Source organism: Salvelinus alpinus, chromosome 19 (genome assembly GCF_045679555.1).
Source record: "Salvelinus alpinus chromosome 19, SLU_Salpinus.1, whole genome shotgun sequence".
NCBI lineage: Eukaryota > Metazoa > Chordata > Actinopteri > Salmoniformes > Salmonidae > Salvelinus > Salvelinus alpinus.
The window spans coordinates 44,411,959-44,533,854 of record NC_092104.1 but is presented as its reverse complement, the minus strand read 5'-3'; the positions used below and the strand labels follow the sequence as shown (position 1 = coordinate 44,533,854).

The 121,896-nt window shown below is 43.2% G+C and overlaps 2 protein-coding genes and 3 pseudogenes across 6 annotated transcripts in view; 2 read left to right on the top strand and 3 right to left on the bottom strand.

Moving 5' to 3' along the window:
* Positions 1-520: 520 nt before the first annotated feature.
* On the top strand, positions 521-84,452 carry LOC139545729 (small G protein signaling modulator 1-like). The gene is made up of 25 exons (XM_071353807.1): positions 521-635; positions 749-792; positions 34,475-34,550; positions 45,529-45,691; positions 45,947-46,099; positions 46,218-46,285; positions 46,435-46,580; positions 48,429-48,566; positions 48,935-49,059; positions 51,039-51,106; positions 51,369-51,532; positions 56,017-56,146; positions 60,161-60,272; positions 60,473-60,537; positions 60,751-60,896; positions 61,977-62,105; positions 62,189-62,380; positions 62,686-62,757; positions 73,571-75,211; positions 75,332-75,456; positions 75,621-75,703; positions 76,411-76,520; positions 78,123-78,219; positions 78,808-78,975; positions 81,678-84,452. The coding sequence occupies exons 1-25, from the start codon at positions 605-607 to the stop codon at positions 81,764-81,766; spliced, it is 4,335 nt and encodes a 1,444-aa protein (XP_071209908.1). The 5' UTR covers positions 521-604; the 3' UTR covers positions 81,767-84,452.
* LOC139545984 (toll-like receptor 13) lies at positions 30,028-30,784 on the top strand (annotated as a pseudogene).
* Positions 84,453-84,920: 468 nt separating the features above from the next.
* Positions 84,921-95,070, bottom strand: LOC139545882 (kinesin-like protein KIF27; annotated as a pseudogene).
* An 8,384-nt stretch (positions 95,071-103,454) lies between these two features.
* On the bottom strand, positions 103,455-104,228 carry LOC139545880 (queuosine 5'-phosphate N-glycosylase/hydrolase-like; annotated as a pseudogene).
* Positions 104,229-118,861: 14,633 nt separating this feature from the next.
* LOC139545698 (heterogeneous nuclear ribonucleoprotein K-like) overlaps positions 118,862-121,896 on the bottom strand; it is a 16,917-nt gene continuing 13,882 nt past the window's right edge. For all 5 annotated transcript variants that reach the window (XM_071353732.1, XM_071353734.1, XM_071353735.1 and 2 more), the window contains 4 exons: positions 120,699-120,731; positions 120,490-120,557; positions 120,113-120,282; positions 118,862-119,485 (listed from right to left, as the gene is read on the bottom strand). In XM_071353732.1, the coding sequence (XP_071209833.1) occupies positions 119,455-119,485; positions 120,113-120,282; positions 120,490-120,557; positions 120,699-120,731 (302 nt within the window). In that variant the 3' untranslated portion in view covers positions 118,862-119,454. The remainder of the gene's footprint in view (positions 119,486-120,112; positions 120,283-120,489; positions 120,558-120,698; positions 120,732-121,896) is intronic.

Below are 121,896 nucleotides of genomic sequence, written 5' to 3'. Positions count from 1 at the left end.
CAACAGTATATGATGCCATTTACCTCCAGAGATGGAGGCTGTAAAGACCAGGACACCAGATCTACTGATGAGCTCAAATAGCTCTGCTAATATGTTTCAGGTGGTTGCTTAGCAAAATATCTTATTGGTGAGGGAAAGCTTTTGTGTGTTTGTAACCAAATTTGCTGCAGGACAGGGCTCAGTTATTAGAATGCTTAATTATTATGGAAATTAATGGTTCATGATACGCTCCTGACTTTACAGAAGAAGGCCATGTGAAGAATATGGTACCTGTTTGGACAAATTCAGGCTATTCAGTATTTAATAGGTTACATTATGCCTAAATGGCACTGTCTCTTTGATGAGTTAGATAATCCAAAAATAAAATGTAAAAGATCTCGGCAAAGGTATAAAACAGTCACTTTATTCTTCACATGTATCAGTTTTATTTTGCGTTTCTGGGAAGAGTCTGTAGACCCGAGGAGGAAGAATCGAATTTAGTGATTGCTGTAGCTTTAAGAGGTGTGAGTAAAGCCTCAAGCGTTGACTTGCTCTCCGGTTCGATATAGCCACATAGAGCTGATGGTCTCAGTGTGAAGGAGCTACGCAAAGGGGACCGGATTCCATGCCAACAACAACAACAGCAGCAATGGCAGGTAAGAGAAAACACGACCGTTTAAAACATAACCAAATGAAGTATATATCATGTGCTGAAGATGTAGACGTATTGTAAAATAAATGACATGACACCTTTTCTGATATGTTTTAGAAGCAGAGATGCGTCAGAGGCTACTGTGCACTGTCAAGAAGGAGGTGGGTGTTACCTGACAGCCTGCAACAATTATCGACTCAGAAAAACTAACTATTTGGTTATGAGTTAACTTTCGACATTGCTAAAATAGGCCCGCCCTGAGTAGATTGGCTATGTTTTTTTTTTTCTTCAGTTATTTACTTTTACAGTAACTATTCACATTTTCGTTTTGTGAGTACAGATTAGCCTACATACTTTAATAGCTTGTAAAATAGCACTACATCCACTCATGTGTATTTGCTATCCATCATTGCAAATAAGATGAACATTGGGACAAGGTGTAATATCTATTTTAAAGTCGACCATATTCTTAGAAGTAATGAAGTGTTTAATTAGGGGTTTAGGGTAGGCTATAGAGTACAGGCCTATAAATAATATGTTTATAGGGTCCAGTCATGGAACTCTAGCCTATAGGGTCCAGTTATTATTTGAGCCTTCATCAACAGATTGGCCCAAACTCATATGGGTTTTTGTGAAACATAAGAGTCTCTTGTTAAACCCATGTATTGTTAATATTTAACATCAAGTAAAATGTGTTTATAATGCAGTCATTCAAGACTCTTAAGCCACATTCTAATGTCGTAGTGACATCTAATTATGATACTAACTAAATAAGCTATAGGTATGTTCAATCAATCCATTGAAGAGTTGTTGCATAGAAATCCATGTAATCGTAAAGGTATAGTGCATTTATTTGTGTGAAAGTTAGTTTATTTTTTGACATCCCAAACACCCATGGTTTTGAATGCAATGCTAACTGACACAATCTGTGTTTACTAGTATTACTACCTTCTTCAAAAAATGTCTAGACAAGATATTCTGGAAATTAAAAAAATTGAGGAAACAGCAACACCATAGAGAAGTCTAAAATAAGCTAAAACTGCACAAAAAAAAGTGATTATCACTTCAATAATAAGGGTTTCTCCCACAGTATTTATATTCTCATCATCAGCATCTTCTTCGTCAAATCATTTCAATCTTTCCGCGATGTCTTTAGGTCAGATTGTTAAGCACCACATGCTTGGTGTAGTAGGCTGATAATGGATCAGAGAAACCTCTCCTGTCTTCAGGGGTTCTTTGAGATGTGATTAGTCGGTTTTGTCTTTTGTCAGAGGACTCACTCTATCTTTATTGGTGTCATAAATGCGCGACACCCGTGTGTCACGCAAACAAAGACATCAAATCAAGTCTGTGTCTGAATGAAGGAGAGATTTCACCTCCTGTCGCGTACTCCTGATCTTCATAAAGGCCTGTCACCATCCTTATCAGTAGAGCACATACCACCCTGTGATAAAAAGCTGCCTGTGTTGAGAGGCCCTACTGAGATTCGCTTCCCCCAAGATCCCACTCAGTTTCAGCTCCCCAGTGCTCAGCGCTTAAACTGCAGTGGAGCAGAGTGGGACCATAAGACCAACGCAGTCTGTCTTTCCCCAATGATACAATATGATTGCTACACACTCCATCCAGCAGACCCCCGAGGCACACAGCCCGAGCCAGTGATTTGATTGCCCAGAAGCAACTATTGGAGTGAGGAATGAAAGTAAAATGATGCAGACAGTGGAAAAAGCACATATGCCTCTGACCATGACCTTTGACCTTGAGCACCCTGCAGAAGAGGTTGCTGAAAGCAAATGGAACTTGAATCACTAAAAGTGAGTTGTTAAAAGCTTTTTTTGTTTCCATTTCAATCCAAATAGTAGCTATAGAAGACAGGCAGTGGCCAGCTGTTGAGCTTTGAGCATCATGAACGTTCAACTACTAGGCTACATGCATCTGTCGAAAAAAATGGAATAGAAAGTAGTCTGTATGTAGACTTTGTTCTACAAGTCAAGTGTAGTGCGATGTCTGTAATCTGCCTTGAGTCACAGCCTTAACTAGCTAGCTACATTGGTAACACTATATATTAAGGTCCCTTAATAAATTATTTATAAACAGTAATGTAAAGAGTTTGCTTACCATTTATTAATCATTATTCCTACATTTGTAAATATAATAAAGTAATCTCTAAATAGTCTCTAGGCTAGCTGATACTAAAGCAGCCCATTGGATTCCATGAAAATGTGACACCTGGCGTCGGGGTGAGTTGCTGCCGGACACTTTAGCATTAGCTAGCCTAGCATGCTGGCGAAAAAGGCAGTTGAATTAAAATAGCTTTATAACTTCTAAGAATATGCTCGACTTTAAAATGTATATTACACCTTGCCCCAATGTTCATCTTATTTGCAATGATGGATAGCAAATACACATGAGTGGATGTAGTGCTATTTTACAAGCTATTAAAGTATGTAGGCTAATCTGTACTCACAAAATGAAAATGTGAATACTGCTGAAAAAGGCAGTTTAATGAAAATAGTGTTTATAAATGCGTAAATGACTATTTAGAGATCGCTTAATGACATTTTACAAATGTAGGAACAATTATCAACAAATGGGAAGTAACCTCTTTATCAATGGTTTATTAAGAGACCTTAATAAAAAGTGTTACCACTACATCGGCTAACCTTTTTCACAAGTAGCAAGCTGCCAAACTAGGATATGACCCACAAATGGGATCTATGTGCAGCACGCGTCTGTATCCGATCGTGAACGTTCGCCTGGACATGATGTGTTGTACTCGACGCTCTGTTTGTATTCATTCGTTCTTTCTCTCCTGTGTTTGCTTGGATACGGCTTGTCTGTTGACGTGGCAGTGAATGCTTGAATGTTCTCCCTCTCCAACTGGCTACGTGCCACTTTGTACAATGTCTACCTGGGTCTAGGCCAGAACATTATGCTTGTGGGGTTCAGTGAAGGAAGCATGCGAATAGTCTATACTGGACGTATCTGGGGCTCTCTCTCTCTTTCCCTCTCTCTCTCCCTCCCCCTCCCCCTCTCCTACACACACACACACACACACACACACACACACACACACACACACACACACACACACACACACACACACACACACACACACACACATCATCACACACACCTGTGTTTACATAAGGTGAGAGGAGGAGTAGGGCACAGTGGGCAACAGCTCACCTTTCATTTGCTTTTCTGTATCAAACACCTTTTTTTGCCTGGCTTCTTACTTAGGATAAGGTTTCAGCAAGGTCACAACCAATATATCGCATAATTATGACGCCCAGTCTCAGGGAAACCTCTCTCTGTGTCTCCAGGCTAATAGATATTTTTCATGGTCTCAAATCACACATGAATAGAAGACATTGTAGAATCATATTTTTACCTGGGTGAACAGAGACGCATGACAAATAACAGGAAAGGAACGCCTCTGTTGTCATTGATGAGGTGGTAATGAACCGGGTTCTCATGGCTTCATGGTTTTGCATATTTAACCTATCTTACTCAGGGGAATGTGTTATCAAGCTTTGTGTATAAATGGTGGTTATTACTATTCTTGGCAGCTGAATTATATACTACAAATTATAAATGAGTAACATTTGGAAACGTACCCAACAATGCATCCATTTGTGATTATGAAAGGCTGTGTTCAAACTGTCCATATTTAGCAAAGGAGACTGACAATAGGAAGGGAAATCGTTGAGGCCTTACAAGGTTCTTTGTTTGCTTCCAGTAGTAGGGAATTGACTTCAAGACATTTTGGAATAGGGCGTTTTGAATATTGAACTACCTTTTTAACCAAGGCATTTCAATGTGAATTCATCTTGTCTCAAGTCTGTCACTTCTCAGTACTTGATTTTGGTGTACGAGTCATTCACTCTAATAATGCACAGTAGGAACTGTCAACAGATGATTTTAGCCAACAGCTTGGCTTACATAATTGTGCTAGTTGTTTTTCACTGTAACAGCCCATGGGGATGGGAAAAGGTGTATGGGCCTTGGTCTGTCTTCCCTCTTTTTCTGATTGTGGCTGTGTAGCAGGAGTTAATGGGAAGACTGTGTAAATCTACTCTATCCAAGCCCCCTTATGCAGTAGTGGAGGGTTGCCAGGTTTGATGAGATTTTATCCCCACTGTGACAGCAGAGATGAAGAGTGATACTTGAAAGAGAATGATACCAGCACTTGCCGTTGCAGAACACGACAGTAAAGATTCATATTGTGCATGGAAGTGATCTTGTTCTTTGGGCAATAAACAAGTTACCTATTAGCTGTCAAAAGTATTACTGCTCACATAGGGCACCAAATAGAATTAGCCTAAATGTCATACAAGAGAAATGGAAGAGAAGTGTACTGTAGCGTCAAAAGTGCACATAAGGTTAAACGTTTTTGGGAACTAGATTAATATACACAGTTTCAAAGGGTCTACATATTTATTGTTATAGAATTATGAAATTAAACACAGTCAGTATCCCTCCACCTAACTGTTTCCTATGCTGATGAAGGGAAATGTGAACCAATGATCATGCATAATACCAGTCATCTGTTTTTCTCATTGATTAATGGGCTTGTTGACGTTCTCTGCCACTGTTGCCTCAGTCCCCAACAGCTACAGTATCTCTCAGATAGCTGGCGGGGACTGAGGCAACAGAGTGACACGTGCCGTCGCCATAGAAACCCGCAGGTCGTCTACTAATACAGCTCACCAGTTAGATTCTGTGATGACTGAATGGGATCCAGATTCTGACTGGTGATGGGATAGAACCAGTAAGGCCTGAGAGAAGTGACGTGCCCCCCAGTTTGCACATTTACTTTAGCTGCTAACCAACCAATCAATGCACATTTGCTGTGCCCCATTGTATTTCAGCGGTCTGATTTTGTTTTGCGGTAAAGATTCACATGAACACATCCATGTGTTACACATCTAGAAGCACATCATCAATGAACAAGACATTATAGCTACATAGCTTAATAGAGGAAGCAGACTCCGCTTGATAACGTGATGTTATAAAGAAATATATTTTATACTGAACGAAAATATACACGTAACATGTACAGTGGTGGGTGTTGTTCACATGTTTCATGAGCTGAAGTAAAAGATCCCATCAAATTTTCCATATGCATAAAAAGCTTATTTCTCTCAAATGCCAAGATAATCCATCCACCTGACAGGTGTGGCATATCAAAATGCAGATTAAACAGCATGATCATTACACAGGTGCACCTTGTACTGGGGACAATAAAAGCCCACTCTAAAAGGTGCTGGCTGTTTTGTCACACAACACAATGTCACAGATGCCTCAAGTTTTGAGGGAGCGTGCAATTGGCGTGCTGACTGCAGGAATATCCACCAGAGCTTTTGCCAGATAACTGAATATTAATTTCTCTACCATAAACCACTTCCAACCCCTGCCTCCCAACCGCAGACCACGTGTATTGCGTCATGTTTGTGAGTGGATGTCAATGTTGTGAACAGAGTGCCCCATGGTGGCGGTGGGCTTATGGTATGGGTAGGCATAATATTCGGACAACGAACACAATTGCATTTTATCGATGGCAATTTTAATAAACAGAGATACCTTGACAAGATCCTGAGGCCCATTGTGAGGCCCAACAGATGCATATCGTTATTCCCAGTCATGTGAAAACCATAGATTAGGGCCTAATGAATATATTTCAATTGACTGATTTCCTTATATGAACTGTAACTCAGTAAAATCTTTGAAATTGTTGCATGTTGCGTTTATGTTTTTGCTCAGTATACTGTACATTACAATTTAGGTCTATATTTTACATTTAATGTCCAGTTAGATCTGACATTTGTGAGTGCCTCCCCGCTGGGAGGAAGAGTTTCCGATGACGGGTCTTCATCTGGTGGTGGAGGGTCGGCTGTGAACCTTTTGTAGTAAGACGCAAGTGAGAGAAACAAGAGTAAGCCTTCATTTAAATACATCACAACATGTATTCCCACTGGTGAGAAGAGAGCAAGGTAATTATTGCCCAGGTATGCCCATAGGTTGTTTAGCATGCGTGATAAAGTTGCATTTTTCAGCTGCTGTTCATTGGCCATAGAGTAATACGTGACTGACATTCTACACGAGGCTAAGGAGGAGGAGTGACATGACTTGAGCATGTCAACATCGGATATTACTATATACTGGTATTGACGCACGGACTGGTTTTGGGTTTTTGCTTTACCTTCTATAATGGTATTTTAATGTTTGGTTTGTTAAATGTGGTATGCCGTTTGTAACATCCATTTTTATAGTTTACTTCGCCGCTTGAGTCATATTTATCCATGCCGCTTTCCACACAGAACTTGCCCCGCCCACTGTTACTCAAGGAGCACATTTTATGATGCTCGACCATGAGACACTTGAGTTCAGTCTGCATGGTCAGTGCAGCACATGCAACAATGTTGATGACAATGATGCTGTTTCAACTTTGCTTTTTAATATAAATCCACAAGCGTTCTATAATTACACTATTAGTTTCTTTCTGCAAACAGCTAGTTTGTCTTTTCTTAGAAAGTTGTGGCTAAGCCGTGTTAGCCGCTAATGCTGATCGCTAGCTAGCTAGCTAGGCAAACGTAGCTATACAGCCTAATACCAGTGATGGTGTAGACCTAAATCAGCATGTTGTTTGTGCAACAGTATCTTCTAAATCAAAGAGGAATAGGCGAAGCATGAATATGTGCCCTACATGAAGGGGCTAAGAGAATGCATTTAATGTAGCTAAAGATTATAGGGCTCCATAGGAAACACTGACCAAGACTTTGGTTCCTATTACCCTGTCACAATAACTCCTCCCTGGCATTTTAATTAATTGTCATGTCAAACACTTTATTCAAAGTACCCAATATTATCATCTAACTAGTTAAATAAAGGTTACATTTAAAAAAATAAATGAATTAGAATATTCATTCATTTCCCATGATTCTAACATTTCACCTCACTGTTTTGATCTAAGTTGTAATTGCAACATTTTGTTAAAAATAAGGCCAGGATTTTTTTGCCCATGCAGCTCTGTGTGTCAGTGTGGAAATTATCTCAAATGAGTGCAGAAATTAATGCAAATGCTAAGTTATTTTTGGTAGAGGTTTAATTGAACAGTATAAAACAATCAGAATGTAGAAAGACCCATTGAAATCACATAGAATGTGTCGCCACCCTAGGGTCACGCACTACTCATAGAAAATGAAAAAACATAAATACTGTCTTATATCGTCAAAACAATTTCAAATGTGATATTACATTTTGGCCAAATTGCACAGCCCTAGCTGTGCACATGGAGAGGAAACATGAATATGTTATGATTTTTTAACTAGGCAGTTAAGAACAAATTGTTATTTACAAAGACGGCCTAGGAACAGTGGGTGCCTTGTTCAGAGGCAGAACGACAGATTTTTACCTTGTCAGCTCGGGGATTCGTTCTAGCAACCTTTTGCTTACTGGCCCAACGCTCTAACCACTAGGCTACCTGCCGCCCCATAACTGACCGTCATGCTTACGGGAGCAAGCCATTTAGACCGCCTTACCGATTAAACCAACATTATCTACATTTCAATCGAGGACAGGCGAACTGAATGAACAACAAAGGCAAAATTAAAGTATAAACATTTTGTTACAATTGTTTGGGGAGGGGCCTCATCTCCGAGGGATGATCCTCGGAGTCAGATGTTGTGATGCTGGTAGCCCTGTGCGTGGCAGCTGGCATCGAAACACCCCCAGAAAGAATGTGAGTTACTCACCAGGGAGAAGGGACAAACCATGCAACATTTTAACCAGGGAGATTGGACACGCCCCAAGCAACGATTGGATCTAGAAATTGGAAACAAATGTATGAATTATATGGAAAAGAGATCCATGCAAAGAATGAAACAAAAGTGAAATTATGCTGTAATTGAACGTTTCAAATTAAACAATGAATGCATAAGTTGCTGAGTGCCAGAATTGAACATCTGCTGATGTGTTTAGATGAAATGCAGGTCTGCTTGTACATAGAACCTAACCAAATGCTATGGAGATGCAAGTAGAACCTAACCATGTATGTGGTAATGTGATTTGAATAGATGAATTAATTATGATGACGCCTGGCCTGCTGAGCACCAGAATCTTAGTTTCCAATGCTGCATCTACTTCTACGTAGAAACCGACCGAATGCCACGTCTGCTCGTACCTAGAATCCAACCACACATGCTGTAATGCGAGGAGGTAGGGACACATGTCAATGCATGCCTGTAGAGTGCCTAACATTGTTCAATTTGAGAATGTGTAATAATGAATAACCACCTTTCATTTACTATTACAATAATTACATTTGTAATTGGATACTCAACAACTGTGGCTATGGAATGAGAATTATATGAACGAAGCAATAATGAATGACCAACAACTCTATATGCGTGACTAATTATTATTCACATGAAATGACAAACTATCAATAACTATAATTTGAGGTATCGTGGAGCCATTATGAAGTTGATTAATTGAGCCTAACAAATGAAATGTAGGCAGAGGACAACCAATTAACCTACAGTAGTTGTTGGAGAGTGAGGGTACATAGTCTAAGCCAGGTATCATTTTTATTGAGTGTATGGTCAGAGGGCCAGAACAGAATTACAAATAATTTATAGACTGCCAAAACATATAAACTCAGCAGAAAAAGAAAGGTCCCTTTTTCAGGACCCTGTCTTTCAAAGATCATTCGTAAAAATGCAATAAAGTGGTGCAATAAAGTGGTGACTGTGGGACCAGCCGTTGTTAGCTGGGTAGGATGTGATTAGGGTTCTTAGTGCGTATGTAATAAAAACACATAGGAGAGTGATGAAATAAGCCCCACGTGGAGCCAATTTATCCAGTTATACTAAATCTGATGTAAATGTAACTTTAAGATGCTGAAAAAGTTAATAATAATGCAATGTTGAAGAGAATAGCTATGAATTAGCATAATCATGATGTTAGCTCACCCTTTTGAAAATGAAAGTACTAGAGCCCGTGATACTTCCAAATACGATTTCACAAAATCGTCAACTGAATAGAGTCTTGGAAATCCAAATTAGTTGAATGAGTACTCAAGTAATCTTGAAGCTTGGAGCACTGGCCCCAGATATGGAAGGAAGTACGCCTTGTGCTGCAACTACTTTGCCGATTAACTACGAGACTGTGCTTCAAAGACGAGAGACATGATGTTCAGCAGTAACCTGTTTAGTGACGAGAGCTTGTGATAGAAGTTGGCCGCCAGGCCCAATTTGTGTACATAAATTATCAGTGGCATGAACGTGCGACAACCAATAAGCTATGATCACGCTAGTTACTTTGACATTGTATGGGGTAGACTGATAGCCGACCTGTCTATGCATGGTGTTTGGAAGATTCCCAAAGATTCCCAAAGATTGGGAATATACACAAACAGTGTAGCTATTCCCTCCGCAATGCAATCAAACAAGCTAAGTGCCAGTATAGAGACAAAGTAGAGTCGCAATTCAACAGCTCAGACACAAGAGGTATGTGGCAGGGTCTACAGTCAATCACGGATTACAAAAAGAAAACCAGCCCCGTCGCGGACCAGGATGTCTTGCTCCCAGACAGACTAAATAACTTTTTTGCTCGCTTTGAGGACAATACAGTGCCACTGACACGGCCCGCTACCAAAATCTGCGGGCTCTCCTTCACTGCAGCCGAGGTGAGTAAAACATTTAAACGTGTTAACCCTCGCAAGGCTGCAGGCCCAGACGGCATTCCCAGCCGCGTCCTCAGAGCATGCGCAGACCAGCTGGCTGGTGTGTTTAAGGACATATTCAATCAATCCTTATCCCAGTCTGCTGTTCCCACATGCTTCAAGAGGGCCACCATTGTTCCTGTTCCCAAGAAAGCTAAGGTAACTGAGCTAAACGACTACCGCCCCGTAGCACTCACTTCCGTCATCATGAAGTGCTTTGAGAGACTAGTCAAGGACCATATCACCTCCACCCTACCTGACACCCTAGACCCACTCCAATTTGCTTATCGACCCAATAGGTCCACAGACGACGCAATCGCAACCACACTGCACACTGCCCTAACCCATCTGGACAAGAGGAATACCTATGTGAGAATGCTGTTCATCGACTACAGCTCAGCATTTAACACCATAGTACCCTCCAAACCCTGGGTCTCGACCCCGTCCTGTGCAACTGGGTCCTGGACTTCCTGACAGGCCGCCCCCAGGTGGTGAGGGTAGGTAACAACATCTCCACCCCGCTGATCCTCAACACTGGGGCCCCACAAGGGTGCGTTCTGAGCCCTCTCCTGTACTCCCTGTTCACCCACGACTGTGTGGCCATGCACGCCTCCAACTCAATCATCAAGTTTGCGGACGACACTACAGTGGTAGGCTTGATTACCAACAACGACGAGACGGCCTACAGGGAGGAGGTGAGGGCCCTCGGAGTACGGTGTCAGGAAAATAACCTCACACTCAACGTCAACAAAACAAAGGCGATGATTGTGGACTTCAGGAAACAGCAGAGGGAGCACCCCCCTATCCACATCGACGGGACAGTAGTGGAGAAGGTGGAAAGTTTTAAGTTCCTCGGTGTACACATCACGGACAAACTGAATTGGTCCACCCACACAGACAGCGTTGTGAAGAAGGCGCAGCAGCGCCTCTTCAACCTCAGGAGGCTGAAGACCACTAACATTTAGTGGCCGCTGCCAACATACTGACTCAACTCCAGCCACTTTAATAATGGGAATTGATGGAAATTATGTAAAAATGTATCACTAGCCACTTTAAACAATGCCACTTAATATAATGTTTACATACCCTACATTACTCATCTCATATGTATATACTGTACTCTATCATCTACTGCATCTTGCCATCTTTATGTAATACATGTATCACTAGCCACTTTAAACTATGCCACTTTATGTTTACATACTCTACATTACTCATCTCATATGTATAGACTGTACTCTATACCATCTACTGCATTTTGCCTATGCCGTTCTGTACCATCACTCATTCATATATCTTTATGTACATATTCTTTATCCCTTTACACTTGTGTGTATAAGGTAGTAGTTGTGGAATTGTTAGGTTAGATTACTTGTTGGTTATTACTGCATTGTCGGAACTAGAAGCACAAGCATTTCGCTACACTCGCATTAACATCTGCTAACCATATGTAGGTGACAAATAAAATTTGATTTGATTTGACATAACAAATCAAAGTTAAGTTGTTTGCTGATATTGCTGAACGATTACTGCTTCTTGAGGTCGGTTCATTTTTGGTTCAATTATAAAGAAATTGTGAAGTTTATTTTATTTTGGCTTTGATAATTTTTTAAAACATTAAATGAGCTATGCATTATTCTGGTCGAATGCTTTAAAACCACAGAATAAAACAATGAATTAAAGTCCCATGATGGTATTGACCTTCCATTACTGCTTATCACTTCTTCTTTTTTATTTTTTTTTATAAATGTTATCCCCTTTTCTCCCCAATTTTCGTGGTATCCAGTCGCTAGTAATTACTATCTTGTCTCATCGCTACAACTCCCGTACGGGCTCGGGAGAGACGAAGGTTGAAAGCCACGCGTCCTCCGAAGCACAACCCAACCAAGCCGCACTGCTTCTTAACACAGCGCACCTCCAACCCGGAAGCCAGCCGCACCAATGTGTCGGAGGAAACACCGTGCACCTGGCCCCCTTGGTTAGCGCGTACTGCGCCCGGCCCGCCACAGGAGTCGCTGGAGCGCAATGAGACAAGGATATCCCTACTGGCCAAACCCTCCCTAACCCGGACGACGCTAGGCCAATTGTGCGTCGCCCCACGGACCTCCTGGTCGCGGCCGGCCGCGACAGAGCCTGGGCGCGAACCCAGAGACTCTGGTGGCGCAGCTAGCACTGCGATGCAGTGCCCTAGACCACTGCGCCACCCGGGAGGCCCGCTTATCACTTCTTAACCATAATTATTCACATTACTTTAATAAAGTATTTCAGTTGTTGTGTCTATCACATTTGTTTTATTTGATGACGATTATTTAATTCCAAGTCATCATCTCTGTAGAACTACTGCCTATGCTGTGACAAAATCACGATTTTAGTAGTTCTTCAAAGTAATTAAGGTATACTTTTATGACTGCTGAACTATCAATCACTTAGAGCATGTATTTTCAGGTAGAGATTCCTTGTGAAGCAACTACTCTCTCCCTCTTGATCGCGCATCTTCTGTCTCTTCTCTCCCAGATCGGACAAGTAGGCGTGCAATGGATTATGGTCATTGTAGTTAATGAACACGATTTCTGCACTAAACTATGTCATATATTGGCCTGTTGGAAACTACAACTAAACTACTTTGCACAGTTCATGCTTGATCTGATTTATCTCTTGAGAAACTGTGCATTGAGCTCACAGAAATAAACCGGTAAATTATAGTTGTTTAAAAATGACCAAAATGTCGGTTAATTGGTTAATTGCTCGGATAAACACTTTGTTGACAACAATGAATAGTGATGAGAAAATAGGCAGTAGGAGGCATACTGAGCTCATGAAGCATTAATGAAATATTCCCCCACTGAAATGTTTTGGGTTAAAATAACAGCGATATGGCAAAACACCACTGGGAAGTAGGCTACAATTAGACCTATGCATTTAGGCCAACATTACAATGTAGAATCTGGACGATTATGCCTACAGTCCTTTAGGATAGGCTAGATGTTGCCACAGATAGCTGTACAATACCGATCCATGTTTGCAGGCAATAGTGTCAGCGCTATAGGTTACAGTCAAAGACTGCATAACGATTTTTTTGACAGGGGGTGCAGGATTTTGTTTTGCTTGATTTAGATAGGTTTCTGCCAATAGTTTCTGACATTTTGGTAGGCTATTTGTTAGTCAACTTGTCTATAATTAGATGCATGCAGCTTCTCTTTTATATGTTGCCCTATAAGACTAAATATACCCTTGCTCAACAGAAAAATGTAATAGATCGATAGAATGAATGCTTCAATCTAGTTGACAACGGTAATGTTTCTGTCATCTGTTGCAAAGCAGAGACGTTTAGGGACTGGGGAGAAAATACAATAAAGCAACAAAAAAAAGAAAAAATATTTTCTGTGCAAAATGTCCAAATGACATCAGTTTGACGGGTTGTAAGGAAAAAGAGAGCTGTGAAAACGACCAACACGTTTCTGATAAGATTTCAGTTTGGCTTCGATGCGTATTTTATGTGGTTGAAATACTATGAGCTTTTATGATGAATGACAGCACCTCTACAGATCTTCTGTTCCCAAAAGTAAAACATTTGCCTGCATTTGATGTATCATTTTGCTGCAAGAAATGCAGGAGTTATTATTAAGGCTATAGCCCTATTCGCACGGGACTAGGATTATTAGAGAACGTTGCTTATGTATGTATTTCTCCAGAATGTCTGTTACTCTAGAGGACGATACAGACGGAATAAAACATTTTCCAAACTACCCCCTGTAATTCTATAAATAAATTAATAAAAATGATTGACAGTTATGACGGAAGCCTGGAGGTTTTTTTTCTAGGTGTGAAGATATTTCTAGAAGTCCAGGTTATAACAGGCTACACTGATAACTCGAGCTTGGTTCCCACGTTTCTAAATCATACCAAACCATCTCTGGTATAGTGTCGCCATAATATTTTTGGCTGAATTGAGGAAGTGTGATCATAATCATTAGGATATTTTAGTGATCCACAGTAGAAGACGTCCTAAATGCCCCCCTGCTTTCAGATGTGAGCTAAACAGCTAACTTGCACTTGATATGCATTTTTAGGCTATGGATGAGAAAGTGAGTTTGTTGTGTGCTGCTTTGTGATCTATAAACATCAAGGGTTGGATTAAATAGCCGCAATATTTTTTATGATGCATTTGGCGATGTTCAATTCATTCGCATTAAACATAAACAAAAACATTCACTGTGAAGGTTAATATATGTAGGCTCTTCCATATACAGTTGAAGTCGGAAGTTTACATTTACACCTTAGCCAAATACATTTCAACTCAGTTTTTCACAATTCTTGACATTTAATCCTAGTAAAAATTCCCTGTTTTAGGACAGTTAGGATCACTACTTTTTTTTAAGAATGTGAAATGTCAGATAAATAGTAGAGAGAAAGGGCCTCCCGGGTGGCGCAGTGGTCTAGGGCACTGCATCGCAGCGCTAGCTGAGTCTCTGGGTTCGTGCCCAGGCTCTGTCGCAGCCGGCCGCGACCGGGAGGTACGTGGGGAGATGCACAATTGGCCTAGCGTCATCCGGGTTAGGGAGGGTTTGGCCGGTAGGGATATCCTTGTCTCATCATGCTCCAGAGACTCCTGTGGCAGGCCAGGCGCAGTGCGCGCTAACCAAGGGGGACAGGTGCACGGTGTTTCCTCTGACACATTGGTGCGGCTGGCTTCTGGGTTGGAGGTGCACTGTGTTAAGAAGCAGTGCGGCTTGGTTGGGTTGTGCTTCGGAGGACGCATGGCTTTCGACCTTCGTCTCTCCTGAGCCCGTACGGGAGTTGTAGCGATGAGACAAGATAGTAATTACTAGTGATTGGATACCACGAAAATTGGGGAGAAATTGGGGAGAAAAGGGGGTAAAAAAAATAAAAATAAAAGAATAGTAGAGAGAATGATTTATTTCAGCTTTTATTTCTTTCAGTGGGTCAGAAGTTTACATACACTCAACTTGGTAGCATTGCCTTTAAATTTTTTAACTTGGGTCAAACATTTTGAGTAGCCTTCCACAAGCCTCCCACAATAAGTTTGGTGGATTTTGGCCTGTTCCTCATGACAGAGCTGGTGTAACTGAGTCGGGTTTGTAGGCCTCCTTGCTCACACACACTTTTTCAGTTCTGCCCACACATTTTCTATAGGATTAAGGTCAGGGCTTTGTGATGGCCACTCCAATACCTTGACTTTGTTGTCCTTGAGACATTTTGGAAGTATGCTTGGGGTCATTGTCCATTTGGAAGGCCTATTTGCGACCAACTTCCTGACTGATGTCTTGAGATGTTGCTTCAATATATGCGTGCTATTGTTTGTACAGATGAACGTGGTACCTTCAGGCATTTGGAGATTGCTCCCAAGGATGAACCAGACTTGTGGAGGTCTACACATTTTTTCCTGAGGACTTGGCAGATTTTCTCATGATGCCAAGCAAAGAGGCACTGAGTTTGAAGGTAGTCCTTGAAATGCATCCACAGGTACACCTCCAATTGACTCAAATGATGTCAATTAGCCTATCAGAAGCTACTAAAGCCATGACATAATTTTCGGGAATTTTCCAAGCTGTTTAAAGGCACAATCAACTTGGTGTATGTAAACTTCTGACCCACTGGAATTGTGATACAGTGAATTATAAGTGAAATAATCTGTCTGTAAACAATTGTTGGAAAATTTACTTGTGTCTAGCACAAAGTAGATGTCCTAACCGACTTGCAAAAACTATAGTTTGTTAACAAGACATTTGTGGAGTGGTTGAAAAACGAGTTTTTATGACTCCAACCTAAGTGTATGTAAACCTCCGACTTCAACTGTATATGCTATGCAAAGCACTTAAATTTATCGAATTATTTATTGTATTCTTGCTCAAACAGCTGTTAAACTCAGACATTTCTCTCAAAACAGGGATGACGATTCGCACGGGACTAGTATTATCAGAGGATTTTGGAGTTTGTCAATTTCCAGATTCCAGTTTCCATTTAACCCATCTAAACAGTAGGCTACAGTTCCCTTGACATGCCAAAGGCTTATTTGAAATCCCGTTTTGTGACTGTCGAATTTGTATAGCACCTCACAATCATCACACATAACATAGCTGCAGTAGCGGATTTAGGTATAGGCGACATGGGCAGCCGTCCAGGGCGGCATGGGGCGCCCGCACCCAAAAAAATCAGGAATGGTGACATTTGCGCGATCGGTTTTCTATCGCTCATTTGCACGTCACGTCAATGATATCATGTCACATGTGTGAGATTGTGGGTCACGTAAACTTGTCGTAGTGGGCGCCCTGATTCTAGTTTGTGAGCTAGGCAGGCTACTGCCTGGGAAGGTCTCCCAATCAGAAGTATGAGATGGGGAGGGGGGCGGGGGTAGGGGGACCTCAGGTCTCCCCACTGGAAGCCCGAGGTAGGGAGAGCAAGGGAATCTATCAAATAGCGCACCTCTAACTTTGTACAATACTGATGCAATTAGTAAAATCAGTCACACTACGAAAAGCTACCAAATAAACCACAATTCATTCATAATACTGTGAATATATAGTTTCACAGACATATTGTTGCATTTTTTCTGGTTTGTGCAAAATCGTTAACAATAATATAACACCAGTCTGCACACCACCAAGGTGAATTGGTTTAGTCTTGACTCTGGGTGACAGTGTTGGGGGATGGGTAATGTATTGATGCTCGAGTGCCAAATCAACACAAATTTGTTTCTATTTCTCATTGTTACTTATTTTTGTACAAATATTTGTTATTTATATAGTTTTAGCTGTTATGATTATTCATTTGTTCCAAATGTCATAATTTTTTTTTTTATATATAATATATATATAATAATTACAGTTAGTGCAGAATAGTACTTTTTTTTGTTGGCGGGGGGCACTGAAGGGGGGTTTGCCCAGGGAGCCATACTGGGTGACTTTTACTTTAGTCATTTTCTATTAAGTTATCTTTACTTTTACTCAAGTATTACAGTTGGGTACTTTTTCCACTACTGGTGAGAAGAGAGCAAGGTAACTATTACCCAGGTATGCCCATATGTTGTTTAGCAAGCGTGGTAAAGTTGCATTAGTCAGCTTTGCTCATTGGCCATAGGGTAACAGGTGACTGACATTCTGCACATGGCTAATTGATAGTAAAGGACGAGGAGGGGCATGACGTTGATGAGCACATCAACATCAAATGTAAATTCCCATAGAGAGGAAACGATGTGAATATGGGATGAAGTCAAAGCAGCACACCATTCAGACCGCCCTACTGATTGAACCTACATTATCACCTACATATCTCTGATCCACAGGAACATACAATCAGGTCATTCAGCTTAAGTAGGTAAAACAACCATAAACAGTGCATTCGGAATGTATTCAGACCCCTTGATTTTCCCCACATTTTGTTACGTTAATGTCCTCGTTCATCTAAACACAATAATACCCCATAATGACAAAGCGAAAACAGGTTTGTATTTTTGTGTGCAAATTGACCACATTTTGTTTTGAAATACCTTATGCACATAAGTATTCAGATCCTTTGCTATGAGACTCGAAATTGAGCTCTGGTGCATCCTGTTTCCATTGATCATCCTTGATGTTTCTACAACTTGGAGTCCACCTGTGGTATATTCAATTGATTGGACTCGGCGTTGCCTTAGGGCATGAGGGTATACCGCACCAGCTGTTTGAGCAGCTGCCCCTGGGCCCTGATGACACACAGCTCCACCACCTCATCCTCTCTTATAAGGAAAAGGTCACGGGGCAAACCAAAGGGGACAAACTAGGGGTCAGAAGTGTTGCTGTTATTGATGTAGGTAAGCCATTGAGAACACATGGTCATTTGCAAAATTCAATATTCAACATGCATCACAGTAGATGAAACAGATGAGCATCAAAATGCATGATGCCTGTCTGTGTGCCAGACGTACGTTGATATACCAGGGTCCTCTGGAGAAGGGGGAGAACTCAAAGACTCCACCTGGGTTGTCGTTCTCTACAATGACTATCTCTCGACTGGTGAAGCCAGGCTTCAGGATCTGGTTCTCAACGTTAACCCTGCAACACAGAGGGGAACTCAGCGGCTAGTCCAAAAAGGAACTCACAGGCCTTCATCTCAGTGGGAATGTGGGTTGTGGGGGAATTTTAAAACAGCCAGCGTGTACTGTTGTAAAACAACAAGGAGATGCAATTCAAAGCTTTCCGCAGAAATCAAGTATTTTCATCAACTTACCCTTCATTTAAAAACAGTGAATGAGTAAATTCCTTGTATTGTCTCGTGTTCAGTATTGACCAGAGGCCTGTTGTTTGAGCTGCTCTGATTAACCGTGTCACTCTGGCCCCCTGAGCCTCTCTCTCTCACAGCAGGGTGGGCCTGTGTGTTCTCTCAGCCTGGCCCCTAATGAGCAGGGGGTGTGTGTGTGTGTGTGTGTGTGTGTGTGTGTGTGTGTGTGTGTGTGTGTGTGTGTGTGTGTGTGTGTGTGTGTGTGTGTGTGTGTGTGTGTGTGTGTGTGTGTGTGTGTGTGTGTGTGTGTGTGTGTGTGTGTGTGTGTGTGTGTGTGTGTGTGTGTGTGTGTGAGATCAGACTTTGGGATTGCTATTGTTATCGTGATGGCAGCATGAGTCATGTTTGTGGCTGATTTTTAACATTGCTGCCGACGCTGACAAGGTTGTGAACTCAGACGGCCAAAGGCAGGGCTTTTGGTTTGAAATTGGTATATAGCATTTCTATTTTAATGCTTTCAGGGGACCAACATTGAATATGCGCTGTGTTTACACATTAGTATCATCAGTTGTACATCATACTTTAATTACCATGGTTCAAGTCAAATATCATATGAGTCACCAGTGTTTTTCCCTTCTCAGTAAACTATGTAAATGGGCTTTGGGCCCTAGAAAAAAAAAACTATATAAATCTATCTAAATCTAATCTATAATGTATTTTTATTATCATTTTTATAATGAATAAGGATGAGTATTTCTGAGTGCATATTGACAAGGTTGAGCAGGGTGTGTGTGTGTGTGTGTGTGTGTGTGTGTGTGTGTGTGTGTGTGTGTGTGTGTGTGTGTGTGTGTGTGTGTGTGTGTGTGTGTGTGTGTGTGTGTGTGTGTGTGTGTGTGTGTGTGTGTTAAAAAATCAGCCACAAACATGACTCATGCTGCCATCACGATAACAATAGCAATCCCAAAGTCTGATCACACACACACACACACACACACACACACACACACACACACACACACACACACACACACTTATATGGTCAATGGTCAAATCTTTCTATATTGCAATTAGGCATGCTGTCCGTTTGATTTCCAACCATTTAGAAAAGTTTTCCAAGGTTGATGACTTCATCATAAATCTGCCATAAATGGAAGCTTGTTGTGTGCAACAGGGAGGGGCAATTGAATGCAAGCTACACAAAGAAATGTAATTGTAAAAACAATTCTAGCCTGTCTATCTATTGGTAACAGAGTTGATGTTTTATGCTCAACCTGCTCTGTTTTCCGCCACAAAACACCAGAAAATGGGCAAGAAGAGTAGAACCAGCTCACCTGCTTTTACACCGATTTGACAATTAGATGTTCAATGTCTTTATTTTATTTTTGGGGGAAATAGTTTCGCCATATTAAAACGAGAGTTCCGTTCACGTAACAGGGTTGACCTTAAAATGAGGGATTGGTTTTTATTTTTAGGTATCACTAATCACATGAAAATAAATAATCATCTTCAGAAATGACTTTGTAAAAGCAACAAAACAACTAGGGCTTTACAATGATGGTGAAAACTTGGGAGATACGTGGGCGGGATGGAGAGGACTCAGGGAGCAATCAAAGGAATTTAGGTATTCAGAGCAGCTTCACTTTTGTATAAAATATATGCTTTTAATATTATATATATTTTTAAGACACGTACAGTGTCAGGAGTACAGGACAAAAATTGCAAAGCTTTGCTTCAAAATCCTAATTCTGGATGGACAATCCTGTAATCCATTCCTACGGGTAATATCTCCAGCCAGTCAACTGGTCCAGCATCATACCAGTCAGACAAATTAGAAAGATTTTCTCCCAAGGCCTCGGGTTGTCTCATTGAGTCAGGGTCTGGACAGGGAGACAATGAGAAAGGTAGTGGCAGAAATGTCAGGATAGGGCAGTCTGAACCTTACGCTTGTGTGTGTGTGCGTGTGCGTGTGTGTGTGTGTGTGTGTAAGAAAGGCCCTGGAGGAGAACGCAATTGAGAATGTTATTGCAGTGTTGGGGCAAATAACACATTTATTTTATATTTTTTTAATGCAGAGTGGAGTTATAAACGTAATTTTGTTGATGATACTGTCATACAACATGGTTAAGATACAGTCTGGGCAACTCTGAACCTTATTATTGTGAGAACACAGATCGATGGAGAAACATCATACTGGGTTAATTTATGCAAGCTTGTAGTAATGTACTCCGTTCTCCACAAAGTCACAAAGATGTAACGGGTATGATGTTTTTCATGGCTATGTTTTGTCTAAAAATGGCAACAGAAAATATTGATTAGCCCAGTCCTCTTTTAAAAACAAGGCTGGATTAGTAAGCTTCCCCAAGTATTGATTTATGTCACTTGATGTTGTTTCCCGGTCATCATGGCATTGACACTTGATCATTTTGACCCCTGTATGGGCCATGTGGATCAACAACAGTGATATTCTGGTGGATCACTTAGTTATTTTTGCCTGCTTCACAGCGGCCTTTGAAACGCGCATCATTTCCGTGGCTTTCTTTTGTAAAATAACTATACATTAACTGACTTCTTTTCTAATAATTGTCAACATATAACATCACGTTGTGTAGGATGTTCAATGTATTACAAGGAAAGATAGCAGGTCTATTTTGCTCCAGAGAAAGAAGCTCATTGTTCCCTCGATGGCACAGACAAAATCCTAGCTTCCAACTAACTAGTCAGGTTTCCTCCGCAGCTTGTACACAGCCCTTGTGGCTAGTATGACGGATTGTCCCGGCAGTGTGACTGTTTGAATCCCTGCTGTTTGCTGCTATTTCCATCTGCCCTCTCTGGAACTGCGAAGAGTAGCAGCGTTGCCTACGTTGCTACCAGGACAAAGAACAAATCTGGTGGGAGTACCGTTGAGGACAGTGGTGTCGCTCTATCACAGGTTAAGGATATTTTAAACAAACAAAAAGAGAAGAGCAAGGTGACAGCAATATGTAAGGCATTTGAGAGGACATCAGTTCTGTATGTGAATCCATGATAACAATGACAGAGAAATCAGATTATCTCGAGGGACAATCAAGTCAGAACAACATTTATGGATGGAATTGCAGAATCTCCACATGAGACCTGGATGGAGTCTGAGGACAAAGTGAGGGAAATCATCACTGAGAAACTGAAGATGGACCACAGGAAGATTGAGGTGGAGCGTGCCCGCAGGATTGGAAAACCCACAACCGGCCCAGGTGAGAGGCCCAGGCCAATAGTGGTCAAGTTCCTGAGGTTCAAGGACAAGGTACTGTAGCTGTTCTGGCAAGAGCCAAGAACTTGAGAGGAACAGACATTTTCCTCAACGAGGACTATCCTGAAGCTGTGCACCAGGAGAGGAAAGAACTTATCCTAGCCATGAAAGCTGCCAGAGTGTGTGGGGACATTGCTTACACCCAATATTTCTGCTTTGTTTGTTCTTTTCCATATTATGTCTAGATAAGCTACCCTAAAATAGCCTATATTATATGTAGCCTTAGAAATATAGTGTATTCGGAAAGTATTCAGACCCCTTGACTTTTTCCACATTTTGTTACGTTACAGCCTTATTCTAAAATGTATTAAATTACACACAATACCCCATAAAGACAAAGCGAAAACAGGTTTTTAGAATTTTTTTCAAATGTAAAAGAAACAGACCCTTTGTTATTAGACTTGAAATTGAGCCTCCCGAGTAGCGCAGTGGTCTAAGGCACTGCAGTGCTTGAGGCGTCCCTACAGATCCGTGTTCGACTCCGGGCTGTGTCACAGCCGCCCGCGACCAGGAGACCCATGAGGCGACTCACAACTGGCCCAGCGTCGTCTGGGTTAGCAGAGGGTTTGGCCTGCTGGGATGTCCTTATCCCATCGCGCTCTAGCGACTCATGTGGCGGGCCGGGTGCATGCACGCTGACACTGGCTTCTGGGTTAAGCGCCCAGTGTGTCAAGAAGCAGTGCGGCTTGGCAGGGTCGTGTTTCGAAGGACGCATGGCTCTCGACCTTCGCCACTTCCGAGTCCATACGGGAGTTGCAGCGATGGGACAAGACTGTTACTACCAATTGGATATATCATGAAATTGGGGAGAAAAAAGGGAATAAATATAATTGAGATGGTTTGGGATGAGTTGGACCGCCGAGTGAAGGAAAAGCAGCGAACAAGCTTAGCATGTATGAGAACTCCTTCAAGACTGTTGGAAAAGCTTCCAGGTTGTCATTGTAAATAAGAATTTGTTCTTAACTGACTTGCCTAGTTAAATAAAGGTTAAATCAAATAAAAATTCCAGGGGAAGCTGGTTGAGAGAATGCCAAGAGTCTGCAAAGCTGTCGTCAAGGCAAAGGGTGGCTACTTTGACAAATCTCAAATATATTTTGATTTGCTTAAGACTTTTTGATTACTACATGATTCCATATGTGTTCTTTCATAGTGTTGATGTCTTCACTATTATTCTACAATGTAGAAAATAGTAAAAATAAAGAAAAACCCTTGAATGAGTAGGTGTGTCCAAACTTTTGACTGGTACTGTATATATAAAAAAAAATATATAGAATTTATATATTTACAAAAAAATTATGGGGGATTGGAAATGATGCAGACAATTGCATTGATGGAAGCCACAGTCTATCTGCAATATTAAAGCTGATCTACCCCTTGTTCACCCATGGCTGTGTGGCCACATATGCCTCCAAGTCAATCATCAAGTTTGCAGACGAAACAACAGTAGTAGGCCTGATTACCAACAATGACAAGACAGCCTACAGGAAGGATGTGAAGGTCCTGGTGGAGTGGTGCCAAGAAAATAACTTCTCCCTTAATGTCAACAAAAACTAAGGAACTGATCATGGACTTCAGGAGACATCAGAGGGAGCACGCCCCCATCCACATTGACGATAGAGAAGGTGAAAAGCTTCATGTTCCTCGGCGTACACAGCGCCTCTTCAACCTCAGGAGGCTGAAGAAATTTGGCCTGGTTCCTAAGACCCTCACAGATGCACCATTGAGAACATCCTGTCGGGCTTTCCAGAGGGTGGTCACCAGGGGCACACTGCCTGCCCTCCAAGACACCTATAGCACCTATGTCACAAGAAGGCCAAAAAGATAATCAAGGAAATCAACCCCCTGAGCCATGGCCTTGATTGGAGTCCACCTGTGGTAAATTCAATTGATTTGGACATGAATTGGAGCAAAAACCAAGCCATGAGGTCGAAGGAAATGTCAGTAGAGCTCCGAGACAGGATTGTGTCGAGGCAGAGATCTGGGGAAGGGTACCAAAACATTTCTGCAGCATTGAAGGTCCCCAAGAACATAGTGTCCTTCATCATTCTTAAATGGAAGAAGTTTGGAACGACCAAGGCTCTTCCTGGAGCTGATCGCCCGGCCAAACTGAGCAATCGGGGGAGAAGGGCCTTGGTCAGGGAGGTGACCAAGAACCCGATGCTCACTCTGACAAAGTTCCAGAGTTCCTCTGTGGAGATGGGAGAACCTTACAGAGGGACAACCATCTCTGCAGCACTACACCAGTCGGGCTTTTATGGTAGAGTGGCCAGACGGAAGCCACTCCTCAGTAAAAGGCACATGACAGCCCGCTTGGAGTTTGCCAAAATGTGCCTAAAGGACTCTCAGACATTGAGAAATGAGATTCTCTGGTCTGATGAAAGAAAGATTGAACTCTTTGGCCTGAATGTTAAGTGTCACGTCTGTAGGAAACCAGGCACCGCTCATCACCTGGCCAGTACCATCCCTACGGTGAAGCATGGTGGTGGCAGCATCATGCTGTGGGGATATTTTTCAGTGGCAGGGAGTTGTCCAACCTGACAGAGCTTGAGAGGATCTTTAGAGAATAATGGGAGAAACTCTCCAAATGAAGGGCTGCCAATCTCATAGTGCCATACCCAAGAAGACTCGAGTCTGTAATCGCTGCCAAAGGTGATTCAAGAAAGTACTGAGTAAAGGGTCTGAATACTTATGTAAATGTTATTTCTATTGTAATAAATTTGCACATATCTAAAAACTTGTTTTTGCTTTGTCATTATGGGGTATTGTGTGTAGATACGTTTAAAAGTGAAGGGGTCTGAATTTGTTGATGATTCAACCCTATGCGCGTCAGCAACCACAGCTAGTGAAATCTCTGCAACCCTAAACAATGAGTTGTAGACAGTTTTAGAATGGGTGGCCATTAATAAACTGGTCCTGAAGATCAGTTTACTAAGACCATTGTATTTGGTACAAATCATTACCTTAGTTCTAGACCTCAGTTGAATCTGGTAATGAATGGTGTGGCTGTTGAGCAAGTTAAGGAGACTAAATTACTTGGTGTTACCTTAGATTGTAAATGTCATTGTAAAAATATATTGATTCAATGGTTGCAAAGATGGTGAGAGGTCTGTCTGTCATAAAGAAATGCTCTGCTTTTTTGACACCACACTCCACAAAGCAAGTCCTGCAGGCTCAAGTTTGATTTTATCTTGATTATTGTCCAGTCATATGGTCAAGTGTTTGCTCTTCATTGTAATCAGAGGGCTAATATCAATACTATGCATGCCAGTCTGTCTTTGCTAAGAGTTGAAGAGAGACTGAGTGCATCACTTCTTTTTATAAGAAACATTAATGTGTTGGAAATTCCAAATGGTTTGCGTAGTCAATGTACACACAGCACTGACACACACGCTTGGGGTATTTTCACAGTCCCCAAGTCCAGAACAAGCATTTTGCGACACTCGCAATAACATCTGCTAAATATGTGTATGCGACCAATAAAATTTGATTTGAACATATTCAAAGAAAACATACAGTATTATCCAGAGCCATGACTGCATGGAACTCCCTTCCATCTCATATAGCGCAAGTGAACAGCAAACCTGGGTTCACAAAACAAAGAAGGCAACACCTCACGGTACAACGCCTCTCTCCCATGTAAACCTACTTTTTGTGTGTATGTACCATTGGAAAATAATTTTGGTTCCAACCAATCATTTCATTCTGCACAGAACCATATTGTTTTTTGTTCTGTTTCATTTTTAAACTTTGAATTCAAGTTTGTTACAGTAATCTCATTAAATTACTTCACCAATTAGTGCGGATAGAGCAGGCAAACTAGTTGTTTACATGCATGATGGACAGACAAGTGTAGCCTATGGCGCAAGATGTGACTGAAATGTTGCAGGTGGGGAGAGAGCGAGAGAGGGTTGAGGAGGAGGCTTGAAGAGCTGGGCATCTTGTTATGACATGCATTATCTGAATTAGGTCCACATAATTATACCTAGAGGATTGGCTTCTATGAAGGCACTTTGAATGTCCTTTTGAGCTAGCTAGCTAACAAGCTTGAGCTAGGTAGCTAACAAGCTTGTGTGTGCAGAGCGGTACCAGAATTAAAAACACGTTTTACCTTTTAGTAGTTAATAAATCTAACGTGAAACATGATAAGTAGGCCTATAGTATCCTTAACTGTGCCTGACCACCTTGATTCGGTGTTATGTAGCAAAATTTGAAATTGTGTTTTTGACATTGGATAAAAGCAGACACAGAGATACAAAATGGTATATCATACACTGCATTTGAAGAACAATGGGAAAGTAATTCTGCTTTGAAAGTTGATAAACTTGTAATCCCTCTTTTGAGAAAATGGCCCTTGAATGTTTTGGTACACCTACTGGAGAGAGCTTTGTCTACACCTATTCAGCATTGTTCACACCCTCCTAAGCCTTAGCCCCACCCATCTCTTTAAGGATTCACATGTGAGGTCATGTGCTAAACAGTGAGTAGTGTAGTAAAGCTTAAGACTAAAAGTTGGAGACTACAATAAGAAAAAATTCCAGGTGAACAGAAAGTTTCCAGATAACAAATATTTTATAAATATTAGATGACGCTTACCCAGACACACTTGTCTAAATTGATGGGTCATGTGAAAGAAATGCTATAACCCCAGCCACATCTTGCTAAGTGGATAGGTCTCTACAGAAGGTGTAAACGGTACAGGCAAATGGTTACTTGCATAGTAGCTATATCAAAAATAGATGGTGTCAATATGAAGAAAATAAGAAAAAGTGTCAATGCCAGTAGAGAAAGAACAAAATAATATACAGTATGTACAAGAACAATAACGATATCATTGATACTGGTGATAGATGCGTACAATCGTGTAAAGTGGCTGAGCAGCAGGATAACAAATAAATAGTAGCCCCAATGTATGGCGTGTGTGTTAGGAGAGTGAATAGAGGCACTGCAGATAGTGCTGATGACTGGGAACTCGCCCCCCAGTGATGACCTGGTCCGTTGAAACCACGCATGAACAAGGGAATCTATATTCGGAGAGCCTGTTTCTGTCCTGCCCTTGACTTTGGTGCAGGGCATGTGATGTCCATAGCCTCTTCATCGCAAAACTCCCTGATCTTCTCAAAAAGATACGTTTGTCTAGCTGTGTCCAGTCCAAGTGGTGATTGTACAGGCAGACCATCTATGGGAGGAATGATGTCAGTGTTGCGCAGGAGCTGAAACCTGGTCCCGACTGAGTCCGAACGCTCCTCGGCAACAACAACACCAGGCTCCAGAGCATCGAAGCTGTAAAACAGGAAATAAGAAAACAAATTGAGAAGAAATTACAACCTTGCAAAACATCATTTCACCTCTCAAGTTTAGATAAGAAGAATAACCTTATACAATGCAATGAAAATGACATTCTCCTGAAGTGTTGGTACTGCTTGATCTGTGGCAGCGGCCTGAAGTACGGAGTCAGGTGTTGTTGCCAGCCATAGCTTTTCACTAGCACCGTACCATCCTCTAGTCCAAACAGCTATGGGATGTTGACCCCTGTCGCAGTGCTGTCCTTCACAACACCAGCAATCTCGAGACTGTTATTTTTTTGACCAATGCAGTTATCACAATTCAGGTCCACACGTGTTTCCCCAATTCCGTAGTTGGTGAATATATGGTGCAAATACAGAAATAATGTGAGATCAATAAAATTAGTGCCAATCATGTTGGAGGTAAATTAAATAATCAAAACGTGTTGTTTATGCTTTACATACCAAGTGTTCTACTGATGCTGAAAGACAAATTCTAGATACAAATATTTTAACATAGCATTTTAGCATAGTGGCAGGTTGCCTAGTTGTTAGAGCATTGGGTCAGTAACCAAAATGTTGCTGGATCGAATCCCCGAGCTGACAAGGTAAAAATCTGTCGTTAGCTGGTTAGTTAGCTAACATTAGTCTATAACTAGCAATGCAAATGGCTTTCTGAGATATTACTTCACAGATCATACATGTAATGTTAGCTTAAGTGCCAGCCACCTAATGTTAGCTAGCTAGAAGCTTGAACTTGCATTGAAAACAACATTCTGACAAAATTAGAAATGTATAATTTTTGAATCTGTAGATATACTCTTACCCGTTACATGAATGAACGCTTCGCGGCAGACTATAATCCCTTTCATTATATAAGACGTCCTGTGTAGTTTCTGTTTGTTTTGTACAGCTTGCTTGGCCCATTTTGTCAAGTCACTCTGGTTCACACTGACCATGTGCAATGCCACAAAAATCGTCATCCTGAAAGTAGTCCATCACAACTTTTTCCCACTGACCTTTGTCGATAGCGCCTGATAAATTCATAGCAGCAATATTATTGAGAGCAGTAGCAACACATTTGCAGGTTTCAATGGCTAACGTTATATCTTTTGCAAAAATGTAAAAAAAATACTGTTTTTGCTTTGTCAGTATGGAGTATTGTGTGTAGATGGATAAGGGGGAACGCAATTTAATCTCTTTTGGAATAAAGCTGTAACGTAACAAAATGTGGAAAAAGGCAAGGGTTCTGAATACTTTCCGAATGCACTGTCTGCAAATAGGTCCCGTGTTTGTGTTTTACACCTCCAGCAGAATAGTTACATTTGTGTGCATGATATTCAGTTTCACTGGCATATAGTATGTTCCATGGATGGTCTTAAACTGCAGTCATTTATGTCTGGGATTATATAAACATGACTGGGCATTTTATCATATCTGTATCCATTCATCATCATCAATAGCGTCTCCCTGGTCTTCCTCACATTTTTGTTTTACTTGTGTGTCATCAGGAAAAGCCTCTATCAACCCTTGATACAGTTTGGAAATCAACTTTAGAGGTTTGTCAGACTGCCTTAAAATAGTTTCAATCTTTGAAGCTTCTTGCTTGTCCAGTGTTTGTCGCAGAGAAAATAGTGTTGTATTTGCTAAAATTCCCCTCAGCTCCATCACAGACTGGTCTTCCCTGGCTGCCTGACCCTGATGACACCCCTGTCACCATCTGATCCTGCTCAGATGAGGCATGTCAAAGAATTACATTGGTGTACACGTTATATTATCCATGAATATAATCAATTACCATCATGAAATTACCATCATTCCCAGATCCCAGACTGTAGTCTATCCATCAACTCAAGATGGAACTTTGTATCCATTCACTGATTATAATATACTGCAAAATGTACCTGAGCTCTGTAGAGTGGTCTTTCCTGGCTGTCTGACCCTGCAGGGACACCTGTCACCATCTCATCCTGCTAAGACGTGATGAGCATAGTGTTGCGTACTGACTGTGCACCATGACAGTGACACCTGTAGAGCTGTTTATACCGTGTCAGTGTGAAAAGTAGGGAATTAGCTAGGGAATCTGACAGATTGATAACGTTACATTGCTATACTGACTAATAAAAACGCAGAAAAAACGTCAGAATGTCGGTCTTCAATCATTTGGCTGCTGGTTTCATCGTTTGATTCAGGTCTAGTGTGATTGAGTCAAAAATAATAGCTAAAGTCAGTGAGCTAGCTAGCTAGCTAACTTTAGCTAACTTTTGACTAGCTCTGCTAACTAATGGTACAATGATATATCATCAAATTTACTTCCGTTGAAATGGGACAAAACAACGGCTACAAAACATTTCCATACACACGACAGCTGTTAGATACTGCTACCTGACATATTGCTAGAGGCTAGCTAGAGCTGAACTCGCTGTGGTAGCTAATAGCTAGCTAACTAGCTGCTAGTCTTTCATTCACTTCAGTTGAGGGGGGATGAAACATTAACTAACGTAACATGTCAGTTACTTTAGTAGCTCAGCACTGGGAGTAAATATTTATTTTTCTGTCAAACAGCAGTTACCTTGCTAGCTACATCAGTCAACTAAAGAGTAGCCAGTTTCAGCCTGCTTGCTTTTACAACTCTGAGAAAAAGTGCAACACAGACAGCAGCTGCTTCTGTTCATCTCTCCTATGCTGGTCCTATACGCCAGCCTTTCAGAAGCATTGACTTCATACAGCATGTCCGTATGCTCTGCGGTGTCTGTGCGGTCCTATATTCAGCAGGCTGAAACCGGAAAAAAGCCAACCTGACCTCCCTGAGGCGTCCGCATGGTCCTATAGCATACGTTTTGTAGCCACGTTTTGTATCACAGCGCAATTAGAAAACTATTTCAGAATGTGGGGAGGTCATGTCACCCCCGTGCCCAGTGAAAGTTGTGCCCCGGTGAAAACAGACAACCAATGGCAAGTTGTTGATGCCTATGATTATGCCTGTATCATCCCAGTTGACCGAAGAGGTACCAAACTGTTGGACCTTGACACCCACTACTGTTCAATAGACATAGGCTTCTACTACTTAATCTCCACCACTTATCTGCGTTTCCTCATCCTGATGGGGTCCTTTACCTACTATCTCCTGAGATGGAAGGTGGTCTATGCCTACTACCTCTTCCTGGCTTATCTCCACGATACAAAGAGGAGGAAGACACATGAGCCTCATTGAGGTCAGTACGATGCCATTGTCTCCTACAATGCCCACGATGAGCCTTGGGTCCTGAGGGAGCTTCTGCCAAAGCTGGAGAGAGAGCAGCGCTGGAGGTTGTCTGCACCACCGGTACTTCGAGCCAGGCAAACCCATCATAGACAACATCACAGAAGCCATCTCCGGGAGCCGCAAGACCATCGGCGTGATCAGTCGTCCCTACCTGGAGAGTGAGCTCCATGAGCAGAAGCATGTGCTGATCCTGGTGTTTCTAGATTAGTTCCCGTCCTACCATCGCATGATGAGGCTGGTGAAAAGACTCACCTACTTGAGCTGGCCCAGAGCTGGGGAGCACACTGGGGTCTTCTGGGAGAAAGTCCGGGTGGCTTTGGAGACCAGGGACTGCCCTGCTGAGGGGAAACCCATCCTCTCCGGGGTGGAGAGGGCATGATAGTGACATTCTAAATGTAAAGCAACTTGACCTGAAGCTGGACCAAAAAATATATATAATAAGTTAAATGAAAGTCTAAATGTATAAACTGCAATATTATTGCCAACAGAGGGATATTAACTAATGTGTATATGTACTATAATCAGAAACTGAGTTGGGCAAATATTATGCAATTTCGTGATGAGGTGTACAGATAATTAATTTGACCTATATTGTCAGAGCAAAATAATCCTGCAGCAACAGGATTTTAACGTTTAGTCCATAATGTTGCTTTATCGGTGGTTAAACTATTAGCTTGCCAATGTAACTGTTATGAAAGTTGTATTGTCAATTTGTTTTTGGTATTTAAACACCACTTTAAAACGTGTACATGACACTGCAACAAAATTCCCCCATGCGGACAATAAAGTCAGTAAAGTCAAAGTAGGCTACATGAAAAGTGCAATACTGTTTATATAACCGTGTTGGTAATGATTGGGGGGGGAAATTATACAGTTACATATCAGGATATTATTTTTGACGCTATATATTGTTTCGTTTTGACAATATCGCAATATTATTTCTGCTATAGTTGGCTGTACCTGCAACAAAACTCCAGTATTTTTCCTTCATAGTTTGTTCTCCATATTCTTTGTTTTCAGCACTTATTTCCATGACTGATCAAAGCTCATTTTCACATGGCTCCCTTGTCCCTCTGCAGCAGACATGGTAAACAATATATTTGGACCATGGAACCGCAATAAAATCTCAATATTGTATCGCAATACATATACAATTGTGAGAATCGCACGTGTTAATGCGTGAGTGTGGGTTTTCAGGGAATTTATGTAAATCGCTAAGCTCATCTGCATTTCCTGCGGTGCAGGAAAATTCTCACCAACGAAAGAGTGATTGTATTCAGATCCTACATCTGTAGAATATGATGTTTTCACTTCCCTAATTTTCTCTTCACCTCCCTACCCTAATTTTTCTGTTTTGTCTCATTTTGTTAATTATGAGAACTCTAGAGATCGGCAGCCTAGTGGTTAGAGTGTTGGGCCTGTAACCAAAATGTTGCTGGATCGAATCCCCGAGCTGATAAGGTAAAAATCTGTCTTTAGCTGGTGTTAGCTTTTTAGTTAGCTAACATTAGGCTATAACTAGCAATGCAAATGGCTTTCTGAGATAATATTACTTCACAGATCATACATGTAACGTTAGCTAATGTGCCAGCCACCTAATGTTAGCTAGCTAGCTAACAGTAAGCTTTAACTTGTATTCTGCCCCTGAGCAAGGCAGTTAACCCACTGTTCAACGGGCGCCGAAGACGTGGATGTCAATTAAGGCAACCCCCCGCACCTCTCTGATCAAAACAAATCAAAGTTGATTTGTCACGTGCTCCGAATACAACAGATGTAGACCTTACAGTGAAATGCTTACTTACAGGCTCTAGCCAACAGTGCAAAAAAAGGTATTAGGTGAACAATAGGTAAGTAAAGAAAATAAAAACAACAGTAAAAAAGACAGTGAAAAATAACAGTAGCGAGGCTATATACAGTAGCGAGGCTATATACAGTAGCGAGGCTATAACAGTAGCGAGGCTATATGCAGGCACCGGTTAGTCGGGCTGATTTGAGGTAGTATGTACATGTATGGTTAAAGTGACTATGCATATATGATAAACAGAGAGTAGCAGTAGCGTAAAAGAGGGGTTGAAGGGTGGCGGGTGGCGGGACACAATGCAGATAGTCCAGTTAGCCAATGTGCGGGGGCACTGGTTGGTCGGGCCAATTGAGGTAGTATGTACATGAATGTATAGTTAAAGTGACTATGCATATATGATAAACAAAGAGTAGCAGCAGCGTAAAATGAGGGGTTGGGGGGGCACACCATGCAAATAGTCCAGGTAGCCATTTGATTACCTTTTCAGGAGTCTTATGGCTTGGGGGTAGAAAATGTTGAGAAGCCTTTTTGTCCTAGACTTGGCACCTCGGTACCGCTTGCCATGCGGTAGTAGAGAGAACAGTCTATGACTGGGGTGACTGGGGTCTTTGACAATTTTTAGGGCATTCATCTGACACCGCCTGGTGTAGAGGTCCTGGATGGCAGGCAGCTTAGCCCCAGTGATGTAATTGGCCGTACGCACTACCCTCTGTAGTGCCTTGTGGTCGGAGGCCGAGCAATTGCCGTACCAGGCGGTGATGCAACCAGTCAGGATGCTCTCGATGTTGCAGCTGTAGAACGTTTTGAGGATCTGAGGACCCATGCCAAATCTTTTTAGTTTCCCGAGGGGAATAGGCTTTGTCGTGCCCTCTTCACGACTGTCTTGGTGTCAAATGCGGAAGACACATTTCAGTTGAATGCATTCAGTTGTACAACTGACTAGGTATCCCCTTTCCCTGACTAGTTATCTATATGACACAGTGCATTTGCACTGAGCAGGGCTCGAACTCTCAACCTTCTGCACCACATCACACACCATTCACAGCCAACCGTCTTAGCCAACAGATCAAGGAAGTGGAACTCCGGGAATGTGGTGCCACCAATGTACTCCAGCCATCATGTTATGGGAACGTTTTACTTCCACAAACTGAAATGGCTGTGTGTTTGTTTGTGACCCGACTTAACGCCAAAAGACTCCCCACTGATCTAAGCCTAGGAATTAGCAAGTTACCGTGCAGGTCTCAGGCAAGGCTACTCTGTTACACTCATGACAGACAATAATACTTCCACATCTGTTTAACCATACTATATTAACAATCAGAGATACACAATCAAGTCATTTCTGCTTCTGCTTCAATGGAACATTGAACTTTTAATCCGCCCTCCGTAGTGATATTCAATGCTCCTCTGTCTGCACAGCTGTGCGTGTGTGTCTGTGTCTTTGTGTTCTCTAGGCAGGCACCACCTCTCGTTGTGCAGGGTAATATCTCCTCAGAGGAAAGACTCATTACAACAGGAAATGAGTGCTATCTGGGCTTCTCTATATGCAGGCTGATTTCCCAGATGTAGAGCAGTGGCAGTGCTAGGAGATGTCCCCGTATTCACCAGGGTCAGAGTAATCAGTCATCTTGGGTGTAGGTCTGATGTTGTCCCTGTGAGCACAGCCTGTGTCCAGGTCAGCAAGGGGGAAACCACGGTTTCGATAAAACCAAACCCTTCAAATGAGTCGTACTCTGACCCCCTCCTCCCGCTTTTTTCCCCCCGAAGCTGTGTCTGCACGAGTGAGGTTTCTGCTATATCTGACGTCACTGACTCAATTGCAGGTGTCGTATGGTGCCAGCCTCAATGATACATGAAATGCCGGCGACACTGTGCTCTCACGCTCTCTTTCTCCATTCACATCTAAAGAGATTTGATTATAAAGCCAGGCTGTGAGGTGGGCCCCAGAGGTGTGGGTATAGTAGCTAGTATAGTAGCCACCAAGTAGCCCACTCACCTAACCACCCAACCTCAACCCTCTTCAGCCCTATCCATCTGAGATCAGCTTGATGCGAGCTGGGTGACTCATTCATCTAACTTGGCGTGTACTCTTGGCACGCACTCATCTCATTCTCTCTCACTCTCTCCTTTCCTCCTTCCCTCCACCCCTCCTATCTCTTACCAATGTTGAAAAAATGCTGTAGAAATGTACTGGTAAATCCTTTCCTCGTTTCCGTAGACTAGTGGTTTCATCGAGAATGTCTGAATGTCTCCCTCTGTCATTCACAGGTGAAGCAGATCATGGAGGAGGCTGTCACCAGGAAGTTTGTACATGAAGACAGCAGCCACATTGTCTCGTTTTGTGGTGAGATTCGACTATTGGGACATAGTTGTTCATTAATCACCTAAAAATATAATCTTTGGTCATTGTGCCAATCAGAAGGAACAGGTCTCCTGTCAGACATGAGTCAGTCAGCTCCCATAGGCCAGGTGTTTTTTCAGATGTACACTGAGTGGACAAAACATTAACACCTGCACTTTCCATTACATAGACCGACCAGGTGAAACCAGGTGAAAGCTATGATCCCTTATTGATGTCACTTGTTAAATCCACTTCAATCAGTGTAGATGAAGGGGAGGAGACAGATTAAAGAAGGATTTTTAAGCCTTGAGACAATTGAGACATGAATTGTGTATGTTTACCATTCAGAGGGTGAATGGACAAGACAAAATATTTAGGTGCCTTTGAATGGGGTATGGTAGTAGGTGCAAGGCGCACCGGTTTGTGTCAAGAACTGCAACGCTGCTGGGTTTTTCACGCTCAACAGTTTCCCGTGTGTATCAAGAATGGTCCACCACTCAAAGGACATCCAGCCAACTTGACACAACTGTAGGAAGCATTGGAGTCAACACGGGCCAGCATCCCTGTGGAACGCTTTCAACACCTTGTAGAGTCCATGCCCTGACGAATTGAGGCTGTTTTGAGGGCAAAAAAGGGGGGGGGGGGTGCAACTCAATTTTAGGAAGGTGTTCCTAATGTTTTATACACTCAGTGTATATTTGGTATAAGAATAATATTGGTTTCACATTTTCTGGTACCTTTAAAATATGTCTATAAAACCTGCCATCGCAAAGAGAATCTGTCAGAATCATGTCATTGCAACCATTGCTGGGAAGCCTCTTATGTAACACAGCCAGGGAACAAGGTCGTCAAGCCCTGTGAAGAGTTTAGGTGATTTAACACTTTTGTAGAAAAAGGCTTGTTGTAAGCATAAGGATAGGTGATAATGACAATCTGTTGCACTGCATTGGGGTGTGAAAGAATCATCTCACAGTCACTCAGAGATTCTGCACAGACTCTGACCTGGGGGAGGTTGGGTGACGTGTTAGTCATCAAGCCTCACTGACATCCAACCGAGGTCCTCAGGCTATTTTATCAACTGATAAAAGTGGCAAAGGAAGATACCAAATCTGCATATCACGTCAACCTGTGGGTGGAACGTTTGAGCGGCTGCTAGCTGATAACTGTGAGATCCATCTCTAAGGATCTCCCTTCCCACAACAACAGTAGAGTAGCTTGCCTTTTAACATTTACATTTTTACATTTACATTTAAGTCATTTAGCAGACGCTCTTATCCAGAGCGACTTACAAATTGGTGCATTCACCTTATGATATCCAGTGGAACAACCACTTTACAATAGTGCATCTAACTCTTTTAAGGGGGGGGGGGGGGGGTTAGAAGGATTACTTTATCCTATCCTAGGTATTCCTTAAAGAGGTGGGGTTTCAGGTGTCTCCGGAAGGTGGTGATTGACTCCGCTGACCTGACGTCGTGAGGGAGTTTGTTCCACCATTGGGGTGCCAGAGCAGCGAACAGTTTTGACTGGTCTGAGCGGGAACTGTACTTCCTCAGAGGTAGGGAGGCGAGCAGGCCAGAGGTGGATGAACGCAGTGCCCTTGTTTGGGTGTAGGGCCTGATCAGAGCCTGAAGGTACGGAGGTGCCGTTCCCCTCACAGCTCCGTAGGCAAGCACCATGGTCTTGTAGCGGATGCGAGCTTCAACTGGAAGCCAGTGGAGAGAGCGGAGGAGCGGGGTGACGTGAGAGAACTTGGGAAGGTTGAACACCAGACGGGCTGCGGCGTTCTGGATGAGTTGTAGGGGTTTAATGGCACAGGCAGGGAGCCCAGCCAACAGCGAGTTGCAGTAATCCAGACGGGAGATGACAAGTGCCTGGATAAGGACCTGCGCCGCTTCCTGTGTGAGGCAGGGTCGTACTCTGCGAATGTTGTAGAGCATGAACCTACAGGAACGGGTCACCGCCTTGATGTTAGTTGAGAACGACAGGGTGTTGTCCAGGATCACGCCAAGGTTCTTAGCACTCTGGGAGGAGGACACAATGGAGTTGTCAACCGTGATGGCGAGATCATGGAACGGGCAGTCCTTCCCCGGGAGGAAGAGCAGCTCCGTCTTGCCGAGGTTCAGCTTGAGGTGGTGATCCGTCATCCACACTGATATGTCTGCCAGACATGCAGAGATGCGATTCACCACCTGGTTATCAGAAGGGGGAAAGGAGAAGATTAATTGTGTGTCGTCTGCATAGCAATGATAGGAGAGACCATGTGAGGATATGACAGAGCCAAGTGACTTGGTGTATAGCGAGAATAGGAGAGGGCCTAGAACAGAGCCCTGGGGGACACCAGTGGTGAGAGCACGTGGTGCGGAGACAGATTCTCGCCACGCCACCTGGTAGGAGCGACCTGTCAGGTAGGACGCAATCCAAGCGTGGGCCGCGCCGGAGATGCCCAGCTCGGAGAGGGTGGAGAGGAGGATCTGATGGTTCACAGTATCAAAGGCAGCCGATAGGTCTAGAAGGATGAGAGCAGAGGAGAGAGAGTTAGCTTTAGCAGTGCGGAGCGCCTCCGTGACACAGAGAAGAGCAGTCTCAGTTGAATGACTAGTCTTGAAACCTGACTGATTTGGATCAAGAAGGTCATTCTGAGAGAGATAGCAGGAGAGCTGGCCAAGGACGGCACGTTCAAGAGTTTTGGAGAGAAAAGAAAGAAGGGATACTGGTCTGTAGTTGTTGACATCGGAGGGATCAAGTGTAGGTTTTTTCAGAAGGGGTGCAACTCTCGCTCTCTTGAAGACGGAAGGGACGTAGCCAGCGGTCAAGGATGAGTTGATGAGCGAGGTGAGGTAAGGGAGAAGGTCTCCAGAAATGGTCTGGAGAAGAGAGGAGGGGATAGGGTCAAGCGGGCAGGTTGTTGGGCGGCCGGCCGTCACAAGACGCGAGATTTCATCTGGAGAGAGAGGGGAGAAAGAGGTCAAAGCACAGGGTAGGGCAGTGTGAGCAGAACCAGCGGTGTCGTTTGACTTAGCAAACGAGGATCGGATGTCGTCGACCTTCTTTTCAAAATGGTTGACGAAGTCATCAGCAGAGAGGGAGGAGGGGGGAGGAGGGGGAGGATGATTCAGGAGGGAGGAGAAGGTGGCAAAGAGCTTCCTAGGGTTAGAGGCAGATGCTTGGAATTTAGAGTGGTAGAAAGTGGCTTTAGCAGCAGAGACAGAAGAGGAGAATGTAGAGAGGAGGGAGTGAAAGGATGCCAGGTCCGCAGGGAGGCGAGTTTTCCTCCATTTCCGCTCGGCTGCCCGGAGCCCGGTTCTGGAAGTAAGCAGACCTGGAAGTAAGAGCTTTCCCTCGAGCTCATACACCGTGGTGGCTGTTAGCTCCCCCTTGCATCCCCCCCATGGGCTCTCTGTGTTGTTGTGGCTCTTTTACTCTCACATATTCTACTCTGCTCACGTTTTACACCAAGCTGTCACAATAGAGATGTGTCTGTGCAGAGATCACAGGATGGACCGGTAGGGCGAGGGGTGGAGGAGAGGACTTGCTTGGGCAGGTCACCGGGGAGTAATTAGCCTCTATCATCATGGTCACATTAACAAGTCGCTAAGGCAGGAGCGCCTGGGAAAATGTCAAGCGTTAGCCGTTTGACACGTCTCTTCTTCCTTTTCTCCCCACCAAAAGAACTATTATTCCTTTCACTGCTGTGACAGAGATAGTCAACAGTCATCCAATTGTTAATTAAGCATAGTATTAAAGGTGTGGTCGTGACGTAGCCTGAGTCCGATCTGTTTCTGCTCTTTTGCCAACTCCATAAGGCACCCAGGGTAGTCGTGATTTTGGCACATTGAAGAATTCATCTAAGCCAATATGGTGGTTTAGAATGTGTTTATGTCATTGTGCTGAAATCTCCTGTGAGTGTAGCACTAGATGAGCCGGTCCAGGTCAGCAGCAACACACACTGAGTCCCCTAATGTGTTCTGTTGCCACAGACACGTGCTGATTAGGGGTCATTACTTCAATAGCTGTGATTACCTTTTTAATAAGAGTGCCTGTGTAGCTTGAGGACCGGGTCCAGCCACTCATTTCCTGTGACTGCTTAAACCACAGGGTATGTTTGACGCGGTGAATGTTGCTTTTGTTGCATCGTCCCCGGGTTATGTTGAGCCAAAGTATCACAAAGCCAAGGAGGTTTCACCCTCTGGAATATTGTTTTCAATATTTGAATGTGTTTTCTAATAGCTGGAAAGAGAAGGGGCATCCTATTGAGACCTCTTGAGTTTTATTACAAATGGCGCTTCTCTCCCCTGTAATAATAAGGAAAAGACAACAGAGATAAAGAGAAAGGAAGAGAGAGTAGATACTGTATCAGTGAGTGAATACAGAACACTGCTCCAACATTATGATTACAAAAAACTACTGGACAACTGGAAAATATAATAACAACTCTGATTACATGGTTTCATTTATTATTTGCAGATTTGTAAAAACTTTACAGTTGGTGCTATTTTTATGCATGATAAGTTTAGTTATTCAGTGCAATAATGAACATGGTATGGTAATGATTTTCATATAGGCTATGTTATGAGGATACTGTAGAGCCGGGAGGCTAAGTTGGTAAAGAAAATAGATCACAGGCTGACATTTTTTAGGAAGTCATGGTCAGGTTTTATTATCTCAATATCAAATAATTTACCTTACTGTGATTGGTACCTTACTGTGATTGCTTTCAATTAAAATGGTAAAAAAGAAACCAACATTGCTTCTTAGCAAAGAGCTATTTCTCAAGCAAGAATTTTGCTAGGACTGTCTGGGAGTGGTCTGAGTGGAGAGGAGAAAATGGAAAACTAGCAGTTATTGGCAGAGGGGTTTGGAACTCTCTTATTGGCCTATTAGGGCTGTCCCCGACCCCCAAAAAATCTTGGTTGACAGAGTCATCTGTTCTTTTGACCAATCGATTGGTCAAAATGTTAAAAGTGGATTATTCCATATATAGATGTTTGAATAAAATCAACTATATGTAGGCTACTTTGTCTGATGCTTTAAGCACTGCAATTAAAAATGAAGATACATAAAATACCCTAAAGAGGGAGCCAGAGATCAATATAGCCTAACCAGCAGAAAAAATACCTGTCTCCCGTCCTTCCGCTGCTACTGGCCTTAGCAGATTCTGCCGTTACGCTCCTGAAGTTGCCGGTAATAGGCTACACCAGCGGTCGGCAACCTTTTGCATTTGGAGTGCCGTGTTATCGTACCATTTCTACACATCTGCGTGCCACTTCTGATTTTCATATGCACATTTCCTTGGAACAGTTTCATTTAATTTATAATAAAGTCGAAATATCTCAATCAATGTCATGTGGTTAATCAAAATTCTATCTAAATGAAAATGATACAAATCTAAAAGTAACTTCTATTGCCATTGCCAATATGTAAAAAAAAGCCTACGTAAGGCCAACAAATAAAAACATTGCAGGTAGAAAATATCCTGATAAAAATAAATATCCTATAAATCACATTGGCTACGCATGGCCTGTCTGCAAGGAACTTGAAACATTGTATCAACTATTAACTTGGATCTGGCCTGAAGCTCACACTAGCAAACTTGGCAAAATCTCTGGGCCTTCAGAGTTTCCTGGAGACAGTGAGCTCTGGACAGACACAGCTTTAGGCTATTTGCGCAAGGGATTTCATTTACATTTATTTAACTAAATCAAATCAAATCAAATGTATTTATATAGCCCTTCTTACATCAGCTGATATCTCAAAGTGCTGTACAGAAACCCAGCCTAAAACCCCAAACAGAAAGCAATGCAGGTGTAGAAGCACGGTGGCTAGGAAAAACTCCCTAGGAAGAAACATCGAGAGGAACCAGGCTATGAGGGGTGGCCAGTCCTCTTCTGGCTGTGCCGGGTGGAGATTATAACAGAACATGGCCTAGGCGTCCTAGGGCTCAGGTTCTCCGAGAGAGAGAAAGAAAGAAAGAGAGAATTAGAGAGAGCATACTTAAATTCACACAGGACACCGGATAAGACAGGAGAAGTACTCCAGATATAACAGACTGACCCTAGCCCCCCGACACATAAACTACTGCAGCATAAATACTGGAGGCTGAGACAGGAGTGGTCAGGAGACACTGTGGCCCCATCCGATGATACCCCCGGACAGGGCCAAACAGGCAGGATATAACCCCACCCACTTTGCCAAAGCACAGCCCCCACACCACTAGAGGGATATCTTCAACCACCAACTTACCATCCTGAGACAAGGCCGAGTATAGCCCACAAAGATCTCCGCCACGGCACAACCCAAGGGGGTGCGCCAACCCAGACAGGAAGATCACGTCAGTGACTCAACCCACTCAAGTGACGCACCCCTCCTAGGGACGGCATGGAAGAGCACCAGTAAGCCAGTGACTCAGCCCCTGTAATAGGGTTAGAGGCAGAGAATCCCAGTGGAGAGAGGGGAACCGGCCAGGTAGAGACAGCAAGGGTGGTTCGTTGCTCCAGAGCCTTTCCGTTCGCCTTCACACTCCTGGGCCAGACTATACTCAATCATATGACCCACTGAAGAGATGAGTCTTCAGTAAAGACTTAACGGTTGAGACCGAGTCTGCGTCTCTCACATGGGTAGGCACACCATTCCATAAAAATGGAGCTCTATAGGAGAAAGCCCGGCCTCCAGCTGTTTGCTTAGAAATTCTAGGGACAATTAGGAGGCCTGCGTCTTGTGACCGTAGCCTACATGTAGGTATGTACGGCAGGACCAAATTGGAAAGATAGGTAGGAGCAAGCCCATGTAATGCTTTGTAGGTTAGCAGTAAAACCTTGAAATCAGCCCTTGCCTCAGCCCTTGCCTCACTGGAGTAATATGATCAATTTTCTTGGTTCTAGTCAGGATTCTATCAGCCGTATTTAGCACTAACTGAAGTTTATTTAGTGCTTTATCCGGGTAGCCGGAAAGTAGAGCATTGCAGTAGTCTAACCTAGAAGTAACAAAAGCATGGATTAATTTTTCTGCATCATTTTTGGACAGAAAGTTTCAGATTTTTGCAATGTTACATAGATGGAAAAAAGCTGTCGTTGAAACAGTCTTGATATGTTCGTCAAAAGAGCGATCAGGGTCCAGAGTAACTCCGAGGTCCTTCACAGTCTTATTTGAGACGACTGTACAACCATCAAGATTAATTGTCAGATTCAACAGAAGATCTCTCCTAGAACAAGCATCTCTGTTTAGTCCGAGTTTAAAAGTAGAACATTTGCAGCAATCCACTTCCTTTTGTCTGAAACACAGGCTTCTAGCGAGGGCAATTTTGGGGCTTCACCATGTTTCAATTCTTATTTACAATGATGGCCTACTCCGGCAATGCTGGGCCAATTGTGCACTGCCCTATGGGACTCCCAAACACAGCCGGATGTGATACAGCCTGGATTCGACACCTCTTGGATTGACATGCAGTGCCTTAGACCGCTGCGCCACTCGGGAGCCCCATCAGAAGTAATAATAAGGGATAAGAAGTAATCAGGTGGGCCTTTTTTATGACATGTCTACTGGATCAAAGCATGACATTTTTTCCCCTTTCATGCTGAGTGGGTATCGAAAGAGGGAAAAATCTTTCCATCTCTAATAGGCTATGTTGTGGAGCTATTGTCATTCTCAATGGATGTGAAAACAGACTTTGTTTACTTGCTTTTTGAGGCGAAGACAAAAGTACTTTGAGAAGCTCCACGGTGGTGGTGAGTTAAGACAATCAGAAATAGTATCAGATCCCCAAATGGGCACATTTATAGGCCTACATTTGCACGCAGGCCAGGTAGCCTAGGCCCAGTTCTATGCGTAATCAGGTCCTTACTCAAGATTGACAGGAGCGCTCCAAACATGAAATAAACCCAAACCTTTTCCTCACAAGTGTAGCCTAGGTTGTGCACTCTGCAAATTACGTGTCCACTCCTACAATGACAACGGTAAGACTAATAATAATATATTGAATTCATTAACAGAAATGTCTGTAACCAAACAAACATTGTAGATGAGAAATTAAAATGATGGTACACTAGTAAAGTACTAGTGATACTAATCCTCCGCAATGGATTAGTTCACTCAGACAGGTGTGAATCAGACAGGTGTCTCGTGTACCATCATTTTGTTTTTAGATATTTGCCACTGCTCGACAAAAAAGTATTGATCGACCAAACAATCGACCAGTGGACAAAATGGGGTCAACCCTATGGTCTACTAACTAATCTACCGCATGACGATGTCACCATGGACTAAAAGGGCATTATCATAGTTTTCACAATATTATTCCAACCTCATAGTGTGGAAATTATAAATAAAACATAGGGAAATCACGTTTTTGACTGCACTGGGCCTTTAACATGTATTTTTGTAGTCCTAAAAAAGACGCCTTTATCCTGTTGTAATCTAGTTATTTGATGTTGCTTCAACCAGATAGCAATTACAATATAATGTCCTTTGCGAGGGAGGGAGAGAGAGAGAGAGAGACCTCCATCCACTGCTCTCTCAGTCCCAGTGCTGAAGCTCTCCATCAGCAGGGGTTTCCATGACGACCACGGCCTTCCGCATGTGAGCAGAGCAACAGGATTAGTCCTGAGAGAGAGCTCAAATGTCAACATCGCTCAAGGCATGCCACATAGGCCTTATAGGAAGATGTGTGTGTGTGTGTGTGTGTGTGTGTGTGTGTGTGTGTGTGTGTGTGTGTCTGTGCACTTGTATTTACTGCAAAGCTCACGTTTATGGATAACCTGATAAAAATGTTTGGCTTCTTTGAGCCACTCAGAAGAGCCTCAAGCCGCAAAGCTTTGTCTGAAGTGTCTGTCATGCGGCTGAGTCATAATCACACAGAAGTTACCCACTGGGCACGAACTGGTTGAATCAACACTGTTTCAACGTAATTTGTCACCCTGTTGTGAAGTGGAATCTACATGGAAAATACATTTTGATTTTTTTTTTAAACAAACCTTGTAGAAAATATGCTGAATTTGTACCTTTAAAACAACATCAGATCTTCAACGTTAAATCCACTATCAGAAAAAAGTATAATTGGGCAGCACTTCCTACTGGAGCATTGATCTATCTACAGCAAACTTTTGGTCTGCCATCCAGAGTTTTAACCACGCCCAGTTTAGCTATGCCATTTGTCACTGACTATTACCAATGTGCTATAATGAGAATGAATGTTGAGAGATCTCCACTGAAAAACGAAATAGATTCACGGTTGCTATCGAAGTCATTCCAAAGGGTAGGTTTAACAGAGCAAATGAAATGTGACAATAGTTTATCACCCATAACATCAATGACGCTATTTAGGCCTGTATAGCATTTGTAAAGTCATCAACAGTTATTGTTTTGAATTCAACAATAAAATAGACAATACAATTTGGCCTAGGCAATGTTCCCTAGCGCAGTAGCCCGAGACTGCCGGTGCAGAAATATCAGCCCACAGAGAGATTGAACTTTACTCAACTTTCTAGAGCAGTGGTCACCAACCGGTCGATCGTGATCCAAGGCATTCCCAGTCGACCGCCAAACATTTCTGTTAAAATCCCAACGATAAAGCCCTGTGTTCCTGTTATTATTTTATTTTTGTATTCGTCTCGGGCTGTTGGGCAGGTAGGCGAACTGTTGCAATTTTGAACCATTTCATGTGTCTGAAGGTACAAACTCTGCCTTCCTGGCGGGCCCAGAGAGCAAATCAAGTGCACTATAGGCCTACCGCTGGCCAATCGGATGGCTCAGATGACCGTGTCTGCAGTAAGGTAGCAGGCGTAAAAGAGAGCTACAGCAAAGTTGATACTGTGAGATTTCAAAACGTTTAAAACCATGACTAGAGAGAGACTGTCAACGAATACAACAAAGAGATGCTGTTTCTATAAGTGAGTTTATGTTTAAGTTCTTACTCAGCACTGTCAACACTTTGTATTCAACACTTTTATAACCCATAAAATGTGCTTTCTTCCTATTTCTTTGAAAGCAAGTCAGGTAAAGAGATTTTTTTTTGTCTTAAAGGGGCAGTTTTGTATTTTGAGACCGGCTTGAATAAGCAAAGTAGCGAATAGGCATCATTTGTCTGATTCTCTGTAATAATGGTATGGGATTAATAATGCATTTTATCTTGTAAATTGATTTCATGCGTCAAACAACAAAACAACATTTTCAGTCACCTTGTCTGAAGGACAAGTGGATAAACAGGTTAATGTTTTCTCAAAAGTCTCATGGATTGTAGGCCTACTGAACATTGAACAGCACACATTGGCTGCTACTGTAGGCTGAATGTGATTTCTCCATTGTTTTTGATTGTAGGTCACTCTGGTATGCCTACATTATGATCAAATAACCTACTTGGCCACTGTTAAAACTGTAACATAAAGCCAGTATAGCCTCAGTGTTCACACTAAACGCACGCTGGAAGATGCACAGAATTTTCAAAACAATCAAGTTTGTGCTCAGCAGACCTGAAATTTGCTCAGAGCTAAAAAAAAAAAAAGAATGAGTGGGAACATTGGGCCTAGGGTTTCAACCTCTGATTTCAAATGTAATGATATTTACTGATATTGAATTATCAACCCAACCAAATATCAACATTTTGAAGGAGATTTATCTCCTGCTTGGATAACTCCATCTGTCCCACTGACTTAGTCTGGCTTTAATTCCAGGTTGTCTACAACCAAACACAATTCAATATCACTTATTACAATAAATATCCTATTAACTTGTCGACAAGTTAACAAATAATAAAAGTAAATGAAAATGCAGAACATAACCTTGTCATCACGATAAATACTTTCAGTGAACTCTCCTGTGGTGTTTCCCATCAATCTTTAGAAGTGACTATTATTTGTGTGTGTGTGTGTGTGTGTGTGTGTGTGTGTGTGTGTGTGTGTGTGTGTGTGTGTGTGTGTGTGTGTGTGTGTGTGTGTGTGTGTGTGTGTGTGTGTGTGTGTGTGTGTGTGTGTGTGTGTGTGTGTGTACACAGCTGCGGTGGAGGCTTGCGTTCTACATGGGCTTAAGCGGCGAGCGGCGGGATTCCTGCGTAGCAATAAAATAGCAGCGCTCTTCATGAAGGTGGGGAAGAGCTTCACCCCGGCAGAGGAGCTGTGCAGGAAGGCTCAGGAGCTGGAACAGATCATTGAGCGCAAGTGAGAGCACACACACACACACCATATCCACACACACACACCATATCCACACACACACACCACCGGATCCCTGTACAGACAGACTGTAGCACTCAAAATCAAAGAGCTGTTACTGTATAGTACTGCTAACAAGTCCTTGTCACGATTTCTGTCATACGGCACCCATCTACTCACACATATTTATAGTTTACTGATGCAACAAAGATGCAACATACTGTAATACAAAGGAAACTGCTGGGTTCCTCCTTCCCTCAGACGGAACCAAAGCATGCCCAACCAGGACAGCGTACGGAGACTGCCCAGGCTGTCGAGCATCAGCCCGCAGGTGGTCAGAAACCTGTGGATCCGCACGGCCCTCATCGAGAAGGTGCTAGACAAGATCGTGCTCTACCTCGTGGAGAACAGCAGGTGAGTCATATTGGGGGGGTGGGGTGGTGGGGGTGGAAATGGCATGGTCACCTGCAAGGAGGAGGAAATTAAAATGCAGAAATTCATGGCTCACCTCCATCACATCTTTATGTTCCAGTAAATTCTACGAAAAAGAGGCCATTCTGATGGATCCGGTGGACGGACCCATTCTGGCCTCTTTGTTAGGTAACATTGTTAAGCTTTTATTCACATACATCTCATCTCAGACATTATATCAGTGTAGGGAAGGGGATTCTACTCACACAGGGCACCAATTGATGTAAGGGATTCTCCTCACATGCATCTTTTCATGCCATTGTTCTGTACTCTGGCAGTGGGGCCCTGTGCCTTGGAGTACACGAAGATGAAAACGGCGGACCACTTCTGGACAGACCCCTCAGCAGACGAGCTGGTCCAGAGACACCGCATCCACAGTGGTCACTGCAGACAGGACTCTCCCACCAAGAGGCCTGCCCTTTGTGTAAGGTTCCTGGGAAGAGTAGGGGTCTGAATCTCATCCAACAAGTCTACCAAACTCCCCCAAATAGGATTGGCCATGAGCACATTATCCCAAATACATCGCTTTATTGATTATTTCACAACTTTGTTTTGCTGACACTGCACACAATTAGCTCAGTTAGCGGGGACATCAGTGACCAATCCTGTCATTGAAGCCAACCTCAGCTTCTCTCTTTCCGTAGAAGATAGACCTGCTGTTGTCAATGCATTAAGGAGCACAGTGCGTCCCGTGGGAGAGGACAAGAGTGTATTTTCATATTGTCAATGACCCTTGCAACTAGAAACATCTCGCCACGTATCCCACTCCCATGCTACGTTGACAATGGAGAGTTGCTTATTGCAGCATTGTATCCTTTTTACCCCAGAGGCAAATGTAATGGGCTTTGTCAGCACAAACAAAGTGGCGAGATGGTTTCCCATTTAGTTTTTCTTCAAGCAAGCAAATGCAAGTGTAGCAACCTGACTGAAATACAGGGCTTAAAGGGTTCTTACAGAGCTGAATAAGTTTAATCATCGCTAATTCATTCCCAGTGGATAATTTTTGTGGTAAATAGTATCAAACAAACTAAATGTGCTAAATAATTTTTTTACATTTATTTATCTAGGCAAGTCAGTTAAGAACAAATTCTTATTTACAATGACAGCCTAGAAACAGTGGGATTCGATCAAGCAACCTTTCGGTTACTGGCCCAACGCTCTAACCATTAGGCTACCTGCCGCCCCAATATGGCACAATACATACATTTTGTACCATTGATGTGTAGGGTGTCCAATCAAAAATGCATATTTTGACCAATGGATAAAATGATATATTAATTGTGTAGATAATTCTCTAAGAAAATGAATGGTCCAAACCTCATGTCTCTATCATACCCCGTTCAAAAGGTATCTGAGTTTTTACCCTTGTAGGATGGTCAAAATTAGGGTTAGAGGCCAGAGGAAAAAAGTTTTAAAACATCTGTAAAATAGCATCCCATCAACAAGGCTGGATGCTGTGCGAGAATTAAGGCTACCTGTGAGGCTCACCATTGAACTCGTCATCTTTCTTCTCAAATCCAGACGACATAAAACAATATAGAGTTAAGATAGATATCGATTTTGAGATATTAAATACAGCATTTTCATATTTTACTATACGCTGTTCATATTAAAGGGATACTTTGGGATTTTGGCAATGAGGCCCTTTATCTGCTTTCCCAGAGTCAGATGAACTCGTGGATACCATTTTTATGTCTCTGCATGCAGTTTGAAGGAAGTTGCTAACTAGCGTTAGTGCAATGCGCTAATGCTAGTTAGCGTTGGCTCGCAAAACTACCTCCAACTTCCTTAATACTGGACATAAAAATGGTATCCACGAGTTCATCTGACTCTGGGGAAGTAGATAAAGGGCCTCCTTGCCTTAATTCTAAAGTTTCGAATTAATGTGAAGTTCCTGTTCCTTTTCACAAAAACAAGCGTATCTCTGTGAAATGTCAGCGGAGGACTGAGCGTACCACAAGCTTTTTATTTCCAAAGCCTTTTACACTTAATTCATGCTAATTTTGCTATTTGTGACCCACGGAAACAACTTGTAAGATGACAACAAAATGTAAGATCCTAAAAAGTTTCACTGCAACCCTCTGTCAACAGACATCGGTGCTTATTAGCGGATGTATTAGATTACGAATATATAGGGAAGTGAAATGTCATCACCAAAGCACGTTTTCACCTACAAACTAATTTGCCAATATAGGGAAGCTGGATGGGTGGATGGATGAATGGATGGAGTGGAATGGGGGTAAAAAAACATCCACATTGTCTGCGTTTCCAGATCCAGAAGAGGCATTCCAGTAGCAGCATTGATGAGCGGCCTTCCCCCTCGCCCTCAGCCCGGGACTATGTGGAGTCACTGCACCAGAACAACAGAGCCACCCTGCTGTTTGGAAAGAACAACGTCCTGGTGCAGCCGGTAAACATTTCATCCTTCTCTCATCTCTAGGAGTGTTCTACGTACTGTACAAATAAGAAATGAGCATCTCTAGATATGCTCAGAGCCATATAAACTATGTCGAGAGATTGGTCATATTGTCGTTGCTGTGGAAGATGATCTGTCAGTGCCCGGACTCCTCCATATTTATGATAGCTTTCGGAAAACTCTCAAATATTCAGTGAAAGCGAATATACCAGTTAACACCACAAAACAGTAGACCCATTTGGAGACCCATTTCTAATGCCAATCTGTAACAAAAAGTGTTAAACTGTAAAAGTGTCAAACATTTCTTCATAGTTCACTATAGACAACAGATCGTCAAACTAATGTCCTTCTTGCTGTTACAGAGGGATGACATGGAGGCTATCCCAGGATACCTTTCTCTCCACCAGACCGCCGACATCATGACGCTGAAGTGGACGCCCAATCAGCTGATGAACGGCTCTGTGGGAGACCTGGACTATGAGCACAGGTGTGGAGAGCAATTCACTAACGATCATGTCTCTTATTTATGTACGTCAAGATGGCACAACAGAGCGATGACATGCACCACCTGTCTGTTGTAGTTATTGTCTACAATTGGTGCAGCAGCTCAGTGTCACTAAATCATGCAGCGTGTCTGTCTGAGTGAGACTCAGGAGGGCTCTGTGTCCTGGGGTCAACTCTGGAGAGGGGGATATAATGAGGGTTGCTTTCAGGGGAAACAAGGGAACGGTTTTGATGGGGATATGTTCATGCATATTTCAAATCAACCAGTCATATTATTTTAGTGACTGTGGTTCTTAGACCGTAATGTTTGTGGCTGTATTAACCTTGTCACACGTGAGTTCCAAAATCTCTTAACGGTCGCCCCCAGCGCAAGTTCTTTTTTTTTTATGCGGGTGATGTCAGAATGCACTCACTGTTCCAAAATGTGATTGTTACGCCACATGACAGTTAACCCACGCTGCCCTCAAACCAAGGCCCGCTGCCTGCCAAGTATCTATAGGCTATGTTTCAACTTTTAACTTTCAACTTTTAATTATATTATATTTTAACAAGTTTTATTTTCGAACAACAATTTGAATTGAGATGTGTTCCGCCTCCTCATTAATTCACATAGACGTAGCCCATTTCACTGTTGTGGACAATTTACTTTTGAGGCATTACTGAGCTAGACAAACTTCTCTCTTTTGACGAGAGCCCAAGCACAAACTTTTTCCTCCCTGGCACATTTTCCATCTGCCGCCCGATTTGCCTTCACTACTAATAATATGTGTGTGGATATGTGTGTGTTCCTATCAGAGTTAAGTGCCTTATTACGTTATCTTTATAGTTTATGTATATCGTGTTGTCGTTTCTACTGTAGCACACTGTATGTATGGAGCATAATGTATTTACTGTTTTATTCACGTTTTCAAGTACTGGTGACAAATCATGCATTCCGATTCTTGCATAGATTGTAATGGACACATATGATGTCTGTAAAATACTTTTTGGAAGGTTGTACTGATTATGATGAGCTTATGCTAAGCTAATTACCAGCTATGTGTAGCGCCATATTTGTTGACATGCAATGCATTCTGGTTGTCACGTAAACGTCTGTCAGACCGAAGATGTTATAACAAAACGAAGTGAAAGGATGGTTCACTCGTCTTTCGAGTAAAGTGAATGACGGAAGTGAATGATGGTAGACGACACACCCCCTTCAACATGCATACTGTAAAGAAACCCAACTCATCTTGTAACCTATTTTTCTTTGGTTAACGCAAAAAAAACGAACATGGCGGTGTGCACAAACTACGCATCATCGGATAACTTTCGATTTTTAATCAATTATTTCGATCACTGGTGAGGTCACCCGTGATGTGATGAATTGTAAATAGTTATTGCTATTAGCTAATTCATATAATGCAGCCTACATTTTCCAGTTTGGATGAGAATTGTGTGATACTGTTGCTACTGCTATGAATGTCTGAACATTGCATCCAAAAATAAACTGCTCACATTGAGGACATAACGTTGTAAAGACTGTGCTTGTGCAAAATGTTTCTGTGAAAAAACAGTGTGGCCAGCTCAAACGCTGACTGTTGTGTCAATCGTAACTAGACATTCTAAATAAGTGTTCTAATCACACCGGTTTGAGCCTACGCTGCAGGGACCACTGTAGAATGATCACACCTGTGTGTTCGTACGTGTCAAAGCGTTAAAGAACATGTAAAACACACATCTGGTTCTTAGCTCCCCATTCTCAATGTACAATTAAATGCCCCTCACTCCACTTACTTATGCAAAATACTGAACCCCAACTTAAATCGTTTCTACATTCAGTAACACCGATCATATTCATAGTTCTTCACACACCAAGAGTAATACAATACACATATCCCTTTGGCCAACTTTGTTGTTCAGCTCATTGTGGCAAGGTGAGTGATGTCTCAATAACCCCGGCTTTGATTCCGTCTCTTTCAGTGTGTACTGGGATTACGCTATGACCATCCGTCTGGAGGAAATTGTTTATTTGCACTGTCATCAGCAGGGTAGGTTCACCAGCAGAGGCTAGTGGAGGTTAGCATTCAGAGGACAGGCTCATTGTAATGTCTGGAATGTAATTGGCGTTTCTTTTATGGAGCTAGTCTGCTAGCTACTGATATCAACAACAGCTAGTTCAGGTTCATTTATAAAGTTGTTCATATCCTTACAATGGATAATCCATTTGCAGTTTTTTCATAATGATTTTCCCATAAAAACTGTAATAATAGGTTTAAAAGGTCCATAAAAGGTATAATATTGTCTCTGCAGTGGACAGCGGGGGCACGGTGGTGCTGGTGAGCCAGGACGGCATCCAGAGACCCCCACTGCGCTTCCCTAGAGGGGGGCATCTGCTCCAGTTCCTCTCCTGCCTGGAGAATGGCCTCTTGCCCCATGGCCAGCTGGATCCTCCTCTCTGGTCCCAGAGAGGAAAGGTCAGCCCTAGATGTCTTTTCACAAGGGACTATCTGAGGGGTGACACATGGGGGGGATGCTCTGTTTAGTCATCCAACAGTTCAATACAACCATGTGAATGGGGGGTCCCTGGCAGAACCAAATATTATTTTATTTAATTGTTTGATTTTTGGGAGGGGGGGGGGGTAGTAGAGTCAACAACATTGAATCTACTACAGACACCTTAATGCATTATTTTAAATTATATTATGTGAACTAAACATACAAATGTAAATATATTTTTCAAAAATCCTTTATGTTACTGTCCTCACTAAAACAAAAAATACATAAATACATGTAATTTTGTCAGTTAAACATTGAATTGAAATACTGTAGAATTCCATTCATTCCTATGGAGGACTGCTCCTACTGGGGAGTGCCAATATGGCTGACCGGTGGCTTCAAAGCCTCTTAATGGCCAATGCATAGCATCAGCAATCCAGGGATTATACACCCCTTGCATAGATGTCACATTTTTGCTGCCTTAAAATGAAATCTAAAAAGGGATAAAATTGATATTTTTCCTACAGATCTACACAACCTGATCCACATGTTCAAAGTGAAAGAAAAAGTATAGAAAATTATAGAAGTACAGAAAAAGCTTTTCCTCTAGCTTTTTACATGGGCTTTGCTCCTTTCATATTTATTTTGATCCTGACAAACTCCTGATGTCCCTACCGGTGAGAAGCATACCTATAACAAGATGCTGCCACCACAATACTTAAAAATATACACTGTGATGTGTTTTATTGGATTTGTCCCAAACCTGCAGTTTTTATTTTAAGCCAAAAGGTACATTTATTTGCCATGTCTTCCAGTATTACTTTTTGCAACATAATGGATGACTTGAAATATATATTTTTAACACAGGCTTCCTTCTTTTCACTTTGTAAAAAAATCCAGTAATGTGAAGTGAATGCAATGTTGTTGATCCCTTTTATATTTTCAAGTATTGTGGGGGCAGCATCATGTTTTGGGTATGCTTGTCACCGGCAGGGGCTGGGGAGTTTGTCAGGATCAAAATAATGTGAAAGGAGCAAAGCCCAGGATTAAAGCTAGATGAAAACCTGCCCCAGTCTCCTGAATACATAACCCTGGGATATAATTACATTTTTCAGCAGGACAATTCCCCCCCAAATTATGCCAAAGACACCAGAATGGCTTTCCAAGAGGTGTTGAGTGTTCCTGAGGGGTCCAGTCTCAGTCCTGACATTTAAACTTCTTAAAAATCCAAGACAAGTTTTGAATATTGCTGCCCATTAATGATTCGTGACCGAATTTACAGATATTGAGCAATTTTTTACAAAAACAGTGCATCTGGAAAGTATTCAGAACCCTTGACTTCCACATGTTGTTACGTTACAGCCTTATTCTAAAATTGATTAAAAAAAATGTTTTCCCCCCTAATCAATCTACACACAATACCCCATAATGACAAAGCAGTATTCAGACCCTTTACTCAGTACTTTGTTGAAACAACTTTGACAGTGATTACAGCCTTGAGTCTTCTTGGGTATGACGCTACAAGTTTGGCACATCTGTATTTGGGTAGTTTCTACCATTCTTCTCTGCAGATCCTCTCAAGCTCTGTTAGGTTGGATGGGGAGCGTCACTGCACAGCTATTTTCAGGTCTCTCCAGAGATGTTCGATCGGGTTCAAGTCTGGGCTCTGGCTGGGCCACTCAAGGCCATTCAGAGACTTGTCCTGAAGCCACTACTGCTTTTTCTTGGCTGTGTGCTTAGGATCATTGTCCGTTTGGAAGGTGAACCTTCGCCCCAGTCTGAGGTCCTGAGCACTCTATAGCAGGTTTTTATCAAGGATCTCTCTGTACTTTGATGCGTTCAACTTTCCCTCGATCCTGACTTGTCTGCTGCTGAAAAACATTGCCACAGCATGATGCTGCCACCACCATGCTTCACCGTGGGGATGGTGCCAGGTTTCCTCCAGACGTGACACTTGGCATTCAGGCCAAAGAGTTCAATCTTGGTTTCATCAGACCAGAGAATCTTGTTTCTAATAGTCTGAGTCCTTTAAATGCCTTTTGGCAAACTCCAAGCAGACTGCCATGTGCCTTTTACTGAGGAGAGCTTCCATCTGGCCACTACCATAAAGGCCTGATTGGTGGAGTGCTGCAGAGATGGTTGCCCCTCTGGAAGGTTCTCCCATCTCCACAGAGGAACTCTCTGGAGCTCTGTCAGAGTGACCATTGGCTTCTTGGTCACCTCCCTGACCAAGGCCCTTCTCCCCTGATTGCTCAGTTTGGCCGGGCGGCCAGCTCTAGGAATAGTCTTGGTGGTTCCAAATGTCTTCCATTTAAGAATGATGGTGGCTACTGTGTTCTTGGGGACCTTCAATGCTGCAGAATTTTTTTTGGTACCCTTCCCCAGATCTGTGTCCTCGACACAATCCTGTCTCTGAGCTCTACTGACAATTCCTTCGACCTCATGGCTTGGTTTTTGCTCTGACATGCACTGTCAGCTGTGGGACCTTATACAGACGTGTGTGTCTTTCGAAATCATGTCCAATCAATGGAATCAAGTTGTAGAAACATCTCAAGGATGATCAATGGAAACAGGATGCACCTGAGCTCAATTTTGAGTCTCATAGGAAAAGGTCTGAATAGTTTTATTTTTAATAAATTTGGAAACATTTCTAAAAGTATTGTGTGTAGATAGAGGAGTAAAAAATTTTTTTCATTCATTTTAGAATAAGTCTGTAACGTAACAAAATGTGGAAAAAGGGGTCTGAATACTTTCCAAATGCACTGTACACTACATGACCAAAGGTATGTGGACACCTGCTTGTTGAACGTCTCATTCCAAAATCATGAGCATTAATATGGAGTTGGTCCCCTTTTTGCTGCTATAACAGCCTCCACTCTTCTGGGACGTCTTTCCACTAGAAGTTGGGACATTGCTGCAGGGACTTGCTCCCATTCAGCCACAAGCATTAGTGAGGCCGGGCACTGATGTTGGGTGATTAGGCCTGGCTCGCAGTCGGCGTTCCAATTCATCTCAAAGGTGTTTGATTGGGCTGAGGTTCGGGCTCTGTGCAGGCCAGTCAAGCTCTTCCACACCGATCTTGACAAATGATTTCTGTACGGACCTCGCTTTGTGCACGGGGGCATTGTCATGCTGGAACAGGAAAGGACCTTCCCCAAACTGTTTCCACAAAGTTGGAAGCACAGAATCGTATAGAATGTCATTGTATTAAGGTTTCCCTGGGCCTAGCCCAAACCATGAAAAACAGCCCCAGACCATTATTCCTCCTCCGCCAAACTTTACAGTTGGCACTATGCATTGGAGCAGGTTCTGCTGGCATCCGCCGAATCGATTGCCAGATGATGAAGTGTGATTCATCACTCCAGAGAACGCGTTTCCACTGCTCCAGAGTCCAATGGCGGCAAGCTTTACACCACTCCAGCCGTCACTTGGCATTGCGCATGGTGATCTTAGGTTTGTTTGCTGCTGATCGGCCATGGAAACCCATTTCATTAAATTCCTGAACATTTGTACCGCTGCCCTTCTGTGAGCTTGTGTGGCCTACCACTTTGCGGCTGAGCCGTTATTACTCCTAGATGTTTCCACTTCACAATAACAGCACTTACAGTTGACCGGGGCAGCTCAATCAGGGCAGAAATTTCAGGAACTGACTGGAAAGATGGCATCCTATGACATTGCCACGTTGAAAGTCATTGAGCTCTTTAAAAAAAAAAAAAAATTTAAGTCATTGAGCTCTTCAGTAAGGGCATTCTACTGCCAATGTTTGTTTATGTAGATTCCATGGCAGTGTGCTAACGGGTGTGGCTGAAATTGCCTCTTCACTCATTTGGTGTGTCCACATACTTTTGTGTATATATAGAGTATGTTGCCCTAAGAGTTGTACAGAGTAGAATATTATTCAAATTGAATTGCAGCTGTGAAAAAAAATTCAATGCAAAGCTGCTTCCACCAAGTATTAACTCTTGGTGTGAATTTTTTATTAATTTAGAAAGTGTTCTATGCTTTCTCTTTTACTTTGAAAATGTGGAGCAGGTTGTGTAAATCTGTAGGGCAAAAAAATCTAATTGAATCCCTTTTTTGACAATTGGGAAAGGGGTTTGTAGACTTTCACTAGGCACTGTATGTGTTAGACTGTAAAGACTACATCATGTCTACTGAGCAAAATAAATGATAACAACTAACCACACATGGCTGCTTTAAGACAGAACTTATTAAATATGGCTTATATAAGCAGTCTTCCTGTTTGGTGAAAGTGTGGATGTTTTAAAAATCTAGGCTATTTTAAAGACACTGTGCCGTCAGAATCATCATTTAAAAAATGTTAATAGTTGTTTTGTCTAAACAAGCAAAGAATGTTGTTAATCATTTTAGATCCTGAATAACAGTTTAGCTACAGTTTACCACCTTCTAACAATGTTTTTGTTGGCATTTACTCTACTATTCACCTAATTTCTGATTACAGGGGAAGGTGTTCCCTAAACTGAGAAACAAGTGTTCACAGGGCTCCTCGGACTCAGTGTCCGATAAGGAGGAGGATGAGGCCACAGACTATGTCTTCCGCATCCTGTTCCCCAACAGCCAATCAGAGTTTGGTAAGTGACTTTGACCCCTCCTCCAGAGCACTGGTAATATCCTGGTTTTCATTTGCTCCATGACACCTATTATCCATGTGTTAACTTCAGGTGGCCCCGGAGTGATGTTTTTTGTTTATTTTTTATCCAACTGTCCTCATTGTCCGTTCCAGTGACTATAACACACCCTCCCCGTGTTTCCCCGGGGGCTCCTCTCCTGTCCCGCTCCTTCTCCCTCCATCTGAGAGGACAGCCCCCGACCAAAGGGATCTTGGTGGTCCCTAAGCGCTCCTGCAGCTATCCCAGAGACCACTCCTCAACCACCACAGGGAACAGCTGTAATGTTGCCACACCTCAGCTCCTCCATTTGTCTGTCTGTCCACTTCCTTTGCTTCAATCACCGCCTCGCACTCTGTCTCCTCCCTGCAAACCTTACAAATGAGTCCCCTAATCATGCACTCTGTCCCCTTTCCTTAACCTCAGTCCCTCTTGGACAACAGGTGGCTGACCACGGGTCTTCCAATCGAAAAATCAAAACGTTATGTCGAGGTGCATAGTGGTTTAGAGTAGTAGCAAAAGAGCAAATGTTGAAATTGACATGTTAAAGGCTGAATCCTATGTTCAGATGCACACACATTAGTATGTGCGGGCTAACAGAATAAAGAAAGACCAATAAGAATGTGTTGCCATTACCATGCCAACAGACAGTTGTACACCCTCCACAGATTGACATGTTTTGATTCCCCGAATGTCCTTGTTGATGTGCTTGATTTGTTCTCCAATAGCACCTAACCTCAATGGCAGCTATTGACCTGTCCTCTAATCTAGTGAGGGATCATGCCCAGTATCATACCCAATCTGTCTAATTCAGCTGTGATCGTGTCTTGAGAATCATCTCCAGAGGTGTCCAAATCATGATGGTGCAATGTGACTGTGTCTGAGAGTTTGAGGCTGTGCAGTTATATTATAGGTCAGAGTTTGACACGGGTCAAATACAGGTAAGTGCCAAAATAAAGGAAACGCCAAAATAAAGTGTCTTATTAGGGCATTGGGCCACCATGTGCCGCCACAACAGCATCAATGCGCTTGGCATGGATTCTACAAGTGTTTGGACCTCTATTGGAGGGATGCGACCCTATTCTTCCATGAGAAATTCCATGATTTGGTGTTTTGTTGATGGAAACGGTGTCTCAGTCGCCGCTTCAGAATCTCCCAGAAGTGTTCAATAGGGTTGCGATCTGGTGACTGAGACACACACACACACACCCTTTAAGCCTCCTATGCTCCTTTGAGACCCCTCTTTGAAAGTCACTAACCACGTTTCCATCCACAGTTTTTATGCAAGTAAAGATATACCTTTTTAAAAACAAAATCCCAACAGCTATGTTGGAAACAGGAAGTATCGGTGCAAATGTATAAATGCAATAGATTTGTTTTGTTTGACATGGTGGGATCTTTTTGTGTCTGTAAAATGTACAGTTGAAGTCGGAGGTTTACATACACCTTAGCCAAATACATTTAAACTCAGTTTTTCACAATTCCTGACATTTAATCCTAGTAAAAATTCCCTATCTTAGGTCAGTTAGTATCACCACTTTATTTTAAGAATGTGAAATGTCAGAATAATAGTAGAGAGAATGATTTATTTCAGCTTTTATTTCTTTCATCACATTCCCAGTGGGTCAGAAGTTAACATACACTCAATTAGTATTTGGTAGCATTGCCTTAAACAATTTAAACTTCTGTCAAACGTTTCGGGTAGCCTTCCACAAGCTTCCCACAATAATTTGGGTGAATTTTGGCCCATTCCTCCTGACAGAGCTGGTGTAACTGAGTCAGGTTTGTAGGCCTCTTTGCTCGCACACACTTTTTCAGTTCTGCCCACAAATGTTCTATAGGATTGAGGTCAGGGCTTTGTGATGGCCACTCCAATACCTTGACTTTGTTGTCCTTAAGCCAGTTTGCCATAATTTTGGATGTATGCTTGGGGTCATTGTCCATTTGGAAGACCCATTTGCGACCAAGCTTTAACTTCCTGACTGATGTCTTGAGGTGTTGCTTCAATATATCCACATAATTGTCCTCTTCATGATGCCATCTATTTTGTGACGTGCACCAGTCTCTCCTGCAGCAAAGCACCCCCACAACATGATGCTGCCACCCCGTGCTTCATGGTTGGGATGGTGTTCTTCGGCTTGCAAGCCTCCCCCTTTTTCCTCCAAACATAACGATGGTCATTATGGCCAAACTGTTCTATTTTTGTTTCATCAGACCAGAGGACATTTTTCCAAAAAGTACGATCTTTGTCCGCATGTGCAGTTGCAAACCGTAGTCTGGCTTTTTTTATAGCGGTTTTGGAGCAGTGGATTCTTCCTTGCTGAGCGGCCTTTCAGGTTATGTCGATATAGGACTCGTTTTACTGTGGATATAGATACTTTTGTACCTGTTTCCTCCAGCATCTTCACAGGATCATTTGCTGTTGTTCTGGGATTGATTTTCACTTTTTTCGCACCAAAATACGTTCATCTCTAGGAGACAGAATGCGTCTCTTTCCTGAGTGGTATGACGGCTGCGTGGTTCCATGGTGTTTATACTTGCGTACTGTTGTTTGTACAGATGAACGTGGTACCTTCAGGCGTTTGGAAATTGCTCCCTAGGATGAACCAGATTTGTGGAGGTCTACGATTTTTTTTCTGATTTCTTGGCTGATTTCTTTTGATTTTCCCATGATGTCAAGCAAAGATGCACTGAGTTTGAAGGTAGGCCTTGAAATACATCCACAGGCACACCTCCAATTGACTCAAAAATGTAAATTAGCCTATCAGAAGCTTCTAAAGCCATAACATCATTTTCTGGAATTTTCCAAGGTGTTTAAAGGCACAGTCAACTTAGTGTATGTAAACTTCTGACCCACTGGAATTGTGATACAGTGAATTCTAAGTGAAATAATCTGTCTGTAAACAATTGTTGGAAAAATTACTTGTGTCATTCACAAAGTAGATGTCCTAACCGACTTGCCAAAAACTATAGTTTGTTAACAAGACAATCTAAGTGTAGGTAAACTTCCGTCTTCAACTGTATTATGTGAGAAACGGCGATGGAAAGGCGATGATATCATGTGTGGTCGTCCCACTACGACTCAATAAACCATGCAGTTTATTAGGCTACAGATTAAATAAATTATGATGGACTTCACAGGTTGGTGAAAGAGCACGGTGATGAGTTTGATGCTACTTTCTAGTAAATATCGAGAGTCGTATTCTGGTGACATGATGATTGATGCTTGTCTGCCGTTTTGACCACTAAAAATATGAATAATCTCATCCTGTAGACTAGCCAAGTCACACAGCCAACCCACACTGTATCTGTGAGCTGTTGGCTAGAGCGTACGTGTCAAAACCCGAGTAAGCACGTTTGTGACAAAACTATCGCTAGAGTTGAAAATGCAGTGGAAATACATTGAACTTTTGATTTTTATTCGGTACATGAAAATTTAGCGCACACAAAATGTACCTTTTTTGGCTCATGTCATCGCAAACTGATTTTTGTCCGCAACAAGTCAGTTTGGTGGAAACACAACACTGGTGGGAAAACATGCATATTTTCGTTTATGCAGATTTTTTGAATATTCGCATGAAACTATTGCCAATTGGATGGAAACATAGCTACTGAGATCTCTTCTAGCCATGGTAGCCAAAATAATGGGCAACTGGGCATTTTTTTATATGACCCTAAGCATGATGGGATGTTTTAATTGCTTAAATAACTCAGGAACCACACATGTGGGGAAGCACCTGCTTTCAATATATCTTTCCTTTATTTTGGCAGTTTCCTGTACATATAAGTCAGATACTCACAAATACTTGAGCTTTGATTGATATAGTTTGCCCAGTACAATGGCAACTCCAAGCTAAATCAGGTACACCTCAAATACTTTCAAGTATTTGATTTATGTATTTGACGTGGGTCTGATATGTTTCAAACCTCACACTGTGTGCTAACCATGATGCTTGTGTGTGTTGTTCTGTGATGCAGTGGCTCCAGAGCTGATGGACCAGGGGGCCAACATATGGAAGTCCTCCTACTCATCCTGTACCCAGGGCAGCTTCTCAGATGGAGGACCCCCCAACGGTTGCAACCATGAAAGGTTAGAGACGGACACACACTGGTGGTTACCCAGACATCATCCCTGGCCTTTACCGATCCCACTGACCTAAACTAGTATTTGAACCCGGGTCTGTGGAGCTCGTATCCTTCTCAGGTCAGTAGGATCGGTAAAGGCTGAAGATCGAAGAGGTGAAGGCATTATGGAGGACACTTTGATGTATATGCTGTTTCCCTCTGCAGAGCCCCTTTGAAGCTGCTGTGTGACCAAATGAAGTATCAGATAATCTCCCGGGCGTTCTACGGCTGTACGTGATTGTGAACACAACTCTTCTATATTTTTTACCCCTAGATGATTTGCAACGCGTTGCAATGGATTTGAATTTCAAACAGTTCATCAATTAGCCTAGCGTCCAACTATTAATTAGGTGTCGGATGTGGGATCGCCTTATTAAATACTTTATCACATAAAATCTCAGAAAGGAGGATCATTTGAAATCGGTTATGTTTTTATATTTCAGGGCTAGCTTATTGTCGTCAACTGTCCACTGTACGTACACACCTCTCGGCCCTGGTCAACCACACCATCGTGGCGCCCGATGTGCCCTGCGATGCCTTCACGGGCCTCACCGCTGAGGTGTGGCAGAGGTTCCTTCAGGACTGCACTGTAAGTATCACCATCACATTATTAGCAGCGTTGCTAACATCATCAGAGATACACACTGTACAGTACCAACCAGCCCAAACCCCCTGGCGACGAGATGCGCATGCACAGACGCACGCACGTACACATGCACATACACACACACACTCATCTATATTCACCCATTAATCATCAAATCACTCACACATTCTTACTCACACAACCAAACGTATGCACGGGTGACTAATGCCCTGCCATTAAGCTCAACAGCAGACATTTGCATGGGTGGGATTCAGTTGACTACTCAACCAATGGGAGGGATTCAGTTGACTAATCAACTAATGGGTGGGATTCAGTTGACTAATCAACCAATGGGTGGGATTCAGGTGAGGAATAATCTATCTAGTTCATCCAATCTGTGTTTGTACAGTCCTACTATTCAATCTGGGCATTTAGCTAAAATGGCTAGATTATGGGCTCCCGCACAGCGGTCTAAGGCACTGCATCTCAGTGCTTGAGGCGTCACTACAGACACCCTGGTTCGATTCCAGGCTGTATCACAACCGGCTGTGATTGGGAGTCCCATAGGGCGGCACACAATTGGCCCAGCGTCGTCCGGGTTTGGCCAGTGTAGGCTGTCATTGTAAATAAGAATTTGTTCTTAACTGATTTGCCTAGTTGAATAAAGGTTAAATATTTTTTTATTATACATTATTTAACAGTGAATTAGGACCCCCACTGACATCCAGTGGTACACAACCATTCTGCAGAATAACTGATCTACTCTAGATAAGCCACTGGCCTCCTTTTTTGGTTTTGTACACAATGTGTTCTTGTGAATTGTTTTATGTCAGTGTACTGTATATGTAAACTTTAGTCTATTCGTGTATGGGTACGTCACTGTGTGTACTGTACAGTATATTCCGACCTGGGCTCACCTGGCACAATGGAACCAATGGAATAGTCCTAAAAGTGAAACCCGCACTCCAGACAGGCTCAATCAAACTCACAAAACTAGTAACTACTACTGGTATTTGAACCCAAGTCTGTACAGAGGCCTTTCTATATCTCATTGACTGAGGCCTGTCCCTCTCTGCTCTCCAGGCCTATAACGAGCAGGAGCTGCTGCGCCTGGTGTACTTCGGCGGTGTTGATCCTTCGCTGCGTAAGGAGGTGTGGCCCTTCCTCCTGGGCCACTACCAGTTTGGCATGTCTGAGTCTGACAGGAAAGAGGTTGGTGTCACCCTTGCCATTTAAATGTCACCACCAAAACCCCTTGACCTCCAACCCCTGACCCTTGCCCTGTGACACTGCAGGTGGATGAGCAGGTGCGGGCGTACTACGAGCAGACCATGAGCGAGTGGCTGGGCTGCGAGGCCATCGTGCGGCAGCGGGAGAAGGAGCAGCATGCAGCGGCGCTGGCCAAGTGCTTGTCTGTCTCGGCCAGCGTGGATAATCCAAACCCTGTCCAGAGGCGGATGCACCATGACTCCAGCATCAGCAATGAGGTGACACACGCGCACGCTCACTCCTGTCCACACGCACACATAGTCTTGTGGCACACAGGATACCCGGTAGTCCAATATGTTGTTTTGACCAAGATGTTATATCTCCAACGCCTCAATACTATGAAAGTACAAAGCATATAGTGAAGTGTTAACTTGGGGCACCAATAGTACACTGCCTTTATTACAGTTACGTATCATTACATACAGGCCTACAGAATGACTTGTCCACGTTAGAATGTTGTGTTGTGCCAGGTTGTATTGACCTGCTTTCTCCCCTGCTGGTTCTCTGGTACTAACCATGCCAGTCCTCCCGGAGCTGCAGCTCAGACAGACAGAGCCTGGCTCGCCTGCAGAGTGACTCCAGCAGCAGCACCCAGGTACCCCTCATGCACTCTGAGAGTCCTATTAAATACTGTAGATGAAATGTTACATTGATTTTGTATGTCATTCTATCCCCCTCTATGCTCACATAATTAAAAGTAGCTATTATTCATAATAATTAACAATGCTAACACGCACAGGGCTGAATACACACTTGCCTGTATACAGGTGATTCTACAAAAGTTGAGCAAATTACAGTCCCATTCCCGCAAAAACAATTTAAAAAACGGTTAAGTCTCCAAACTTGGGACATTTATTTACATCATGATGTGTTCTAATTCAATCCAAGGCAATAACAAACATATTGTACAAAGTAATATAGTACATATTATAGTAAAAAGTAATTGTTTATATTGAGAGGTGGCTGTCCCAAACCCTGACTCCTAAACTTCAATTCATGATTTGAGTTGTATTATTACATTGAAATATACTGATCTAATAAGTCGTTTCGTTTCTTTTTAAACAGCTTTCTCAAAAAAGGCTGTCCCACTTTTTGATGTCACTACTGAAACACACATGTTAAACGACTTTAGAATAAATGTGCCTTAAGTCACACCCCTACAAATATCACCAGGTGATGAGATTGCACCAAACATGGTGAGTAGTCTGTCTGCAAACCTTTAGGAGAAAATCTGTGAGCAAGTTGGTAAATCTTCATGTATTTTTACAGTGTCACTAATGTATCAAGAAGTATAAGAAGTACACTTTTGTGACTAAAATATATGTTTGCTGGGATGCACATCCGTCCAAATGAAAGATAGCCAGACATATGTTAACTATGGGGATTCTTTTAAATACAAAATAAGTCAAAATTGTACAAACTGAAATGGTCACAACTGAGACAATTGACACCATAGAGATATATTTGTATCTGTGCCAGTATGGCGTTTGTGACAGCACGCGCAGCGCCATTGAGGATACATCCCTTTTAAAGTTGCATGTGACGTGCTCTACCAACTGAGCTACAGAGGACCACCATGTGGGTAGGGGACAAGTGTACACTTCAGGAAAAAGTGTAGAGTATTGAAATGTATAGCCAGCAGGGGGGCTCCAACCCAAATCTATTTGGCCAAAACATAGACGTCTATAATGTGCTCTACTGTACTGTACTATACTGTATACTACTGTACTCAAATTTACTCTATTTGAGTTTCTTACAATTGAAGAAAGGGCCCATGGACTCTTGATTTAGTGGTCTTGGTCTTGAGACATAACAAAAATAAAGTCTTAACTCACTGGGTCTGGATCTTGGGACCAATGTCCTGGTATAAATATTGGTCTTGGCCGGGATATTACCTTAGTCTTTGGTTTACAAACCATAAGCAACCCAATTTGAAGAAGACAATGCTCTCTGATGATTGGCTGATCACTCTCAACCCATAGCAATCCCCACCCATTGGACCCAAGTAATAATTGAAACATCTAACAACATCATTAATTGGATGCATAAGTAATTCAATCAATTAACACGTTTCAGATTCATACAGTCAACAGAGAACAATAGAGATTATATTTCTATAAATTCAGTTTTAAAAAATCTAGTTACATGGTATGCAAATAGCATTTATAAAATGTACAGTACCAGTCAAAAGTTTGGACACACCTAATCATTCAAAGGTTTTTCTTTATTTTTAATATTTTCTACATTGTAGAATAATAGTGAAAACATCAAAACTATGAAATAGTGTCACTACAGTCCCCGGTTCGATTCCAGGCTATATCACATCCAGCCGTGATTGGGAGTGTCACGGATCCCTCCGGAACTTTCATTACGCACACCTGTCCCCTATTCCCACTGATAAGTACTTGTAGAAGTGTGCCCTTTGGTTTCCATCCGTTGGTCCGTGTGAGTACCTGTGCTGTGTGGTTTGGGCTTTTGTGCCCTTGAGGATTGCGCAGATGATTACGGGTCTCGTCCCGTGGGATAATCATTGTGCACGTGTGTTATTTATTCGAGGTACTCCTCGCTCTTTTGTTTTGGGTTTCTACCTTGTGTTTTGTTACGTGTTTGTTTGGTCTTTGTCCCCTTGCCTTTACACGGAACGCTGTAATTTGGGCTTAATAAAAAACCCTATTACGCGTTCCTGCGCCTGTCTCCAGAATCTCTTCATACCAACGTGACAGGGTGTCTCATAGGGCGTTGCACAATTGGCCCAGCATCGTCTGGGTTTGGCCGAGGTAGTCTGTCATTATAAATAAGAATTTGTTCTTAACTTGCTTGCCTAGTTACATAAAAAATATTGGAATAAACACTCTTGGCATTCTCTCAACCAGCTTCATGAGGAATGCTTTTCCAACAGTCTTGAAGGAGTTCCCACATATGCTGATCACTTGTTGGCTGCTTTTCCTTTACACTGCGAACCAATTCATCCCAAACCATCTCACTTGGGTTGAGGTCGGGTGATTGTGGAGGCCAGGTCATCTGATGCAGCCCTCCATCACTCTCCTCAGTCAAATAGCCCTTACACAGCCTGGAGGTGTGTTTTGGGTCAAATTATAGTCCCACTAAGCGCAAATGGGATGGCATATTGCTGCAGAATACTGTGATAGCCATGCTGGTTAAGTGTGCCTTGAATTCTAAATAAATCACTAACAGTGTCACCAGCAAAGAAACCCCACACCATCACACCACCTCCTCCATTCTTCACGGTGGGAACCACACATGCGGAGATCAACCGTTCACCTACTCACAGAGACACGGCGGTTGGAACCAACATTTTTTAATTTGGACCAAAGGACAGATTTCCACCAGTCTAATGTCCATTGCTCGTGTTTCTTGGCCCAAGCAAATCTCTTCTTATTGGTGTCCTCTAGTAGTGGTTTCTTTGAAGCAATTTGACCATGATGGCCTGATTCACCCATTCTCCTCTAAATAGTTGATGTTGAGATGTGTCTGTTACTTGAACTCTGTGAAGCATTTATTTGGGCTGCAATCTGAGTTGCAGTTAACTCTAATTAACTTATCTCTGCAGCTGAGGTAACTCTGGGTCTTTCTTTCCTGTGGCGTTCCTCGTGAGAGCCAGTTTCATCATAGCGCTTGATGGTTTTTGTGACTGCACTTGAAGAAACTTTAAAAGTTCTTGACATTTTCCAGATTGACTGATGTTCATGTCTTCAAGTAATGATGGACTGTTGTTTCTCTTTGCTTATTTTAGCTGTTCTTGCCATAATAGCTATTTGTTTTTTCACCAGATAGGGCTATCTTCTGTATACAACCCCTACCTTGTCACAGCACAACTGATTGGCTCAAACACATTTAGAAGGAAAGAAATTCTACAAATGAACTTTTAACAAGGCACACCTGTTAATTGAAATGCATTCCAGGTGACTACCTCATGAAGCTGGTTGAGAGAATACCAAGAGTGTGCAAAGCTGTCATCAAGGCAAAGGGTGACTACTTTGAAGAATCTCAAATATAAAATACATTTAGCTTCGTTTTACACTATTTTGGTTACTACATGATTCCATGTGTTATTTCATAGTTTTGATGTCTTCACTATTATTCTACAATGTAGAAAATATCAAAAATAAAGAAAAACCCTTGAATGAGTAGGTGTGTCCAAACTTTTGACTTTTCTGCTACTGTATCTGTAATAAAAGGTTAATAAAAATAATTACTACTGCGCATGGTTCTCCCTTCATTGCAACTTTTTCACTATGTTTTGGTAGTGACACATTTAGTGGGGTGATAAGGAATTCAGGTAAATATTTCAAATAGGCAATACACTAAAAGTGTGTGACTAATATATACTGTATGTTGGAATAGTTTTTCTTCCAACCCCCAATTTGCACCACTTCTGTAGAATGACTCATACACTAAAGCTGCTTAGTCCCTCAATACTGAAAAGTGAACTGTAGAACGATTGTCTCGCAATCACTATTTTCATGGAAATATGTTGTATTATGGCTTCAAGATAAACATCTAAGAGCGCCTCCAAAAGCTAGAAATCGTTACGACACACAATTTGTTGCTTTTTTTCATACAAAAAATCTTTCAATTTTTGTCATTCATACAACTATGATATTCCTAATGTTTCAAACCTATTTAATTACTCTAGTCCGGGGTTTCCCAAACTCAGTCCTCGGGAACCAAAGGGGTGCGTGTTTTGGTTTTTGACAGCTTTGATCAGCTGTGTTAGGGCAAAAACCAAAATGTGCACAGAGTTCCGGAAAATTAAATAAATAAAAAAAATGATGGGGAAGGATAAAAATGATGGAATTCCAGTGTTGGTAGAAACAAATGTCAAAGCTGTGTCAAGTAAAGAAAAGCCAACTGTCCTAGGTGGTGCATTTGCAGTGGTTCATTGATGTCAGCACCTGTATGATGAGAGAAAGATGAGACGTTGGGAAAAGTTAAAAGGAGCATGGACATGTTTCAAAGAAAAAAGGGGAGTACGGAGAAGCTATGGATGCAGAGTTCTCCATGTATGATATGACAAGGGCGTTGGAGGGATGCGGACGGACTGCTCCTTTATAAGATAGGGTGTGTTATGTGATGTTTAACATGCACCGGACAGTGTGTTGGAAGGAGTGTTAGGGTTGTATAATAAGGTGCTGAGGACTGGGGTGATACCTGCTGGGTGGAAACGTGTGGTGGTCCAGAATTGTCAACGTGGTTTGAAGTGGACAATGGTACTTCTCTGGGAAGTGTGGTTAGTCCGGTGTTGTTCACCCTGATGGTAGATTATATATTTAAAAAGGTGGGACACGGACTTGGTGTGGCCTTGTATGCTGATGATGGGGCTGTATGGGAGAGAGGTAGGAATGTGAAATATGTGATGAGGAAGAAGCTGTGGGAGATGTGGAAGATTGGTCTCTAACATGGTGGTTTAGGACGTTCTGTGGCCAAGACCTGCTTTATGGTGTTTGTATAGGAGGAAGGTTAAAGATGTTAGGCTGCAAATATACGTTCAGGATATAGATCGGGTGTCTGAGTTGAAGTATTTAGGGTATGTGGTTTGATGAGAGGCTTACGTGGAAGAGACATGTTGAGTATATTGAAAATAGGGGAGGAAGGTGTTGAACCTCATGAGGGCAGTGGCAGGATATGATTGGGGGTTGTATAGACAAACACTGTTGTGTATGTATCAGGCATTGATCAGGTCATTTTAAGGATTATGGGTGCTTTGTATATGGATCGGCAGCCAAAACGGTACTACAGCGCCTGGATAGGATACAGTCAAGGGCCCTGAGAGTGTGTGTTGGTGCTTTCAGGACGACACCTGTTGAGGCATTGCAGGTGGATAGTGGGGAACTGGCACTGAGGATAAAGCGGGACAAACTTGCATTAGCGTACTCGGAAAGGTTGAAAAGGAGTTCAGAAAGATATGTTGGGACCGAGGAGTGGGTAAGCAGAAGGCGTACGGGTGGACAATTGGGCAGAAAGTGGTAGAATATGGACTAGGGGAGAGCGAGATAGGGCCGTCAATTGCATTGGGGAACGTTCCTCCGAGGTTGTTTCCGAAACCAAGTGTAGCTGTGGATATGATTGAGGGAAGGAGAGAATGGGGTGAGGACATGAGACGGCGTGTGGAGATGTATACATATATACACACTACCGTTCAAAAGTTTGGGGTCACTTAGAAATGTCCTTGTTTTTGAAAGAAAAGCAAATTTATTGTCCATTTTAAATTAACATCAAATTGATCAGAAATACAGTGTAGACATTGTTAATGTTGTAAATGACTATTGTAGTTGGAAACGGCTGATTTTTAATGGAATATCTACATAGGCTTACAGAGGCCCATTATCAGCAAACATCACTCCTGTGTTCCAATGGCACGTTGTGTTAGCTAATCCAAGTTTATCATTTTAAAAGGCTAATTGATCATTAGAAAACCCTTTTGCAATTATGTTAGCACAGCTGAAAGCTGTTATGCTGATTAAAGAAGCAATAAAACTGGCCTTCTTTAGACTAGTTGAGTATCTGGAGCATCAACATTTATGGGTTCGATTACAGGCTCAAAATGTCCAGAAACAAAGAACTTTCTTCTGTATCTCGTCAGTCTATTCATTCTGAGAAATGAAGACTATTCGATGTGAGAAATTGACAAGAAACTGAAGATCTCGAACACTGTGTACTACTCCCTTCACAGAACAGCGCAAACTGGCTCTAACCAGAATAGAAAGAGGAGTGGGAGGCCCCGGTGCACAACTGAGCAAGAGGACAAGTACATTAGAGTGTCTAGTTTGACAAACAGACACCTCACAAGTCCTCAGCTAGCAGCTTCATTAAACAGTATCCGCAAAACACTAGTGTGTGTGTGTATGTATGTATGTATGTATGTATGTATGTATGTATGTATGTATGTATGTATGTATGTATGTATGTATGTATGTATATATATATATATATATATATATATGTATATATGTATATGTATATATATATATGCGTGTGTGTATGTGTATATACAGTTGAAGTTTACATACACCTTAGCCAAATACATTTAAACTCAGTTTTTCACAATTCCTGACATTTAATCCTAGTAAAGATTCCCTGTCTTAGGTCAGGTAGGATCACCACTTTATTTTAAGAATGCGAAATATCAGAAAAGTAGTAGAGAATGGTTTATTTCAGTTTTAATTTCTTTCATCACATTCCCAGTGGGTCAGAAGTTTACATACACTCAATTATTATTTGGTAGCATGGCCTTCAAATTGTTTAACTTGGGTAAAACGTTTCGGGTAGCCTTCCACAAGCTTCCCACAATAAGCTGGGTGAATTTTGTCCCATTCCTTCTGACAGAGCTGGTGTAACTGAGTCAGGTTTGTAGGCCTCCTTGCTCGCACACGCTTTTTCAGTTCTGCCCACAAATTTTCTATGGGATTGAGGTCAGGACTTTGTGATGGCCACTCCAATACCTTGACTTTGTTGTCCTTAAGCCATTTTGCCACATCTTTGGAAGTATGGTTGGGGTCTTTGTCCATTTGGAAGACCCATTTGTGACCAAGCTTTAACTTCCTGACTGTTGTTTTGAGATGTTGCTTCAATATATATTGTCCTACCTCATGATGCCATCTATTTTGTGAAGTGCACCAGTCCCTCCTGCAGCAAAGCACCCCCACAACATGATGCTGCCACCCCCAACACGGTTGGGATGGTGTTCTTCGGCTTGCAAGCTTCCCGCTTTTTCCTCCGAACATAACAATGGTCATTATGGCCTAACAGTTCTATTTTTGTTTCATCAGACCAGAGGACATTTCTCCAAAAAGTACGATCTTTGTCCCCATGTGCAGTTGCAAACCGTAGTCTGGCTTTTTTATGGCGGTTTTGGAGCAGTGGCTTCTTCCTTGCTGAGTGGCCATTCAGGTTAGGTCGATATAGGACTCGTTTTACTGTGGATATAGATACTTAAGTATGTGTTTTCTCAGACATCTTCACAAGGTCCTTTGTTGTTGTTCTGGGATTGATTTGCACTTTTCGCACCAAAGTACGTTCATCTCTAGGAGACCGAACACGTCTCCTTCCTGAGCGGTATGACGGCCGCATGGTCCCATGGTGTTTATACTTGCGTACTATTGTTTGTACAGATGAACGTGGTACCTTCAGGCGTTTGGAAATTGCTTCCTAGGATGAACCAGACTTGTGGAGGTCTACCATTTTTTTTCTGAGGTCTTGGCTGATTTCTTTTGATTTTCCCATGATGTCAAGCAAAGAAACTTGAAGATAGGCATTGAAATATCCACAGGTACACCTCCAATTGACTGAAATTATGTCAATTAGCCTATCAGAAGCTTCTAAAGCCATGACATAATTTTCTGGAATTTTCAGAAAGGCATAGTGTATGTAAACTTCTGACCCACTGGAATTGTGATACAGTGAATTCTAAGTGAAATAATCTGTCTGTAAGCAATTGTTGGAAAAACTACTTGTGTCATGCACAAAGTAGATGTCCTAACTGACTTGCCAAAACTATAGTTTGTTATCAAGAAATTTGTGGAGTGGTTAAAAAATGAGTTTTAATGACTCCAACCTAAGTGGATGTAACTTCCGACTTAAACTGTATATATATAGTGGGGAGAACAAGTATTTGATACACTGCCGATTTTGCAGGTTTTCCTACTTACAAAGCATGTAGAGGTCTGTAATTTTTATCACAGGTACACTTCAACTGTGAGAGACGGAATCTAAAACAAAAATCCAGAAAATCACATTGTATGATTTTTAAGTAATTAATTTGCATTTTATTGCATGACATAAGTATTTGATACATCAGAAAAGCAGAATTTAATATTTGGTACAGAAACCTTTGTTTGCAATTACAGAGATCATACGTTTCCTGTAGTTCTTGACCAGGTTTGCACACACTGCAGCAGGGATTTTGGCCCACTCCTCCATACAGACCTTCTCCAGATCCTTCAGGTTTCGGGGCTGTCGCTGGGCAATACGGACTTTCAGCTCCCTCCAAAGATTTTCTATTGGGTTCAGGTCTGGAGACTGGCTAGGCCACTCCAGGACCTTGAGATGCTTCTTACGGAGCCACTCCTTAGTTGCCCTGGCTGTGTGTTTCGGGTCGTTGTCATGCTGGAAGACCCAGCCACGACCTATCTTCAATGCTCTTACTGAGGGAAGGAGGTTGTTGGCCAAGATCTCGCGATGCATGGCCCCATCCATCCTCCCCTCAATACGGTGCAGTCGTCCTGTCCCCTTTGCAGAAAAGCATCCCCAAGAATGATGTTTCCACCTCCAAGCTTCACGGTTAGGATGGTGTTCTTGGGGTTGTACTAATCCTTCTTCTTCCTCCAAACACGGCGAGTGGAGTTTAGACCAAAAAGCTCTATTTTTGTCTCATCAGACCACATGACCTTCTCCAATTCCTCCTCTGGATCATCCAGATGGTCATTGGCAAACTTCAGACGGGCCTGGACATGCGCTGGCTTGAGCAGGGGGACCTTGCGTGCGCTGCAGGATTTTAATCCATGACGGCGTAGTGTGTTACTAATGGTTTTCTTTGAGACTGTGGTCCCAGCTCTCTTCAGGTCATTGACCAGGTCCTGCCGTGTAGTTCTGGGCTGATCCCTCACCTTCCTCATGATCATTGATGCCCCACGAGGTGAGATCTTGCATGGAGCCCCAGACCGAGGGTGATTGACCGTCATCTTGAACTTCTTCCATTTTCTAATAATTGCGCCAACAGTTGTTGCCTTCTCACCAAGCTGCTTACCTATTGTCCTGTAGCCCATCCCAGCCTTGTGCAGGTCTACAATTTTATCCCTGATGTCCTTACACAGCTCTCTGGTCTTGGCCATTGTGGAGAGGTTGGAGTCTGTTTGATTGAGTGGGTGGACAGGTGTCTTTTATACAGGTAACGAGTTCAAACAGGTGCAGTTAATACAGGTAATGCGTGGAGAACAGGAGGGCTTCTTAAGGAAAAACTAACAGGTCTGTGAGAGCCGGAATTCTTACTGGTTGGTAGGTGATCAAATACTTATGTCATGCAATAAAATGCGAATTAATTACTTAAAAATCATACAATGTGATTTTCTGGATTTTTGTTTTAAATTCCGTCTCTCACAGTTGAAGTGTACCTATGATAAAAAATTACAGACCTCTACATGCTTTGTAAGTAGGAAAACCTGCAAAATCGGCAGTGTATCAAATACTTGTTCTCCCCACTGTATATATATTTTTTATAAAATCGTTTTGTATTTGTTTTTAAGGATATATATATATATATACAGATGGTTCAAAGGATCCAGTCAGTGGTAGGGTGGGGGCAGGAGTGTATATCCCAGATTTCAATGTTAGAGTATGTAAGCGATTAACTGATTATGTGTCAGTGTAGGTTGCCGAGTTGATGGCCATGATTATAGGTTTGAGATGGGTGGAGGAGGTGAAACCATTCAGAGTGGTGATCTGTCCTGATTCAGCTGCAGTGTTGAGTAGTGTGAAGACAGGCAGGTCGGATAGGGGAGACTTGTGTATGGAGATGATGGAGCTGTTAATGGGATTGGAGAGGATGGGAGTGGTGGTAAGCTTTTGTTGGGTTCCTCCCCAAGTGGGTGTGGAGGGTAATGAGAAGGCTGATGTGGTGGCTAAGAGTGCGGTGAGGAGAGAGGGTAGATATTCAGGTCCTGATGGGCCGTAGGGAAGTTAAGTCCTTTATCCAGGCAAAAGGGATCGATCTTTGGCAAAGCGAGTGGGATGCTAATAGTGAGGGGAGGCAATTTTATTGCGTGCACCAGTCAGCTAAGGAAGAGGTGGGGAGCATGGGATGTCGTGCTGAATAGACTACAGTTTGGGCACACGGGTTTGAACGCCATTTTGTGGATGATTGGGAGACATGAAACAGGTCTGTGTGATGAGTGTTTAATGGAGGAAACGGTGGACCATGTGTTGATATTTTGTGAACTGTATGACGTAGATAGGGAGAGATTGTGTGAAAGGGTTAGAGAGGCTTGACGGGGTTGGGGTTTAGGTAGTGTAGTGGGGGGAGGAAGGGGAGGGAAATGTTGTCTAGGGCTCTATTTCACTTTCTTAGAGAAAATTGAATGAGGTAGGCCGTGACTGGCCTCACACTCCAGTACAGTAGGTGGCGGTGTATGCACCTTAAAAATTGTATGCGATCCACCAACCCAATCTCAAAGAAGAAGAAGAAAAGTTTGGGAAACCCTGCTCTAGTCTATTACAGTTATATTGATATTGTTATATTATGCGTAAAGGGATATTTTGCTTTTTTGAACCAGTATTCCTCAACCCCACACTATCTCGCCTGCTCAACCCCACTTTCTCTCGCCTGCTAGTTCTTCAGTTCACATCCTCCCATCCCTTAGACTAGCCTGCTTCCCTTTGGCTTGTTCTTTTAGGTGTTTGAGTCTGTGGAGGAGGTGGATCAGATCGAGACCGAGCCCAAGAGCAAAGAGGCCAAACAGGTGCCCAAGATCCCCAATGGAGGAGCCCTGCCCAACGGGACCAGCTCCCCAGACTCGGGGCACCCCTCCTCTCGCAACTTCTCAGTCACCTCGGGCCTGTCAGACCGCTCTCTGAGCACAGAGGACAGCACTGCACCTGACACCACCCCTAAAAACATCACCAGCACTCCTCCACAGTTGGCCCCAGCCCCACAGAGCCCAGTCAAAGCCCATGAGGAAGAGTTGGAGGCAGACAGCCCAAAAGCCCAACCCCCGGCCCTGCAGGAGGAGAAGGACCTCCAGGCCAAGGACCCATCAGAGAAGGAGGAAAAAGAGAGTGCGACCGAAGTGACCCAGAAGATTGAGGGCAACGAAAAAGAAGTGCCAGATATAGAAATAGACAAAAATATAGTGACAGTAGAGCCAGTGGAAACAGAAATGCCAGAAGTAGAAATTGACAAAAAGACAGAGAAGACAGAGGTGCCAGAGATTGAAATGGACAAAAAAACTGAGACAAGGGAGGACAAGGCAGCAGACCTAGGTGCGTTAGAGAGCCAGAAAATAGAGGCAGAAAATACTTCCGTGACTGAACCTGCCGAGACAGAAGAGGTAAGGATCAATGAAAAGGGGGACATTGAGTTACCGAAAGCAGAAGTGGATGCTGTAGAAGAAAGGGTGGAGTCCAAAACAGATGAGTTCAAAACAACGGAGGCTAAAGTGCCTGAGACCGAAGTGGTGAAAATGTTGGATGGAGAGCCAACCATGCTAGCAGACACAGAGGAGTTGCAGTCACTGGTACCAGAGACATTGAAAACTCGAGAGTCAAGAGAAACCGAAGACGAAGGATCAGAACCAGAGTCTGTAGATCCAGAAAAGAATGAAACATCCCAAACAAACCATAGAGAGCCAAAAGAGGAGAAGGCATTGACATCAACGATGACTGCAGAAGCAATGGAGGACAAGACATCAGAACTCGAGGATGAGCGAACTTCAGAGGCTGGAGAAACAAAGAGTGCTGAAACATCAGAAGTGAAGGAAGCCGAAGGAAAGACTATGGAAAAGACAGAAACTCAGAAAGAAGTAGAAGCCAATGAGACTTTAAAATTTGAAGAGGTAACCGAAAATGTGGAGGACATTATAAAATCTAAGGAAGTGGGAAAAAGCGAGGAGGAGGAGACCAAGCGGCCAGAGACGGAGAGGAATATAAGCCCCGAGGCAGACGCAAGGGTGGCAAGGGCAATGGAAGCATTTGGTAGCACCACCCAGAGTGAGGAGGCTCTGGCCACCACAGAATCTGAGGAGTCTCCTTCAGCCATTGAGATGGCAAAAGTCTCCATTGCCCCACTGTGGGACAGGATGGGTCCGTGCGCTAGTTCCGGGGTCGGGGCTGCTCTCTCTGAGGGCTCAGTCCCCCATCTGGAGCTCCAACTGGAGGAGGAGGAGCAGTGCAAAACCAGCCCAGAGGGCACAGAGTCCAACTTGTCTGAGGAGCCTGAGATGGAGAGCATCTACCCACAAATTGACTCACTGACCGTGGGCAGACAGCTGAAAAACGAGGACATCTCTCCAGTGTCATCCATCGGAACCACCTATTCTGTAGGCACTTGGCATTTTATTTTCAGAATAATCAAGATTTATTTTGGTTTTTGGTTTTACAGTTACGAGTAAGTTATGCTTTAACATTTTGTGTGTGGGGGGGTTGCGCCTTTGTTGTAGCAAGAGCTTTTGGACATGTACACGATGAACCTGCACCGCATTGAGAAGGATGTCCAGCGATGTGACAGAAACTACTGGTACTTTACCCCTGCCAACCTGGAGAAACTGCGCAACATCATGTGCAGGTAAAATAAAAACCATGTCTTTCATGATTCTCTAGTGCTCTTTTGCAGAAAGGTTTGGAAATAATCTATGACTCATTATGTTATGTGTGGAGCTCAATGTCAAATGGGAAAATAGGAAGAATGAATGAGTTACACCCACACATGATGCTGACTTCTCTTCTCAGCTATATCTGGCAGCACCTGGAGATTGGCTATGTGCAGGGCATGTGTGACCTGCTGGCTCCCCTCCTTGTCATTCTGGATGATGGTGAGTTAACCCCGTTGAGTCAAGGCTGTTCCTCCCTCACTCTCCTCCTTGGTATTTGCGATATGAATTCTGCGATGGAAGAAAAATGTGTCAACCTTCAAGATTATTTTGCCTTCGGAAATTTGATTTGATCAGTCCTTTTTTTAACTCGCACACATACAGATGTAGGATCTTAATTCGATCACTCTTTTGTTGCTGAAAATTGCAGGAAGTGCAGATGAGCTTCGTGATTGACATAATTTCACTGAAAACCCACACTAACGCACGGTTACATTAACGGTATTTCACTTCATGTAGTCTACTTTTGGCCAGTTAATAGCCTAACCACCGATCAAGGAACATAACGGACTAAACATTCAAATCCTGTTTCGACAGGATTACTTTTCTGTGGCAATAGGTCAAATTAAGATTCTACATAAGCTTAGTCAAACAACAATCAGTCAATGAAACTCATCATAGACTAGCTCTATATCATACGGCGGTATTGGAATGTAAAGAAAGAGTACAATGAATATAATCTTATGAAACAGAGGACAGGGATACTGTTGTGCTTCGGGGAGGACAGCAGAAATGGCGATGGAAGTGGACCGCTCAACATTTCTCTGTCTTTCCTCAATCTCTCTCCTGGTCTTTCCTCATCTCTCCCTGTGTCTTTTTTCTCTCTTTCTCTCTCACTCTCACTCTCACACTCACTCACTCTTACTCAGAGGCCATGGCCTTCAGCTGTTTCACTGAGCTCATGAAGCGGATGAATCAGAACTTCCCCCATGGCGGTGGCATGGACACTCAATTTGCCAACATGCGCTCTCTCATCCAGGTGAGGCCACAGAGACACTTTGTAACTTCTATATATACACTAATGTATGTATTCAGACCCTTGACTTTTTCCACATTTTGTTACATTACAGCTTTATTCTAAAATGAAGGGAAAAAACCATTTAATTCATCAATCTACACACAATAGTCCATAATGACGAAGCAAAAACAGGTTTTTAGAAATGTTTGCACATTTTTTGTAAATGTATACAAAAATAAACTGAAAAATCACATTTACATTTAGTATTCAGACCCTTTACAGTTTTTTTAGGTATAACGCTACAAGCTTGGCACACCTATATTTGGGGAGTTTCTCCCATTCTTCTCTGCAGAGCCTCTCAAGCTCTGTCAGGTTGGATGGGGAGCATCTCGGCACAGCTATTGTCAGATGTCTCCAGAGATGTTCTATCGGGTTCAAGTCTGGGCTCTGGCTGGGCCACTTAAGGACATTCAGAGACTTTTCCCGAAGCCACTCCTGCGTTGTCTTGGCTATGTGCTTAGGGTCGTTGTCCTGTTGGAAGTTGAACCTTCGCCCCCAGTCTGAGGTCCTGAGCGCTCTGGAGCAGGCTTTCATCAAGGATCTCTCTGTACTTGGCTCTGTTCGTTTTTCCCTCGATCCTGACTAGTCTCCCAGTCCATGCCACTGAAAAACATCCCCACAGCATGATGCTGCCACCACCATGCTTCACTGTAGGTATGGTGCCAGGTTTCCTCCAGACATGACGCTTGGCATTCAGGCCAAAGAGTTCAATCTTGGTTTCATCAGACCAGAAAATCTTGTTTCTCGTGGTCTGAGAGTCCTTTAGGTGCCTTTTGGCAAACTGCAAGCAGGCTGTCATGTGCCTTTTACTGAGGAGTGGCTTCCGTCTGGTCACTTTACAATAAAGGCCTGATTGGTGGAGTGCTGCAGAGATGGTTGTACTTCTGGAAGGTTCTCCAATCTCCAGAGAGGAACTCTGGAGCTCTGTCAGAGTGACCATCGGGTTCTTGGTCACCTCCCTGACCAAGGCCCTTCTCCCCGATTGCTCAGTTTGGGCGGACGGACAGTTCTAGGAAGAGTCTTGGTGGTTCCTAACTTCTTCCAATTAATAATGATGGAGGACACTGTGTCCTTGGGGACCTTCAACGCTGAATACATTTTTCGGTACCCTTCCCCAGATCTGTGTCTCGAAACAATCCTGTCTCTGAGCTCTACGGACATTTCCTTAATGACTTGGTTTTTGCTCTGACATGCACTGTCAACTGTGAGACCTTATAGAGCCAGGTGTGTGCCTTTCCATATCATGTCCAATCAATTAAATTGACCACAGAAACATCTCAAGGATGATCAATGGAAACAGGATGCACCAACAAAGGAGGGACCAACTCCATATTAACTCCCATTATACTTTTAGTCAAATAGTGTATATTTTGGCATGCATCCAGTTGTTTTCATGAATAGTAGGATACAGTGAATATAACACATCCAACTTTGTTCTCCACTAACTTCCCCCTCCTCTCTTCCCGACCCTTTTCCTCTACTCCCCCCAACCCATCCCTCTTCCTTCAACTGTCTGTGTGCCCTCTCTCCTACTCCTTCCTCTCTCCTCTTACCTCTCTGTAGATCCTGGATTCGGAGCTCTTTGAGCTCATGCACCAAAATGGCGACTACACCCACTTCTACTTCTGCTACCGATGGTTCCTTCTAGACTTAAAGCGTGGTAATAATGACATCCTGCTATTAGGGGATTTTATACCATAGCAAATGCCAATTAAACTTAGGGGAGAGTGTTTTCATACCGTCAACCAAATGTCAAACAGCAAAGAGGAAGGCTAACAAGACCTAGTTCTAATGAGCCGTTTCCACATAAAAGATATGGCAGGCAGTAAGATCACTCAGGAAAAACAGGCCCACCTGGGTAACTAGGAGGCCCTGCCTTGGTTGGGTAACTGATTCAGGGTCAGCCCTAGCCTTTTGGGGGCCCTAAGCGAGAATTGGTTGGGGGGCCTACCCACCTGGCAGGGAAAATATTTTAGTTGCCCCCCCCCCCTCTTGACGGCGGAGAGAGAGTTCATTTTCTGCAATTGTACACATTTTGCCATGGGGCGGAGAGTCATTTTTTTTTTTCGTTTTAAAGCCAATTACCTGAAATTCGACACATTTTGCCATGACTTATGCCATGTTATTGATATCTGAGTGAGAGTGACTAACAACATCAATGGGGGCCACCCGGGGCCTATGATTTGTTAATCCGGCTCTGCCATACCACACCTGACTTCTGCATCCACTGTATCTTTTTCTCTCTCAGAGCTGGTGTATGACGATGTGTTTGCGGTGTGGGAGACCATCTGGGCAGCGAAGTACGCCTCCTCTGGCCACTTTGTCCTCTTCATCGCTCTGGCACTGGTGGAGGTCTACCGGGACATCATTCTGGAGAACAACATGGACTTCACCGACATCATTAAGTTTTTCAACGGTACATTGTCTTAACAATGAATCAACATTCATTCAATTGTTTGTGGAGCATTGGAAGTCTGGAGTCTTTCTTCATACAGTTGCACTAGTTTAAAAGTTACCCATCACCGCGACGCAGGTGGTTTTAAGAAGATCAAACTTAAATCGAGCCTGCTCCCACAGTGCTACAGTGTGACGCTAGCAAAAAAAAACGAAAACATTTCAACCAGCATATCGAGAGTTTAGGACAGTGGAATCACAGTGGAGTCAACACTACGTGTTGTTGTTACTCGACTGTCGAGTTGATTTCCGTTAACTCTATGAGTGAAAAAGACATGGGTGGGGCCTCATTATTCTTCCCAGAATGCTTTGTTGCAGGTAGATTTTGTTTAATAGATTGTTTTAGTATCTACGTTTCTGCATGCACATTGATTGATTAATTGATCTTATACGATACAAAGATAAATAACTTACATTTTTCTAAACGAATCCAATCTGTAAATGGTTGGATTTATTGCACCTGTTACTAAAATGGTTGTTCCAGTTTAGATGGTTTAGGTAGTCTTGTTTATCAAGTCCTTCACCATTGCAGTCATTCTGAATGCAGGTTGTGGGTGATAAAATATTCATAGTGTTGAATATCCTCGCTCTGGCTGGATTCCAATAGGAATTACTAATCACTTCACTAACCATCTTATTGTGACATGCAGGTCAGATGTGGCCCATGAGCCACTATTTTCAGACCACAATGCTGGGGATAACCAGGCTACAACTAAAGGGCTTATAAAATGTATAATATATGGTCATAGAGGGTTTATTTTTAATTGAAAGACTCACTTAGGTAATCACTTGGTTAAGGCTTCAGGACTAGTTATTGAATGCAACAACCATGGCTCTGTCACTAACAACACAGTCATGGGTGGGTATCTCTCACATTCACTTGAAAGGCATGCTGGGAATTCTGCAACAAAAAAATCCTTTATTTAACTAGGCAAGTCAGTTAAGAACAAATTCTTATTTACAATGACGGCCTAAGAACAGTGGGTTAACTTCCTTGTTCAGGGGCAGAACGACAGATTTTTACCTTGTCAGCTCGGGGATTCGATCTTGCAACCTTTTGGTTACTAGTCCAACGCTCTAACCACTGAGGGGCCTCCCACTCCTCTTTCTATTCTGGTTAGGGCTAGTTTGCACTGTTCTGTGACTGGAGTAGTACACAGCTCTGTACGAGATCTCCAGTTTCTTGGCAGTTTTTCGCATGGAATAGCCTTCATTTCTCAGAACAAGAATAGACTGACGAGTTTCAGAAGAAAGTTCTTTGTTTCTGGCCATTTTGAGCCTGTAATCGAACCCACAAATGCTGATGCTCCAGATACTCAACTAGTCTAAAGAAGGCCAGTTTTATTGCTTCTTTAATCAGCACAACAGTTTTCAGCTGTGTTAACATAATTGCAAAAGGGTTTTCTAATGATCAATTAGCCTTTTAAAATGATAAACTTAGATTAGCTAACACAACGTGCCATTGGAACACAGGAGTGATTGTTGCTGATAATGGGCCTCTGTACGCCTATGTAGATATTCCATAAAAAAAATCTGCCTTTTCCAGCTACAATAGTCATTTACAACATTAACAATGTCTACACTGTATTTCTGATCGATTTTATGTTATTTTAATGGACAAAAAAATTGCTTTTCTTTCAAAAACAAGGACATTTCTAAGTGACCCCAAATTTTTGAACAGTAGTGTAATTTCAACATATTTATTGTATCAAATGGTAGCCTACAATAGCATATAAATGAATAGGCTACTTGATGGCCAACAGAGGCAAATGTACAGTATCAGTTTCATTGAGGACTTTTTCCCATAAAAAGAACCACGCGAAGGAGTTCCAAAACTTCCATTTCAAATTTCAATTCGGGCAGCTCCCAAGACCCAAGAACTGAGCATGCATAAAACACTTAGCTTGATACCGTTTTCTTTAAGCAAAGTCAACATTAGAATGCAGTTTAAACCAAGTCAACATTAGAATGCAGTTTAAACCACCTCAGAGCAAATGTATGTAATTCGCTACAAGTCGTTTCCCACTGCTGCTTTGTCTCCACTAAGTGTGTGCGTGCTGCTCCCTCTCCTCTCGCTCACACGACTCAGACAAGTTTCCCATCAAAGTGGAAACTTGAGGCCCAACATAACAATCCTGTCACAACAGACAATGCCATTAACATTGTGAATGATGAACATTGTGAATGGGATTATATTTTCCCGCTGTACCCAAACTTGAACTGAACCGTGACCCCAAAACCGCACTACTTTCCAAACCATGGGTTTGGTGAACCATTACACACCTATGGGTCACATATCATTTCTAAGAACATTTTACATTTAACACTGTGAGTGTCTAAATTCTGATCTCAAATTGTATGTGTACAGTACTACAGTATACCTTTTTGTTATGGTAAACTGTAGATTACAGATGAATTTTTGATGTGGAGCATTCCACTGCTTTAATTTCCTAGAGAAATCTAAAAGTTTTTTATTTTTTTTGTAATTTCCCACTTTGTCAATAGCTGAAAGGCAAATAATAATGTTGAATGAGTACCTGTGCTGAGTAAGTTAATGGTTCAATGAATAACACACACACACAAAATAAATATGGTATTATAGCCTTGTGCACCAATGTTGGAAGTGGTCCAGCGGGAATGAAATCTTCTCTCATCTCCTTTCAGAAATGGCTGAGCATCACAACAGCAAGCAGATCCTGACACTGGCCCGGGAACTGGTGTGCAAGGTGCAGACTCTCATTGAGAACAAGTGATCTCCAGGAGTCATCCACTTCTCTTCCTCTTCCCCAACAGTCTTTCTCAAACATAGAGATAGATAGAGGACTCATATTTGTATCTGTTCCATTATAGCGTCTGTGACAGCATGGGCAGTGCCGTTGAGGCTATCTCCATTTCAAAGTAGTCCATTTTCTTCTTTACGATTGGCTGATCCCTCCTGATGACACGGTGCTGCCCATGCTAAATCAGCGTTTTGGCTAATAGAGACCTCTATCGTTCTCTATGGTCAGTTTGAACAGCTGCAACCGAACAGAGAGATCAGGGTCCAGTTCATTAGGCACCGAATGGAATAAAACAGACGTAGGGAGGCACTACTTAGACTAGTCCTATAAGAAACTGTCACTTTCATTTTCAGTCACCAAATGTTTTAAAACGTTTTCAATTGCGTGCCTTGATGAACATGACTGAGATGTGCTCCACTGTTCACTACCTTCTCCTTATCTATGTAATACCAGCCAGGGTATAACATTTCATGCTATACCGGTACTCTGTCATTTCAGGTCATGTCATGGAACACCAAGGGAATGGTGACTTTTACCTCCAGTTATTCTGTCAGTGAAAGTTTGATTTATTTTTAATTGTTAACTGTGACATATACTTAGTCATCATAGGATGTGTATGTGGTATGCCTTGTATACACTGGCCTGTCTTGATTGAAGTGGGGTTAGAATATACAGACCCAGTTCAAATGAATATAGAAAAAAAATTCTGCCATAGTTACTCAAGAACTGAATATCGGTTAACCATTTTATTTCATTTTGTCAAAATAAGATTAACAATTAGTCCTGGAATATTTTAAGATGTGATAGTTACCATGAATCTTTACTAAATGCAATTCAGTACAGGGGTAGGATTAACCTGGTTGAGTGAAATGTCCATAATGTTGGAGTTTAAACTTACATTTACAGCCTGTCTGGAGCAGTAGTTTACCTGCGTAAATTAGTTGACAGATAAGGTCCCTACCAGATGTGTTGAATAAGTAGACTACCTCATAAGTAACCTTGTCCCAAGTAAGTTGTTATTGCATGTAGGTAGGTGTTATATCACAATATATTTGAGAATTTCTTTAAACTGAAATGAAGAAAAATTATTAATTGGGTTGCTTAAAGCTGAAATCAGCAGTAGAAACAATAACAAAGCAATTTCCCCACCCCTGTTTTGGTAAAAATCTGAGGGATGGGGTTTGAGAAATGTAACCACTCTCAAATTCATAGACAGAGCTATGGATGCAAGGACTGATCCATCCATGATACATTTATTTAACTAGAAAAGTCCGTTAAGAATTCTTATTTACAATGACGGCCTACCCCGGCCAAACCTGGACGACGCCGGGCCAATTGTGCGCCGCCCTATGGGACTCCCGATCACGGCCGTTTTTTTCCTCTTCCTTTCATCTTTGATTAAATCACTGGTTTCTACATCATTTGTATTTGTTAAACTCCCAAATCAGCCAGGTCCTAACAGACACTTGCCACTTGTCTGTATCCCCTGTAAACCTGTGTGTATGGGCACGACGTGTGGCACTGCACACTGGTAGGAGTCATGAATCAGTTGGAACCTTGTCAGTCATTTAGTAATGGACAGAGTTTTGAGTATTTCTCATTCTGCCTTTTGTCTATTCTATATTATGTCTCTGTATACTGTCATGTATTAATTGTACTTTAATGAGAACTACACAAAGGCAATTTTAAACCTTCAACCTTCAAAACATATTTATGATACATATATGATCGTACATGTGACTTATAGTTGTCTGAGCAGAAATGGGTCCCAAAAAAACAGTTGACTATTTAACATTGGTCTTATTTCTTTTTAAATTATTGATATACTCCGGTGAGCCACTCTATATTATGTCAGCTGTGTTGCTTTCTCAGAACCTCGTCTTGTCTTCTGGCATTTCATGTTCCACTGTTCTTTTTATCCACTTCTTCATGTTTTTTGTTTGTCTTTTGGAGAGGTGGTTGGCTGCATTTGCAGAGAGAGTGGAAATAGGGTTCCAAAAGGAATGATGTATTCAGTTTTTTGGAACATAATGGTGAATATCCTACTAGATACCCCAGCTATTGTGCTCTGTGACAATTGCCAATCATGGTTGCCAATTGAAGGTTGGGGGATGCTTAGATCCTTGGCCAGCAAGATCAAGACGGATATTGATATGGCCTTAGAAATCCATCTAAAACGGGTGAATCTAGGAAACAGATGAAGGATTAGGGTGTTTTACTATATCTTGAAGTAGCCTGGCTAGTTAAGATTTTTGTGGGGAACATGTGTGCGCTTTCATTCCCTTAAACGAATGCTAATTGTAAATGAATATATTTGGTGAACCACCGTTCCTGTTTTCCATTGCCTAGGTAGAACATCATTTCAGTTCTACCAGTGTTGTTTCATGAATGTGTTGACACCTGTTGCATTGAGTATTGATGGTTCTCTGTGAAGGCAAACTGCTGTATGTTACACCAGAATTAGAAAACCAAACAATTGTATTATCTTCTAACATCTATTTATTAGTTAACATATTTATTTATTTATTCATGAAGTTTCTGCTTTTGTATGTAAAGGTTATATACTTGTTACTTTGTGGTCAGTAAAAGAAAATATAATGAAAACAATCAAATTCTAAATATATAGATATTAAATGGTATATGTATTTGTAAAAAAAAATGTATGGAATGATTCTTATTTTTCCAATTGCCTTTCTTAGATGTATTTCTGCAGCTCATATTTTGAGCACTACATTACACAAGCATGAATGGCATCTCCACCAACAATGACATTTAGAATTTTAACATTTTTGTTTCGCAACAGAAACAGTTCAGGGGTGATGGTGGGTCACTAGCCTTGTGTGTCAGTCAGGCTACTAGGCATCAGACTAACATTTTTGGCTTTATGATTTTAGAGGCATGCATTAGTATTTTTCAAGAATCGTACCGGTATATCAATTATTGAAATGACCATTAAACCATGCAACCATGACCATTGCAGATTGCAGATTCCACCTGCATTAACCAGCAGTCTGCAAAGAAAATGTACGTCCAATTAGTGAACTACTGCAAATTAAGAGGTTTGATCCAATTCATTTGATGTCAACAGTTGTGCAACACTAAAATAACCAAACCACACCTACTGAAGCAGGGGAAGGTACATTTTATTGCACGAATGGACCAATGGCTTGATTAGGGTTATCGAGTGGCCTGAAGTTCTAGAACACTGCAAACACACTACTGTATAAAACACACTGTAAACAAAGGCAAAAAAACTAAATTATTTTAAATCATCTTTAAAAGTAAAAAAAAAAAAAAGGAAATGACTTAAACAACTTATTGATAATAGACATGATTGTGATATAATTTAGCTGTGTGCTCATCAGGTCTCAGAGTAAGTGATGAGACTGCAGTTTGAAGTGCTATTCCGTCTGCTTTAAGTGCTGCAAAGTGAACAGGGCTTTCACTCTGCGTCTCAATAGTTTCACAGTTAGTGGCTTCCATTCCTTGCAGCCTCTTCATCCATATTGATCTGAATCGCACTGCATAAGTGAGAACAACAAATAGAGGAGTCCTATTTGACTTGGGCCTAGATTCAATCAAATCAAGCATTAACCGGTGATAGCAGAGGTGATAGCAGAGGTGTAACTGCATTGGAGCCGTCAAATCGGTGAGCAGCTGCTCTTGCGATCATTGTCACGAAGCCACACCCGCCCCACTCGGTTAAGAGTAGGCTACATAGAAATACACTACATGACCAAAAGTATGTGGACACCTGCTCGTCGAACATCTCATTCCAAAATCAAGGCCATTGATATGGAGTTGGTCCCCACTTTGCTGCTGTAACAGGGACTTCCTTCAATTTAGCCACGAGCATTAGTGAGGTCGGGCACTGATGTTGGGGTTAGGCCTGGCTCGCAGTCGGCGTTTCAATTCACCTCAAAGGTGTTCAATGGGGTAGAGGTCTGGGCTCTGTGCAGGCCAGTCAAGTTCTTCAACATCGATCTTGACAAACTATTTCTGTATGGACCTCGCCTTGTCATGCTGAAACAGGAAAGGGCCTTCCCCAAACTGTTGCCACAAACTTGGAAGCACAGAATCGTCTAGAATGTCATTGTATGCTGTAGTGTTAACATTTTCCAACACTATTATTCCTCCTCCACCAAACTTTATAGTTGGCACTATGCATTGGGGCAGGAACTGTTCTCCTGGTATCCGCCAAATGGTGGATGCCAAATGGTGAAGTGGGATTCGTCACTCCAGAGAACTTGTTTACATTGCTCCAGAGTCCAATGAGGGTAAGCTTTACACCACTCCAGCCGACGCTTGGCATTGCGCATAGTGATTTTAGGCTTGTGCGCGGCTGCTCAGCCATGGAAACCCATTTCATGAAGCTCCCGACGAACAGTTCTTGTGCTAACGTTGCTTCCTGAGGCAGTTTGTAACCGGTAGTGACTGTTGCTATGCGCTTTAGCATTCGGCGGTCCCGTTCTGTGAGTTTGTGTGGCCTACCACTTCGCGGCTGAGCAGTTGTTGCTCATAAACGTTTCCACTTCACAATAACAGCACTTATAGGTGACCGGGTCAGCTCTATCAGGGCAGAAATTTGACCAACTGACTTGTTGGAAAGGTGGCATCCTATGACGGTGCCACGTTGAAAGTTACTGAGCTCTTCAGTAAGGCCATTCTACTGACAATATTTGTCTATGGAGATTGCATGCCGGTGTGGTCGATTGTATACACCTGTCAGCAACGGGTGTGGCTGAAATAGCCGAATCCACTAATTCTAAGGGGTGTCCACATACTTTTGTATATACATTGTAATTACACTCAAATTGAAATCATTCAGCTAAATAATTAGGATTTCTATCATCCTAATGGAGGTGTAGATTACATCTCACATTACGCTGTTTCAACGTGGCTGCATGGGATGACTTAATGTGACTCCGTGCAGCTAATGGCAATGTCCAGCTTTAGGTATACTGTCGTGAGCCACTTTTGGATTTGACAGCTCTAACGCAGTTCCACCTCTTCCAAAACAACCACTATGTGGATGTCGGCTAAAGCGGCTCTGATTGAAAAGAGCCCTTAGTTTCAACTAACCTGTTCTTCTAGATTAGTGTGGACGAAGGAAAGAAGTGGTCAGTGTGTGCTGGAGCCTCGTGGTCAGTGTTTCAGGGCACTACGATGGAGTCCTCCTGGAATGAGCCTCTGCTGGCCCTCAGGGTAGAGTGCCACCTAGTGCTGCAGAGGGTGAGATCTGCCTCAGCTCTCTACGGGACAGACGGACCGGGGCCAGCTCCACTCGGAATCTGCGGGCTGGGGCTGTCCAATGCTCCGTCGCTGGCCGCCTTCCTGCCCTGGGTCTGCAGGTCTGGAGCCTGGGGGCGGAGGGAGTCGTGACTAGCTGTGACAGGTCTCTCTCCAGCTGCTGCAGCCTAGCCTGGACCGCTTGTCCACTGTCCACTGAGCCACCCTCTACACACGAGGACAAAACGAGCAGTGAGAATACTGTAAAACAGACCAACACAACGAAGGGGCAGGAATACCCAACTCATAAACATTTATCACATTGACGCGTACAACTTGACCTTGGAGCTGCTGCATTAGTATCTGTATGTTGTGCTGGTGCCCTTGATGCTGCTCAGTGAGCCGGAGGTCTGTGTCCAGAGTGAGGCGCTGTAGAGCTGCCTCCATCTCCCTGGTCACCGCCTCCTGCTCTCCACTCTGCAGCTGCAGCTCCTCACAGTGCAGCTGCAGCCGCCGCTCCAACTCCCGCAGACACAGCACCTGGAGGGGCCAAGGGAACGCTTTCAACTATCCGCTCAGTTATTGACTGGTAGTTTAGCAGGAGGGTAATGGAAGGTTAGTAGTGCAGTGAACCATCTCTTTTATGTTTGCCTATGGAGAGCTTTTAAACCAGTCCCACTTCTGTCCCAAACCCTTTTCCAGTTTCAATTCTGCCCCAAACTCTTTTCGACCCCCTAATCTCAATCCCAGCCCCCCAGCCCAGTGTGTGTGTTGGGACTGACCTTGTTGAAGTATTTGACCAACAGTGCTGAGGCCTCTGGAAGTGACAGCTCTCTGTGCCCTCATGACGTCATTGTGGTCGTCTCCGTGGGCGGATTTCCCCCGAGGTCTCTCTGTCTCTCTTGGATGGAATAGTTCTTAAACTCTACTGCAGCATCCAGAGCCTCCAAGACCTCCTCCGACTGCAGCAGAGCATGCTCCTCCTATACACACACACACACACACACACCATGTATTTCCACATCAGCCCCCTGTAGTCAGAGTGACATCCAGGCTGAAGGAAAATAGGCAACGTTAAGCAGCTCACCTCTGGCATGAGCACCCTGTCGTCCCTCAGCTGCGTGTCCAGCGTGTCTCTCCTCCGACGCAGGCTCTCTCTCTCCTTCAGCAGCTCCAACGCGGACACGCCACACAGCCCTGCTGCAGAGGGGGACAGTCGCCTCTCTACCCGTCCTCTCTCCTCAAGCTCCTCATCCAGATCTCCTAGACGGGCCGACGCGCAGCAAGTCCTGACTCAGAGTCTGAGGAACACACGTGAACGTACGCACACGCACTTTCAATTGCAGATAACAACATTGGAATGCCGTAACTTACACACACACAAAATGTACGGTTCTTATTTTTCAATACTTTGGATTTCTAAGCCCCGCTCTGTGTTGACCTGGCTGGAGCGAAGCCTCTTGATCTGCAGCTGGTTCCTCTCCTGGACACCGGCATCTCGGTGCTGCAGCACCTCTTCTCTGCACCTCAGCTCCTCCTCCAGCTCCTGCAGGCCCCTCCTCCTATACATTGCAAGCTCCGACTCGTGTTCCAGCCACACACGTCTCTCAGATTGCTGGGCATCGTACAGGGGCAAAACGAACACATCAACACGTCAAAACACACACACACGGTTTGCTTATTTTCAACTATGTTGAATATCCAAATGAGATCTAAGGAATCACCACGACTGCATGGTGAACATTTCCATAACAAACTCATCCTGCAGGGAGGGGCACCTCAAACCTGTGATCCTTTGCCAATGTAATGTGGCCACACTTTTAATTGTGGAGCGTCATTCTACCTTTTCCTCTGATTCTTTAGAGTCTCCATTTTGAAAGACAGCCTTGCTGTCTGTCCTCGGGTCCTGCAACACAGGATGCTGTTCACAGGATGTATTCTCTTTAATGAAAGACAACAAAATGGCAGCCCCACCACTTGGTTTGCTATGAGGCTAAAGGATGGGACTGGAGAAATGTAACCACATTTACAGATGGGGCTATATGGATGCAAAGACTGACCGTCCGAAAGGTCAACAGGAGTTCTGTATTAATGCTCCTTCAATACTCTATTAGTGATGTATGAATGCTCTAGGAACACTCTGAGTGATGTATGAATGCTATATGAATACTCTGAGTGCTCTATGAATGCTCTATGAGGTCTGTATAAATGCTCTATGAGGTCTGTATAAATGCTCTATGAGGTCTGTATAAATGCTCTATGAGGTCTGTATAAATGCTCTATGAGGTCCGTATAAATGCTCTATGAGTGCTGTATAAATGCTGTATGAGTGTTTAATGCTCTATGATTGTTTAATGCTCTATGAGTGTTTAATGCTCTATGAGTGTTTAATGCTCTATGAGTGTTTAATGCTCTATGAGTGTTCTTTGAATGCTATATTGTTACCACTGACCTTGTTCTTGTGCAGATTACTGGAGCCACTGGTCTGCAGGCTAGCCCTGCTCTGTGTCTCCGCCTTCTTTAGGCGCAGCAGGGTCACCGTCTGACTCCGCCTCTCTCTGCGCTAAATGCACCTTACAGAAGGCACAGGCCGGTCTTGGCAATGAAACATAAATTACAGGAAATATTCCCCCTAAGACTCATAGTGTAGTAAAAACTGTATTTACCTGTAGGGCGTTCTGACGGTTGAAGTAACTGGAGCCCGTCCTGAATCTGGTCCAAACTAGTATTCTGTGCCTGGTTCTGGCCAAAGCAGGCTGGATTCTGTCTGCTTGTCAATGTGCGGTTCATAGAGCGCCTGCAATATATCCATCTGATTAAAGAAGTAGTCTGTCTTGAGAAAGCAGAACAATTACATAGCTCTGAAGCAGGATGTTACAGTACTACAGCCTCGCTCACCTCAATCCCTTTCTCCCCCCCCTCTTCCTCGTCTTCCCTCCTTTCCTTCAGTGTTTTTTGAGGGCAGAGGACCTCATCTCTCTCCTCTATCTGAGCCAGCAGCAGCTGACTGCGGGTCTTAAAGGCATCTATCACCCTCTCCAACGAACAGGCCGGAGGACTAGTATGGATCTACATAAGAAACACACAAACAGAAACTCCATTGTTGCACACATACCGCCACACCGGCGGTCACGAGTCATGAAGGCAGTCAAATTACCATTTAGTCACAGTAATTAGGCTTCTCCAAACTCTGATGCTGCTGCTGATCATTAGTGGCCTACAAAACTTGCTAACTGCCTGGTACTCAGCACTCTATTGTCCCTCTAATCACTCTGACATCAATGCAAATGTATTCTGAAATCTAAATTTCTAAATTTCAAACACTTAATGAGACCCCATGAGCTCATGTTTCACAATATTTCTATAGGCTATGCAATTGAGAAAACAGAGTGATGGCCTCTAATAAAAAGAGGAGGATCCCATCAGCTTTCTATAGGCTAGACCTACTATATTTATTACTCAACTTAACTAATATTAAGCACATTGCTTATCTTTACAACAGCAGTATAGCCTACCTGGCTGGCATGAAAATAAACCATGGAAAAAAGCATCCTCCCTTCGCTATTTAAGTGCATAGATGACATGTATTTTTTCCTGCTGCCCCTGTTTCGATACAGGTGCATGATAATGGTCCATTCTAAATCAAAACAAATGTCACACATATATTATTTAGTATATGTAAAGACGAGATTAAATCAAGAATAGTCTGATGGGTGACAATATTAGCCCATCACTTGTGAATTATACATCATCACTTGTGAATGATGGGCAGCGTAAGAAACAACTTTTTCAAATCATAGTCGCAACCCTCATGCAGCCTAGCCCATAGGCCTATATGTTTGAGGTTTGTATCACAACTAAAGTGGCCAAATAACTTCTTTAAAAGAAGCACATCAATCCGCTTTACAAGGGGTGTAGAGCCTAACTGGCAGATATAAGCAAAGCGTGAGGTTCAAGTTTGGGGAACATCATTTTCACCATAAAAATGCACCTTTATAATGAAAGCATTACATGCATAATTGTATTTGCGGTCACTTTTGATAAGGGTGTGTTCCAGTAATGGAACAATCATGCTTATAGCCTACTGCCGTGTGCGCATTGCTGCCCTTATAATGTGAAGAAATAGCATAATAGTTATTCACCACTTTAAGCTAAACGTTCTGATCTGTTGCGACAGCCACATTGCATAAAAAAGAGGTTTTGATACTAGCGGTTGTATTCATTTGGGATCTATTGCATCCCACAACTGTCCCAGACTATGTTTGGAATATTTATTTCTCGCACAGAATAAAATAGGTCGACTTTTGTACTATGGGGGATAGTAGACTGACATAGGCTAGTGTTATTGCTGTTCGTTAGGCCTTCTCATCTTGTTGGCTGATGAAAAGTAAATATGGTCATTTTTTCAAATCCTCATTAGTCGCATCATGCAGCCTTATAATGTATTAAAAATCAAAACATATAGCCCAATGTTTGTAGAACAACTAAAGTTACATTAATAACTCTAAACTAAGCATATAGGAATATCTAATTCTTTGTTAACCGCTTAACACTGAATAGCCGAATGCACTCCCTCAAATCCTTTGGAGAAAATATTTATATTTTATTCAGCTTTGTTCAATTGTATTCTTCATACTATAAAACAATATAAAATAATGCCACGGAATTATAAGCAAATCTTGTCTGCTAAATGAACAAGTGTAGCCCACAGCCATTTGGCATAGCCACATCAGAACAACTCAGAGTATACTGTACTATTATTTTCTTCTGAAATAGACTACAGTTTCTTCATATCATGCTTCTTTAGACCTGTCTAAAATAAATAATACATTTATTGTGAAGGTGTAGGCTATATTACATGGATGTATTAGACTTCTTAAAATGGCTTGTAGGCTATGTGTGGAAGCCAGGAGATGCTAAATGTGTTTATGTTAATTAACGGTCAATTACCGGAGACTGACAGTTATTTGCTTGACAATCACCGGCTGACAATATTTTGTGACCGCCACAGCCCTACACACACACACACACACACACACACACACACACACACACACACACACACGCACGCACGCACGCACACACGCACACACGCACGCACGCACACACACACACACACACACACACGCGCGCGCGCACGCAGGAGGTCACCACAGAGACGATCTATCAATAGCTGCTGTCATCAACCACTGTAGAAATGCCCCATTCAATCTTTGTATCTCAATTTCTCGCTATCCTCTCTCTCTCTTTACCTGAATGCGTCTGTGCTCCCTCTCCTCCTGTCAGGACTGGAGGTGTGTCTGCTTCTCCTGTAGCAGTGTCTGCACCTGCCTCTGCACCTGCTCCAGCTCAGATTCCCTCAGGTCAAACACCTGCTTGTCTATAGCCAGAGTATCCTGATGGAAGGAGGGAGATTGGGAGAGAGACTGAGTAAAATAGAGTTGGGGGGGAGAAAAAGAGAGACACATTTTTACTTGTAAACAGATTATATTGAGCAAACAAAGCTGAGAAACAGAGCCCACTATACACACTACCTGGCAGTTCTTGAGCTCACGTCTGAGCTGGAGGATGGTGATCTGTTGAGACTCATCCCCTGCACCCCCCACAGGTTGTTTATAGTCAGTGTGGCCAGAGTGGCTAAGCTCCCTGTGTCTCTCCAGCCATTCCTGCAAACGCTGCTACAGAGCAGGACTCCGGGTGGAACTCTGGAGCTCCTCCAATAGGAAGGCAGCATCCTGTGCAAGGCAGCAGTACTGGGACTCCTCCACTAGAGCCGCCGCCCTGTCATCACGCTCCTCCTGAGTGGCCTGTTTGGTGCTGTCACTCAAAGCAATCCCTCTCCCTGTCTTATCCTTCTCTCTCAGTGCCTCTCTCAGAGTCTGGACCTCCTGCTCCAGCTCCCCCACACGAGCCTCTCCAGGCTGCCAGCCCGGACACGCCCTGGCAGGACACAACGCAGCCTGGTTCTTCACGTAACGTGCCCGTGAGGCAAACTGAAGCACACTCAGCGTCTCTGCGACACTGTGGTGGGAAGGGCTGACGCAGGCCACCATCAGTGTGTGGGCGGAGCCGCCCAGTGAGTCCCGGAGGATGCGCGTGATCTTGGCGTCACGGTACGGCACATGGTTGTGGCGGCGATGGGGGTTGGAGAGTGTGCGGATGACATTGCCCAACGCCAGCAGGCCGGTGTTGATGTGGACGGACTCTTTGAGGCGCAGGCCTGTGTTCCCGGTGCGTGCAGCCCGCTCTGACCCAGACAGATCCACCAGGTGGAGTTTAGAGGAGCGGAGGGAGCCATTGTCGTGGTGATGCTGCGTCAGCTGTAGGTTAACGATAGCGTGAGAGCGGCTGGAGCACTCGTTCATCTGAGTGGGGCCAGTGTGCCTCAGGGCATTGCCAGCCTCCAGGACGCTCAGCAACTCCTCAGCGGAGGTAATCACAGTTTCTCTTGCCACAACTACCACTGAAACAAACCCACACACTACAGTCAGATTCCATACAGTGCATTCGGAAAGTATTCAGACCCCTTGACTTTTCCCCCATTTGTTACATTACAGCCTTATTCTAAAAATGATTAAATTGTTTTTTCCCCTCATCAATCTACACACAATACCCCATAATGACAAAGCAAAAACAGGTTTTTAGAAGAAAAAAATAGTTTTTTGCTTTGTCATTCATTATGGGGTATTGTCTGTAGATTGATGAGGAGGGGAAATTCTTTAATCAATTTTAGAATAAGGCTGTAAAGTAACAAAATGTGGAAAAGTCAAGGGGTCTGAATACTTTCCGAATGCACTGTACTTCCATACATTTTTTCAACTGGTACCGGGGGGACCTTCAGACGAGTCCTGTGAGGCCTGTGGGCGTCCTAGAGCAAAGCATGTGTGTGAGAGTCTCACCTTTGTACAGAGGGGTCATATTAGTGTGTAGCCCTAACAGTTCGGACACTACAGACAGAAGATGTCAGACTGGTTGTACCGACTTCAGACGAGTCTCCTGACACTTGTGGAGGGCGTAGAGGAAACCGGAGAACACCCTCGTGTTCTTGAGAGTCTCATCTTTCCATAGTTTGTAGGCCAAACCGTTCGGATGATACAGATGATTTTGTGAGAAGACCGATTTTCAGGATGTCTTATGGTCTGACAAACCACGCTCTAGCTCTGTCACCTTTCACCAGAGATGCGGAAGTACGACATAGGCAGATGCAGTGGATTGAGACACATCCCATGCAAACTGATAGATTTTTATGGGGCGCGGACATCGGCCTTAGGGGGTTAAACACACACACTTGACACGTCACACACACCCTAGCACAGACAGAGCGAGTGGTGTTACCAGTGTTGCCCCTGTCATCCTCTCTGATGTGCAGCTCCTTGTTTCCAGTCTGGACCTCCAGCAGGTCCCTGAGCTCCTCCTGGTACAGTTCCATGTAGGACACCCTAACGTCTACCGCAGCCCTGGCATCCACAGCCCTCCTCTCCACCAGGAGCACAAACAGATCTGCTGCAACCCGACCAATGATCCCACTCTCCTCCTCCGGCAGAGATGCTAACAAGGGTACAAGTACAGAGAGAGAGAGCAACTTCCTTGGTGAAAACACAAAAGCAGAGTTGTCTGATGATAATATAATCGTATAATTGTATAATCATAAAATTCTCTGCATTTGCCTCAAATGACAGTTCAGGGTAGAATCATAGTAGATAGATTATTCAAGGATTCATGTCAGAACATCATCATCCCTCAATGCACTTGGCGTCTGCATGATGTCAAAGAGTACAATTGGGCTCACACTTTTAAAGGCCCAGTGACGTCAAAACTAGATTTTACCTATGTTTTATATATATTTCCACACTATGATGTTGGAATAATACTGTGAAATCGTGAAAATAATGACAATGCCCTTTTAGTGTAAGAGCTGTTTGAAAAGCACCTGAAATCTCTGCCTGTTTTGTATGGATGGAGTTTTGGCCTTCCATGGTGACATCAACCACATTTTCAGGTTGCCCCTCCCACTCAGACCCCTCCATTATCTTATCGTCCATCTCCATTGTTGTTACTTGTAGTCTGACTACTTTTGTTGTCTATCTCTAGTTGCCATGGATTTCACCGATAAATCAAGGACAGCTCGTGCTTTTCTATCCAAGAAAAGAGACTCGCTGTAAAAGACACATTCTGATGCTACAGCGCCGCCTTACGGCATGGTTGTGCTACTGCAGGCAAATTCTAAGGAATCAAATACACAATTCAGACACCGGTATTACCGATAGAAAATATAAGGGAACCCCCTTCCAAACAGCCATTATTTTAATAGTTTCTTGCAGGTATACCCCTTTTATACATATCAGTGGGTAACTGGCAAATTAGGAGGTGTTGTTAAACCATGGGGTCTGTTTGCAAATTAGGAAGGTATTAAAGGTCCAGTGCAGTCAAAAACGTGACTTTCCCGTGTTTTATATATATTTCCACACTATGAGGTTGTAATAATACTGTGATATTGTGAAAATTATAATAATGCCTTTTTAGTGTAGGAGCTGTTTTAAAAGACCGTCTGAAATTTCAGCCTGTTTTGGTGGGATGGTGTTTGGCCTGCCTGGTGACATCCCCAAGCAATAAATTAGTTAATAGACCTAATAAGAAAAAGTTCCAAACCTCTCTGCCAATAACAGCTCATTTTCATTTTCCCCCTCGCCACTCAGACCACTGCCACAGTCATATAAATATTCTTGCTTGAGAAATTGCTCTTGCTAAGAAGCAATTTTTTTTCTTATGACGATTTGTTTGAAAACAATCACAGTAAGGTGTTACCCAGAAATTATTTGATATTGAGATAAAAACGGCTGCATTGGGCCGTTAAACAATGAAACGATTCACAGACCCGATACCTGTATTTTGGTTGCAGGGTCTGTGAAATTGCAGGAATCATGACTAGGTCTTTCGTACCCATTTCAGACAGAAGATGTGGTATATTACCTGTAAAAAATATAAGGCCATGTTTACAGTGCTTTCAGAAAGTATTCATACCCCTTGACTTATGTCACATTTTGTTGCGTTACAAACAGAATTCAAAATTGATAAAATATTATTTTTTTAATCTCACCCATTTACACACAATACCCCATAATGACTAGGTGAAAACATGTTTTTTTGTGTGTGTGCAAATTTATTGAAAATTAAATACAGAAATATCTAATTTACATAAGTATGCTATTTACACCCCTGACTCAATCAAAACTTTGCAGAAGCACCTTTGGCAGCGATTACAGCTGTGAGTCTTTCTAGGTAAGTCTCTAAGAGCTTTGCACACCTGGATTTTGCAACATTTGCCCATTCTTTTCCAAATTCTTCAAGCTCTGTAAAGTTCGCTGTTGAATGAATTACATTTTTTATTTATTTAACTAGGCAAGCCAGTTATTATTTAAAATGACGGCCTACCCCAGCCAAACCCGGACGACGCTGCGCCAATTGTGTGCCGCCCTATGGGACTCCCAATCACAGCCGGATGTGATACAGCCTGGAATCAAACCAGGGACTGTAATGACGCCTCTTGCACTGAGATGCAGTGCCTTAGACCACTGCGCCACTCGGGAGCCCAGTCATTGTTAGACAATCATTTTCAGGTCTTGTGATTTAAGTCAAAACTGTGTCCTGCTTTAAATGAAGTGCAGCTTATAAAGCCTTCATAAACACTACATGTGTTACAAATCATCTACAACCGTATGTCATGCTTTATAAAAGGTTAATAAATGTGGCATAACTGTGTGCCTTAACCACCAATGTCAAACGTGACAAAACCCACTATGTCAAATAAAAAAGGAAAGGAAAGGGAAAGGGGGATACCTAGTCAGTTGTACAACTGAATGACTTCAACTGAAATAAGACACAAACCTGTGCTTTGTAAAGGGTGACATAAGCACCCCTTAATAAAGGCCTTATAAATCACATTAAATTGAGGCTTCACAAAGCATTTATAACCCTGTCATGCATCTTGGTATTCCCAGGATCTACCAAACGTAAAAATGTATTCACGCATGACTGTAAGTCGCTTTGGTTCAAAGTGTCTGCTAAATTGTATATATATTATATTACTCTAAATGGATGGCCCAACGTAGGATGGCCAACCTCTTTTCCTCTTGGGTGCATAGTCAATATTGGACCTGACCTCAACCTTGCCCAAAATGCACACCCCTACCCACCAACCACGCAGCTAGTCATGACACACACTCTAAAGTGCAGTCATGCAGAGCAAAAAAACGTTAGTAGGGCCTTTTGTATTCGGTATTTTTTTTTGTCTACTTCGTTTTTTTCTCTTCAAAATTCCGTTTTCTCTTTTGTTTTTCCATTATTCGGATTTCTCCCATTTGTTGTATTTTTCACACTTTTTTTGAATAGGAAAACAACTACATTTAGATTGTCTGCTGTTTCTCTGTGTGGGTCTGTGTCAGAGATAAAGAGTTGATATTGCAGCTTTGGCCATCTCACTCTTCAACCAGACTCCACAGGTGCACCTTGATCCTCCCACACACCAGATAGAGCAGACACAAATCTCCACCTTTCTACTGTCGCCTGAGCTGAGCAACTCACCTGAGAGAAGAAGGTCAAAAGAGGTTCACGTACACATAGTACATGCACGCATAACAGGGGGAAAATACTTACCGTTCCTTAATGTCTCTGTCAGGGTGTCTGAGTAGTGACGTGCCCCCAGGTGGACTAGGGCCTGTTGTACGCTGTAGTCAGCAGAGTAACCTCCTCTCCCCTAGCCACCATGATAACCAGAAAATCCCCCACAAAGGAAGTTGCTACCACTATTTCAACATAATTTCCTGTCCTAGAGAGAACATGCACGTTTAGGTTCTGTTGTGTATTGATGTGACTTAGTGAGATAGGATGTCACCACGTCAGTAAAGGAATGTGAGGGGTTACACGGACCGTGATGGAGTAAAGACATGTTGAAGTTTACCTCTGAGTCTGGTTGATTTAATTCAATATAATATCTTAACTTAGCACGAGTTGTAAGTATAAGATTGAACAGGTTCCACCTCCAAATGACGAAGGCTACTTATACAAATTCACAAATTGAGTGTGGAAATGTCCATGTGAAGTTGATAAACATCAACAAATAGGGCACTGACAGCTGTAAGTGTAGCTAGCTACGCAGAGTCTGGGCGTTCAGCCAATGTTCCAATCCTTCTGAGCCGACTTTTTGAGAGCAAACCTCAGGCACCCTGTCTGTCTATTGTAGGCGCATTTGTATGTATGCAACAGTATGCAACAGGTCAAACATGTATGATAAGTGTGAGACACTAAGCAGAAAGAGACAACATTCAAATAAAACCCAGCCCTGAAACCATAGCCGTAGGAAAGGAGTTTGGGGTTTGGGATGCTTAGAATGTTTGGCAAAAAAATGTTTGACTTGTTTTTTAAATGATTTTTCAGGGGGTGCTGCAGCACCCTCAGCATCTCTACTTCCTGAGGCTATGCCTGAAACAAAACTTAGGCTGAAAATAATTTGTATGTCATGTCTTAGGAAAAGACACCGCATTCACACGGATTTGCAAGAAGTGTGCAGTTCAGAATTGGTACTTCAAGCCCAAATATATCATACTTTGACTAAAACAAAAACAATAAATCATTGTGTAACATGGGTACGCTCTGGCCATAGTCTTTCAGCTCTAAAAGATGGATTTCCAGTAGTGTGGGTGTTTAACCAAATGTCGGATGTCTATATGCCACTGTATAATCAATAAGGTAATGTATGTATAGCATAGTATACTGTATTGTGTGTAACTGAAAAGCGTTTTAACCCCTGCTTCCACAGGGCACTATTTCCACATTACTCCAACTGCATTTGAGGCCAATTTGTGCTTCAAATAGCCACTCTCCACACATACCTTATGTTGGAGAGTTTGTGTTGTGTGCAGTCGCAGTGCGTGGGTAAAAGTCACTGAGGATGCCCAGCCAGGGAAAAAAGCCATATTACAACCTGTGTTGTGATAATTGCATTGTTTGTTCTATAACCTGTTAGTTCATATAGTAACAATGTACGCTGACAGTCAGGAAGCAAGTTCAGGGAGTGAATACATTTAATAAATAAATGAACAAAACCAGAAACACAAACAGCGTACCGACATGACAGGAACAGATAGAGGAACAATGACGACTGTGGGGAAAAAACTAAGGGAGTGACATATATAGGGCAGGTAATCAAGGAGGTGATGGAGTCCAGGTGAGTGTCATTATGCGCCTAACGATGGTGACAGGTGTGCGCCCTAACGAGCAGCCTGGTGACCTAGAGGCCGGAGAGGAGCACATGTGACACATGTCTCTTGTCACCGTGATGTATAGGCCTAAGGACAAGAAAATCAGAAGACACAGTGCTAGAATAAATTATTTGTTTAATCACAAATCCGGAGAGGAACATCTGTCTGGTGAAGTCCACAAACAAATAGTTACATGACCTACAGCATGGTCAAGCAAGTTAACGTTTCAGACATTTTCGGATTACTAAACAACTATTGATTTAGAACCACAAGTCGCAATGAAAACAGGAGCTGCCTCCACTATTCCAACACCATTTCAACTTCAATATTTCAACATCATCAAATCACCTATGCTTAGTCTAATACAGTAACAACTAAGATACCGAAAACGAAATATGATATGACTGTCCATGGTACTGATATCAGTGTGTGTGTGTGTGTGTGTGTGTGTGTGTGTGTGCATGTAAGTTAAAAAAAAAACATGTTGACTCGCCCAGGAATGCCAATGCCATCCTCCTCTCTTTCATGACTCTTTCATACAGTACACGCTTTTAGATTTTGTTGTCCTAGTCTACCTGGCTGAAATGCTGGTCGCTAGCCTAACTTCCTTTCATGAGCAACGATGCGCCAGGCCAGCTAGTTAACATTAGCCTACTACATCTAGCTACATATTGAACTTTCATCTTCTCAGGCCAGGGGCACAACAATGTATGAATTTATGGTTAGATCAGAATCGCCGTTATAATCATTTGATAGTACAGAGAACTAAGTAAAACCACAAGTCTAAATCCCTACCTCTATCCATGGCTAATTCAGGAAAGGGACCATTTTAGCTAGCTAGCCAGCCACCGGAGGATAACGAGATGCAACAATTCCATTTTTTTCTGTAAATTACGTTTGGCTTGTGATTGGTGTGAAGCCAAATCCAAACTGGCTTCCCTTAACACTTTTTTTGGTGCGCCAAGACCATTCACAGTTGAGCTCACTCAGTTTAGCTCAATGCTGATCGGCTATTATGTCATACGATTTTTGACCAGACAGCATCAGATAGATGGCCTACACATACTGAGACAGAGGGGTGCTTTTTCGCTCGCTCGTATGCTTTCTCCGGTGAGATATATTCAGCCTCTTGCGAATTGAAGGAAAATGATGAAACACAGAGAGACAAAATAAAATGTTTACATTTTTTCTTGGTACATTTTTGGGGGAAGCCTGGCTTCCCTTGACATCCATGAATACACGCCACTGGTTGTGTGTATGTGTAATGGCTGTCAAAGTCGTTCTCCTCAGACGAGGAGGAGCATGGATCGGACCAAGATGCGGATTGATAATTGTACATGTTTAATGTAAATAACAAGAAAACACTACAAACTACAAAACAACAAACGTGACATACCTCAAAACAGTCCTGTGTGGTCCAAACACTGACACAGGAAACAAACACCCACAAAAGCCTACTGCCTATGGCTACCTTAAATATGGCTCCCAATCAGAGACAAATGAATGACAGCTGTCTCTGATTGAGACCCAATCTAGGCAGCCATAGACATAACTAGACAACCTAACAAACACTATCCCATACACATACAACACCCATAGACTAACCAAACACACACAACATACAATGCCCACCCCAACTCACGCCCTGACCAACTAAACATAATCAAAATAACATAAAAATAGGTCAGGAACGTGACATAACCCCCCCCTCAAGGTGCGTACTCCGAACGCACCACCAAAAGTCTAGGGGAGGGTCTGGGTGGGCATCTGTCCACGGTGGTGGCTCCGGCTCTGGACGCTGTCCCCACACCACCATAGTCACTCCCCGCTTCCGTATCCCCCACCCAATGACCACCCTCCAACTAAACCCACCTAACTGAAGGGGCAGCATCGGGATAAGGGGCAGCACCGGGATAAGGGGCAGCACCGGGATGAGGGACGGCAGCTCCGGGCTGAGGGACGGCAGCTCCGGGCTGAGGGACGGCAGCTCCGGGCTGAGGGACGGCAGCTCCGGGCTGGCTGGCGGATCCTGGCTGGCTGGCGGATCCTGGCTGGCTGACGGCTCTGGCTGGTCATGGCTGGCTGACGGCTCTGGCTGGTCATGGCTGGCTGACGGCTCTGGCTGGTCATGGCTGGCTGACGGCTCTGGCTGGTCAGATCTGGCGGAAGGCTCTGGCTGATCCGGTCTGGCGGAAGGCTCTGGCTGATCCGGTCTGGCGGAAGGCTCTGGCTGATCCGGTCTGGCGGAAGGCTCTGGCTGATCCGGTCTGGCGGAAGGCTCTGGCTGATCCGGTCTGGCGGAAGGCTCTGGCTGATCCGGTCTGGCGGAAGGCTCTGGCTGATCCGGTCTGGCGGAAGGCTCTGGCTGATCCGGTCTGGCGGACGGCTCTAGCGGCTCCTGTCTGGCGGACGGCTCTAGCGGCTCCTGTCTGGCGGACGGCTCTAGCGGCTCCTGTCTGGCGGACGGCTCTGTAGGCTCATGGCAGACGGGCGGCTTTGCAGGCTCATGGCAGACGGGCGGCTTTGCAGGCTCATGGCAGACGGACAGTTCAGACGGCGTTGGGCAGACGGGCAGTTCAGGCGCCGCTGGGCAGACGGGCAGTTCAGGCGCCGCTGGGCAGACGGGCAGTTCAGGCGCCGCTGGGCAGACGGGCAGTTCAGGCGCCGCTGGGCAGACGGCAGACTCTGGCCGGCTGAGACGCACTGTAGGCCTGGTGCGTGGTACCGGAACTGGAGGTACCGGGCTAAGGACACGCACCTTCAGGCTAGTGCGGGGAACAACAACAGGGCACACTGGACTCTCGTGGCGCACTCTAGGCCTGGTGCGTGGTACCGGAACTGGAGGTACCGGGCTGAGGGCACGCACCTTAGGGCGAGTGCGGGGAGAAGGAACAGTGCGTACCGGGCTCTGGAGACGCACAGGAGGCTTGGTGCGTGGTGCCGGAACTGGAGGCACTGGGCTGGAGACACGCACCATAGGGAGAGTGCGTGGAGGAGGAACAGGGCTCTGGAGATGCACTGGAAGCCTGGTGCGTGGTGTAGGCACTGATGGTACTGAGCTGGGGTGGGAAGGTGGCGCCGGATATACCGGACCGTGAAGGAGGACACGTGCTCTTGAGCACCGAGCCTCCCCAACCTTACCAGGTTGAATGGTCCCCGTAGCCCTGCCAGTGCGGCGAGGTGGAATAGCCCGCACTGGGCTATGCAGGCGAACCGGGGACACCACCTGTAAGGCTGGTGCCATGTACGCCGGCCCGAGGAGACGTACTGGAGGCCAGATACGTTGGGCCGGCTTCATGGCATCCGGCTCGATGCCCAACCTAGCCCTCCCAGTGCGGCAAGGTGGAATAGCCCGCACTGGGCTAAGCACGCGTACTGGGGACACCGTGCGCTTTACCGCATAACACGGTGTCTGACCAGTACGACGCCCTCTCACTCCACGGCAAGCCCGGGGAGTTGGCTCAGGTATCCTACCCGGCTTCGCCACACTCCCCTTTAGCCCCCCCCCCAAGAAATTTTTGGGTGAGCCTCTCGGGCTTCCAGCCTCTCATACGTGCTGCCTCCTCATACCAGCGCTCCTGGGCTGTGGCTGCCTCCTTCTCCTCCCGAGAGCGGCGATTCTCTCCCACCTTAGCCCAGGGTCCTTCTCCATTGAAAATTTGCTCCCAACTCCATTCCTCCTCTCTCCATTGCTTTAGTTCTTGCCCTCCTTCCTCAATCCGCTTGGTCCTGTTGTGGTGGGTGTTTCTGTAATGGCTGTCAAAGTCGTTCTCCTCCTCAGACGAGGAGGAGCATGGATCGGACCAAGATGCGGATTGATAATTGTACATGTTTAATGTAAATAACAAGAAAACACTACAAACTACAAAACAACAAACGTGACATACCTCAAAACAGTCCTGTGTGGTCCAAACACTGACACAGGAAACAAACACCCACAAAAGCCTACTGCCTATGGCTACCTTAAATATGGCTCCCAATCAGAGACAAATGAATGACAGCTGTCTCTGATTGAGACCCAATCTAGGCAGCCATAGACATAACTAGACAACCTAACAAACACTATCCCATACACATACAACACCCATAGACTAACCAAACACACACAACATACAATGCCCACCCCAACTCACGCCCTGACCAACTAAACATAATCAAAATAACATAAAAATAGGTCAGGAACGTGACAGTATGACCTTGTATGTAGCATCGTCCTTGTATGAGGGCAGCTTGTCTACGATGAGCTCCACCATCTTCTAGGAGTTGTTACTGGCTCGGCTTATGAAGCTCCGGAAGCTTCGTCTGTGCTGCAGGAGCACGTGCTGGACCCCTCTGTGAGGACCTGGTGACGCTACTCAAGCATGAGCATGGGTGTGTTGTTATCAGAGCGCAAGACACGGCTCAACTCCTCAACACTCATCTGGAAGAAATAGGAAGGCTCTATATTGGGAACATTTATAGAAGGCATGGCATCTTGATTAGCTGCATTCAGATGGATGATAGGTCATTGGAAATGTTACTGCAAAATGTGTTGAGACTGAACAGTCTTAGGACAGGCAAGAAGAGTGTAATTTACTTCCAAGGTTTGATCATGCCTGCCTTTGCAAACGAAAGTAGTGTAAAGCTAAAGATACTGAACATTGCATGTACAAGCAAACAGCACAGAGCACTCTGTGTATGGGAGAACATGCAATCCCACATGGAACAGAGAGGTGTAACGCTCACCCTCTTTCATTGCTCTGGTGATGGCAGCATAGAGAGTCATGTAACCGCGGTAGGTAGTCCCGCGGTAGGTCACCTCACACTGCTGGTCCTCCAGCTTGGGTCAGAAAGTTCATCATGTCAACGACAAGCACCCAGTTAAGGGAGTGGTCGGAGGTTGGGGAGGGAGCCAGGGGGTTGGCCTTCTACCATCCACTGGCTGTGAGCTCCTCGCTCTTCCGCAGGGGTTAAAGCAGGGACTTTGTATTTGCAATGCTGATGGTCATATGAGAATTGTACGAGAAGGAAATTCAACTTTTGTGTGTGCAGCTAGCTTGCACGGTGTAGCTAGCTAGCTGTAGAGGGCAGGTATTCCTCACGTGTCCTGAGGGATGCTGCTCTGTGATGGGCAGCTATAATACTATTACGGTACATATATGAGTTATCAAATGAAGTTGTTGTCAAGTACAGTTTTATTGACGTTTATAGACATTAAAAGGTTAAAAGGTTCAAGGACCATTTACAGTGCCTTCAGAATGTATTATTAATACCCCTTGACTTATTCCACGTTTTGTTGTGTAACATACTTTTTTTCTCACGCATCTAAACACAATAACCTATAATGACATAGTGAAAACATGTTTAAAGAAATTGTAGCATTTTTTTTATTTGCATGCATACCAGTAAAAAATGTGTACACACCTAACTTTTGAACACGCCTAATATTTGATCAAATATAAAATATTTTGATTTGTTAAAATATTTTGATTTGTTTAACTTCTTGCCGCACGGATCCCTTTAGCGGGATCATTTTCGTAAACAAGCCCTGAATTGCAGAGCGCCAAATTCAAAAATAATACTACAAATATTTATAATCATGAAATCACAAGTGAAATATACCAAAACACAGCTTAGCTTGTTGTTAATCCACCTATCGTGTCAGATTTTGAAAATATGCTTTACAGCGAAAGCAATCCAAGCGTTTGTGAGTTTATCAATCACTAGACAAAACAGTAAGAACAGCTAGCCGCAAATTAGCTTGGTCACGAAAGTCAGAAAAGCAATAAAATTAATCGCTTACCTTTGATAATCTTCGGATGTTTGCACTCACGAGACTCCCAGTTACACAATAAATGTTATTTTTGTTCGATAAACATTAGTTTTATAACCAAAAAACGCCATTTGGTTTGCGCGTTATGTTCAGAAAACCACAGGCTCGTTCCGGTCCTGAAAGGCAGACGAAAATTCCAAAAAGTATCCGTAATGTTCGTAGAAACATGTCAAACGTTTTTTATAATCAATCCTCAGGTTGTTTTTAACATACATAATCGATAATATTTCAACCGGACGGTAAACTATTCAATCCTACAGAGAAAGAAAATGTCGAGCTACATCTCTCGCGCGTCGGAATTAATCAAAGGACACCTGACGCGTTTTGAAAAATCTCGCTCATTTTTCAAAATAAAAGCTTGAAACTATGTCTAAAGCCTGGGCACAGCCTGAGGAAGCCGTTGGAAAAGGAATCTGGTTGATACTCCTTTAAATGGAGGAGGGGCAGGCAACGGAACAGGGATATTTCCAAATAAAAGGCACTTCCGGGTTGGATTCCCTCAGGTTTTCGCCTGCAAAATCAGTTCTGTTATACTCACAGACAATATTTTGACAGTTTTGGACACTTTAAAGTGTTTTCTATCCTAATCTGTAAATTATATGCATGTTCTAGCATCTGGACCTGAGAAATAGTCCATTTACCTTGGGAACGTTATTTTTCCAAACATAAAAATTCTGCCCCCTAGCTGAAAGAAGTTAACACTTTTTTGGTTACTACATGATTCCATATATGTTATTTCATAGTATTGATGTCTTCGCTATTATTCTACAATGTAGAAAATAGTAAAAAATAAAGAAAAACCCTGGAATGAGTAGGTGTGTCCAAACTTTTGACTGATACTGTAAGTATTCACACCCCTTTTCTATTACACTCCAAATTGATCTCAGGTGCGTCCAATTTCCTTCGATCATCCTTGAGATGTCACTACAACTTTTTCAATTCAATTGGTTAGGACATCTACTTTGTGCATGACACAAGTCATTTTCCCAACAATTGTTTACAAATAGATTATTTCACTTATAATTCACTGTATCACAATTCCAGTGGGTCAGAAAAGTACATACACTAAGTTGACTGTGCCTTTAAACAGCTTGGAAAATTCCAGAAAATTATGTAATGGCTTTAGAAGCTTCTGATAGACTAATTGACATCATTTGAGTCAATTGGAGGTGTACCTGTGGATGTATTTCAAGGTCTACCTTCAAACTCAGTGCCTCGTTGGTTGAAATCATGGGAAAATCAAAAGAAATCAGCCAAGACCTCAGAAAAAAATGGTAGACCTCCACAAGTCTGGTTCATCCTTGGGAGCAATTTCCAAACGCCTGAAGGTACCACGTTCATCTGTACAAACAATAGTACGCAAGTATAAACACCATGGGACCATGCAGCCGTCATACCGCTCAGGAAGGAGACGTGTTCTGTCTCCTAGAGATGAACGTACTTTGGTGCGAAAAGTGCAAATCAATCCCAGAATAACAGCAAAGGACCTTGTGAAGAAGCTGGAGGAAACAGGTACAAAAGTATCTATATCCACAGTAAAACGAGTCCTATATCGTCATAACCTGAAAGGCTGCTCAGCAAGGAAGAATCCACTGCTCCAAAACCACCATGAAAAAGCCAGACTACGGTTTGCAACTGCACATGGGGACAAAGATCGTACTTTTTGGAGAAATGTCCTCTGGTCTGATGAAACAAAAATAGAACTGTTTGGCCATAATGACCATCGTTATGTTTGGAGGAAAAAGGGGGATGCTTGCAAGCTGAAGAACACCATCCCAACCGTGAAGCACGGGGGTGGCAGCATCATGTTGTGGGGGTGCTTTGCTGCAGGAGGGACTGGTGAACTTCACAAAATAGATGGCATCATGAGGAAGGACAATTATGTGGATATATTGAAGCAACATCTCAAGACATCAGTCAGGAAGTTAAAGCTTGGTCGCAAATGGGTCTTCCAAATGGACAATGACCCCAAGCATACTTCCAAAGTTGTGACAGAATGGCTTAAGAACAACAAAGTCAAGGTATTGGAGTGGCCATCACAAAGTCCTGACCTCAATCCTATAGAAAATTTGTGGGCAGAACTGAAAAAGCGTGTGCGAGCAAGGAGGCCTACAAACCTAACTCAGTTACACCAGCTCTATCAGGAGGAATGGGCCAAAATTCACCCAACTTATTGTGGGAAGATTGTGGAAGGCTCCCAGAAACATTTGACCCAAGTTAAACAATTTAATGGCAATGCTACCAAATACTAATTGAGTGTATGTAAACTTCTGACCCGCTGGGAATGTGATGAAAGAAATAAAAGCTGAAATAAATAATTTGCTCTACCATTATTCTGATATTTCACATTCTTAAAATAAAGTGGTGATCCTAACTGACCTAAGACAGGGAATTTGTAGGATTAAATGTCAGGAATTGTGAGAAACTGAGTTTAAATGTATTTGGCTAAGGTGTATGTAAACTTTCGACTTCAACTGTATATCTGATGAAGGGTATTAAACAATTGTTGTGTTGAAAGTTTCCACGGGCACAGTAATAGAACTTCCCAGACTCTGCCTAGAGCTGGCCTTCCGACCAAAATTAGTAACTGGAGAGGGACCTTGGTCAGGGAGGTGACAAGAATCCAATGACCACTCTAACAGAACTACAGAGTTCCTTGGCTGAGATGTGATAACCTGCCAGAAGGACAACAGTCTCTACAGCACTTCACCAATTTGGGAATTATGGGAGAATGGCCAGACAGAAGCCACTCCTGAGAAAAAAGCACATGACATCATGCCTAGAGTTTGCAAAAGGGCACATAAAAGACTCTGAGAGCATAAGGCAAGAGATTCTGTGATCTGATGAAACAAACATGTATCTCTTAGGCCTGAATGCAAAGCACTATGTCTGGAGAAACCAGATACAGCTCATCACCCATCTAACACCATCCCTACCGTGAAGCATGGTGATTGCAGCATCATGCTATGGAGATGCTTTTCAGCGGCAGGGACTGGGAGACTGGTACGGATAGAGGGAACAATGAACAGAGACAAATACAAGCAAATCTTTGATGAGAACATGCTTCAGAGTGCAAACGACCTTAGACTGGGGTGAAGATTTATGTTCTAACAGGACAATGACCCCAAGCTTACAGCGAAATCAATGCAGGAATGGCTTCAGAACTATAATGTGAAAATCCTTGAGTGGCCCAGCCAAAGCCCAGACTTGAATTCCATTGAAAATCTGTGGAAAGACTTGAAGATTGTTGTTGACCGCCACTCCCCATCTAACTAACAGAGCTTGAGAAAATCTGCAAGGACGATTGGGTGTAAATCGCCAAATCCAGATGGCAAAGCTGATACAGACATACCCAAGATGACTCAAAGCTGTAATCTCCATCAAAGGTGCTTCTACAAAGTATTGGTGTGAATACTTAAGTAAATTAGATATTTCTGTATTTCATTTTCAATAAATGTGCAAACATTTCTAAAAACATGTTTTAAGTTTGTCATTATGGGGTATTGTGTGTAGAATAGGGTTGAGTGGTATCATACCATCATTCTCTCATCCCGGATTTACGGTATTGCCGGCATGCTAACAAATTTAGCACAAGTAATATCGAATTCCTATGGAGGCTATTAGCTAATTATGCTAATGAGTGCAAACAAAAATATACAAATTGCAAAGACGGCAATCTAGCAGTATATGTAGGAGCTACCGAATGTAATGTTTGGTGAGTTTGGACATATCACAAGTGAATGTGAACGAGAGACTGTGCAAATGTCTTGACGCATGCTTGTCTGAAGGAGGAACAGATAACAGATAACTAGCAAGTTAAACTTAGGGGTCGCGGTAACGCAGAATGATGCGTTTTCACACAGAATAAAATAATAAAATGCATAACAAATATCTTGCTGCATTTTTGTAAAGGCAGATCAAAAATGTTTGGCATCAGACTAATTTTGTGCTTCAGTTGCGGTTTCTCCGCTCAGATGAGAATTCACAAATGGGCATTCTATCAGCAGACAACGCTCTGACTGATGTGTAGCTACTTTTCTCCTGTACTTTTCTCGGTGTAGCCTACTTTTCTGTTAAAATGCAAGAGTAACTTTAATGCAAAACATTAGTAAATGTAGCTGTTTCTATGGTAAACAGAGATATAATGGCTATGCATCGTTTTTGCAAAAAATACAGTGCTTTTTCATTGTAAGCTCCTTTACTTCTGTGGCTGCCAGCCAAATAAAATGCTAGTTCTGTTGTCATCTGATGAAGCTATTTTCTGCCGAATGTGTTGCACTAATGTATTTTCTTGAAGTAAAACTATAGTTGCACGTCCCTGATCATTAAGGTCTTCGAAAGCCAAGTTAACAAACAGATTACCGGCCATTTCGAATCCCACCGTACCTTCTCCGCTATGCAATCTGGTTTCAGAGCTGGTCATGGGTGCACCTCAGCCACGCTCAAGGTCCTAAACGACATCATAACCGCCATCGATAAGAGACATTACTGTGCAGCCGTATTCATCGACCTGGCCAAGGCTTTCGACTCTGTCAATCACCACATTCTTCTTGGCAGACTCGATAGCCTTGGTTTCTCAAATGATTGCCTAGGCCGGTTTACCAACTACTTCTCTGATAGAGTTCAGTGTGTCAAATCGGAGGGCCTATTGTCCGGACCTCTGGCAGTCTCTATGGGGGTGCCACAGGGTTCAATCCTTGGGCCGACTCTTCTCTGTATACATCAATGATGTTGCTCTTGCTGCTGGTGATTCTCTGATACACCTCTACGCAGACGACACCATTCTGTATACTTCTGGCCCCTCTTTGGACTTCTGGCCCCTCTGTGTTAACTAACCTCTAGACGAGCTTCAATGCCATACAACTCTCCTTCCGTGGCCTCCAACTGCTCTTAAACGCAAGTAAAACTAAATGCATGCTATTCAACCGATCATTGCCCGCACCTGCTCGCCCGTCCAGCATCACTATTCTGGACGGCTCTGACTTAGAATACGTGGACAACTACAAATACCTAGGTGTCTGGTTAGATTGTAAACTCTCCTTCCAGACTCACATTAAGCATCTCCAATCCAAAATGAAATCTAGAATCGGCTTCCTATATCGCAACAAAGCATCCTTCGCTCATGCTGCCAAACATACCCTCGTAAAACTGACCATCCTACCAATCCTCGACTTCGGTGATGTCATCTATAAAATAGCCTCCAACACTTTACTCAACAAACTGGATGCAGTCTATCACAGTGCCATCCGTTTTGTCACCAAAGCCCCATATACTACCCACCATTGCGACCTGTACGCTCTCGTTGGTTGGCCCTCGCTTCAAACTCGTCGCCAAACCCACTGGCTACAGGTTATCTACAAGTCTCTGCTAGGTAAAGCCCCGCCTTATCTCAGCTCACTGATCACCATAGCAGCACCCACTCGTAGCACGTGCTCCAGCAGGTATATCTCACTGGTCACCCCCAAAGCCAATTCCTCCTTTGGTCGTCTTTCCTTCCAGTTCTCTGCTGCCAATGACTGGAACGCACTGCAAAAATCTCTGAAGCTAGAGACTCATATCTCCCTTACTATCTTTAAGCACCAGCTGTCAGAGCAGCTCACAGATCACTGCACCTGTACATAGCCCATCTGTAAACAGCCCATCAATCTACCTACCTCATCCCCATACTGTATTTATTTATTTATCTTGCTCCTTTGCACCCCAGTATCTCTACTTGCACATTCATCTTCTGCACATCTACCATTCCAGTGTTTAATTGCTATATTGTAATTACTTTGCCACCATTGCCTATTTATTGCCTTAACTCCCTTATCTTACCTCATTTGCACTCACTGTATATAGACTTTTTGTTTTCTTTGTTCTACTGTATTATTGACTGTATGTTTTGTTTATTCGATGTGTAACTCTGTGTTGTTGTATGTGTCGAATTGCTATGCTTTATCTTGGCCAGATCGCAGTTGCAAATGAGAACTTGTTCTCAACTAGCCTGCCTGGTTAAATAAAGGTGAAAAAAACAAAAAACTCTATTGAAGTAACAAAAATGGTTGACTTTCAGTAGGACTCACCTGCTCCTGCTTTCTCACTTTATTTACAAACAAACATGTGACTGGCTCAACTGTTCTGGGGAACTCAGGTAAGTTTCATAATGTAAAATAATGTGACATGTGAAATGAACGTGATCTGCTTCATCTTCTAACGTATTGCACAAGTTGACTGCAGGTATTTACTTAAAAAGTAGCAACAAATATTCAAATTTATTGAAACAATTCAAAGAAATAGTTTCAACGGTATTGATGGTACTGAAAAACCATCCCGTGGCTATTTCCAAATACCCCGGTATATGGTATATACAGTATACCGCCCAAGCCTAGTGTAGATGGGTGAGAAACAAAATCTATTTAATAAATGTTTGAATCAGTCTGAAACACAACAAAATGTGGAATAAGTCAAGGGGTATGAATACTTTCTGAAGGCACTGTAACTCAATCCTGAAACGTTTATAGAGTAGAATTTATACATGCATTCTTTTTATGTTATGATGTTGGAGATTCTGCTAATGAGATATGTGAACACTGTTGAGTCAGACAGCCACCTCTCTCTCCTCTTTCCAGCTCACTAAAGTGCCTCTGCAACTCTTTGCTAGTTTCTGCATGCCTGCTATGTGACGCCATTCTCTGGAGGTATTCGGTTGGACCATTTAGTGCCTGTGCACAACTTGAATTGTTGATTCATGATGTGTATTGTTAAATGTAGGTATTGTACGCCATAAAGTGGTTCTTGAAATCATTTTACTCCTGAAAGAAAATATATAAGGATAAGTCATACTATTTCATGAGCGTGGTTATTATAGTAATACATCTTAAGACATTGACATTATAGGAGTACACAGCCCAAGAACCTTTTACTTCATTTAAATACAAACAGTATAGGGAAGGGGGGGGGGGGGGGGGGGGAGTAAAAATGGCACCCAACGTGTGGGGCTGTGTCTTGTAGGTGATTACTCTGCACATAGATTTTATGGTCAACTCATTTTGGCATAATCAATTTATCATCACAAAAAGAACCTCTAGCTCATTGGAGGCTCCTCAGAGGAGGAAGCGGAGGACCATCCTCTTCAGTGAATTTCAGAAAAATACAAATAATAAAATAATAATAATAAAAATAATAAAAAGTGACCCTTTTTAGATAAAACTATACTAAATATATTCACGTCACCAAATCATTTATTAAAACACGCTGTTTTGCAATGAAGGTCGACAGTAGCCTCAACAGCACTCTGTAGGGTAGCACCATTGTGTAACCGGAGGACAGTTAGTTTCCGTCCTCCTCTGGGTACATTGACTTCAATACAAAACCTAGGAGGCTCGTGGTTCTCACCCCCTTCCATAGACTTACACAGTAATTATGACAACTTCCGGAGTAAGTCCTCCAACCTATCAGAGCTCTTGCAGCATGAACTGACATGTTGTCCACCCAATCAAAGGATCAGATAATGAATCTAGTACTGAAAGCATAAGCTACAGCTAGAAAGCACTGCAGTGTATAAAATGTGGTGAGTAGTTGACTCAAAGAGAGAAACTACTGTTTTGAACAGCTTTCATTTCTCAGAACAATAATAGACTGACGAGTTTCAGAAGAAAGTTATTTGTTTCTGGCCATTTTGAGCTTGTAATCGAACCCACAAATGCTGATGCTCCAGATACTCAACTAAAGAAGGCCAGTTTTATTGCTTCTTCAATCTGCACAACAGTTTTCAGCTGTGCTAACATGAGAGTTTTCTAATGATCAATTAGCCTTTTAAAATGATAAACTTGGATTAGCTAACACAATGTGCCATTGGAACACAGGAGTGATGGTTGCTGAAAATGGGCCTCTGTACGCCTATGTAGATATTCCTCCAAAAATCTGTCGTTTCCAGCTACAATAGTCATTTACAACATTAACAATGTCTACACTGGCCTCCCGGGTGGCGCAGTGGTCTAGAGCACTGCATTGCAGTGCTATGCTGCGCCACCAGAGTCTGGGTTCGCGCCCAGGCTCTGTCGCAGCCGGCCGCGACCGGGAGGTCCGTGGGGCGACGCACAATTGGCTTAGCGTCGTCCGGGTTAGGGAGGGTTTGGCCGGTAGGGATATCCTTGTCTCATCGCGCTCCAGCGACTCCTGTGGCGGGCCGGGCGCAGTGCGCGCTAACCGAGGGGGCGGGTGCACGGTGTTTCCTCCGACACATTGGTGCGGCTGGCTTCCGGGTTGGAGGCGCGCTGTGTTAAGAAGCAGTGCGGCTAGGTTGGGTTGTGCTTCGGAGGACGCATGACTTTCGACCTTCGTCTCTCCCGAGCCCGTACGGGAGTTGTAGCGATGAGACAAGATAGTAATTACTAGCGATTGGATACCACGAAAATTGGGGAGAAAAGGGGATAAAAGTAAAAAAAAAAAAAAAAAAAAAAAAAAACAAACAATGTCTACACTGTATTTCTGATCAATTTTATGTTATTTTAATGGACAAAAATGTGCTTTTCTTTAAAAAACAAGGACATTTCTAAGTGACCCCAAACTTTAGAATGGTAGTATAAGTATTCAGACCCTTTGCTATGAAACTCAAAGTTGAGCTCAGGTGCATCCTGTTTCCATTGATCATCCTTGAGATGCTTCTATAACTTGGAGTCCACCTGTGGTAAATACAATTGTTTGACATGATTTGGAAAGGCACACACTTGTCTATCTATATATGATATAGATAGGATGACGGATCACCACCTCAAGCTGAACCTCGGCAAGACGGAGCTGCTCTTCCTCCCGGGGAAGGACTGCCCGTTCCATGATCTCGCCATCACGGTTGACAACTCCATTGTGTCCTCCTCCCAGAGTGCTAAGAACCTTGGCGTGATCCTGGACAACACCCTGTCGTTCTCAACTAACATCAAGGCGGTGACCCGTTCCTGTAGGTTCATGCTCTACAACATTCGCAGAGTACGACCCTGCCTCACGCAGGAAGCGGCGCAGGTCCTAATCCAGGCACTTGTCATCTCCCGTCTGGATTACTGCAACTCGCTGTTGGCTGGGCTCCCTGCCTGTGCCATTAAACCCCTACAACTCATCCAGAACGCCGCAGCCCGTCTGGTGTTCAACTTTCCCAAGTTCTCTCACGTCACCCCGCTCCTCCGCTCTCTCCACTGGCTTCCAGTTGAAGCTCGCATCCGCTACAAGACCATGGTGCTTGCCTACGGAGCTGTGAGGGGAACGGCACCTCCGTACCTTCAGGCTCTGATCAGGCCCTACACCCAAACAAGGGCACTGCGTTCATCCACCTCTGGCCTGCTCGCCTCCCTACCTCTGAGGAAGTACAGTTCCCGCTCAGCCCAGTCAAAACTGTTCGCTGCTCTGGCACCCCAATGGTGGAACAAACTCCCTCACGACGCCAGGTCAGCGGAGTCAATCACCACCTTCCGGAGACACCTGAAACCCCACCTCTTTAAGGAATACCTAGGATAGGATAAAGTAATCCTTCTAACCCCCCCCCTTAAAAGAGTTAGATGCACTATTGTAAAGTGGTTGTTCCACTGGATATCATAAGGTGAATGCACCAATTTGTAAGTCGCTCTGGATAAGAGCGTCTGCTAAATGACTTAAATGTAAATGTAAATGTATATAAGGTCCCACAGTTGACAGTGCATGTCAGAGCAAAAACCAAGCCATGAGGTCGAAGGAATTGTCCATAGAGCTCCGAGACAGGATTGTATCGAGACACAGATATGGGGAAGGGTATGAAAAAGTCTGCAGCATTGAAGGTCCCCAAGAACACAGTGGCCTCCATCATTCTTAAATGGAATACATTTGGAACCACCAAGAATCTCTAGAGCTGGCTGCCCGGCCAAACTGAGCAATCAGGGAGAAGGGCCTTGGTCAGGGACGTGACCAAGAACCCGATGGTCACTCTGACAGACCTCAAGAGTTCATCTATGGAGACGGCAGAACCTTCCAGAAGGACAACCAATCAGGCCTTAATGGTAGTGGCCAGACGGAAGCCACTCCTCAGTAAAAGGCACATGACAGCCTGCTTGGAGTTTGCCAAAATACACCTAAAGACTCTCAGACCACAAGAAACAAGTTTCTCTAGTCTGATGAAACCAGGATTGAACTCTTTGGCCTGAATGCCAAGCGTCACGTCTAGGGGAAACCTGGCACCATCCCTACGGTGAAGCATTGTGGTGGCAGCGTCATGCTGTGGGGATGTTTTTCAGCGGCAGGGACTGGGAGACTAGTCAGGATCGAGGGAAGATGAACAGAGCAAAGTACAGAGATCCTTGATGTAAACCTGCTCCAGAGCGCTCAGGACCTCAGACTGGGACAAAAGTTCACCTTCCAACAGGACAACGACCCTAAGCACACAGCCAAGACAATGCAGGAGTGGCTTCAGAACAAGTCTCTGAATGTCCTTGAGTGGCCCAGGCTGAGCCCGGATTTGAATCCGATCGAGAGACCTGAAAATAGCAGTGCAGCAACGCTCCCCATCCAACCTGACAGAGCTTGAAAGCATCTGCAGAGAAGAATGGGAGAAACTCCCCAAATACAGTTGTGCCAAGCTTGTAGCGTCATACCCAAGATGACTCGATGCTGTAATCGTTGCCAATGGTGCTTCAACAGAGTGAAGAGTACAGAGTGAAGGGTATGAAAACTTATGTAAATGTGATATTTCAGTATAATTAATTTTTATAAATTAGAAAGAAAATTGAAAACTGTTTTTGCTTTGTCATTATGGGGTAGTGTGTGTAGATTGAGGGGGGGGAACTATTTAATGGATTTTAGAATAAGGCTGTAACGTAACAAAATGTGGAGAAAGTCAAGGGGTCTGAATACTTTCCGAAGACACTGTAGCCTCTCGAGTCATACAGCTGAAGTCCAAGTTAAATCACGAGTCATCGATGCTCTACTGACCAGAGACGTGGACTAAAGTCTCAAAATATGCTCAAGCAGAACTTGAGTCCAAGTCACGTGACTCGAGTCCACATCTCTGGTCAGTAGCTATCCTTCTAAATGCTGTGGACACTCGATAAACTAGCTATGATTTTAACATATTTGAAAACTAACTAGTAGCCAGCATATCCCTGGGAAGTAGAGGTGCTGAAGCACCCCTTGATAAATAGAAATTCGAACCGAATTAATATTATTTTCTCACCAAACTAGGCCTTTATTACTCCTGTAGCCACAGAGAAAAACACGTGTCAGACAAATGTTTCACATGCGTTCCAGGAAGTCTCGCAATGTTGCATCTCTGGGTTTAGAAACTGACTTTTCAGTACCAAAGGATATGCCGTTTTAGGTTATTGCTGCTCATCCAAAATGAATCGCTCTGTTATCTTATCAGTTAAGTGTAACAAGCTAAATGGAGCTATTACGTTTGGATTCCCATGCCATATTGCACCCTAGATCCGTTATACAGCAGAGAGGAACATTGTTTGGACATTGAACCCTTTGTTGCTTGGCCATGACTCTGAAACAGTGAAATTAGCATGAACATAAAGTTGAAAGTCTGTCAAAACACTAGATGCGTATGGTGGTCGTGAGAATTTTGTTCCAGGACATCTACTCAATTTGTTTGTGTGTATGTATACATATATATACACACACACACACACACTAGGTTGTGTACTACACATAACCAGTGGTATGAACTTAATTTTCATAATTTTCAACCGTGATCTTGCAGTTACTCCACCTTAAGAATTGCATTTGCCGAAAGGCTCGGCACACGCATACTCAGGCTGACTGGCTCTCATTCAGGCAAATGAGAAATAAGTGCACTCAGGCTATCTGGAAGGCCAAAGGTAGTTACTTTAAGGAGCAGTTCTCTCTCTGTGGGTCTAACCCCAAGAAGTTCTGGAAAACAGTTAAAGACCTGGAGAATAAACCCTCCTCCTCACAGCTGCCCATGTCCCTTAATGTTGATGATGTGGTTGTTACTGACAAGAAGCACATGGCTGAGCTCTTTAATCAACACTTCATTAAGTCAGGATTCCTATTTGACTCAGCCATGCCTCCTTGCCCATCCAACATTTCCTCATCTCCCACCCCTTTTAATGCGACTATCCCAGATGCTTCTCCCTCTTTTCCCTCTGCCCCGCAACAAAGTTTCTCCCTGCAGGCAGTCACTGAGTCCGAGGTGCTAAAGGAGCTCCTGAAACTTGACCCAGAAAAAACATCTGGGTCAGATGATTTAGACCCTTTCTTTTTAAAGTTTGCTGCCCCCATCATCGCCAAGCCCATCTCCGACCTCTTTAACCCATCTTTCCTTTCTGGGGAGGTTCCCATTGCTTGGAAGGCAGCCACGGTTCTTCCTTTCTTTAAAAGGGCTAATCAAGCTGATCCTGTTATAGGCCTATTTCTATTTTGCCCTGTTTATCAAAAGTGTTGGGAAAACGTGTCAATAATCAACCGACTGGCTTTCTTGATGTCTATAGTATTCTCTCTGGTTTACGCTCAGGTTATGGATCTGTCACTGCAACCTTAATGTCACCATTGCTCTTGATTCTAAGCAATGTTTATTGACTTACCAAAGCTTTTGATATAGTAGACCATTCCATTCTTGTGGGCTGGTTAAGAAGTATTGGTGTCTGAGGGGTCTTTGGCCTGGTTTGCTAAATACCTCAAAGAGTACAGTGTATAAAGTACCCAAGGCTCAATCCTAGGCCCCACGCTCTTCTCAATTTACATCAACAACATAGCTCAGGCAGTAGGAAGCTCTCTCATCCATTAATATGCAGATGATAGTCTTATACTCAGCTGGGCCCTACCAGGATTTTGTGTTACATGCTCTACAACAAAGCTTTCTTACAAATCCAACAAGCTTTCTCAACCCTTAACCTTGTTCTAAACACCTCCACAACAAAGGTCATGTGGTTTGGTAAGAAGAATGCCCCTCCTCCCACAGGTGTTATTACTACCTCTGAGGGTTAAGAGTTTGAGGTAGTCACCTCATACAAGTACTTGGGAGTATGGCTAGACGGTACTGTCCTTTCAGCACATATCAAAGCTGCAGGCTAAAGTTAAATCTAGATGTGGTTTCCTCTATCGTAATCGCTCCTCTTTCACCCTAGCTGCCAAACTAACCCTGATTCAGATGACCATCCTACCCATGCTAGATTATGGAGACATAATAGGTAGGCAGGTAAGGGTGCTCTCGAGCAGCTAGATGTTCTTAACCATTTGGCCATCAGATTTTCCACCAATGCGCCTTATAGGACACATCACTGCACTCTATACTCCTCCGTAAACTGTTCATCGCTGTATACCCATTCGCAAGACCCCACTTGTTGATGCTTATTTATAAAACCCTCTTAGGCCTCACTCCCCCCATCTGAGAGATCTACTGCAGCCCTCATCCTCCACATACAACACCCGTTCTGCCAGTCACATTCTGTTAAAGGTCCCCAAAGCACACACATCCCTGGGTCGCTCCTCTTTTCAGTTCGCTGGAGCTAGCGACTGGAACGAGCTGCAACAAACACTCAAACTGGACAGTTTTATCTCAATCTCTTCATTGAAACCCTAACCCCTAGGAGATGCATACACCAAGCATGTCCCATGCCACAAATAAGGACTGTTCAGCATGGCTAATAGAGCAGGCCTTATGGCATGACACCATCACCAAGACTCAAAAACAGTCCTACAAAAGTGTACAGCCAGGAAATGTGATGAATAATAAGAATACTTGTGTATAATCCCCATGTCACCCCGATACATGCTGAAACATTCAATTAAAAACATGACAAATGACAATTTCCTACATTTTTTTAATTTTTTTTATAATAAAAACGTTCCTTTAAAAAAAAAAGTCGTACATTCTGCATGTTGCACGGAGTGGTGGTAAGGGGTGTGTGTGAGAAACTCCAATACCGACAGAAACAACACACACATGGGACAGTCGTACTCTACTGACAAACACACCATAGAAACCAACCCATCCAAAAATAAAGATAATGTTCACTTGTCTGTCAGGCAAGTCCAAATATTTTGACAAATGTTTATTTTATTTTATACAAATACAAGAGATGGAGTAGAAAACTACACAAAAAATGCAGAACGTCTACATTTAACATAGGAATGTTGGACCTTAAAATAAAAACATTAACAAAATGCCCACAAACCGGGACAATAAGATGGGGATTGGAAGGATTTGCTTCAATCTGAGTCTCCTGGTTTAGAGGAACTGACCAGAGTACTGCTTCACACTGAAAGAGTAAAAAGAAAATTCACAGGAGTCAATAAAGATATATAGAGGGGTTGGGGGTGGGAGAGGTGGTTGGGGGGGTTGGGAGAGTCTGAGACAGGGAGAGAGCACGTGATGCGGGCCTAGTCGGAGGCGAGGGTTAGTCCTGGTGTCCGAGCAGGTGCAGTGCGCTGGGGGAGGAGGAAGGGAGACAAGATTAGTCACCATGGCTACGAGGCAGCATTAGCATTTCAGCATCTGCGCAATGAGACACGCTGACGGTTGCCGGGGAGACAGAAGAGGAGGAGCCTGTGCCGTTTGGCAGACTGTGATTTGTTGTCGATTCATCTAACTAAAAACAACAAAATCACTAGTCTTCCACACAGCAACAGGCAGGGAAGAAGTCCACTCCCTGCTTCACACCCGAAAGGCTCTTAGGTCATAAAACCAAACATTTCACCAATCATATTCTTCAAAAATCTGACATGTTGAATGATTAACAGGTTAAACAAATATTGACCTACAGTTTTGTATCAATATAAGATTACATGTACAAGTATTTTGTACATATTGTGTACAGATTTTAATACAGCCATTTTACAAAAGAGGAAGCTCAAACTACTTTCACATTGCATAGGAGGAGAGAGGTTAGTCAACATCAGCAGACAGAGACAAATATAATAAGAGATTAAAAGGAGGTAGAAAAATATATATCTACACATATATATTTTGAGATCAAAATGTGGCTATAAAAACAGGAAGGTATAGAAAAGGCAGACATGAAACTCTTATTCACTCAGAGGGCATCCAGAACTTGCCTATTCTGCAATAGGTACTGAGCGTTTTGGATCTGGTCCTGGGTGCCGCTGATGGTGATGATGCGATCCTCAGAACCCTCCAGTGGCTCGTCGATCTTAATGGAGGCGCCAGACTCATGCCGGATCTGCTTGATCCTCTGACCTCCCTTACCGATGATGGAGCCGGCCAGCTGTAGAAAACACCAGGGTCAACTGAATGTCATGCACAATAGTGTGAAAATACCGGAAAAGTGTGTTCTGTGCGAATGTTGCATAAGGGTTTCATAGGCCATGGTGGGCGAGACAGGCCGAGCCATTGCTCTGTATGAGAACATAGTGTGTGGGTGTGTGTGTGTGAGAGGTAAATGGGGAGTCCCCCCTCTTCTGGTTATACACACATCTTTGGGGATCGTCACTTGTGTGGTGATGACTGGCCCTCCCATATCATTATAGGAACCGCGTCCACCTAACACACACGGCGCATACAGTGACATACACACAAGGAGAGATCAGAGAAACAGCTTGAGGAAGTGTTTAGGCTCTATTAACAACACCATAACCTAACATATTGAATACCAAGCTGTGGGAAGTGCTTCTACAGACTCACCAGATTGATAGGAGTCCCAGGAAGAGTTGTTGTCTGTTTGAAAGGCGAGAGAGAAAATAGATCTACAATTAGGGAAAGTTTTTTCTAGAAAATATGCTAAAATGTACACATCCACAGCAGACTAGCACCATAAACAAACACGTGTTTACCAACCTGATACAGAGCAGGCCAACACGTTTCAAAGACGATCTTCCAATAAACAGTCGAAATGACAAAACAAAGATAGTCGACAAGTGCACTGGTGCAAAACAATACACTCAAGGCTGTTGAGTATTATATCTTATGCTGCCTTGATTGTGTAATTGTCAGTCATGCAGGGTTCCCTTGTAAAAGAGACTATCCTGCCCAAATAAAAATAACAATAGAATGTCTAGCCTTGTACAGCTGAAATCAGGTTCCATAACATACACTGGAACACCACTAGCCCTCTGCGTTCTATGAAAGCTGCTCGGCGTAAACAGGAAAGAAGTTGGAGGAAAACAAACCCAACTATGCATGCCCAAGCTCTGGTATATCATCAGACTGCATACAGAGGTACTGGACACTGCATGCAAGTCAGACTATACCAGTCTCATTGCAAATTGTGAGGGGAAACCCCAGAATGCTATTTTCTGTCCTAAAAGAAATGTAAACCCCCAGATAACTCCTTCTCTACCCCCTCCATCAAGCAATGCAACAGTTTTCTTGATTTCCCCCCAATTCTAAATTAAGTACTGCACTGTACAAACTACCCCTTGCTTGGGGTGTGCTACTATGCTTCATACTGAGCCTCCTAGTTGCAGTTCCAACAAATTTTCATGGACAAGCCCAACATCGGCCTCCAAAATATGAGGTCAACTACCTGCTCCTTCGACCCTATTGCCAAAGCAAAATCCAGCCTCACTCTTCTCAGTCCAACTATAACCAAAATCATAAATTACAGAATTTCAGGCACTGCGCCTAATTCCCTGAAAACTGCCTCCATTATACAAATCTTGAAAAAACCTGGACCTAACACCCTAAGCAATTACAGACCAACTTCCAACCAGTTGTGTAAAGTACTTAAGTAAAAATACTTTCAAACACTACTTAAGTAGTTTTAATGGTATCTGTAATTAACTTTTTTTTTTTAACAACTTTTACTTCATAACATTCCTAAAGAAAATAATGTACTTTTTACTCCATACATTTTCCGACATCTAAAAGTACTCCTTACATT

What these genes read in the sequence shown, in the direction of transcription:
- LOC139545729 (XM_071353807.1), top strand. Translation starts at nt 605, where the DNA reads ATGCCAACAACAACAACAGCAGCAATGGCAG. An exon ending in TCTGGTCCCAGAGAGGAAAG is followed by an intron (nt 51,533 to 56,016) that starts GTCAGCCCTAGA and finishes TTCTGATTACAG; the next exon opens with GGGAAGGTGTTCCCTAAACT. An exon ending in CTGAGTCTGACAGGAAAGAG is followed by an intron (nt 62,106 to 62,188) that starts GTTGGTGTCACC and finishes GTGACACTGCAG; the next exon opens with GTGGATGAGCAGGTGCGGGC.